We start from the raw sequence: 117,207 nt of genomic DNA, 5'->3' as shown, positions 1-117,207 counted from the left end.
ACTTCTGCCCAACATATAGTGGCTCAAATAAACGTCTGTATACAGATGTTGCCTTCATTTCCACACACAAAGTATAGTCCAGGTGTTACATGCGCGAGGGAAGTTGACACTGATGGCGAGAAGTCAACTGTTTTTACTCCTGGAAACTTTAGAATTTTAAAAACGTGGTGACCTGTTTTGGTATGTTTTCTTTTTTGTGTGTTTTTTTTTCCTTTGTTTTTTGTAAAGTGGAGTGGTGGAAACAAACTACTCTGGACCCCAAGGTTTTGAATGTGGCAGCTCAGTGAGGGGGAAAAGGTACGAAGTTTTCTTGCATGTGGTAGCTAGCATTTAACTAGACAACATAGTCTTGTATTCAACCAATTTAAAGTTTGAATGATACAGAGCTCTTTTCCACTTTAATAGTAATGTGCATGTATAAAATTATAAAACTGCTTAAACTCCGTGAATGGGAGTTGAGTTTGGGAACTGATTGATGTATTATGAATTGACAGGGCCCTACTTATAAATCAATTGTAGTGTTCCAAATAAAACAATTTTGCTGCATCTAGTGTAGTTTGGAAAGGAAATACAAAACTGTAAAGAGGCCTAGTTACAGTGCTATAGATGACACCTTACCATCTTTCCAACAATAGATGAAAGTAATAAATGCTTTTGTACTTGCTGGAGTAGCAGCAGCTGCCTCCTCTAAAGGAAAGAACACCTACCATTTTAAACGGGGACAAAAACAGGTGGTCTAATTAGCCCACTGGGTCAGCAGAGAAAAAGGGACCTCCCTGCTTGACCCTGTGTTAGTTGTACAAGTTCACCAAGGCAGACAAGGACAGTGTGGGGTTGCCTTCCACCCAAGGACTGCCCCCTTAACCTCTAAGCTGGTGATTCCTTGTCCTCTAGAATCTCAGCTTCCTTTGTATTTAAAAAAAACTTCAGCAGTCCTAGTTACAAGAAACCTACAAGCTATGCCAGGTAGTGATTTGAACTTCAGCCTTGGGCTCCAAGCAACATGCTAGCAGACCAGTTTCATGCCCTGGGGCAGTGTTTCCCAAGTGGTGTTTTGTGGAACCCTAGAGTTGCACAAAGTGAAAATAAGGGTTCCCAAAGAAAATTCCTCTACAGCTCCCTGCCCTGCCCCTACTGAAAAAGTAGAACTAAATTTAATTGGCTTAACAGCCAGCAGGGAGTGGGAAGGATCCAGCTGTTTAAACAAAGTGAAGTTATCAGAGAGGTAGCTGTGTTAGTCTGTATCTTCAAGAACAAGAAGTCCTATTGCACCTTATAGACCAACAGATATTTTGGAGCTTAAGCTTTTGTGGGCAAAAACCTGCTTCATCAGATGCATGAGTGTCATGCAGCTGTTGAAGCAGGTCTTTGCCCATGAAAGCTTATGCTCCAAAATGTGTTAGTCTGTAAGGTGCCCCAGGACTACTACTTTTTCTCAACTGAAGTTCTACTATTTCAGTGGTGGCAGCAGGGAGCTGGAGGACTTCTTATTCTCAACTGAAGTTAGTTCTACTATTTCAGTGGGTAGCAGGGAGCTGCAGCGAGGGCCTCACATGCCCTGCTACTTGAATGGCCACACCCCTAATGTGGATATGGCTCAGCTGACCATCACACCAGCATTCCTTCCACAGACTGCACATGGCCACTCGGTATAAGCTTCCCAGTGAGCACCACAGATGGGTTAGTCTCGGGTCAGTTTAGGGCTCTGTATATGTGTGTGTGGGAGTCCTGGGGGGTGTTAAGCCTGGGGATAAGAGGGGGCAGGTTTATGGGATGTGGGGTAAAGCTTGGTGATGGGGATTGAGCCTGGGCATGCGGTTCTGCAAAATTCAAGTATAAAAGGGTTCGGGACCAAATAAAATTGGGAAACGCTAACCTAGGGAATCAAATAGCAATGTAAATGCCAGTGCTATTAGCCAGACCTTGCCAATCAGAGCACACTGGGCCCTGCTGCTTTGATATGAAGATAGACATTGCAAAGGACTCACTTGTAGGCTCTGTGTGGCCTTTTCCCTGATTGTTACTGCCCCATCCTCTGGCTCAGTACAGCTACCTCAGCGGCTCCCTCTTTGTCTCAGGATTAAGCCCCTGTGATGAAATAACAGTCTTATGTTCTTGTGGTAATTGGGGGTGAGGTTTGCTGGGAAAATAGTGCTAATGGTAGCCCCTTAGGACACGCAATTAGATCATACGCTGAAAGTGAGTGTAAGTTCCCTGAAGGACTACTACAACCCGGTAGCAATTTATCACAATCATGCTGCATCAGTGACTGCTACCTGATCCCAAATTCTTGAGGCAGCAGATGTGCTTATCACAGGCGGCGCAGACAAAGTAACACCAACGCGCCCCTCCCGAACAGAGAAAGCTCGGCACAGGGGGCTGGCAAGGGATCTCGCCGAAGAGGCAGAGGGGGAGCTAACGGGGAGGCTTGGAGATAGGGAAAATAGCCGAGCGCAGAGCGGGCCGCCAGCGATCCCCCTGACTGCAAAGGCCCAGCTCGCCGCAGTTCCGGCTGCCTTGATGATGTGGGAGGGCCAGATACTCGGGGCGGGAGGGAGCCGCGCTTTCCCGAGTCGAAAGACTGCGTTCGCACGCAAGGACAAAGGTCTGCCAGGAACTCTCGCGCTGTCTGTGTCGCTGACAGCTCTCCTCTCCATCCGGAGCTTATTTACATGGACGCAGGAGGGCCGGAGCCTCCTCCCGGCAGCGCCTAATTGGCTCTCAGGTATGCATGTACTACGTCTCTGTAAGGGAGGCCCCCTCCCCCCCCGTGGACAAGCCCCCACAGGTTGACCCATCTCTCAAAGCTGCGTCCGCGCCTGAGGGCCGCTGCTCGCTGCTGCCCGGGATGACGCTAGACTGCGTGGAGGGAGGTTGCGACTCCCCTAAAAGGAACCTGTATTGTATGGGGCTGGTAGGGTGGTTGTATGGCCGTTTATGCTCATTGGATCCCTGGCCTGGGTGCTTGGATGCAGTGGCATCATATATTAGTGCTTGCCTCTGCCTTCCATTAGTGCTTGCCACATCTCAGCCACCTGAGTTTGAATAGTCCCATCCAATTTGTATATGGTGCCTCACATAAGGTAACTGCCCAAAGCTGAGGAAAATGAGTGAAACTGGGGAAAAATCATATAGAAAAATCTGATGAAAATGGGTAAATTAAATAGTAATGTCACTATTCCCAGACAATATTTTGAAGGAACTCAACTATGAAATTACAGAAACTATTGACTGTGGTACATAATCCACTGTTTCAGGTGATTGAAGGAGAATTAATGTAATGCTAATTTTTAAAAGGCTCCAATTACATGCCTGTAAGCCTAATTTCAGTACCAGGCAAATTGGTTGAAACTGTAGTAAAGATCTAAGTTTTTAGACACACTGATGCACAAGACATGTTAATGAGACAATGTTTTTTATTAAGGGAAATCATGGGCCTATATTCTATTAGAATTCTGAGAATCCACAAGCAGGTGGGCAAGGATGATTGAGCTCATGCATCAGAGAGGTAGCCATGTTAGTCTGTATCCTCGAGAACAACAAGAAGTCCTGTGGCACCTTATAGACTAACAGATATTTTGGAGCATAAGCTTTCGTGGGCAAAGACATGCATCTAATGAAGCGGGTCTTTGCCCACGAAAGCTTATGCTCCAAAATATGTTAGTCTATAAGGTGCCACAGGACTTCTTGTTGAGCTCATGCAGTATACTCTGTTTCAGAACACTTTGATGTGACAAATGAAAGGCTCTTAAACCATTCCTGAGTAAGAAGAAAGGTCCTCTCATGGGTCAGAAAGTGATTTTAAAAAAGGAAATAAAGGGGAGGAATAAAGGGGCACTTTTTACAAATGGTGAGAGGTAAATATCAGCTTCCTCCAAAGATCTTTACTGGGACTTGTGATGTTCATAGGTTTATCAGCTGTCCCAATTTTGTAAGGCCAAGCCCTGCCCTGATTTTTCACATGTGTTATCTGGTCACCCTAGTCATTGGAGATTTTAAAGAGCAGGTTAAAAAAACACCTGTCAACCTAGATAATACTTAGGTCTGCACAAAGTGCAGAGAACTGTATTAGAAAATATCTTGAGGTCCTTTCCAGTCCTATGATTTTATGATACAGTGTGCAAGTTTTGGTTACTCACTTAAAAAAAAGATATATTAGAAATAAAAAGGTAGCAAGAAGGGGAATAAAATTATTAGGAATATGAAACCGCCTGTGTATGAGGAAAGATGAAAAAGACTAGAACAATTCAGCTTTAAAAAGAAATGACTGGGGGTCTGATAGAGGTCTATAAATCATGAGCGGTGTGGAGCAAGTGAATAGGGAAGTGTTGTTTATACCTTTCCATAACACAAAAATCAGTCATCTAATTCAATCAACAGGTATCAGGTCTGAAATAAACTTAAGGTAATACTTCAAACAGGCCATGTTCAATCACCAAGGGATGTTGTGAAGGTCAAAAGCATAACAGGCTTAAAAATGGATAAAATCATGGAGAATAGGTCCATCAGTGGCTATTCACCAAAATAATGAGGATGGAGCTGATGAACCTGTACATTGACCAGCTCATATGCTCCATCCCAGGACCCCTTAGGTTTACGATTCCATGTTACAGAAAAAAATGATCAGAACGTAGAATCAGAGTTAGAAGGGACCACAAGAATCATCTAATGTAGCCCCTGCCAAGATGCCAGATTTGTTGCATCTAAACCATCCAAGACAGATGGCCCATCCAACCTCCTTTTAAAAACATCCAGTGAAGGAGCTTCCACAACCTCTCTGGAAAAGCTGTTCCAATGTCCTGCTGTTATTGTAGATAGGAAGCTTTTCCTGAGATATAACCTAAATGTGCTATGCTGTAGTTTAAGTTCATCTCTGTGGCAAGAACAAACATCTTTGCTCCATCTTTTTTGTAGTAACCTTTCAAATATTTGAAGAACAGTATCATGCTTCACTTAATCTATTCTTACCAGCATTCTTTTCACACATAATTTAGGTGAAAGATTAGACTTTAGCTCACACAAAGTAAAGTATTTTTATTTTAAAATCTCAATTTTAAGGGCATCACATAAAGGGGTCTTTCTGCTATTTCGGTAATGACATCTGATCACATCAGCACTAAAATGTTGCATGCTGAAACCTCTTTAGTTTGTGGCTAATTCAAACGTGCCTGTATACCAGCAATGAGCAAAAAGAAACAAGAGAGACAAGAAACTACCAGAGTTTGCTACAGAGCACGAGATGGTGATCTGCAACATGAGATTCCAACAAAAGGACTGTAGGAAGTGGACATGGTGATCGAACAATGGGAAGTCCAAGAAAATGATAGATATGATTTTGATAAGAAGAAGATGGGCAACATCAGTACAACAGTGCCAAACTCTCCAAGGAGCAGATATGGACTCGGACCATAGTCTAGTGATTGCGAACATCAAGATGAAACTCAAGAGGAAGGATAAGACACAGTTCAAGAAATGAAGAGACATGGCAAGGCTAGGTGAGGAAAAAACAGGAAATGCATACAGAACAGCTCTCGAAGAGAAGATCGGGAATGCAGGCATAGCGAAAGACCTAGATAGAAAGTCGAAGGGATAGCCACGGCAATAGAAGAGGCAATTGAGCAGACGGTTCTGGAAGGAGAGAAGATCAATAAGAAGTGGATTATGCAGGAGATGCTGAAGTTTGTCCAAGAGAAGAGTGCTTTGAAGATCAGACGGGATGTTTCCGAGAGGGCAGAACAGCAATATAGAGTGAAAAGCAATAAGATAAGAAAAGAAGCCAGAATAAATAAGGAGAAATGGTTAGAGGAGCAGTGTGAGGATAGAGAGGTATTACGGTGAGTGTAAGCCCAGGGAGAAGTATAAGATGATCAGGAATATTAATAGGAAGTGGCAGCCGAAGCAGATGGTGATCAAAGATGAGAACAGTGAGGTGCTCATGAACAAGGAGAAGGTTGTGCAGCGATGGACAAGATATTGCACCGATCTGTACAAAGCACAGTTGGACCCAAGTGTCTCAGAGAGACTGATCAAAGCACTGAGACACATCACCACTGAACATCGAGAGCAAGACTGATATTTTGAAGGAGGAAGTAGAAAGAGCAGTGAAACCACTAAAAAACAACAAGAGCCCTGGAAATGATAAGATCACAGGGGAGATGATCCAACGTGGCAGAGAAAGTAGGATTGAGGAAATATACAAACTATGTAATATATCATGGAAGGGAGGGAAGGCACCTAAGGAATGCACAAGATCCATGCTAGTGACAATACACAAGAAAGGAAGTGTGCTAGAGTGCAAGAACTACAGAATGAAAAGTTGGTTTAGAATAAGTAGAGGTACAAGACAAGGAGAGCCAATATTGCCCAGTGTTTTCATCATGCACCTAGAGGAAGCAATGGATAAGATCAAAGAAGAGGTAGAAGTTGATATCAGTGCATGGGATGAGAACTAACAACTTGAGGTTCATGGATGATATTGTTATCATCAAGGAAGATGAAGAGAAGCTAGCGAGAATGGTGCAGGTGCTAAGTGAGGAAGAAAAGCGGTACGAACCGATTAGGAACATTGATAAAATGAAGACAGTGCTATCTGGAGATAAGGAAACAGGAAGGGATATCAGTGTAGGTAGGATCAAAGTAGAGAATGTAGAGAAGTTCACATATCCGGGGAGCAGCATGACGCATAATCTGTATTGTAAGAAGGAAATAACGACTAGAACAGACTGAGTTTGAAGGTGATGGATACAATCTGGAAAAGCAAAGCAATTAGCTTAGGAAAGAAGCTGATCATCTTGAAAACATGCGTATGCAGTAGCATGTAGTACAGACATGAGACATGGGTGATAATGAAAGATTCAAAGAGAAGAATATTGGCATTCAAGAGGAGTTGTTATAGAAAGGTCCTGAGAATAGGATGGATGCAGAAGGTCACCAATGTGGAACTATATAGGAAGATATGGCCGAAAGAGAGCCTACTGTAGAAGGTTATACAATGGAAGCTACAGCTATTTGGGCACATCAGCAGAGTGAATGACCAGCGAAAACTCAAGACCCGGGTGTTTGGCATAGTGGACGGTTTGAATAGGAGAGGCAGGCCCCACAGAGAATGGGTAGATAATATACTAGATGGGTGCAGAACTAGTGTACAGAAACTGAGCCACTCCGCACTGGACAGGGAAAGATGAAAAGAAATAGTGAGGGAGGCAGCGGACACCAGTGAGCACTGAGTCCATCGTTGGTGGTGGTGATGATGGTAAGCAACAAAATTGCCCACAAGCCAGATCTAGCCAACCAAATATTTCTCCCCAACCTGCTCTGACTCTCTGGAATCCTAGAAGTCCTGCAGCACAGCAGGGCACTCAGGGAAGCTGCCTGCTTGCCCTAGCCTAGACAATATCACTCCTGGAAATGGCCAGCTGCTGCTAGCAAAAGTGTCTCCTCCGAACCATCTTCAGCAGTTACTGGCTAATGGGAGCTGCAGGGCCAGCTTGCATTCATAGGCAGCAGGGAGAGACCCACTGCCTCCATCTTCTCAAAAGGCATGCAAAGACACATTTGCCAGCAGCAGCAGCAGAAAGCTGTTTTCAGTAATGTGGGCTCACCATGGCATGTAGGCAACCCATCTGCCTGAATTCCCTGCTGCACCACTGGCTAGGGGGCCAGAGTCTGCATCTTGCACTCCCTACCTGCACTCAAAGTTCACCCCAAAACCCCTCCATTAATATAATAGAGAAGTGACATTTACAAAATCTCCTCTTTGAAAATTATTGCCCAACCCTGATGTATACTGTTTGAGCACTTTTGTCTGTGAAGTCAAGAAATTTTACACATATGCTAGGAGATCAAAATGAGTTTTAGAACTGTACTTGCTTTTGTGGAGGTCTAAGAATATCAAAGTATTGCTGTACCTTAAGAAATATAAACTGAATTTGGAAACGTACAAACTCTAACCTTTTTTGTACTTTCCATTGGCTATTTCATTAAGAAAATCATAAACATTTAAATTATCTATACTGAAATAAGGAAATGCTGTGCTTTCACTCCTATGGGCTATCACTATTCTCATAGAATCCTAGAAGTGGAAGGTACCTTAGGAGGTCATCTGGTCCAGCCCCCTCCCATACATGCTTTCATAATCTTAAATTAGTTGTGTTAATAATGCTGGGGAGTAGTCATTTTTCACAGCTGAGCTCAGTAGGTAAGTCTGGTAAGATACCCTCTTTGAACAGTCAAATTAAGTAAAATGAGCTTTCAAATGGATACCATTTACTTCATGTCTTTAAGAAAAAGGTAGCACGCCAGTATGATGGAAGTATCCACATTGTTGTGTGTACATTCTGGCTACATCTACATGTGTAGCTTCTGTCGACAAAACTCGCTGAACGTCTACACAGCTAAAGTATTCTGTTGAGATCTTGTTGACAAAACTCAGCTATTCAGTCAGCAGTGTTAGACCTCTCCCCAATCAGGTATAACACCTCTGCTGACAGTGTTTTGTCAGAGAGCCCATGTAGACACTTCTGTTGACTGAAAGGGCTTCAGGTTCCCCAGGCAGCTGTTTGCTAAGTTTCCAGTCAGCCATTCTGTTGACAGAGGGCAGGGCAGTCCAGCTGGCCTCTGTTGACAGAGCAGCTTGCACTTTTGAGCCACTTTTATTTGTAGATGTGATCTGTCTGCAGAGGTACTAACGAGGTTTCTCTGTCAACAGTGACCTCTGTCAGCAGAGGCTGCCCATGTAGACCTAGCCTCTATATCCATAAAGGCCAAAATCCAAACTTCTATTCATTGAAGGCCAATAACCTGTGCATCAGAGGGGAGCCTTCTTCCATACATAATTTTTATTGATACAGCCACCTGCCTTTGTTTTGTAGTTTTAGGCAAGACTGACAATGTTTTATTCTTTTTGATGGGCAAGATTTATGTAATTAACTTTTTGTGTATTTCAGGGTCAAAGTTACTTATTCCATGGCAACTGGTGTTTCTAATTGTCCAAGTCTGTGATTTTGCCCAGACGTCATTCAGTTCTGGCAAGTGGCATGAATGCAGGATGTCAGCCAAGACTTCCTGGAGAATTCTTGCTCTGCTCAGAATTTTCTGGTGTCTTCTTCCTCAGACAGGTTACCTTCATCCTGATGAATTCTTCCAATCACCTGAGGTCATGGCAGGTAAAGTTACTTGCATTCGTGCATGATTATTTTTAGAAATCCAATTTATATTAATTCTCTATGTTCTAGTGGCTTAAGCAGGAAACATTGAATTATTCATATTGTTAGATGAAAAAAGGCAGCATTGTTGAGCAGTTTGCTGTCACGCTGACAGGCAGTGTGACTCTAAGAAGGTAACTGCATGTCTCTGTTTCAGTTCTCCCATCTGTAACGTTAGAATAATACAGTACTTGGTACTTTACCGGGACAATATATTCTGAAGCTAAAAGCATTGATATTTACACAATATGTAGTTATACAGCTGGATTCTGATTGGATTCTTACGCTATTCAGATAATATGAGAATATACATAAGCACAACAGACCTGGCCACCTTTCTGGACTTCAGTCTATAAATAACACATCTACTTATTGCTCTTAATATCTCCTAAGAATAATACAGGATCTGATCCAAGAGGTGACTATAGCTGAACCACTTGATAACGGTGACCATAATTTAATTTAAAATCCTCATGGGAAACAGTAACAAAGAAGCCCACCACTGTAGTATTTAACTTTAAAAAAGGGAATGACATAAAAATAGGAAGCTAGTAAATTGGAAATTAAAATGAATAGTCACAAAAATGAAATGCCAACAAGCTGCTAAAACAACCAAAAACGTTATCACAACTAAACAACGGAGGGAAAGAGGGAGTTAGAGCTAAAAAGGCATTCCTTAAAATTAAAGTTAAATCCCTCTAAGGAAAATAACTAGGAGCACAAACTCTAGCAAGTCAAGAGTAAACGTGTGATTAGTCAGGCCAAAAAAGAATTAGAAGAACAACTAGCAAAAGAGACAAACTAACAGCCAAAAAAAAAACCCCTTGAATATACCACAAGCAGGAAGCCTGCCAACAATCAAATAGAGCCACTGGACAATCAAGTTACTAAAGGAGCACTGAAGGAAGATATGGTTATTGCAGAGAAGCTAAATGAATTCTTTGCATCAGGCTCCTCTTCAGAGGATGAGTGAGAGGTTCCAACACCTAAGCCAATCTTTTTAGGTAAAAGATCTGAGGGACTTTCATAGAAGAGGTTTTGGAACAAATGGATAAATTAACCAGTAATAAGTGACTGGGACCAGATGATATTCATTTAAGAGTTCTAAACAAACTCACAAATATAATCGGAGAAGTACTAGTTGTATTATATATCTAATTGCTTAAATCAACTTCTGCACCAGAAGACAAGGATAGCTGATATGATGCCAATTTTTTAAAAAGGTCCCAAAAGTGATTCTGGTTAACCTAAGGCAAATTGGTTGAAACTACAGTAAAGAGCAGAATTATCAGTAATATAGATTATCATTATTTATAATCACAGACTAGAGTTGAACCTCATCAGATTTCTTTTGGCTCAATACTCCAGTTTGTCTAGGTCACTCTGGATCGTATTCCAACCCTCCAAAATGTGTACTTTTCCCCCTAGCTTCGTGTCATGCACAAACTTACTGACGGTGCAATCCACCCCCTGATCCAGCTCATTAATAAAGATATTCAACAAAATGATCCCAGAACTGAGGGGCACTCCACCTGATACTGACAGCCAACCAGATATCAAGTCATTGTTTATTCCCTACTGAACCAAACAATCTAGCCAGCTTTCTATCCACCTTACAGTCCGTTTATCCAATCCTTACTTTAACTTGCTGGCAAGAATACAGTGGGAGATCATATCAAAATCTTTACTAAAGTCAAGGTATATCATGTCCACCACCTTTCTCATATACACAGAGACAATAACCTCATCATACAAAACAATCAGGTTGGTCAGGCATGACTGCCCCTTGGTGAATCCATGTTGTCTATTCCTGATCTCTTTCCTCTCTTCTCAGTGATTCAAAATGGATTCCTTAAGGATCCCCTCCATGATTTTTCTGGGGACTGAAGAGAGGCTGATGAATCTGCAGCTCCCTAGATTCTCCTTCTTCCCTTTCTAAAAAATGGGCACTATATTTGCCTTTTTCCAATCATCTAGGACCTCCCTCAATTGCCATAAATTTTCAGAGATAATGGCCAATGACTCTTCAATCACATCAGCCAACTCCCTCAGCACCCTTTGATGCATTAGATCTGGCCCCATGATTTTGTATACATCCCACATTTTCTAAGTAGTACTTAACATGTTCTTTCTCCACTGAGGGCTGCCCATCTTCTCCCCATACCGTGCTGCCCAGTGCAGCAGTTTGGGAGCTGATCTTGTTTGTGAAGGCAGAGGCAAAAAAAAAAAAAAAAAAGCACTGAGTACTTCAACTTTTTCCTCATCATCTTTCACTGGGTTATCTCCCCGATTTAGGGTATGTCTACACCAAGGGGAAGATTGATGCTGCTGCAGCCACTTTTCCTCAGTTTAATTTAGTGCACCTAATAGGAATATACTAAATTAAACACTGAGGGCACCCCTGTCGACCAGAGTACTCCTTGCTGTCATGAGAAGTAAGGGAAGTTGATGAGAGAGTTTCTCCCATTGACCTCCTGCAGTGAGGCCATACCGGAAATTCAGCCTAAAATACATTGTTGCCTGTAGCTATGCAATTCTCATAGCTGAAGTTGTATATCTTAGGTTGAATTTCTTTTCTAGTGTAGACCAGCTCTCAGTAAGGGTCCCATACTACCTCTTTATTGCTAACAAGCCCATAAAAACCTGTCTTATTACCTTTTGCATCACTTGCTTCCTGTAATTCCAAATGCACTTTGGCCTTCCTGACTACATCCCTGAATGCTCAAGCAACACATTTAGCCAGTCCATCTACAGCCTGCAGTTGTGCACTGGCTTCTTTCATATTAAGTGGAGGACTTTGCACTTCTTGTTGATCATCATCAGGTTTCTCTTGACCCAATCCTTCGATTTGTTTAGGTCATTCTGGAACCTACTCTGACCATTCAGCACATCTACCTCTCCCCCACAGCTTTCTGAGGGTGCAGTCCATCCCATCATCCAGATTATTAATGAAGATGTTGAAGAAAGGAAGCCCCAGGACTGACCCCAGGAGCGCTCCCCGTGATAAAAGCTGCCAACTCGACATCAAGCTGTTGCTCGCTACCTGTTGGGCCTGACAAACTAGCCAGTTTCTATCCACCTTATAATCCATTCACCCCAGAACACTCTGGGAGACCATAGCAAAAGGTTTGCTATAGTCAATGTTTAATACATCCACTGCTTTCCCCATATTCACAGAGCCAGTTATTTTTTGGGAAAGATTTAATATGGCTTACGTAAGGAAAATCATAACTCACTAATATGCAAGATTCTTTGAGGGAGTCAGAAAACTTATGGAAAAGGGTGATGCAGCAGTGTACTTGAAAATTGAAGAAGCCTTTGACAAGATTCCTTACCACATGCTCGAGAGCAAAGTGAGTAGTCATGGGAAAAGAGAAAAGGTCATCTCATGGATTAGTAAATAGTGAAAAGACAGGAAGTAAAGCATAGGATCAAACAGTCAGTTTTCAGAATTGAGAGTAGTAAATACCATTGTCCACTTGGCATCTGTACTGGAACCTGTGTTGTTCAACTTATTCATAAAAGATCTGGCAAAAGGGATAAGAGAGTGAGGTGGCAAAGACTGCAGATGATACAGGTTAGTTAAGTCTAAAGCAGATTGGAAAGTGGAACAGTAGGGATCACGCAAAACTGGATGCAGGGGTAAAAAAAAAAAAAGAGCAGATGAAATTAAATATTCATAGAATCATAGAAGAGTAGGACTGGAAGGGACCTCGAGAGGCCATCGAGTCCAGCCCCCTGCCCTCATGGCAGGACCAAGCACTTTCTAGACCATCCCTGAAAGCCATCTAACCTCTTCTTAAATATCTCCAGTGATGGAGATTCTGCCACCTCCCTTGGCAATTCGTTCCAGTGTTTGATCACCCTGACAGTTAGGAACTTTTTCCTAATGTCCAACCTGAACCTCCCCTGCCGCAATTTAAGTCCATTGCCTCTTGTTCTATCCTCAGAGGCAAGGAAGAACAAGTTCCCTCCCTCTGCCTTATGACACCCTTTTAGATACCTGAAAACTGCTATCATGTCCCCCCTCAATCTTCTCTTTTCTAAACTAAATAAGCCCAATTCTTTCAGCCTTTCTTCATAGGTCATGTTCTCTAGACCTTTGATCATTCTCGTTGCTCTCCTCTGGACCTTCTCCAATTTCTCCACATCCTTCCTGAACTGCGGTGCCCAGAACTGGACACAATACTCCAGCTGAGGCCTAACCAGCGCATAGTAGAATGAGAGAATGACTTCTCGTGTCGTGTTCACAACACACCTGTTAATGCATCCTAGAATCATGTTTGCTTTTTTCGCAACAGCATCACACTGTTGACTCATATTTAGCTTGTGATCTACTATAACCCCTAGATCCCTTTCTGCTGTACTCATTCCTAGGCAGTCCTTTCCCATTCTGTTGCAACCCCTCCCAACTTGGTATCATCTGCAAACTTAATAAGTGTGCTCTCTGTGTCAATATCTAAATCGTTAATGAAGATATTCAACAGAACCGGTCCTAAAACAGACCCCCGCGGAACCCCACTAGTTATACTTTTCCAGCAGGCTTGAAAACCATTAAGAACTACTCTCTGGGTACGGTTATCCAGCCAGTTGTTCACCCACCTTATAGTAGCCCCATCTAAGTTGTATTTGCATAGTTTGTTGATAAGTATATTATGTGAGACCATGTCAAATGCTTTACTGAAGTCTAGGTATACCACATCCACTGCTTCTCCCTTATCCACAAGGCTCGTTATTCTATCAAAGAAAGCTATTAGATTGGTTTGACATGATCTGTTTTTAACAAAACCATGCTGGCTGTTCCCTGTCACCTTACCACCTTCCAAATGCTTGCAGATGATGTCTTTAATTACCTGCTCCATTATCTTTCCTGGCACAGAAGTTAAGCTGACTGGCCTGTAGTTTCCCGGGTTATTCTTGTTCCCCTTTTTATAAATGGGTACTATATTTGCCCTTTTCCAGACTTCTAGAATCTCTCCCATCTCCCACGATTTTCCAAAAATGATTGCTAAAGGCTCAGATACCTCTTCTATCAGCTCCTTGAGGATTCTAGGATGCATTTCGTCAGGCCCTGGTGATTTGCAGACATCTAATTTGTCTAAGTAAATTTTAATTTGTTCTTTTCTTATTTCAACTTCTAAACCTACCCCTTTTCCACTAGCATTCTCTATGTCAGGCATTCCTTCAGATTTCTCAGTGAAGACCGAAACAAAGAAATCATTAAACATCTCTGCCATTTCCAAATTCCCTGTCACTGTTTCTCCCTCCTCACTGACCAACGGCCCTACCCTCTCCTTGGTCTTCCTCTTGTTACCAATGTATTTGTAAAAAGCCTTCTTGTTTCCCATTAGGCTCGTAGCTAGTTTGAGCTCATTTTGTGCCTTAGCCTTTCTAATCTTGCTCCTGCATGCTCGTGTTGTTTGCCTATATTCATCCTTTGTAATTTGTCCTAGTTTCCATTTCTTATATGATTCCTTTTGTATTTTGAGATCATGCAAGATCTCCTGGTTAAGCCAAGGCAGTCTTTTGCCATGTTTTCTATCTTTACTATGCAGCGGGATAGCCTGCTTTTGGGCCCTTAATAATGTCCCTCTGAAAAACTGCCAACTCTCCTCAGCCGTTTTTCCCCTCAGTTTAGCTTCCCATGGGACCTTACCTACCAGCTGTCTGAGTTTACCAAAATCTACCTTCCTGAAATCCATTGTCTCTATTGTACTGTTTTCCCTTCTACCCTTCCTTAGAATTGTGAACTCTATGATTTCATGATCACCTTCACCCAAGCAACCTTCCACTTTCAAATTCTCAATAATTTCCTCCCTGTTTGTTAAAATTAAATCTAGAACAGCTTCCCCCCGGTAGCTTTTTCAACCTTTTGGAATAAAAAGTTGTCTGCAATGCAATCCAAGAATTTATTGGACAGTCTGTCCCCTGCTGTATTAGCTTCTCAACATATACCTGGATAGTTGAAGTCCCCCATCACCACCAAATTCTCGGCCCTGAATGATTTTGTTAGCTGTTTAAATAAAGCCTCATCCACCTCTTCCACCTGGCTAGGGGGCCTGTAGTAGACTCCTAGTAGGACCTCATCCTTGTTTTTTACTCCCCTGAGTCTAACCCAGAGACTTTCAACCCGTCCATCTCCACCTCTGTCCAAATGTGTACATTTTTAATATACAAGGCAACACCTCCTCCCTTCTTTCCCTGTCTGTCCTTCCTAAGCAGGCTGTACCCTTCAATACCAACATTCCAATCATGAATATTATCCCACCAAGTTTCTGTGATGCCAACGATATCATAGTTAGATTCATTTATTAGTACTTCCAATTCTTCTTGTTTATTTCCCATACTTCTTGCATTTGTATATAGGCATCTCAGACATTGATTTGGTCTTGCCTCCCAGTTTTACCCTGGCCCTCTTTTTACTCTCCCAGTGTAGTCCATACTCCCTCCCATTTCAAGTTCATCTCCCAGGTATCCATGCTCTCCACTTACCTGCAGGCTTTGCTCCCCTGCCCCTGTCAAACCTAGTTTAAAGCCCTCCTCACTAGGTTAGCCAGCCTGTGTCCGAATATGGTCTTCCCCTTCCTTGAAAGGTGAACGCCATCTCTGCCTAGCAGTCCTTCCCAGAAAAGGATCCCGTGGTCAAAGAAACCAAAGCCTTCCTGGTGACACCATCTACGCAACCAAGCATTCACCTCTAGGATACACCTGTCTGTGCCTGGGCCCCTATCTCTGACAGGCAGGATTGAAGAGAATACCACCTGCGCCCCAAACTCCCTGACCTGTGCCCCCAGAGCCCTGAAGTCACTCTTGACCTGCTCAGCGTCACACCTCGCAGTATCATTAGTGCCCACATGGATGAGAAGCATTGGATAGTAGTCAGAGGGCTGGATAATCCTCGACAATGCCTGCATAACATCTCGGATACGGGCCCCCGGCAGGCAGCACACCTCCCGAGATGAAATGTCAGGGCGACAGATGGGCGCCCCTGTCCCCCTCAGAAGAGAGTCTCCAACCACCACTACTCTGTGTTTCCTTCTTGCAGGGGTGGCAGTAGACTTCCCAGCCTTGGAGGTAAGAAGTTTCTCCTATTCTGTACGGGGTAATTCTTGGTCTCCTATATCGAGTACAGCATAACAGTTTTCCAGTACCACGGTGGGAGGGTTCTGAGCAGGGGTGGGACACTGCCTGCTACGAGAAGTAACCAGCTGCCAGTGTCCACCCTGGTCCACCTCCTCCAGTGGTTTATCAGCCGTCCTGTGCACTGGGACAGTTACCTCCACAGTCTCCACCTGAATTCTATCCAGGAACCGCTCATGGACTCGGATACTCCTCAACCTGGCCACCTCCTCCTGTAGCTCCCCCACCTGCCACCTGAGAGATTCCACCAGCAGGCACCTTTCACACTGAATATTCCCCTCAGCCTGGGTATCAGTAAATGGGAACGGCAAGCCACAGTCCTTGCAGAACCACACCAGGATCTGGGTAGAAACATCCATGGTCAGGCAGTCTGTCTGGCTACAGGCACAAGTGGAGGAGACAGCAGTAGTGCTGGCACAGGTGTTGCGGGTCTTCCTAACCATTATAGTCCTCTCTGTCACACTCCCTCCCAAACTCCCTCTTAAACTCCCCTGTCTGCAGCTCCCTGTCCGCTTCGCTCTATTGATATTGATAAAAGTAAAGTAACAGCATTGGAAAATTCCATCTGTACATACAAAACGATGTGGTCTAAATTAGCAGTTGTTGAAGCACAAGACTTCTCTGTGTTTAGGCGGCTAACATTCAGCTTTATTGAATTCAATAAGGTAACAGATGAGCCAAACTGGACACTAGGAAAACCAGGTCCAGCAAGGCTGCTTGATGCAGCTAACTCTAGTATTTTATATCCTTACACAAACAAAGCCCAGTGTCAGAGGCAATTTAAATCACTTCTCAAAGAGAAATTGTTATCAGCAAAGAGAAACAGGTACCAGAGAGCTGGAGCCTTGACCCCAAACAGTTCGTTAATGCATTCCATAGAGCTCATCCTCCCTGCCATTCCCAGCTAGGTCAGGAAAAGTTCAGGGTCTTGTGTACTTGCAGAAGTAAGAATGTGAAATGGCTTCTATACAAGATGGCTTCCACACAGTTAACACTCAAGAAAGGGATCTTGAAGTCATTATTGATACTTCACTGAAAACATCTGCTTAATGTGCAGTGGCAAGCTAACAATGTTAGGAACGATTAGGAGAGGAATGGATAATAAGTCAGAAAATACCATAATGCCCTATATAAACCCTTATGCCCACACTTTAATATAGTGTGCTGTTTTGTGACAGGACTCTCTGGATGGCAGGTAAATAATATTTAAATGAGTCTCTGAATAAGGGAGCAAACTCCCTGTGTGTTCAATGCCGGGACCCAGACCAAATCTCCACGACGAAACCCAGCCAGGATAATGCCCGCCCAGGTAAGTTTCTGGACTTCGCCCTGAGCCTCCTGGAAAGGACTAGCTAGCAGGAACAATGAGACAAGAACAAGGGTGAAAGGACAAAAAAACAAAGTAACTAAGATTTTTATTAAGGAACACAACGAGGTCAAGATGCAATAAGTAACAGTTTAAAGTCCAACCTTATTTACACTCTGTTAATACCTACACTTATGTTTGACACTGTATCCATTTTGAGTCTTGCTCCTTAATCCTTGAAACTGATTTTATTATTCTGCAAGGCAAAAGCTTTGGTTACTGGAGCAAGGGAGGAAGGATAGAGGGATTTAGGAATGAGGGTTGTTGGGAGTTTAGAAATCCCTGCTGTCTCCTTCCAAAGCCAGAATGGGGGTGCTAAACCCCACCTCCGTGCGGGATCGGTACCCGAGGGCCAGTCAGGACTGTTCCTTTATTTTGTGGGGGTCCCCGGTACCCTCTAGTGGGCCCAACTAAGTGAACCTGTGAGGCGTATGCTCTTCCTCAGGTCATTGGGGTAGGATTGACAGCTAAGGGAGGCAGGGAGGCAATGCCTTGTCCTGCAGTTTATTTGAAGGAGGTAAGTAAGGGTAAAGGGAGAAAGGGTAGAAGGTAAAGGGTTAGTTAAGACTGAAGAGCAACACATTATAACAACCTACACTTACTACAAACATCAATTATTAATTAAACGTGCCGAAGTTTGGCTAATATGGTGAACCCTGCCTGGGATGTCCAGGCCCGACCTCAGGGGGTCAGGCCCCCAGGCACTTCCACCCCTTCATCAGAGGAAGGAACAACAGGGAAGCAACCCCCCATTCCCTCGTAGAGGGTCCCAATTACCCAGGTGGGAGTGAATGTAAAATAGGTATATAGCTATATTAAGGTAATTTTACGTGTCCAGTCCGGTTAGGTAAGGTCCAGTCCAGTAAGAGTCCAGTCCGGTAGTGGTGAAGTGTTGACAAGATGGCAGGCGGCGAGAACGAAGGTGCCGCTGTGATGGCAGGCTCTGGGTTTCAACAGGTGAGCATGCAGTACCTCACCCTAGTGGTGAGGCCAGGTCGCCGCTCGCCTGATTCACCTCAGAGCTGCTTGTTGTGTAGATGGCTGGAGGCGGGATCGAAGGTGCCGATGTGATGGAAGGCCCTGGGCTTCAGCAGGCGAGCACGCAGTACCTCACCCTAGTGGTGAGGCCAGGTCGCCACCTGCCCGATCCACCTCAGGGCTGCTTGTTGCTCCTTGAGGCTAAAGAGCAGTGAGGCGTGATGGCGCGAAGACGCCGCTTTAGGCCGCAAGGCGGCTCAGGGCCCTGTCAGCGATGGCTGAGGTGGCTAGGTGTAATTAGCCAGGCAGTGATTTCGCTCTGTTCAGCACCGCTCAAGGGCGAGTGCTGAGGTGATTTCAGCTCTAGTTCAGCACCGCTCAAAGGCGAGTGCTGAGGTGATTTCAGCTCTATGCCCCTTAGGGCTGGCCTAAGGTTTCGGCGGACGCCGCTCAGAAGCAGCCAGCGCCTCCCTATACAGGGTAACAGAAGCAAGTCTGTGTCCCCCAGGGCCGCAGAAAGCCTGAAGGTACCTGCTTATATAGATCAAACTCATATATGATTCATAAGCTAATTTCCATACGAAGGTTCTAAGCATATGTTTTCAAACAGGTCCTCCGGGCCAGGGAAGCTTCCAGAAGCTGTTCACCTGCGCCCAATGAGGAGCCTGGATTTCAAATCCATGATTCTGAGGTGTTTGTGAATTCAGGTTACCGGGGAAACCAACTAACACAGAGTGACCGTTACAGGGGGCTGCTAAATGTCAGCCTATGTATCTTTAGAGTCTACCTGCCCCTGCAATGATGTTTAATGGCCAAAGGCTTGTTTCCCCTGGCCCACAAGGACAATTATGCCCAAGGGATGAAAAATCTCTGACATTTTGGTACCCCCATCTCAAAAGAGATATATTAGAAATTGATAAGATGCAGAAAAGGCAACAAAAATTATTGAGAGGTGAAAGAGGTATGGAACACCTTGCATATGAGAAGAGATTAAAAAGACTGGAAATATTTAACTGGTAAAAGAGAAGTCTAAATGGAGATAGGTAGAGGTCTATAGAATCATGAATGGTCTAGAGAAAGCGCATAAGAAATTATTATTTACTCCTTCACATAATACAAGAACCGAATAAAATTAATAGGCAGAAAACGTAGAACAAACAAAAGGAGTAGTTCTTTACATAATGCATAGCTGTTGGGATTGATGCTGCAAATACTGAGTAAAAGTCTATGTACTTTGTTAAACCAGAGAACAGATTAGGCGATCATAGTTGTCTTTTCTGGCCTTAAATGTCTCTGAATTCTTCTGCCTATCTATGCAGAAAATCTGTTGAAGCTAATGGACATTGTGTGTTGGGGGGCTTAGATTTGGACTTTAATTGTATTATATATAAGAACATAAGAATGGCCATACTGGGTCAGACCAAAGGTCCATCCAGCCCAGCATCCCATCTGCCAACGGTGGCCAATGCCAGGTGCCCCAGAGAAGGAGAACAGAAGACAATGATCAAGTGATTTATCTCCTGCCATCCATCTCCTGCCCTTGTTCTGAAGGCTAGGGCACCATACTTTATCCCTGGCTAATAGCCATTTATGGACCTAACCTGCAAAAATTTATCAAGCTCTTTTTTAAACCCTAATAGAGTCCTGGCCTTCACAGCCTCCTCGGGCAAGGAGTTCCACAGGTTGACTGTGCGCTGTGTGAAGAAAAATTTCCTTTTATTAGTTTTGAACCTACTACCCATCAATTTCATTTGGTGTCCCCTAGTTCGTGTATTATGCGAAAAGGTAAATAATTTTTCTATATTCACTTTCTCCACACCATTCATGATTTTATATATCTCTATCATATCGCCCCTCAATCGCCTCTTTTCCAAACTGAAAAGTCCCAGTCTCTCTAGCCTCTCCCCATATGGGACCTGTTCCAAGCCCCTAATCATCTTAGTCGCCCTTTTCTGAACCTTTTCTAATGCCAATATATCTTTTTTGAGGTGAGGAGACCACATCTGCACGCAGTACTCAAGATGTGGGCGTACCATAGTTTTATATAGGGGAAGTATGATATCTTTTGTCTTATTATCGATCCCTTTTTTAATAATTCCTAACATCCTATTTGCCTTACTAACTGCCGCTGCACACTGCGTGGATGTCTTCAGAGAACTATCCACTATAACTCCAAGATCCCTTTCCTGATCTGTCGTAGCTAAATTTGACCCCATCATGTAGTACGTGTAATTTGGGTTATTTTTTCCAACATGCATTACCTTACACTTACCCACATTAAATTTCATTTGCCATTTTGCTGCCCAATCACTCAGTTTGCTGAGATCTTTTTGTAGTTCTTCACAATCCCTTTTGGTTTTGACTGTCCTGAACAACTTGGTGTCATCTGCAAACTTTGCCACCTCACTGCTTACCTCATTTTCTAGATCATTGATGAACAAGTTGAACAGGATCGGTCCCAGGACTGACCCCTGGGGAACACCACTAGTTACCCTCCTCCATTGTGAAAATTTACCATTTATTCCCACCCTTTGTTTTCTGTCTTTTAACCAATTCCCGATCCATGAAAGGATCTTTCCTCCTATCCCATGACCGCCTAATTTACATAAAAGCCTTTGGTGTGGGACCGTGTCAAAGGCTTTCTGGAAATCTAGGTATATTATGTCCACTGGGTGCCCCTTGTCCGCATGTTTATTAACCCCTTCAAAGAATTCTAATAGATTAGTTAGACACGACTTCCCTCTGCAGAAACCATGCTGACTTTTGCCCAACAATTTGTGCTCTTCTACGTGCCTTGCAATTTTATTCTTTACTAGTGTTTCTACTAATTTGCCTGGTACTGATGTTAAACTTATCGGTCTATAATTGCCAGGGTCTCCTCTAGAGCCTTTTTTAAATATTGGCATTATATTGGCCGTCTTCCAGTCATTTGGTACCAAAGTGGATTTAAAGGATAGGTTACAAACCACTGTTAATAACGCCGCAATTTCACATTTGAGTTCTTTCAGAACCCTTGGGTGAATACCGTCTGGTCCTGGAGACTTGTTACTATTCAGCTTATCAATTAACTCCAAAACCTCCTCTAATGTCACTTCAATCTGAGTGAGTTCCTCAGATTTGTCACCTAAAAAGGCTGGCTCAGATTTAGGAACCTCTGTAACATCCTCAGCCGTGAAGACTGAAGCAAAGAAATCATTTAATCACTCCGCAATGGCACTGTCTTCCTTGATCGCTCCTTTTATATCTTTATCGTTCAAGGGCCCCACTGCTTTTTTAGCAGGCTTCCTGCTTCTAATGTATTTAAAAAACATTTTACTATCGTTTTTTGAATTTTTGGCTAGCTGTTCCTCAAAATCTTTTTTGGCTTTTCTTTCTACATTATGACGCTTAATTTGGGAGTGTTTATGTTCCTTTCTATTTTCCTCACTAGGATTTGACTTCCACTTTTTAAAAGCTGCCCTTTTCTCTCTCACTGCCTTTTTAACATGGCTGTTTAGCCATGGTGGTTCTTTGTTAGGTCTCTTACTGTGTTTTTTTATTTGGGGTATACATTTAAGTTGGGCCTCTAGTATGGTGTCTTTAAACAATTTCCATGCAGCTTCCAGGGATTTTAGTTTAATTACTCTACCTTTTAGTTTCTGTTTAACTAGCTTCCTCATTTTAGTGTAATTCCCCTTTTTGAAATTAAATGCCAGAGTGTTTGACCGCTGCGGTGTTCTTCCCAACACAGGAATATTAAAAGTTATTATATTGTGGTCACTATTTCCAAGCGGTCCAGTAACAGTTACCTCTTGGACCAGATCCTGCGTTCCAGTCAAGACTAGATCGAGAATTGACTCTCCCCTTGTGGGTTCCTGTACTATTGATTACAAATTACTATTTGATTACAACCAAATATATATTCTAGTATATCTATATAAAATTGGCAGTTTGTTTGAAAATATTTTGAGAACTTTAAAAAATTAATAATACATCTTCCTCTTAAACATGTTGAATCTCTCTAGTACAGTACTCTCTGGTTCAGCAGGCTTCCCATGGTTCCATCAAGTTTGTTTACAGACCTGGCTCTCAGCCTTCTGTGCTGTTATTTAGCTCTAATTTATCTCCTAAATGTCTTCTAAGGGCCCAGTAAGTAGTGGAAGTGTTGGTAATGCTGCTAGATCATACTGACCTCTATGGTTCAGTAAATTCTCTGGTTTGACACCTGTCAGTTCCCGATAGTGCTGGATTAGAGAGGTTCAACCCGTAATGCATTTAATCTACAAAAAGCACTCTACAAGCAACTACAATGGACCCTCAAAATTCCCATGAGAGGTGGTGGGTTCTCTATATATTACATTAAAAATATGATTTTTGTCATGGAGGTCATCGACTCTGTGACTTTAATCCACTCTACAAGTTCTTTGGCTTCTGCCCTAGCTGCAAGAGAAACCCCTTCCCCCATAGCCAGATCTGAGTCTGGATCTGGATCAGTACTTGGGACTGAATCAGCGGCCCAAGCAGTTGCTGGAGCTGAAGCAGCAGCCAGGGCTGGAGCAGCCACCCTGGCCATAGTCAGAGCAGCCCGGTGAAGTTGCCAGGCTTGGAGTAGAGCAACAGCTGGGGCTGAAGTAGTTGCCTGGGCAAGAGCAACTCAGATGATAGAAGTTTTTATTTTGGGAACACAAAGATCAATTTCTCTTTCTGTTCTCAACCTGAAGATCTAAATGGACACCGTGAACTAACTAAGCTGAAGTCCTAGGTGGTTTTGTTATAGTTTTGCTGCAATATTTTCCACTAAATCATGCTGCTCCTCACATTAAACTATATTTTTAATGCACATATAACTGGTCAGTTTACCAAAATGTGTCATCTGCTTTTCTTGTCCCTCCACAGGAGATATTTTAGACCTACAAGTCTATTATCCCTGGGAATTCCTTTCAAGTTATCCTTGTAGAACAGTTGTGTTCCCATTAATTACATCTGGCATCACCTATTGGATGATCAAGTCTTTGAAACAGCTAGGTATCTGGTCAAATGGCATCAACAGCTACACCCTTCTTGTGTCACCTCGCCTTCTCCTCACCATCTTTTCTTTCATACTTGACTATAGCGTGTATCGGATAGCACCTTTCTGGGGTGCTGAACCTTGGAATGCCCTGATTCTGCTGGCTGGGTCCTATGTCACACTAATATTTTACACAAGAACATTTAGCAACACAGTTGAAGGACTTTTGTTTGCCCTGTTGATGGTATTAATATCTCCAAAAGCAGTTGGTTATGGAACAGCACCTAAAACAGACATCGACCAGGCAAAATCTAACAGTAGTGGTCTCATAGGAATTATAACAGTTGCTGGATTTTTCAACAGGCCAACTTTTCTGGCATTTGCTTTAATGCCATTGCTTTACTGGACAGTTTTAAATGCCACTTCTCGGCACAATATTAAGACTATTGCAAACCATCTCTGGAAGTTTGTTTCAAGCACATTTTTCACTGCCATTATCTTCACAGCAGCTGACTCATTATATTTTACCGCCATTGGATCAGACATTAGCCTATATAGCATTAAAAAGAATGGCTTGTTAGGCACCATAGCTCAAATAAATGAGAATGTAACGGTGACGCCTTTTAATTTTCTCCGCTATAATCTTAGTCCCCACAATCTTGCACAGCATGGGATTCACCCACGATGTACTCATTTTGCAGTCAATGGATTAATACTTTTTGGAATCCTACACATTTTGGCCATAAGTGTTGGTTTAAAAATGCTGAAAATAAACATCCAACAATTATGGATTAGACTACATAGTCATAGGCCATCTACAATGTTGGTGTTTGCTGAGGGCAATCCAATATTATTGTCATTCTATTTTGTTCCTTTGGCATTCCTTTCTCTATTCAACCACCAAGAACCTCGATTCCTCATTCCTCTTATTTTACCACTAGTCCTATTGATCACATCACAGAATAGAGCCCTAAAGTGGAAACACATCATTATTGTATTTAATGTTTTTGGTGCCCTTTTGTTTGGATGTTTACACCAGGGAGGACTGATCCCATGCCTGTCTCATTTAGAACAGCTCATACATTCTCCAGACTCCCTGAAAAGTCCAGCACACTATACTCTATTCTTTGCTCATACCTATATGCCTCCCAGATTTCTGCTCAGTATTAGTAAGAGAGACCCAATAGTTGAAATAATTGATGTGGCTGGAACTGAAGAAAAAATCCTCTGCCAGACACTGGGACAATTAGTAAACATTTCCTGTGGTTCTAGCAGGACTGATAGAGAAAGAATGTGTCATTTTTTTGTTATAACACCAGGTACAGTCAGAACAACAATACAGAAATGTGGGGTTTTGTTCAAGAATGAAACATTAATATTTCCACACTTAACAATGGAAGATCCACCACAAATATCCTTTCTATTCAGTGAAAAATGGAGAAGTCAGTTAGGATTATACATCCTCCAGGTAGACAGAAGTGAACAGAACCTTAGTTCTTTTATGTAAGTCTGGAGAAGGTTGCTGGATCAACAGTCCTGAAGATTAACATTCTCTCCCTTTATTCACAGACACAAGTACAGCACAGACAGTATCAGTACAAGATTCCCCATCTTGTTGCCCACCCCTATTACCTCCAAGAGTTTTCCTCAGCCCTGTTCTGGAGGGACTCCAAGGCTATGTTTACACAACAGCCTTATTTCGAAATAAGCTATTCAGGAATAGGTAGTTCAAAATAGGGGTGCTACACAAAAAATGTTTCAAATTTGCATTTAGCTATTTCAAAATACATAGTCTGCGCACATAGCACTTATTTTGAAACAGCACCTATTTAGAAACAGGTGCTGTTAAGACAGGAGGGAGTAGTACTTATATAGAAATAGTTATTTCAAAATAATCGCTATTCCCTGTCTTAACAGCATAGATCTGTACGGAACCATGGATCTTCAGACATCCCTGAACTACAGAGGAAGGGTCTGCAGAAGTTGAGCCAAAATCTGGTTGGAAATTTCACAGATGACCCCTTTGGATATAGCAGTTTGGTTCTGGCTATAATGTATAAACATTTCCAGACTTTGGGGAAATGTTAATCCTGACCCAAACCTTATATGTCAAGCCTGCCTCTTTCAGATGAACCTGCCAGGGATAAAAGGAACCTATCCAAATGCCCCTCATGCTGCACAAAGGGCATGAGGCTTACAGTTCTTACATGCCAATTTTACAAGCAGCCCAATAGTAGACTATGAAGATGATAGTTTATGAGGCCAAATCATAAAAGGAAATCAAGACCAAGTCCCAGTATGAAGAATTTATCATTGTCTGCCACATGTCATAGAAATTCCATGCTTGGCATTCTGATCAATATAAATAATTCTAGGTCTCTGCAAATCACTTACAATAGAAGGGAAAGCTGTTTTTTTCTAATTGTGAAAATGAATGTAGGTTGTGTTTCTTTTCTAGTGTTTGCTTTGCTTTTTTTTTTTTGTGACATTAGAAGAAGACATTATGAACATACCTTTATACTATACAAAATGGTTCCATGTGTTTTATGTTATAGTTTTGGGGGGTGAGGGGGAGGGAGTTGTGCTGACTTTTCAGAACCAGGTCTAATATTTCAGACTTTCCTTGGTGTTCATAGCAGCTCTTAGTAAATAATTGGATTTCTTTTCTGTATCTTGGAATTCATATGACCTCCCTCACTACAGTATCTGAAGGCCATATAGCTGTCATTTGTGTAGTGAACTTACTCTCCATAGTACAGCAAGATCAAGTGGCTTTTCTATGGTCACAGAGGCAGCTTGGGGCAGCTCCAAGAACAGAACTTGGATCACCTGAGTGCCAATCCAGCTCCTTAATCTCAGACCCCATCTTTCTTTTCTTACCAGGTAGACCTCCATTCCTTGCATGCCTAAAATACCTCCTGCCATCAAGTGGAGTTGCTAAGTGGCGAGGGATGCAGGATAAGCCTCTATATGTATCATATTTAATCTTACAATTTCTATAGCACCCTTCATCTTCAAGCATACAAAATGCTATTCAAATTATATATACACATAGGAAATGTTATTTTCAACACTGAAATTCAGCAACTGCTATAATGGAACATGATGACGCTTCAGCACATAGCAATATTACACAAATTAAAAACAGAAACATTAGATCCAACTGAAACTGCATGGGGGAAATGATGTTAATAGACCTCTGTATTATGATGCATTACCCAGTAAGATAGTAACGTTCCCTTTTGTATAACAGAGCATTCTGAGGGCTGTTGTAATACTGAAGTTTCTTTCTGCCTCCACCGCAGACACTGACTTGCTCTGAGCAAGTTATTTAATCTTCTGTGACTAATTTTACTCATCTATGAAGTGGGGTTAATAACCCATCCAACACTAAAATTGAGATCTTTGAGATCTTCAGAAAAAAGAGGAATTATAAATGCAAAGTATTACTATTGTATATAAATTTTGTATATTATTATTGCCTGCTGCGACATATATGGCAATTTACTGCAATGTCTTTGGATCTTACTATATTAAGTAGCTACAAAATTGTGGGTCAGGCACTGTATGTAATTTCACTCAGGTGGGCAACCACAGCTTCTCCAGGAACTAAGAACAGTGTGCGCAATTTGGAAAATTTACTCAGAGTTACCACCACTTGGAGAGACTCACACATATTGGTTCCAACTGGATTCTCTAGAGACCAACAGACAGATATGAATTTTTACATGAACAGCCTGAGTTTCAACTGACGAAGAACGTTCTTTCTAATTCTGAAAATTGACAGGACTCTCAATCCCAAGGGCTCCAAATCCTTCCTGGGTAAGGCTAGAAGGACTTTGGCCTACTTAGGCTCTATAAGACTGATGGAGAGCCTCTACAAAGCCTTGAGCATGCATATGAGACCTTTCTTTGTTTTTAATATGCTTTTTTGTGTACTGCTTTCAGCTTTTGAATAAATTTGGTTGCTTGCAAAGGGCTGCATGGTAATACATTACTGCTGCAATTACAGCTGTTCATAGCCTTCAAACATAATGTAAAGCAAAGATTATGACCTATTTATGCAGTCTGGCTTGTGGAGAATATCCCAGTATAGGCAGGGAACTTTGCAACCTAGAAACAACATTTATCAGGAGGGAGAAAAACCACAGTTTTTGGAGTGCTTGCTGATATTGATTCCATGCTGGGTGTGCATGCACCTATGTGTGTGATCGCCAAAGATTTTTGCCTTAGCGGTATTCATAGGGTTGACAGCGATGCCCCCTGAGTACTGCACGAAAGCATCAGTATATCAGGCATGCTGGCCCTGTGCCCTCTCGGTTTCTTCTTGCCACCCATAATTGTTAGTTCAAGCATCTTTCCTTGCATAGCAAGGGCTAGCATTTTATGTCTCCAATGACTTCAAATCTTAAGGCATTGTAAATAGTTTGTTTACAGGAGATGGTGTTAAGTAGTTGTTAAGTGTCCTTAGAAGTTAGAGCCAGAGCCAGGAACTTTGCCCAGGAGGGACATGACCCAGTCTCCAGGGTTTAAACCTGGCACAGACAACAACAGTCTTATACCTGTAAGTGACCTCTACAGCAGTTGCCTCAAGTTCTTGGGAGAAATTACATTTGAAAAGAGAAGCGCCACATTTTAAAAAACCTTTGGCACAGGACTCGGAGAGAGTGGGATATCCATTTGCGGGCTCTTCTCAGGATGTCTGCCTTTTGTCTGACTTCTGAGACATTCCCACCAGGACATGCTGAGTACCTCAACCTTGGTGCACAGTGTGCCCCTGGCACTGAACTCTAGCCATTATCACTTCCCAGGTCATGATTATTACACCACTATCAGTGCATGGGGTGGGGGGAAGCTGTCAGTGCTAACAAAGATGTCACTTCATTTAAATCCCTCCTTAAATAAATTTCCAAATAGCAGTTGGCTTATTTTGAAGTTGGTAAAACTCATTTTATGAAGAATAGTGCCTATTTTGAAAAAGGTGCTGTGCAGATGGAGAATAGAGCCTATTTTGAAATAAGCCATAGTGTGCCCATTGGCTCTGTTTCAAAATAGGTTTGTGTGTGGATGCTGTATTTCAAAATAGCTGAGGGCTATTTCAAAATGCATTTTGTGCATAGCAGCATTATTTTGAAATAAACTATTCTGGAATAGATCTTCTGGACTAGCTTATTTCTAAATAAGGCTGCTGTGTAGACAAACCCAATGACTCACTGAAAGGAGGAGGAAAGTAGTATACTAATTAAAAAAAGTAGATTGCTAACTTAAACTCAAACTTCACTTTCCCTATATGAGTTGTAAATAAGCTGAATTTGTCCTCAGTTACATTACAGCAAGAGACTAACAGATATTTTGGAGCATAAGCTTTTGTGGGCAAAGACCCATGAAAGCTTATGCTCCAAAATAGCTGTTAGTCTATAAGGTGCCACAAGACTTTTTGCTGTTCTCGAAGCTACAGACTAACACGGCTACCTCTCTGATACATTACAGCAAGAGAGTAAGTATTGAGGTGGAGTGAAGAGAAAAGGAAACCTTAAGAAGATGCTTGTCTATGAGGTGCCTATTCAATAAGTATTTCAACTGAAATTTAGTACTTCAGAGAGCAATACAAAAATGGTGTATGTGATTCAAGGTCTTAGAAATTATGCCCACTTCAGGTACTCCCTTGTGATAACAAGAAGGACACATGGGAGAGTGAAACCAAGCCACTGGGACAGACCTTTAATTTCTTCCATCAGGAAAGGCTGAATATTCAATTTTGTAAAGTTTGGAGTAAGTTCTGAGGGCAACTTTTTCAAATTATCCATAGTTGTGGGTATCAGTAACCTCAGAATCTGTTTTAGGGACATGCAACAGGTTTGTATGTGCAGTCTGTTTCCTGTGGCATCAAAATGCCATGGCCAAGAAATGTAAAGCTTAAGACAAACAGAGATTCAAAGGGAAGGAGGCAAGGAACAAGGTGTAAACTGCATCCCTTCTGCACCCTCCCAGATCTCCCGTTATCTTTATGGATAAATAGAAAGCAGCCAGGAAAGGACTAGATAATTCTACTGCTCACCTCATGTTCTCTCATTCATTTACAAGTTTCATTTCAGTTTGTTTATATTATTTACCAGTATTTCAGTTTCTTATGATGAATATTTGTTAATCCAAAGGACAGCGCAATGCTCACGAGGGGTAGCCTCTAATCAGAAGGAAACTAGCCACCAGCAGCACAATGATGTTCATGGACATTGCAGCTACAAATAAAAATGAAAATTGAGCACCACAGGTTAGGAGCAAGTCTGACAGCTAGCTGATTTTGAAATAGTTATACATGAACATGCTAATGTATGTATATACATGCTAATGTAAATGGGCTCCATCTACAGTTTTGAGCTCTTCAGAGGCATTGATCTCGCCATGGAGATAGGTTCTAAAGCCCCATCATTCCAAAATGATCACCCAGATTATTCCTTGTGAAGGCTGCACCAATTTAAATTTCACAAAGCAAAATGAAATGTTTCTCTAAGCAGGGAACAGTGACATTAGATGCTGAATATTCAAATACAAATAAACTCAATAAACTGCTGCACTTGACTTATCTGCTCCTGAGCTCTCCTTCCCAGTTCCAAAACATAACCCCCTGAAATCTGCCTTCTTTCCTAAGACCACAATGAATGCAGGGACCCCTGCTTTCTTCCAGTGGGTGAAGAACCTCACTGGATGTCTCTTCCCAGCCACCATCATTTGCATAATGCAAGATGCTACTCTGGATTCCACACTATCTGCCCACAGCCTGCCCTCCCAGCATACACTCAATCACTGCTGATTTCTGCCTTCAGGCGGAAGCTGGGAAGTAAGGAGTGGAAGGGATAAGCAAGAATGGAGCCAATGGAAGCAAACACAAGGTGGCCAGTGGACTCACTGCCAGAAGTCCCAAAACTGCAGTGTCTTCCAGGGTCCAAGCATTGCCCCTCCTCTCCATGTCATGGAATCTGGGAATTGTCCACTCCATAAAGAGGAAGAGAGAAAAATCAGTCGGACACCAAAAATCGTGGCTCACCTGCCCCAGAGCACTGAGGTAACTGCATCCCTTCAAGGGACTCTATGTATTCACTCTCCAGCCATTCTGCATAGGTTGTTTTCTCTCCAACTGATACGATCTTAACAGTGGCATCTTTGAAGATCAAGTCTGTTCCTAGGAAACTGGAGGAATCAAACATTTTGAATCCATTTCCATTGCTGTCATTTCCAAAGAAATCCTGAAAGCAATGCAGAGTTTCCATTAGTATCAGAGTTTGTATTATAAAGTAAGTGCTCCATTCATCTTTAGAAGCATACATAACACAGTGGAAACAAACCCTCTCCACTACTCAAAAGCTCACAGACAAATAATTCTAACTTCAAATAATTTTCCCTTTCTATTATCATAAGTTTCTAAAATCAGTCTGAAATGATATTTTGTGTTAGATAACGGAGCCCAATGGAATATTCCAGTTAAGGGTGAAAAGCTTCTTCAGTGCCCAAGTCCACTCAGTCAGTCTGCTGAGACTCATAGAATCATAGAACAACAGAGCTGGAAGAGACCTAAAAAAGCCATTGAGTCCAGCCCCCTGCTCTAAGCAGGACCAAACCCATCAGATCAGCCCTGCCAGGGCTTTGTTGAGCTGAGACAAACACCTCCAGGGATGTAGACTCCACTACTTCCCTTGGTAGACCATTCCAATACTTCACCACCCTCCTAGTGAACATTGAAGCCAATTAGCGAGGTATTTTCTGTGATTGTTATGAAATAATGTTGGCATTTTTTGTCTTTCACATGCATCCATTTAAAATGTAATGTGTAAGGGGCAAATTTTCATCCTTGGTTCAGTATAAAAGGGAAAGGAAGTAGTTAAAATAAATAGGAAAAGACATATAGATAGCAGTCACTATAAAATGCAAGTTACGTAGTATAGAAAATTGTTAAAGAATGCCAAAAACATAAGACAAAAGCCTGGGGTGTGCAGTGGCAAGGAAAACAAGGAATTTTTGAAGAATAAATCCCAAAAATGGTGAAAGGATCATTACTAATATTTTAATATTGGAAGAGGCAAAACAGTTAAAATGATCAATTCAAATCAACCCTTTTTCTCCTGGATGCCAAAAGGGGAGCACAGAGAGTGTGAGAGAGACAGTCTCTATATTCTTAGTGCATGTGCCTAGCATCACAGTAACCAGGATCAGGGAAAGCCCTGCTCAGCTATTGCATCCCTGGGATTACACATGTTCAGTGGAGACAGGATCTTCAGGGAATTTAGCTCCCAAACTAACATACCCTTCTCAGAGTATGTGCACACTGAGATTTTCATAGGCTGTTAACTCAGCCGTAGTTGGAGAGATTTCCACAGAGCTGGCAAAAGACACATCCCTGACAATACAGGGACTCCCTCTGCCAAATTTCAAGTCCCTCCTCCAAATCATGGAGGTCAACAAAATGGTGTTTTATTAACATGAGCAAAACAAATAACATCTCATTCTCAGAAACAGTTAAACCATTTCAGTTGAAACTTTCTCAAAATATTCACCTTGAGCAATACACACAACATGGGAAATTTCAGTCTTAATTGTGTAAGTTTAGTAAAGATATAAGCAACTTAAAACAGAATCTTATAATGGAAAGAGTTGGGCAACCTTTAGTTTAGATTTCAGTACCTGCACCACCTATAAAATACTGAATAGTTTAAGTTTTCACTTAAAGAGTCTGCTACCAAGTCCTGGAAAACATTATGCTTTCAAAAGTGTTTGTGTAAACTACAATAATTTATCTAACTTCCCATTTTCTCATGGAACTGTTGCATTCTATTTATGAATCTAGGAAGATGCATTTTATAGGTATGTGCACTTTTTCATATTTTTAATTTGTGACATTAGAAGCACTCCTTAGGCTTTTGGAAACTTGCCATTTCAGACTATGATTGGGCTAAGTATGGATACCCCTTCTCATGGTGATCTGAAAATGACCTTAACTTAAGAGCATAAGACTGCCCATACTGGGTCAGACCAAAGGTCCATCCAGCCCATTATCCTGTCTGCTGACAGTGGCCGATGCTACGTTCCCCCCCAGAGGGAATGGACCAAACAGGTAATGATCAAGTGATCTCTCTCCTGCCATACATCTCCAGCTTCTGACAATCAGAGGCTAGGGATACCATTCTTTAACCATCCTGGCTAATAGCCATTAATGCACCTAACCTCCATGACTTTATCTAGCTCTTTTTTAAATCTTGTTATAGTCCTAGCTTCACAGCCTCCTCTGGCAAGGAGTTCCACAGGTTGACTGTGCATTGTGTGAAGAAGAACTTCCTTTTATTTGTTTTAAACCTTCTGCCCACTAATTTCATTTGGTGTCCTCTCATTCTGATATTATGGGAACAAGTAAATAATTTGTCCTCGTTCACTTTCTCCACACCACTCAAGGTTTTATATACTTCTATCATATCCCCCGTTAGTCTCCTCTTTTCTAAACTGAAAAAAGGCCTAATCTCTTTAATCACTCTTCATATGGGACTCATTCCAAACCCCTAATCATTTTAGTTGTCCTTTTCTGAACCTTTTCTAATGCCAATATATTCTTTTTTAGCTGAGGACACCACATCTGTATGCAATATTCAAGATGTGCGCATTCCATGGCTTTATATAAGGGCAATAAGATGTTCTCTGTCTTATTCACTGCCCCTTTTTTAATGATTGCTAATATCCTGTTTGCTTTTTGGACCACCACTTCACACTGTGTGGATGTTTTCAGAGAATTATCCATGACGACTCCAAGATCTCTTTCCTGCTTAGCAGTAGCTAAATTAGTCCTCATTATGCTGTATTTATCATTGGGGTTATTTTTTCCAACATGCCATACTTACATTTATCCACATTAAATTTAATTTGCCATTTTATTGTCCAATCACTCAGTTTTGTGAGATCTTTTTGAAGTTCTTCACAGTCTGCTTTGGTCTTAACTATCTTGAGCAGTTTTATATCATCTGCAAACTTTGGCACCTCACTGCTTACCCCTTTCTCTAGATCATTTATGAATAAGTTGAATAGGGTTGGTCCTAGGACTAACCCTTGGGGAATGCCACTAGTTACCTCTCTCCTTTCTGAAAATTTACCATTTATTCTTACCCTCTATTTCCTTCCTTTTAACCAGTTTTCAGCCCATGAAAGGATCTTTCCTCTTATCCCGTGACAACTTAATTTACATAAGAGCCTTTGGTGAGGGACTTTGTGAAAGGCTTTGTGGAAGTCCAAGTACAATATATCTAGTGGATCCCCATTATCCACATGTTTGTTGACCCCTTCAAAGAACTCTAATAGGTTAGTAAGACATGATTTCCCTTTACAGAAACCATGTTTGACTTTTGCCCAACAAATTATGTGTCTGACAATTTTATCCTTGACTATCGTTTCAACTAATTTGCCTGGTACTGAGGTTAGACTTACTGGTCTGCAACTGATGGGATCACCTCTAGAGCCCTTTTTAAGTACTGGCATTACATTAGCTATCTTCCAGTCATTGGGTACAGAAGCTGATTTAAACAATAGGTTACAAACCACAGTTAACAGGTCCACAGTTTCACATCTGAGTTCCTTCAGAACTCTTGAGTGAATGCCATCTGGTCCCGGTGACTTGTTACTGTCAATTTTATGAATCAGTTCCAAAATCTCCATTAATGACACCTCAGTCTTGGACAATTCCTCAGATTTATCTCTACAAAGGACAGCTCAGGTTTGGGAATCTCCCTAACATCCTCAGTCGCGAAGACTGAAGCCAAGAACTAATTGAGTTTCTCTGCAATGACTTTGTCATCTTTGAGAGCTCCTTTTGTATCTCAATCATCTAGGGTCCCCAGTCATCGTTTAGCAGGCTTTCTGCTTCTAATGTACATAAAAAACATTTTGTTAATTGCTTTTTGAGTTTATGGCTAGCTGTTCTTCAAACCCCTTTTTGGCTTTTCTTATTGCATTTTTACATTTAATTTGGCAGCGTTTGTGCTCCTTTCTATTTAACTTACTAGGATTTGACTTCCACTTTTTATCTTTCTTAGCTTTCTTGTCTTTTTATCTTTCAAAACAAAAAAGCAGTAAAGTAGCACTTTAAAGATTAACAAAATAATTTATTAGGTGAGCTTTTGTGGGACAGACCCACTTCTTCAGACCATTGTTAGTCTTTAAAGTGCTACTTTACTGCTTTTTTGTTTTGATAGTATATAGACTAGCATGGCTTTCTCTCTGTTTTATCTTTCACCACTTCTTTTACATGGTTGTTAAGCCACGGTGGCACTTTATTGGGTCTTTTACTATGTTTTTTAATTTGGGGTATTGTAGCCAGACATGAACCCCCCATTTGGCCTTTTCTTCTTCTCCCCCCGCCCACACTGGGAGAGACAGAGAGAGAAATAAGCAGGGGAGACAGGCAGCCTTTGATGTCCTGGGAATGCAGGTGTGCTGTCTCGCCCAGCCTCTCTACTATACACAAAATCCAGACAGTGAATGGGCTAGCTAATGGCCGCCCTTCTGGCTGATCTCGGTGATTGACACGCCTGATCACTTCCCCAGGAAGAACGGGGAACCTCCGCCCATCACCTCCAAAGGTGCCCAATTGTCCACAATTCACAGGTGCAAATTGAGCCTTGCACCTTCCCTGGGAAACCTGGGGTTCAAAAACATTCCTCTCGATTGGCCACTTGAGACCGGGAAGACGCCTCCGTGACAAAAGGGGTATAAAGGGGTTTGGCAGCCCACCCCGCTTTGAGTTTCAATCACCTACGCCTGCTGGCCAGGTCTGGAATTAACCCCCGAGACTGGGGACGCCTGGTTCGTATCTACTTCTTCCCAAGGGATTGAGAGAAAGATTCTGGGTCACACCGGATCTAGGAGGCAGGGGTAAGAATTACACCTGTATTACACTTCTTTCCTATAGGAATTGAGGGAAAGACTCTGATTCCACCAGGTCTAAGAGGCAGTGGTGAAAATCACACCTGCAACATGCCTTTCTTGTGTACACATTAATTGTATTAGTGTAAGCTAGCTAGTTTGTCCAAAACTTTTCTTAAGTTAAATTGTGTTGCTTCCCCTTTAAAAACCAGGAGTACTAACTTGTACTTTAATCATTTGTCTTAGTTAAATTGTTTCCATCTTTGTATAAATAAAAATTAACTGTTAAAGCCTCTCTAAGTGTAATTTTCCTCTTGCTGCTGTACCTGAACTAAACACAAACCAAAGAACCCAGCCTGCCCTGGCTGCTTAGCATAGCTGCTGGTGTGGCATCACCCCCTTTTGCCCCACCAGACCCTTAGCAGGCACCTGGGCATCGGCTCACAGGTATACATTTAAATTGGGCATGCATTGATTAGATAGTCCCTAACCACCTGAGCCGGTGAATTAATTGAAAGTTATACCTGAGCTTTGTCCAGTAGTCCATATACAGCAAAAATGTTGGTGTCTGGGTGGACCATAATAACCTGAGCAGGCACCCGAGCCAAGTAACACTGAGCAAACTGAGTGACTTCAGCACGGGCTCCACTTGGACACAGTAACTGGAAATCACTGGACTGCAAGTGATGAGCCCAGGGATCAGTATTGTTACCTGAAAAAGGAAACTGGCCATTGTGATTGACTGAATGCTTTAGAACAAAGGGGACAACAAAAATAATGATTTGTAATGCAAAAGTGTATAAAACTAAATACCATCTGTGTTCTCAAAAACGGTTGAATGCTTGACAAAGGCCACATCACCAGAATCCTCCACCAGACACCTTAAAATAAATGAGATGGATAGCATTCAGTGCAATAACATACAAACACAGTACAGTGCAATGTAACGAACACATCTTTAGTTTGTATAATATCTTTCATAGAAACTATATATCTTAAGATTATGATCTGATCTAGCACATATTACTCATAAAAGTAACCTTACTGATATTACTATTTATGTATAGAGCCCTTCATGGCTACAAAATTTGTACCTGCATCTACATCCATAGCCAAAAAAAAATCCACAGATATCTACATCCACATCTACTGATGCACATACCTGCAGCTATAATGTGTACCACTAAAAGTTTGCAGGGTTCCAGATACAAAATTTGCATCCTCAGCCACATTCACAAAAATGAGCCATGGATATCTGCATCCACATTGGCAAACTGTGGATACCCATGGATTTTCAGAGCACTACTTCAACATGGGAGATTTCAGGGCTGCTATTAGCAGATCAGGCTGATGTGTCAATTATGACCTGAACTGGAGTTCATTTACAAATTCAACCCTATGGTTTAAGCTTGAATAAAGATCTTAACTGGTCAACAGACTACAAAGGTAATTTCCCTACCTTTGATATTCACATTTCCACATCACCTGCTGTGGCTTAGACACATCCATCCTGACTTAATTGCTTCACTAACTCTGGTCCTACAATTGGCAGCTAACTTCTTTTGCTGTTACGTATACCATGGATTCTGTAATTTCTACTCCAACTCATCTGAAGAAGTGGGTTTTATCCATGAAAGCTCATGACCTGGTAAATTTGTTAGTCCCTAAGGTGCCACAGGATTGCTCATTGTAAAGCTACAGACTAACCCTGCTACCCAGCTGAGTCTTAAATAAAGTGTTATACATCGCATGACCTAGTGGCTGAATAGTAGACTACAGTTTAGGATTCCATGTAATTTCTCCATTTAACTGCTAAGTTTTTACTTACAAAAATATCCTATTGCACTGCCGTTGAAGTTCAGTCTGTTAACATGTCTCTGGTTTTCTATCTACACAGCCCCCAAACACATAACAACTTCGTTATTTAGCTGTTGGCATTTTGGAATTCTTGAATCATCATCTTCTTGCTCTCTGTCCTCTGTAGAGTTTGCTCCAGCGACTATTTTCTGAAGGGCAAACTGTAGGTGTGGATGGTTTCTATTGACTTCTCCACTGTTGTTCTCAATCATATTACGACCTAGGTGCTGAATCCTTTACTTTATGATAGCTGAACATAGGTAGTGTGTGACTGTCATTTGGGATGGCTTACATGAGCTCCAGTAACTCACTAGAATGGTGGGGGGGGGTCATTAGCACCCAGGTCATGGCCCTGCTCCCCCCACTTTGCTGTAAGGTTCTGCCCCTGCTCAGCCTTATTTCCAAAGGCCTGATTCCAAGCCCCCTCTTTCCAGGCCACCTCTTCTCCCAAGGCTATGTTCTCTTCCCACCACCACTCTATTTCTTCTCCCAGGCCACACTACACACTCGCCTCTATCTCTACTCCCCTGCTGTCACTTGCTATAAAGGCAAGGAAAAAGGAAGGTATAGCCTATCACTTTTAAAAGTGGGAAAACTATGCCTTCTTACCTTTTTCCTGCCTCAGGGACAAGTGGGGGATAGGGGCAGAGAGGAGCAAGTGGCAGGTGGGAGAATCTTAGAGAAAGAAGCAGAGCAAAGAGGGGAAGAGGTGGAGCAAGTGAGGGGCCTGTGTGGAAAGAGGTGGAGTGGGGGCAAGACTTCAGAGAAAGCGTTCTTAAAATCTTTCAGCAGGGCATAGGGGTAGAATGCAGGTGGGGAGACAGTCCAGACTCTGGTTCCCTACCATTTCCACGGTGCTTCTGGTTGCAGTGCTCCAAAAGCAGCAGGCTGGCATGCCTCCACAATGAAGTAATCTGGGCTGCATCCTGCATTTCTTTCTTCCTGCATAGCCAGCCTTTTTTGAGGAGGCTAAGCTTCCCAAGCTCTTATATATGCTGCCTATGCAAATAGAGTTGTTCAACATTTTTCTCCAGCCAGTTTGAGACAAATAGAGTCACCAGGTTATAGACACTGCAGTTTTCTGAGCATTGTCTGTTTTTTATCTGGATCACAAATATCTCTCTCTATACATAATCAATATGTATCACTATCTCCTATTAACATATTACCAGGCCATGTATATATTAGTATGCATTAAGTACAATCAACTTTAAGCACAACTATTCTAATAGTTCAATAGCCTAAACTGGCCTATATCTTTACAATAATCCTATCCATTCTTGCTCAATAGACCATAACATATGCTTAAGTAGATGTGCATGCTCTCAGGATCAGGAATCTGAGTTATTTTAGCAAAAGGTAGGGAGTTAGTTTCACAGACCAGTACTGCAATATCCCAAAGGAAGAGGGCAAGACATAACGGTTCCACCCTAGTACAAACATAGAAGATACCCTCATGGACCAGCATTTCAAGTGTTAGTGTCCAAAACAAAGACAAGGACAGAAACAAGATGTATTAAGGAACTGAAACAAATTGCTTAGTTGAATTTTAGTGACACATAAAGAAATGTGTAATTTATAAAATTATCCTACAGATACAACCAGCTGAAACATGTAACTTTGGGAGCACATATTGTTCATAAAGTGAATGAAACAGTACTGCATGAGGTGGTTTTTCTGGAGACTGGAACTGTATAGAGCCTTTTTCCTGTACTATATTATTATAGGCTCATACCAATAAATCTGACTGACATTGGTTATATGGTCTCTTGAAACTGTTTCATAATGAAACAAAGTGTGGTCAAATAATTGCCTATACATTTAATCAACCACTATATCCAGTAGCTGCTATTGGTATTGATATGTAACTCACAAGAGAAAGGAGTGGATCCTTTGCTCTAGGGTTTCTGGCTATCTATATAATTCTCTCATCCTTGCCACACCCTTGCAGGTAATGTAAGATGCTAGTAATACATTTAAAATCATATGTAGATCAGAAAGACAAATTCCATTACAGTGAACTGTGGCCTGAGGCCCATCGCTTGTTATTGTGGACTACCTAAATGAGCAAAATGAGCAAACACACACTACAGTTTCTGTATAATACTATACCATGTTATGTCTTTCAGCTCGTCTGTTAGTGGTGTTTGTACATTGTATCGTACAGCATTTTCTCAAGTTTATTTGTACTAGATCTACATTACAAAGTCCTATATAATAAAATATTCCATCCAGTTCTTCCACAGTTCTCACTAGGTCCATGCTGCAGATAATCAGGTTGTTGGGTCTTTGCTCACGTGTGCTCTGAATGCACATCTTTTGTCTTTGCAATTTGTTTTTGCAGTGAACTGGCCCATGCTGTGCAGAATATCTCAAGGGCTAGTCAGAGCTGTGTCAGTTGACTTTAGGTCTGGGAGGAGTTGAAAGTTATTGTAAGTACAGTCGACGTTGACTATGAGATCTGGTTCTGATTCAGTTTTAAAGTCAATGGTCTTTCCGTGGATAGGCAGCTTTCACTCTCCAGACAGGTCCTGTCATCACATATGCTAGAACCCAGAAACAATAGCTTTTGATTGTCTGTAACACGTCAGCTCCCTGATTGCTCTTTGGTGAGACCAGGGGTGTCCAAACTTCTTTCATTGGGGGGGTGGGCCACACAGCAATTTTTTACATGTTCCGGGGCGGGGGGCGGGCAAACACAATATAGCCCCAAATCACACACACCCAGGCTTAAACCCCTCACAGCACCAAATCACCCCCTGCTCCCAGGCTTAGACCCCCCCTGCTGCCCCAAACAACCTCCCACCCCCAACCTTAAAGCCCCACTGCCCCAAACCGCCCCCAGCCTTAGACTCCCTGTAGTCCCAAACCGCTGCTCTGGCCTCCCAGCTTTAAACCTCCCTGCAGCCCCAAACTATCCCCTGCCCACCCCCAGGCTTACACCCCCACCCTGACAGCCCTAGGCCACTCTGCTGCCAGCCCCATGCTCCAGCCAGGGCTCTGTGCCCTGATACAAGTGGTGGCTCAGCGCTCCAGCAGCTAGGGCTCTAGTGCAGGCCCCACATGCCAGACAGGGCTCTGCCCCTGTGGCCAGCGGTGGCTCCATGCCACATCTGCTGGGCTCTGCAGCAGCCTGCCCCACAGAACCTGGCCCTGCCATGGCAGCATGCCCTGCAGGCTGGAAAAAAAGGCTCTGCAGGCTGTATTCTGGCCCGTGGACCACCTGTTGGATGCTCCTGGGTGAGACAAACAGCTGCAAAATATCCATATATAATGAATTTATTACGCCTTGATCCTTTGGTACAACTTCATAATTCTTATACTGATTCATAATTCTTATACTGATCCCCAGCTTCTCTAATTTAACTCTGTGTAGTATAACCTCTAAAATACTTCACAGAAGTCCAAGTGTATTAGATCTATTATATTTTCCATCTCTAAAGCATCAGTTAGTTTCTCAGTGAATGAAATCAGAGGTACCCTCGTATGATGCATCTTTTGTAAACCCTTGCTCTGTGAAAGCTCTCCAATTTTTCAACGTTTCTTGAATTGTGGACACCAGACTGGGACATAGCACAACAGCAGTGCTCACACTAGTGCCAAACAGACAGGGAAAATAACATCTCTACTCGTATTCATGATTCCCCTGTTTATGCATCCATGGACTGCATTAACCCTTTTGGCCACAACATTGCACTGGGAGCTCATCTTCAGCTGATTATCTAACAGGACCCCCAAATCTTTTTCAGTCACTGCTTTGAAGAGAAATAAAGTGACTAGTAATGGCCATTCTTTCCCCATTTCCATATCTATTTTTGTAAAGACCTGCTATTCAGAAGTTATACCTGATGCACCTAACTTTTTCTATTTGGATTTGCCCACATGGGGAAATTGATCTGAATAGCTGTTGCAGAATAAGTTTACTCCACAATAGCTATTCTGTTCAATTTCTCCACTTTTTAGTCACTCCTTTTCAAGTCTGTCTATCCCAAATTCTCATTACTCTCTTAGAGAAAATGTTCCCCATAATATAAATCCCAGGTATAGCCTTTACTAATATCAGATCACAACGTTTCATTTCCCCCAGAAATCATAGCATGAACATTTTAAAAATTTACACACTGAATTCAAGTTTTTCCCATAACTCTTAAGCTAAACATATTCACATCTTGTAATTCTTCCTTATACAAAATGTGAGCCCTACAGAAGGCTTGAGCAGTGGAGAACTATTACACAGGACGATGGGGCTCATGCCTAGGAGCCCCAGGCAATCTCAGGTGCCTGGAAAAAGCTTCCACCAGCTCAACCCCAGGGCTGGAGTAGTTCTTGGGGGAAAAAAACGCTTCTCAGATCTTGGGGCCACAGTGAGAGATGGTGTGCACTGAAAAGAAGCAAACAGATGGACAGGGTAAGGTGTGGATTTGGGTAGGGCCATGGGCAGGTCCAAAAGCAGAAGGAATAGAGTGGAGCTGAGGGTGGAACAGGCATGGGGTTACAGCACAGGGGGAGGAATCAGGTGTGGCAGTAGGCAGCGCTGCAGGTGAAAAGGATGGGATGGATTCCTGGTTCCAGTGCCATCCCCACCTCCCCCAGTTGCTCTGGCCCAGAGTTCGATGTTTGGATTTGAGACATATTCATGGTAGTATGTGATCTTAGAACAAATGGCATAGTCTGCCACAAATTTACATTACATGGTGTGGCAGACCACTGCCTGTAGGCTCCAGGAACCTGGTAGAAGGCATATATGCTGGCTGGTGGGCTAATGCTTTTCTATTCCCTGAGTGAGCCCAATTAGGGCAGGGAGTGGGGGGCCTTGTTAGGAGTCAGCCACAGCTGAGTCTAATCAGCACCCATGGCCAGCTGAGGCCCCTGGATTTCCTATAAAAGCTCCCCACCTGGTAGCAGGGGGGAAGGAATTGGAAGGTGCACCAGGGAGCAGGCTGGAGCACAGCACAGCACAGCAGCACAAAAAGGTACCACGGGGAAGTGGTGGGTGAAGTGGCCCAGGATAAGGTCGCCACATTGGGGCAGGAGCAAAGGCCCTGCCAGCTACCTCTTGTCCTCTTAGGAACCCTGGGCCAGAGTCCAGGGTAGAGGGTGGGTCTGGACTCTCCCCACCCTTCCCCAGAGGGTTACCTTGCTGGGGCAGGCAAAAGCCTGCAGGAGGGCCAGCTTTATTCTCCTCCCCCTGCATTCTGGGCTTGCCTATGATGAGAACGGCTCGCTAAGCAGAGACCCCTGCCTCTGGAGAGATCTGGGCAGTCAAGGGGCCACCATGAGTCTCTGAGGCACAACAGGGAAACGCCAGGAAGCACAGGAGCCCATATGGGGGCTGACGGGGGAAACTGTCACAAAGGCAAAGGAAAATTGCTCATGAGGGTTTTTAATAAGAAGTCTGGATGAGCTGGATATAGCCAAAATAAATGTTTGTAAAGGAGCTCTACTTGAGTTCAGTCGTTAAGCTCTACTTAAAATGCTAATGAAATGCAATGGAAAAGCAACTATAATCCCTGGTTGGTGGTCACCTGACAATAAATAGGAATTCTTCATGTCACCCTCCTATTTGTGAGTCCTTTGATGGCTAATAAGCCTGATTCTGGAGCCACAGATGTTGGAGTTGCAAGTTTTATTCTCTTATAGTCTCTTTTAAACTTTGAATTTTAAACTTAAACTTAAAAAGGTAGCAATATAAGGTAACATACTAACACATGTAACACATGGATTTTATTGATTAAGTTATTTAATTAAATATATGCCTTCTGTTGTAGAGTTTAGTGAATTTTGTACATAAGACAGTTTTTGTATTATGTCTATGTTAATAAGATTACAGGATGATGTTGAAGGCTGAAGCCTTAATTGTTTGATTTACAATGCCTGTGCTCTGATTTTCTCTGAGAATCCTTGTAAGAATTGTTTATGTGTGAAAGTGGTATGTCTGTGTTGAGATAAAGGTGTGAAGGTTATACCCAGAGCCAGATGGCCAAGGAAGGAGGGGCGAAGCATGGGTGAAGACAGATTTCATGGTGTCAGAGAAGAACCATCAGTGTATACCCCTGGTCAAGAAGCAATTGGATTGGCAGATTGACGACTCTAAAGCATGGAGCAGGCACCCCTAAGGACACTCGATTACAGGATGAGCCTTTCAGAGATGTTTTGAGAACGAATGGTATCGGAAAGAGAACACACCCCTCACAGACTGACACAGCAAACCTCAACAGAGGAAAGGATTATAAAAGCAGGGTGCTTTGCCTTGGGACTTTGGGTTCGTCTTGCCACCAACTCCAGGAGAGCACCGGATCGCAACTGACACGGCTCTGCTCCCCCTCTGTGATCAGTCTAGCTGGCAACTAGATTGATCCAGGCTCTGGATTGGTAACCATAACATCGTTTGGTGGGAGAGAGAGAGAGAGAGAGAGAGAGTGTGTGTGTGTGTGTGTGTGTGTGAGACTGAAAAGCATATGCTACTGTTCTATTCTCAATAAATGCAGCGTACTGCCTTTTTCCCTATAAAAGATCTCGTGTGCTTCATGTAAGTATAACACAAATCTTATCACAGAAGAGGCAGGTGTTGGTAGCTGTTGGAAGGGCGCGGGAATGTTTTTGACATTCTTTTCTTCTCCGCCTCTCCTCATCCACACTGCAGCGGGATCTCTCAAATTGTAACACCCCCCTCACAGATTACCATCTTCCAGTGGGGACAGTCTTGGACAAGGCTCTCCCAAGCGTCAACATCGATGCTGCACTTTTTCATGTGTGCTTCCAAAATGTCCTCATATCATTTCTGCTGGCCCCCAATGCTCCTCTGTTCTTCCTCCAATTTGGAAAACAGAATCTGTTTTGGGAGGCACTGATCAGACATCTAAACCATGTGACCAGTCCAACAAAGTTGTTGTTTAATGATAATGGCTTCAATGTTGGTCATGTTCGACTCTTCCAGGATGCTAGTGTTTGTGTGCCTATCCTCCCAAGAGATATTTAGGATTCTCCTGAGGCAGCATTGATGATATTGTTCAAGTGCCCTCAAATGACACTTGTATGTTGTACAGGTTTCACATGCATGCAGTAGAGTTGGAACAACCATTGCATGGTATACAAGGAACTTTGTCTTAGGATAGATGTCCGAGTTTTTGAAGACACTGTCTCAAGTGGGCAGAAGCAGAGCTGGCATGGCTCAGAAGATGCTAGATTTCCACATCAATGCTAACTTTAGTAGAAAGATGACTTCCAAAGTATGGGAAGTGCTCCACATTGACTTCAATAGAAGGTGCATGAGACCATCCCGTTGGTGAAGGTTGGTGGAGCACCTTGGTCTTTTTGATGTTCAGTGTCAGGCTGAGATTCTCGTATGCTTCAGCAAAGGCACTTAAGATGCTCTGAAGGGCTTGGGGAAAAGTGCAGCAAACATATTGTTATCCACGTACTTGAGCTCCATGATTGAGGCGATGGAGGCCTTGCTTTCAGCCTTGAATCTCCTGAGATTGAAAAGCTTCCCATTCATTGTATAGACAATTTTCACATCATCTGGAAGCTTGCCATCACTGAGGTGAAGCGTCACGACGATGGAGATGCAGAACAGTGATGGGGCAATGAGACAGCCTTGCTTGACTCCCATTTTGACCTCAAAAGGATCGCTTTGGGATCCATTGTTGCTCAATTCTGTGGAGCAGTCTTAAAATGCTAATGAATTTTTTGGGGCAGCTGATCTTTGAGAAGATGGTCCACAGGGCACCATCATTGACTGAGTCAAATGCTTTGGTCAGGGTGATGAAACTCCTATATAAGGCTTGGTTTTGTTCACATTTTTCTTGCAGTTCCTGGGTGGTGAAGATCATATCCACTGTTTCTTGGAATGGTCAGAAGCCACACTGGGGTTCTGGAAGAATTTCTTCTGAGAGTGGCAGGGCTCAACTTGCAAGGATTGGAGCTAAGATTTTCCTTGCCATTGTCAAGAGAGAGATGCCATGATAGTTTCCACAGTCCGACTTGTTGCCCTTCTTGAAAGGACTGATAATCGGTATGGCTCAGAAAGCTTGTGGCATCTGCTCCCTATCCCAAATCTTGAGAATCAGGAGGTGGAGCTGTTTGTGGCGCTCTGGCCCACCTTCTTTGAAGACTTCAGCAGGGATTTCATCTCATCCAGTTGCCTTGTTGCACTTCATTGCTTTGATGGAAGCTTGGACCTCACTCAGGGTAGGAAGTGTTGCAAGATCATCTCTTGGCAGTTGCTGAAGGACTCTCCAGATTGTCACCTTGCCATGGCGAGTGGGCTTGTGTGTTCCAATGAATCCTAGAGCAAAGCTGTGTGGAATCTCATGCTCCCAACAGAGTCACCCATGACAGCAAGATAAAGGGGGAGGGTCCAGACAAAGAATGATCCTAAAAGCCCTCAATGGCAGAATGGGTGGAGTATAGCTAACGTAATGCTACAACAGCTGTGAAGGCAGTTGAAGGCTGCAGCAGACAGGAGACTCACAGTTGTTGTGGATTCCATGCCATTGGACCTCAGCTTCCTAGCTATTGTCTACAGGCAAGTGGGGAAAGCAAGTGCTTGCCAATCCAATTGTACGTGTATTTATGTTCAGAAACCATTTTGGGAAAATGGGGCTAGAGTGGAAGGAGAGATTTATAAAGGATCAAGGGTGAAAAAATGAGAAAAAGCTCTCTCTCTGGACAGCGAAATGAGGCCAACACACTGAACAGCAGAGGTCTGAGAAGGAAGGTCGCTTTAGCCATGTAAGAGCATTCTTTTCTCTAGCTAAGCTAAGGGAGGCTCTGTAGGTTCAGGCTGAAAATCAAAATGAGGTATATTATGCAAACAATCAATTTTAATTCTCTTTAGTTGTAATAAATTATGTTGTAAGGCAGCTACTTATAGACTGAAGACTTTAACGCCCAAAGGGAGAAACACAATAATCTAGACTGACCTGCATATCCCAGGCCACAGAACTTCACCCAACCACTCCTGGAATATATCTGCAACTGTGTCTGAGTTACTGAAATTCTCAAATAACAGTTAAGACTTAAAGTTACAGAGAAACAACCATTTACACTAGTTTTTAAATCTACAATTGACTTGTGTCCCCTACTGCACAGAAAGACAACCCCACAGGGTCTCTGCCAAGTTGATCAGGGGTTGGTGGACAGGAGAATTCCTTCCAAACCTCAACTATGTTGGTTAATTGCACCCTGAGTACTTGCAACACCAAAAAGCCACACACTAGCACATTATTATCTGTAGTAACCTCAACCCTTTCCATCTAGTAGCATGTTGCATCATTTGGCGTCACCAGGTTTAGGAACAAATTGGAATATTGTGATGGAATAAAATGGAAAACCTGCAGCACAGAACTAACTAGAACAAGCCAAAACCAACGGGGCTAACTCACTTTCTATAAGAACCCCATCTATCACAACAACAACCCAATACACAACATCTTCTCTCCCCCACAATCTCCCTGAAAAGAAGATCCCCTTAACAGAATACTAAACTAGAAAATGAGGGTAGAGTGCCTCAGGTCGTGACTAATGCCAGGGAATATTTTGCCCCTTAACCATGGGTTAGCCTCAACTAAAGATTTGGCTGTTGAGGAGGTCTTCTTTCTTTAGGCAGCTTATAGTGGACATATTCTTGCATCTGAAGTTGTTATGTGTGTGGGCCTGACTATGGGCTCAGGACAAGATGCGTAAACAGGTGAGGCTGCCAAATCAGCTTTCTCAAGGAATGGGTATGTGTTCACTGCAGGCGGTGATGGAGGAGGAAAGTCAGAAACAGGTGACTCTTGACTCTGTATCTCACTGGTAGTGGTAAGATCGGGCAGCTCAGATGGAAGGTGTGTCCTGGGGACAAGCATACGCAGGCAACAAATGATCTACATCACGCCATCAGATGAAATCCTCTGCAGTCCAGACAGCACAGGACAGTGTTCCTTAAACTATGTTCCACGGAACACTGGTTTTCCATAAACAACTAGCAAGTGTGCTGCAAGTGTCTGAAATTTTTTTAATATCATACACTGATTATATACATTTTCTATTATTAAAACCAGATACAATGTTACTTTGTCATTGCTATAGTATCTGATAAACTTTTTTTTTTTTTTTTTGCTGTATATGTTGCTTTTTGTTTTTTTAAAGAACATTTTCATAGGCATTTCACATAACAAATATTATTGTTTGGTGTTCCATGGTCTCAAAGTTTAAGAAACACTGGGTTAGAGAGCATTAGGCATGAGGAGCTGTGTGCATTGTACAGCGGGGTTGGGGACACTTTTATTACAGGACTTCTGGGAGACATTTGTGGAACAAGTGGTATTTTAAACTTATTGAAGAGGTAAAATGTGTGAGGTAATATCTTTTATTGGTTTTCACGCACCTGGTCTCACCTATAGCCTGGGACTGACACCATTATAATTCCATGGCATACAACATGTTTACTTACGACAGTCATGCTTAAAATGCCAGCCATAACTGCAGCAATAACTTTTGTTAACCCATACTGCAAAATAATGCTGCATCAGCTTTTGCAAAATCGATATCCTTGCTCCACAATGATTGTTTGTTCATTACCTGAAGGCTCCACTGTAGCTATAATAACGTTCCTGGATACTTGCATCACATTTATGGTTTCCACCATTATCTCCAATGCAGAGCTCACAGAGTTTTGATGGGTAATTGTCCATCTTTGCTACAGGTACACAGCTAGCAGAGAAAAAATCACTCACAGCTGGAAAGAGATATCCCAACACAAAGCATGGAGAAGTGAGTGTCAGCACTTTGCAAAACACCTTAACAATATTATTTAATTACAGGGCAAGGCTGGTTTCCCTAAAAAGCTGGTGACATACACATTAAATTAGGCTTACTGGGAATGACTAATTATATAATTCAAAACAGCTTCAAAAGCCAATCTACATTAGGAATGTTAACAGGTATCCTCATGGGCTGAGGTTTACTAGTTACAGTTAACCAGTGGAGGCTGGAGCAGTCCCCTAACCTGTCATGGGCAGAGGGCTACACTAGGTCTGCAGAGCCCACTATGGGCAGGGGTGTGGGCTGCACCAGTCTCACCAGAGCACCCTTACCTATAGTGGCCCCAGCAATGCTGTGAAGGTGGGCACCCCAGCCCATCCACAGTGCTGCAGTAGGGGGGAGCACTATGCCAGTCAGGCTGGAGAAACTCCCTTGGCTGCCCCCCGCCCCCGCCACCATTTCATAGGTTAACCAGTTAAACCTAATGTTTGTCAATAGAAAAAGCTACTTCTCCATGGTGCCGCAGCGCCTCGTCCACCACCGTGGACACTGCATGGACATTTTAGTGGAGTAGTTGGGCAGGGTGCATGATGCACACGTTCTGCAATGCCAGCCTGCACACCTCAGGTGCAAGGATACCACCAGGAGCTGGCAGTTGGGGATGTGCAGATGCTAGTGTGTACCATGTGGGACACAACTTATCCCCCGCCTCCTGATGTGGCTTATGAAGCTGGATACCTGGACCCCAGCAGAGAACAATTGAATGCCTACCTGAACCATGCCAGGATACAGGTCAAGTGACCCTTCAGCTGCCTCACGGCACATAGATGCCTCCTGACCTACCTTGACATGGGGGAGCACAGTATTGCTGAGTTTGTGGCAGCATACGCTATTCTCCACAATATTGTGGAGGGATGGGGGAGACCTTCCTCCCGGGGTGGGAAGCAAATGCCAGCTATGAGGGGGTGAGCCTTCGAACAGCTTCCACCTATCAGGCCAAAGTGCAGATCTGGGAGGCCCTCAGGGAGGGGTTCTCTCAAGGACCCCCGTAACCCTCCCCAGGGCAGCCCCATTGGAGTGGGGGGCCTCTGGCTTGCAGCCCTATCCCATCCCTGACCCCTGAATAGTAAAGGCACTATGTGGTTTTTTAATGCAATGAAGTCTCTATTATTACTCTATGTAACTGTGCAGGGGAGCAGGGCTGTGGTGGGGGAGGGGCTCAGACTCTGCACATGAACAGCTCTTGGAGTGGCCTCAGGCTCAGGTGGATGTGCTGCCTTGGGTGTGGGGACACTGTCAGGACTGTGTGGGTCTGGGGAACATAGCATTGTAGGACTGGAAGGGTCCTCAGGAGGTTGTCTATTCCAGCCCCTGCCAAAAGCCGGATCAACCCTGTCTAAATCATCCCAGCCAGGACTTGGTCAAGCTGGGACTTAAAAACCTCTAGGGCTGGAGATTCCACCACTTCTCTAGGTAAAGCATTACAGTGCTTCACCACCCTCCTGGTGAAACAGTTTTTCCTAATATCCAACCTCCCCCTCCCCCTCTGTCACTTGAGACTATTGCTCCTTGTTCTGCCATCCTTCACTACTGAGCATAACTGCTCCATAGCCTCTTTAGAGTCTTCCTTCAGGACGTTGAAGGCTGCTATCAAATCCTCACCTCACTCCTCTCTTCTGCAGACTAAATAAGCCCAAATCTCTCAGCCTCTCCTCATAGGTCACATACTCCAGCTCCCTAATCTTTTTTTGTTGCCCTCCGCTCGACCCTCTCCAATGTATCCTCATCTTTCTATACTGGAGAATCCAGAACTGGACGCAATACTCCAGATGTGGCCTCGCTAGTGCCGAATAGAGTGGGAATAATAATTTCTCTAGCTCTGCTGGAAATGCTCTTCCTAATGCACCCCAATCTTCCATTAGCCTTCTTGGTTACAAGGGCACACCATTGACTATAGCCAGCCTCTCATCCACTGTAATCCCCACGTCCTTTAATACTGCACTGCTACTTAGCCAGTTGGTTCCCAGCCTGTAACAATGCTTGGGATTCTTCCGTCCCAAGTGCAGGATTCTGCCCTTGTCCTTGTTGAACCTCATCAGATTTCTTTTGGCCCAATCCTCTAATTTACCTAGGTCACTCTGGACCCTCGCTCCACCCTCCAACATATCTACCTGGCCCCTTAGCTTAGTGTTATCTGCAAATTTGCTGAGGGTGCGATCCATTCCCTCATCCAGGTTATTGATGGATAAAGTAGGGGGGTGGGGTTAGAGTGGGGTCAGGGATGGCAAGGGGTAGGGGGATGGGTCATGGGCATCACATGGGGACTGGTGGGGGGGGAATGGGCCTAGTGGGAGCGGGGCAGGAGGTACGTGTGCAGGAGGAGTGGCAGCAGGTGGGCGTGCCATCACATCCTGGCAGGTGGCACAAATGTTGTCACATTGCTCTATGCGTTGGTCCCAGGTGCAGGCCCACCACTCTGTGTCCTTGCAGACCTTCTGCACCAGGTCCACTGCATGTCCGAGAGGACGACGACATGCTGGTGCATCAATTCCACATGAGCCCATACTGTTTTTGTAGTGACTTAACCATAAAATGAAATAGGAATAAATAAGGTTCTTCTACACTTCCAAAAGACTTTCTCAATGCGACACACACACAGGTTTACATGCATCACTCTCATGAGCCTTCTCATGCATACTAAACCTAACTTCTCAGGCATCACGATAAGGATTTAATGCCAATAGGAAACAAACTATTCTTACACAGAGTTATGGACCTTCTTTTAGGACTTTTCTTCCCAGAATTGGGGGGAAAAAAAAAAGGCACAACCAAATGGTCACTGTGTCTTCTGATGTGTGGCAGCCTTACCTTGAGGAATATTGCAATCTGTGGGCATAATAAACCCTCGCTTAAGTAGAAAACCAACAGGTATGTTCCATCCAGCCATTCTCCCGTAGCCTGTGTGGCAGGACTTTGTCCCTTTCAAATCATTGATGCTGAAAGCATTGGAAGTGTTCCGTTTTACTAATGCCACAGCATAGTACATATTGCTGCTGTCATCACCTTGTTGGGACAAAAAAAATAATTATGGGTTTTGGTTTTTTTTTCCCCCAAGTGTCCTTGGTTTCATGAAACAAACAATTGAAATGTCAGAGCCATTGAAGCTTATTTTCTGCTAAATTCCTGTGTCATCTTACATCAAGGAGACTGCGTCTGCAGTTCCAGGTTATGAAACATGGAAAGTCATTTTTCCTTCTTTCATTATAAATATGTAATTCTTAATTAGCTGTTTTACACTAACAATCTGACATTCACATTGAGTCTGTCATTTATATAGATGACTTTACTGCTATCTTAATATAGCGGTGGATCTGAATTGTTTTTCCAAAAGCCATTCAAAAATGTATTTTAGCATGTCTGTCTGTGCTGTGTTTGTTCAAGAACTCCTCTTAAACCATAAGAGCTATGACCACAAAATTAGGTGTGCAGCTGCCTCTTGCCCTATATTAAAGCAAGGTTTGGGTTTGATTGTGCCTGAAAAGTAGGAAAATGCATTAAAGCAACCCCAGGATTTCCCAAAACATGAGAAAGAAGAGGGAGGGAGGGGGCAAAAGGAGGAGGGAGGTAAAAGCAGGGGCACACAAAGAAGGGATGCTGTACTGAGAGTGGGCACTGAAGACAGAGCCCAGCATGGCTGGGGCACTGCCATCTTATCTGCCGCAAAGGCCAGAAATGCAGCGCCTCTGTTCCAAACCCAGAGCCTGCCCTCCCCCCCATGGAGAGCCTACAGGCTGCAAAAGGAGCTACAGGATGGAGGGCAGCCCCAGGACAGCCTGCATGGCACAGCTGGGGATGCTGGAGGTCGGGTGCAGCTCCCAGAACTTTGCCCCACCCAGACAGCCTGCAGGCCATGGAGGACAGCTGAAGAGGGGAGAACAGCCCCCAGAACCTAGCAAGCCCCAGACAGCTGGAAGACCACCAGGGACAGCTAGAGCGGGGGCAGCCAACTGAAGTCTGCCTCCCTCACATAGACAGCCAGTAGACTGTGGGAGAGGTAGTTTGGGGGAGAGGGAGGAAGCTGGAAAAGAGGCAGCCCGTTACAGCCAAGCTCTGCCTAGACAGCCTGCAGTCTAGGGAGTGGGGGCAGCTGAAGGGGAGCAGCCCCCAGAACTTTGCCTGACTTGGATAGCCTGCAGGCAGCCTGCTGAGGGTGAGAACAGTTGAAGGGCAGCCTGAGCCTGGCCCTCCCTGGGCAGCCTGTGGCAGGGGGGAGGACAGCTGGTGGGCCATGGCCCCCTCGAGCCTGGCTTCCCACCCAGACAGCCTGCAGGGAAGCCCACTAGAGATGGGTAGAGGGGACCAGCTCCAAACACCTCCACCCTGCAGGCTGAATTGTGGCCACTGGAGTCTGGTGGCAGCCACCATACCCTCACCTCCATTTCAACAACCTACAAGCTGTGGAGGGGTCTGCACGAGGGAGGGGCAGCCCCAGAGCTTGGTCCTCTCTGACAACCTGTAGGATGGGGGGGGGCATTGGAGGCTGGGGGTAACCCCCCAAAGTGCCACCCCCCACGACCAGTGCAGGGCCAGGTGGGGGCACCTGGAGGCCAGGGTCAGCCCACAGAGTACTGCACTGCCTGCCTTAGGCTGCAGAACAAGGCAGCCACTACCCCAAGCAAAACCCCTCCGGCAAATCTTGGTCTCCCGGCCTGATGATCCCTGCTTCTCTGCAGGTGGCTGGGAGGTCTTCAGCCATCCATGGAGAACTAGGGCTCAGTAGGCCAGAAGGATATCGTGGAATGCCTTATGGTGAGTGCAGGGAGGAGGGTGGGTGCAGAGAGGTCACCCCCTGAAACTGCCACTGCCATCCACTGCATGGCCCCTGACCCAGGTAATCAGTGGGCAGGTTGGTAAAGGAGGGAGCCAGGGTCAGGGTGGGAGTGGAGCAGGGAAGGAGTGCGGTGGCCAATTGGGGAGGGCATGCACATGCACCCCTTGCACATCCCCCCTCCCCCATGTATGAGCTTGTAATGTGCTCCATTTCTGTCCAGGTATCGAAATTAAGTGGACTAGTCTGTAATTCCCTGGGTTGTCCCTATTTCTTTTTTTTTTTTTAAGAGATTTTCCCATTCCTCTGGAATTGCTATCTTCCATGGCTTTTCAAAGATAATTGCTATTAACTCAGATATCTCTTCAGTCAGCATTCTAGGATTTATGTCCTCAGGTCCTGGTGACTTGAAGACGTCTAACTTGTTTAAGCCATTTTAATGTTTTTCTTTCCCTATTTTTTGCCTCTGATCCTATCTCATTTTTATTGTTATTCACTATGGTAGATGTCCAATCACTACTAGCCTTGTCAGTGAAAACAAAAACACATCATTTAGCCCTTTACATTTTTTTTCTTCCTGTTTTTTCCTCCTGACTAACGGACCTACTCTGTCCTTGATCTTTCTCTTTCTTGTAATGTATCTGTAGAATATTTTCTTATTACCTTTTATGTTTTTACGCATGAAGGCTACATCCACACTACAGCAGTCCTTCAAAAGAAATCTTTTTGGAAGATCTTTTCAGAATAAAATGTCTTTCAAAAGAGTGCGGCCACACATAAAAAGCAAATTGAAAAATTGATCCACTCTTTCGAAAGAGAGTGGCCACACAGCCCCAGCTGCTCTTTCAGAAGAATAGGGCAGGAAATGATGCAAATGGGGTCAAATGAACAGCAAACCCTCCCAGGAGCTCTAGCCATGTACTCCCTTAAAGGGCCCCACCCAAACACCCTTTCCCGCCACACACTGAAGCCTACCGAGTTAACCAAAGTGAAGCAGAGCCAGTGCAGGGACCTCAAGCTGGTATGTCACAGCCATGGACCCACAGCAGCTCCAGTACTGCTTCCAGGCACTGGCCACCATCATCACGGCCACCCTCCAGCTCTTCTGTTGGGAAAGCCCTGCCACCAGGGGCCAAGGAGCCCAACCCACCAGGGCCCCAGTCGCACCTCCACCACCTGGGCAATCAGGTGCCTTTGAAGCTATCAAACCAGTGCTGACTGGTGGGACTGGCTGGTAGTGGGTGAGTGGGATGATATGCAGTGGCTCCAGAACTTCTGCATGTGGAAAGAGACATTCCTGCAGCTCTGCACCTGGCTCGCCCCTGCCCTTCGCTATTAGGACACCTGCACGCATCCCACCCTGCCCCTTGAGAAGCATGTAGCCATCATGGTGTGGAAGTTAGCCACCCCAGACACACTATGGGGCAGTAATTCAGGGTGAGTAAGTCAACCGCTGGGGCTGTCCTCGAGCTAAGGCACGCTCAGCTCATAGACCTGGCACTGGGAATGGGCAGGATACCACCAGAAAACAGGGACCCTTGAGAGCTGGGTCTGGGGTGCAAGGGGTTGGTGCAGTGGGATGGGGAGGCTTAGCCCCAGGGGACTGTGCCACCCCCGCCCCCCAGACCAGCTGCCGGAGGGGCAGACTCACGGGGGAATGGTGCCCAAAGGGCTTGGGGGAGCGGGGGGGCAAGGGAACCTACCGGGGCAACCCTTCACTCACTCACGAGTGTGTTCGCTCTCTGTCCCCTGCAGGTCATGAGGGCGAGCAACACTGCTGTACCGAAGGGTTGTCCATGTCGAGGCCCTGGATGCCAAGGTGTCTAGGTTTGCCCCACCCCCACCCCCCAGCTTTCCACACTGCTTTGGCACTATTGCTGGCACACACGTCACCATTTGTGCCCTGGATCACAGCATGGCCCACTATAGTAACAGGAAGGGCTGCCACTCCATTGTGCTGCAGGCCCTTCTGGACCATAGGGGGGTTGGCTCATGAACATTTACGTGGGCTAGTCAGGACGAGCCCACAACACGTATGTCTTCTGGAATTCCAGCTGCTGCTGGAGAATGGAGGCAGGAACCTACATCCCCACCAGGACCTCACAGTCAAGGACATCAGCATGCCCCTGTGTGTGGTGGGGGACGTGGTCTACCCCCTGCAGGTCTGGGCCACGTGGCCATACACAAGTCACCTGGACCCCCACCTAGGAGCTGTTCAACAGCCACCTCAGCCAGGCACGCTACCCAGTGCAGAGTATGGTTGGCTGCCTGAAGGCACAGTTAAGGTGGCTCCTCATGTGCCTGGATGTCAGGGTGCACTATGTCCCCTAAGTTGTGGAGGCTCAGGAGGAGACCTTCCGCCTGGGATGGATGGCCCACCATGATGGGCTGGGGATCCAGGATGACCTCTGGGAGACCTTTGCCTGTGGGCACCACTGAACCTCTCCAGGGCACCTCCCACAGACTCCTCTGACCCACAGGCCCACCCCATCCCCATCATGACCCCTCACACCCATCCACCCCACATCTCTTCCTCACCAGGACCCCTCCTGCCCAGCCGCTTATCACCACTCCCCACTTCCAATAACAAGGGATACAGAAAAACTGTTTACTCAAACAAATGAAACATTTTGAAAAATATGCAAATAACTATTTACAGGGATGACTGTAGTGGTGGGCTGGGACAGGGGTTGGGGGCATGTGAACTTGGATCGGGGGGAGCTTGCGCCGGGGCTGTGGGGCCTTAGTCCTCCAAAGTGTGGCGGGGGGGTGAGTCATGGCAGCCACGGGATTCCCCTCCTGCCCTAGGTCCAGGGTCACTGTTGGGGCTGGGATGGGGCCAGGATTACGGGGAGGTACAATAATGGGAGGGGTGCAGTGGGCTCACACTTGGTGGGGGGTGGGGGTTACAGTGCCCACAAGCCATTGGGCAAAGCCCAGCATGGCGGCCATGGGGAGTTTAGGTGGGAGCAGGGCAGCACGACCCAGGAGACAGCAGGAGGGGGTAGCAAGGACAGTTGGGGGGACAGGGGTGGTAGGCTGGGTCGGCTGCTCCCTCAGGGCTCCACCGATGGTCTGAGGTTGCCCATGAGCTTGGTCCAGGCCTTCTACCACCATGCCAAGTCCGCTTTGTCCAGCCGCAACCACTACTCCACCAGGTTGCTTTGGTGGCGGAGGGTGATGGTGTCATCCTGGGCATGGCAACATGGCCTCCAAGTGCAGACCAGCCTGGGCACCACTGGGGGTGGCGGGGAGGGGGGGGCGCCCTGGCCTCTCCTTTGCTGGTCTTGGGCGTCCCAACCTGGCACCATGAACAGGGGTGGCCAACCCCAGAGGTGAGGTGGGGCTCACCCAGCCCTTGGATGGTGCAGCTGTAAAGATGGAAGGAGGTGGCGGGGGGGTGGAGAGAATGAGAGAGAGCGAGCAAGATGGTACATCAGTCCTGCATCCCAGCCTTGAGAGCCATGCCCCCCAGGACAAGGGACAGGAATGTCCTGGGAGCACTGGCATGTGTGCCCTGAACAGCAGACCCTGCTGCACATGGACTCCATGGTGCTTTGGGACTGTGGATGACAATTATGAGCCCCCCTCCCACGCCATACCCAGGAGATGGCTGGCGCCAGAGGGGTCCCCACATGGGTGGCAGGTGAGCTGGGTGCAGACTAGCCCTTCCAACCCCGCCCCCCCGCCACACGTGTATGGCCCATGGCACTGTTCCAGGGGATGGGCACTGACTGTTGACATGCCCGCACACCAGAGGTGCACTCCTCAGTGGTGTGTCCAGGGTCAGACCATTGCCCGGGTGGCTGGCCCACTTCCAGCCATGGGAGGAGTGTTCCCCACCCCTGCATCAATGCCCTGGGGTGTGCAATGTGCTGAGTACTTACCAGAGGGTCCCACAAATCTGTCTGGGGCTGCCATGTTGGATGTTGCCCACCTTGATGATCCTGAGGCCACAGCTACAACCAGGATTTCATTGCTGGACTCAAAGGGGCCTCCATCTCCATCTCCAGTGTGATGGTGTGCCTGGCTGGTCCTCCTGCAGCCTTGGCTGCTCCTTGGTCACTGCAGGGGGCTTCTCCACTGCAGTATCCAGTAGGGTCTGGGTGGTGGGAGCTGTCCTCACCCCTGAGGAGGCTGTGTAGCTCCTGATAAAAGGGGCAGGTGGCCAGTCCTGCCCCCTGAGTACCTGGCCCATGAGTACCCCTGACACCGCTTCCTAATTTTGCAGTGCACCTGTTCAAGGGTCTGTGCAGGGTGTCCCTAGCCCGCCAGGCTGGTTGTCAGCTGTCCAGAGGCAAGGGGTGGGTGGGGCATTCTGCCTCTTCCTGGTTGTCTCCTAGAGCTTATCCTGATCATGCCAGAGGCCCAAGATGTCTCAGAGTTCAGGCTCCATGCAGGAGGTGGGGGCTCTCTTTTTGGTGGCCTGGGCAGGCTCCTGCGACCCCTTGGCTGGGTCCCTGGAGGAGCCCCTGCATGTCATGGAGTGCCTGGCTGGCTGATATTCGTTGGTGGGTGTGAGGGCCTACGCCCACTCAGCTCATCTCCTTGATGCCACCACACACTTAGATTCATAACAGGGGGCCTCCAGGGCTCCCTGTGCCTTTAAAACAGCCGGACACAGGGAGCATAGAGTTCCAATAGTGCTGGCCAGGGCATCTCTGAGCACCTCTTTCAAAAGAAGGGCCCCAGGAGCATCTACACACTTTTTTTTTTTTTAGTTTTCAAAAGAATCTTTTGAAAAAAGGCACTCTTCCTCTTCCAGGAGCAGAAGAGGGCTGCCAAAGAAGTGCTACATTCTTTTGATTTCATATTGAAAGAATGCATTTTGTGTGTAGATGCCCCATGAGTGTTTTTAAAAAAGGAACAGCTTTTCCAAAAAACTCACTAGTGTAGATGTAGCCAAACAGATTTAGTAGGTAATGAGCTTTCACGAATTTAAGGTCTCCTATGTAAGACAGAATTGTTTCCTGCCATACTTTTCTAACTACTGGAATAGTTTGCTCTTGTGCCCTTAATAATGTCTCTCTGAAAAAACTGCCAACTCTCTTGAACTGTTTTTGACCTTAGACTTGCTTCCCATGGGATTTTTACCTATCAACTACCTAAGTCTGCTAAAGTCTTCCTTCTTGAAATCCATTTATATTTTTATAATGCTCCTCCCTGGATGGTAATGTAGTGAGCTCACCCAACAGAGAGTGCTGCTGGTACTAAAACTGTTAGCTATAAAATATATCTGAGTAAAGGCACACAGGATCATGCATTGCCAATCCCAAGCATTCAAAGATCTTGTGTCAGGCCAAAAAAAAAGTCATGAGCTTGGCTTTGAGGTATGAGATTTTTTTAGAACCAATTAACTTTACAGTCTTTTCATTTGGCGTCTGTTTTCTGAGAGTTTAGGATTACTTTAGTCTTCAACAAGGGTGAGCAAACTTTTAACACTGGGACCCACTTTTCAGGCCCTGCAATTAGCCAGGTCCTCACCAATCTGTGGGAGAATCACAGGAAGGGATGCGGGGTGGCAGGGGGAATGCTCTGGAAGTGGTTCTTTTTTTTGAGGAGAGTACTAGGGGGACTCACGGCTGTGTTGTGTTGATGAGCAGCAGCGGCACCAGGCTAAGGCAGTCTTGCACCCCAGCATTTTAATGCCAGATGATTTGGTGCTAATTGAATTATTTATTTTTACCTCTGTGGACTTGAAAAATACCGCTTGCAACACTATAGTTAGAGTTTTCATGGTCTAAGATGTAAAAGTTGGATAAAGGTTGCAATTATTTTTCTGTACTTCTCTGTAGAGGCAGCTCTCACTCTACACCGGCATCCCAGGGGCTGATGTGACACGGGCTGGGGAGGGATGAATGTGGCTGCTTTACCCGAGCCAGGAACTCCCAGGCTAGACCCCACAGCTTGACTCAGGGCCTTTGCATATTCTGATTGGCCTACCGGTGGGGGTGGGGGTGTACCCTTAGTGATGGCGGTGGTGGAGGTTTCAGGGGAGGAAGTAGAGGTCTGGGGAAGCCATGGGGAGAGAGGGAGGGAGGAGTCGATCGCAACAACAACAACAACAACAACAAAAACAAAAATGGGCAAATCAGATGGTGGGGGGCAAGAGGGGGGGCGAAAGGTGGGTTGGAAGGGAAGAAAATTACCTTCTCCAAGTGTCTATCAAGTTAACTGACTTGCCTGAGATCACTACAAATATCAAAAATGGGGAAGTTGTGTTTGTAATGTGTAAGGCAATTTGAAGACCAAGTCCCAAAGTGTCCAATTTGAGAATAAAAACCTGTCAGTGAGCATTTCAATGGAGTAGACCATAGTATTAAAGACCTGAGACTCTGGTATTAAAGTCTCTTTGTTGTAGCACACAGATTCTCAGGTCTTTAATACTATGGTCTACTCCATTGAAATGCCCACTGATAGGTTTGTGTGTGTTCAGGTTCCTAAAGTCTGATTTGTGTCCATTCATTCTTTGACAAAGTGGTTGTCCAATACACATAGCAGAGGGGCACTGCTGACACATGATGGCATATATAACATTAGTGGATGTACAGGAATAGCACCCCCCCACCCCCAGATGATTTGTCAGTTTTCATTTTTTTGTTTGTTTTCTATCCTTCTGTTATATATTCATAGTGCCAGTTCATTTTCAGCACTATTGCCGGACCTGAAGAAGGGTGTCTGCCCCACAAAAGCTCACCAACTGTTATTTTTTTAGTCTTTAAAGAGCTACATGACTGCTTTTTTGTTTTGTGAAGATACAGACTAACACAGCTACCTCTCAGTAACTATTTTGTAATAAATTTTGCTTATGCCAGGGCTTCCCTGTAACATAATTATTCTAGAATACTTTATTTTGGAATAACAATTTTGGAATAAAGTATTCCAGAATAACTTTGCTATGTTGACATACCCTTAACAGATCAGTAAGGCTACCATCAGTACCAGGCAAATTGGGTGAAACTATAATAAAGAACAGAATTGTCAGACATATACATGAACCTAATTTGCTGGGCAAAGTCAGAATGGTTTCTGTAAAGGAAAATCATGCCTCACCAATCTACTAGAATTCTTTGAGCAGGTGTCATGAATGAATGCTTGTAAAGTGTTAACCAAGCGGCTACATCTACATGGCACCTTAAATCTGAAATAAGATACACAATTTGTGCTACACAAATTCCAAATCCTATTTTGAATTTATAACAAAATAGGCTATTTCAGCATTTACACTGTTTAAAACAGCATCATATGTTGAAATAATGTGCTATTTTGAAGCATCTTACTCCTCCTGCAATGAGGTATGCCAAAATACAGTGCCCACTCTTTCAAAAAATATTTTGAAATAATAACCACATTTCAAAGATGCAGAGTAGCTATTTCGAGATATCTGAAAGAGCTCTGCTGTGTAGACATAGACAGAGAGAGGGAGGGTTCTCTGTGGAAAGCAGCCAGGTGACACCACTATTTAAGAAGGGTTCTATAGGTGATCTTTGCAATTACAGACCAGTAAGTCTAACATCAGTACCAGGCAAATTAGTTGAAACTATAGTATAGTAAAGAATAAAATTGTCAGACAGACTAACATGACTTGTGGGGGAAAAGTCAACATGACTTCTGTAAAGGGAAATCATGCCTTACTAATCTACTAGAGTTCTTTGAGGTGGTCAGTAAGCATGTGAACAAGGGGGAATCAAGTGGATATAATGTGCTTAGATTTCCAGAACTCCTTTGATAAGATCCCTCACCAAAGGCTCGTAAGTAAAATGAGTTGTAAAATAGTTAAGACCAAAGCAGACAGTGTAGAGTTTCTGATAAATCTAAGTGATTGGACAACAAGATGGCAAACGAATTTTAAGTTTGATAAATGTAAAGTAATGCACATTGGAAAAAATAATCCCAACTACACACCCAAAATGAGGAGGACTAATTTAGCTATAATTACTCAAGAGAGAGATCTTGGAGACATAAGAACGGCCATACTGGGTCAGACCAAAGATCCATCTAGCCCAGTATTGTGTCTGCTGACAGTAGCCAATGCCAGGTGCCCCAGAGGAGGTGAACCGAAGACAATGATCAAGTGATTTTTCTCCTGCCATCCATCTCCAGCCTTCGACAAAAAGCTAGGCACCATACCTTACCCCTTGCTAATATCCACCTATGGACCTCACCTCCAAATATTTGTCAAGCTCTTTTTTAAACTCTGTTAGAGTCCTGGCCTTCACAGTGTCCTCTGGTAAGGAGTTCCACAGGTTGACTGTGCGCTGTGTGAAGAAAAACTCTCTTTTATTAGTTTTGAACTTGCTACTCATTAATTTCATTTGGTGTCCTCTAGTTCTTATATTATGGGAACAAGTAAATAACTTTTCTGTATTCACTTTCTCCACACCATTCATGATTTTATATACCTCTATCATATCGCCCCCCCAGTCTCCTCTTTTCTAGACTGAAAAGCTCTCCGAAAACATGCACTCAATGTGCTGCAGCAGGCAAAAAGGAAAACAGAATGCTAGGAATCATTAAAGAGGGACAGCAAATAAGATAGGGAATATCTTATTGCCTCTATATAAATACATGGTATGCCCACATCTCCAAAATTGTGTACAGCTGTGGCTGCCTCATCTCAAAAATGACATTGTAGAATGGTTCAAAGCAGGACAACAAAAATTATTAGGGGTATGGAACAGCTGTCGTACAAGAAGAGATTAACGAGACTGGGACTTTACAGCTTAAAACACTAAGGCCATTTCTACACAGGCTGCTTTCTCCAAAAGTGGCATGGTAATACATGGCCCAAAATATGCTAATAAGGCCCAGATGCAAATTCCCCATGCCTCATTAGCATACGGTCATGTGATTTGGAGTCCAGAAGACCGTTCTTCCGGATTCCAAAATGCCGTTTAGAAGCATGGCCCCAGGGGAGCTTCCGGAAGGAAGTCCTCCTTCCGGATGCCCCTTCTTCCCAGAAATTTTTGGGAAGAAGGGGCCTCCAGAAGAAAGACTTACTGCCGGAAGCTCCCCTGGGGCTGCACCTCTAAATGGCATTTTGGAGTCTGGAAGAACGGTCTTCCGGACTTCAAATCACGTGACCATATGCTAATGAGGCATGGGAAATTTGCATCTGGGCCTTATTAGCATATTTCGGGCCATGTATTACCATACCACTTTTGGAGAAAGTGGCCTGTGTAGAAACGGCTTAAGGGTGTGTCTACATTTGCATTCCTCTTTCGAAAGAGCTATGCAAATGAACGGAATAAAAATGCAAATGAGGCACATATTTGCATATCTGGCACCTCATTTGCATATTTTTATTTCAAAAGAGCTTCTTTTGAAAAAAGAAAACCATTGTAGATGCTGCGCTTTCGAAAGTAAACCCCATCTTCGAACGAATCCTTCTTCCCTTTATTTAATGGGAAGAAGGAGTCTTTCAAAGATGGGGTTTACTTTTGAAAGCGCAGCAATTACACTGGTTTTCTTCTTTTGAAAGAAGCGTTTTAAAATAAGAACACGCAAAAGAGGTGCCAAACATACAAATATGCACCTCATTTGCATTTTTTATTTCCCTCATTTGCATACCACTTTCAAAAGAGGAATGCAAGTGTAGGCACACCCTAAGGGGAAGATATTAAAGAGCTCTATAAAATCATGATTGGCATTGAGAAAGTTAATAAGGAAAAGTTAATTAACTTTTCCCAGTATGTTGCAGCTTCCCGATGCTGAAGGAGGGTCTGACAACCCTGAGCTCCTTGCAGTGCAGTGGTGTGATGTGCAGCATAAGGACTGATCTGATGAGTCTATGATCAATCCAGCACTCAGCTGCCCGCATGGGCCTGGTGATCTTAACATCTCGAATGTCCCACCTGCGACTGATGACATAGTCAATCAAGTGCTACTGTTTTGATCTCGGGTGCATACATGTGGTCTTGTATTTATCAGCTTGCCTGAAGAGCGTGTTGGTAATCATCAGGTCGTTTTCTGCACACAAGCTCAGCAGAAGGCAGCCATTGGCATCATGTTACCAACACCATAAACCCCCAACACCCCTTTCCAGGTCCTACAGTCCTTGCCGACCCTGGCATTGAAGTCACACAGCAGGAGAAGCTTCTCACTAGGAGGAGTTGCTTTCACAAGATGGTCAAGGCCTTCATAGAAACTTTCTTTTTGCTTTGTCGCTGCTAATCAGTGCGGGGGGTGTAAGCACTGATGACTGTAACGTGGCAAGAGGGGTTGAGGGGGAAGCGGAGCTTGATCAGATGCTCACTGATGCAAGCTGGTAGGTGAGGAAGCTGGTGCAGAAGTGATAGCTTGATGGCAAGTCCCATTCCACGGATTCTTTCTTCATGTTCTGGACTGCCTTTCCAGAAAAGGTGTAACCTCCTTTTAGTTCGCAGATGGATCCTTCCTCTGCCAGTCTGGTCTCACTCAGGGTGGCTATGTCAATGTTATAACGTACCAGTTCTCTTGCTATGAGGGCAATTCCTCTCTCAGGCCTCATAGCATGCTCCCTGTCCAAGAGGGTGCGAACATTCCATGCTGCAAATATCATCTTTCTTGTCACTGTTTTTTGACCACTGGGAGGGTAAAACTGCCAGCTGCGGCATGCTGGCCATTTTGGTTGGGATGAGCAATTTTAGGGGCACCTTTTCTAGTCCCCTCCCTCATTTTGAAGGTGAGCAGTGCTGTTCCTAGAAAGGCCTGCTCAGTTGCCTGGGATGTTGCTGAACTCCTCTGTCGTCCCAGGGTCAGAGTTGAGTGACCAAAGTCCACGGGCCGCCTACGTGCTGGTTTGGAGCTACGACTCCCAGTGGTCACCTCCACCTGTTGCTTCTCCCCTTCACCATTGCCGCTGGACTTTGAGGTAAATAGAAGTGATGAGAAAATACAAAGAACCTGTGCAGTGGTGGTGGCGGGGGAGCTGCAACATACTGGTCTTCGTGAGAAATTCGCAGCCTGCCTTGACGAAGTGCTGATGTCCCATGGACCTCTGACTGGAGACCCAACACAAAAGCGGGACCAGTTCAAAACCCTTGTGACGGAGTCAGCCACGTCAACACTAGGACTGAAAAAGAGAGTTCACCAAGACTGGTTTGATGAAAATGACGGGGCCATCATGAAGATCTTAGAGGAAAACCAGAACATATTTCTGCTATGGCAAAACAATCAGTCCTCAATCTCCAAACATGATCATTTCAAACACCTTCAGAGCCAGGCGCAAATGGCACTTCGCAAAATGCAAGATGAGTGGTGGGAGAGTAAAGCTGATGAAGTCCAATACTACGCTGACACCAAGAACTCCAGGATGTTCTTCAGTGCTATCAAAGCTATATATGGACCTTCAAAGCCAAGTAATACACCTGTCCTGTCTGCAGATGGCATGACCGTTCTGAGGGAGAAGAACAACGTCAATAATAGGTGGAGAGAGCACTTCAGCAACCTTCTCAACAGACCCTCCATTGTCAACCCTGTGGCCCTAGACCAGATCCCTCAGAAACCCACAATAGACAGTCTTGACCTGCCCCCTACAATGGATGAGGTCAAAAAGGCAATCCACCAGCCCAGCTCTGGCAAAGCCCCTGGGATGGACAGTATCCCTGCTGAAATCTTCAAAGCGGCAGGACCAGTGCCACTTAAAGCCTTTCACAACATCTTGATCAGCATCTGGGAAGAAGACGACATGCCCAAAGACTTAAAGGATGCCACAATCATCTCGCTCTTCAAGAACAAGGGCAACAAAGCTGACTGTGGAAATTACTGGGGCATCTCCCTTCTCTGTACTGCTGGGAAGATCTTGGCTCGAGTCGTCCTAAGCCGTCTGATCACCAACATCTCAGAGGAGAACCTACCAGATGCACAGTGTGGTTTTCACCCAGGCCGCAGCACCATTGACATGATCTTTGCTGTTCGTCAGGTCCAAGTAAAGTGCATAGAGCAGAACTTGGATCTGTACGCTGTCTTTATAGACCTGACCAAGGCATTCGACACCGTCAACAAAGAAGCCCTGTGGATTGTCCTGTGAAAACTTGGCTGCCCGAGAAGATTTGTTAACCTCATGTCTGTTCCACGATGACATGACTGGCTTTGTTCTTTCAAATGGTGAGTCCTCAGATCCATTTGAGATATCCAATGGTGTGAAGCAAGGGTGCGTGCTGGCCCCAGTGTTATTCAACCTCTTTTTCACGTGCGTCCTCAGCCATGCAGTTAGGGACCTGGACCCTGGAGTCTACATAAAACACAGACTTGATGGGTCACTTTTTGACCTTCATTGTCTGAATGCTAAAACTAAGACGCTTGAGAGGCTCATCCTTGAAGCCCTTTTTGCTGACGACTGTGCACTTATGGCACACGAGGAATCTGATCTCCAGCTCATCGTCAACAAGTTTGCTGATGCCACTCGCCTCTCTGGTTTGACCATCAGCCTAGGAAAGACCCAGGTACTGTTTCAACCTGCTCCAGGATCTGCTGCTCTCCCCGCTTCAATCTTTATTGAAGGAATAGAGTTAAAAACAGTAGAGGAGTTCAAGTACCTTGGCAGTGTGATAGCCAATGATGGCTCCCTTGACAAAGAAATCAATGCCAGAATCTGCCAGGCCAGCCGGGCACTAGAACGTCTGAGAGCACAAGTGTTGAATCAGCACAGTATCCAACAGTTCACTAAACTGAAAGTGTACAAGGCTGTAGTCCTGACCAGTCTCCTGGATGGCTGCAAAACCTGGACCTTGTACAGAAAACACATAAAACTGCTGGAGCGCTTCCACACACACAGCCTGAGGTCAATACTGCACAATCGATGGCAGGACAGAGTTACGAAACTGGAAGTCCTGGACAGAGCAGGAACCACGAGCATCGAAGCCATGATTCTGAAAGCCCAGCTTCTCTGGACAGGGCACGTCATACAAATGGAGGAGTCAAGAATCCCTCAGCAACTCCTCTAGCGTGAACTCTCCCAGGGCAAAAGGAATCAAGGTAGGCCTCGCAAGAGGCATAAAGACTGCGTGAAGGCCAACATTGCTCATGCTGGTTTGAAAACAGATCAGCTAGAGTAGCATGCAAAAGACTGAACAGGCTGGCATGATCTCGTACAACATGCGTATGACAACTTTGAAGAGCAGTGACGCATACGCCTCATTGACACTTGTGAGAGGAAGAAAGGAACAGCAGCAGCTGCACCAACAGAGCCAGGACAATTCCTTGCCCCCTCTGTGAACACCCATGCTGTTCAAAACTTGGTCTCCTCAGCCACATGCAAGTCCACAACCGGAGAGCCTGTGCAATCTCATGATGTCATCATCAGACACGACGGACTACCTAAATACAATTACTTTTTCCCGCAGCACAAAAACTAGCGGTCATCAAATGAAATTAATAGTTTGCAGGTTTAATACAAACAAAAGGAAGTATTTCTTCTCCAAATGCACAGTCAACTTATGGACCCTCTTGCCAGAGGTTTTTGTGAAGGTCAGGACTTTAACAGGATTCAATAAAAAGCTAGATAAATTCATGGAGGAGAGGTTCATTGCTGACTATTAGTCAGGATGGGCAGGAATGGTGTCCCTAGCCTTTGTCTGTCAAAGTTGGGAATGAGCAACAGGGGATGGATCACTTAATGATTACTTGCCTGTTCATTCTCTCTGGGGCATCTGTCATGGGCTGCTGTCTGACGACAGGGTACCGGGCTAAATGGACTTTTGGTCTGCCCTAATATGGCCATTATTATATTTTTATAATGGTTCCCCATTTACAATTATATATTGAAAACTATCAGTTAACTTATTTTAAATTAATTTAATATGGGCTGTATTGATTTTGTAGACTACTGATTTTTTTTTAAACCAGACCATCATGCAGGACTAAATCAAATGCCCTGTGTATCTAAGTATATTAAGTGCACACAGTTTCTTTTAACAGCCAAAATTGTGATCTGCTAAAAAGTAAATCAAATTTATTTGACAAAACTTATTTTCCATAAAACCAAATAATTGACCTTAACTATATTACTGTCCTTTAATTATTTACCACTTGCATCTTTGGATCTTGCCTGTGGCCTGTGCCTGGACGAGATAGATCACTTGATCTGATTTGGTAAGACAGTGCCCATGTCTCTATGATTTTAACAAGATCGCTCTTTAACAGCTTTCATGGTAATGTAAGATTACAGATGAATTGTGAGGCTCCTGACTTATATCCTTAATTCATAGAGAGTTAAAGTGCTAGAGCTGTATTATGAATTATCATAACTAGGAGGGCCCAGCCCTTTGTGGTGGCTATAGCCAAAGTGCTCCATCAACAGCTCCAGCCCCAGGGACGCGACCGGGGTCAGGGAACACTGGAGCCCCCCATGGCTGGCAGCCAGCTGGCTGCGGCACAGACCCCTGCTGGCAGCTCCAGCCACAGGGACTGGGCCAGAGGTAACCCACCAACTCCAGTCTCAGGGATATGTGCAGGCCTGGGAGACTCCCAGCAGCCATGTGGCTGGAGCTGCTGACAGAGCTCCACACGCTGGCCAGCTCCCAGCTCTGGGGCTTCCACCAGCCTCAGCCAGGTTCCAGAGCTGGAGCTGCTGGCAGAGCTCCATGCCCCAGCCAGCTCCCTGCCCTGGGGCTGCAGGGGTTCCCCCTTCCCTGGCCGGATCCCCGGGGCTGGAGCTGCCAGATTTCCCCCAGCCCAGTCTCCATTGCTAAAGCTGCCAGTGGGGCTTTGTGCCCCTTCCAGCTCCGAGCGTGGGGGCTGCTGGGGTTCCCCAGGTCCTGCCCACATCCCCCTTTGTGGCAGCTACAGCTGAAATGCTCCACTGGCAGCTCCAGCCCCAAGGACTGGGCCAGGGGAACCCCAGCAGCTCCCAGGGCTAGAAGCCAGTTGGGGTATAGAGATCCACCAGCAGCTACAGCCCCAGGGACCTGGCTGGGGTGGGACAGATGGATGGAGAGACGCCTATTCTTTTGTAATAGTAGTAGTAGTGCCCTCCCCTTTGTGGCAGGGGTCACTGGTGCCTGCAGCAGTAGAGGGGAAGCTCCCAGCTTGTTAAGGTGGCCAGTCTGGTCCACACAGCAAGCTGGCACAAAGGGATCATTCTGGAGGGGGCAGGGAAGGTACTCAGCATGAGTGAATGGGCTGGACTTACCTGTGGCAGCTCTGTGGGCACAGGCTGTGGGTGATGGAAGAAGACAGTGTGCATGCCCAGGTTTTATGGTGGTTCTGAGTGGCTTCACCTTGGCCAGACATCCACCCTGACTGCAGACCAACTGCCACCAGACTCTTGCTCTGATAGTGGCCCACTGTGGCTGGAACTCATGGTTCCTGCTCCAGACTGGCAGGAGGGGTGAGTCTTGCTGAGACACAGTGCCTGGGCAGCCAACCAGTTCAGGGAGGAGCCTGGGGCCAAGCAGGGAACAGGGCTTCTCTGAGTGTTGCACACTGCCCTGGCCAGGAAACTGGTAGGAGCCCTAGGGGGGTGTGCACTTTCCTCCCCCTGTGCTCTCACCAACACTGCTCAATAGGGTGCCCCCTCCTGCCCCTCTGGGTAGCCCTCCCTGCACTCCTCCTCCTGGGGTGGCCCTCCCTGCACCGTTTCTTCTCACAAGCCGCAGTCACCTCTGCCCCTCTCCTGCCACAGGCACCAGTCCCAGTCGCCCCTACCCCATGTTCCTGCCATAGGCACCAATCACCCCTGCCTCCCTCTCCTGTCACAGGAGCCAGTCACCCCTGCCCCCACTCCTGCTGCAGGCACCAGGGTTCTGGGAAATGTTCACACTGACTACAGTGGGGTGCACAAGGAAATGGGCTGGTAGCTAGCTGGGGGGGTGGAAGGGAATTGCTGTTGGAGGAGGAAGTGGGAGGGGCTGGGAAAAGACGGGGGTCGCATAGAGGTGTAGCAGGAAGAGGGAAAAGGGGGAGAAGCCTACAGGGGCTGCAGTTGGGAGGGGGTCTCCAAGGAACGTTCACACTTACTACTGTGGGACGTGTGAGTAGATGGGCTGGCAGCAAGCCGGGGGGGGGGGGGGCTGCAGTGTGGGGGGGTGAGTGAGAGGGACTGGGAAGCCAGGGATGGGGTACAGAGGTGTAGCCCTTGGGAATGTTCACAATGACTATGGTGGGATGTGCAAAGAGATGGGCTGGCGGTGAGCCAGATGTGGGGCTGTGGGAGGGAGCACAGAGGTGTAGGGGGAAGAGGGGAAAGCGGGAAGGGCTCAGTAGGCTCCAGTGGAGGTAGGCAGCTGGAATGTTTACACTGACTACAGTGGGACTGACGCCCAGATGGACAGACACCTCTCCTTTTATAATAGTATAGATATATTAACCCCCACCTTACACACAGGTTCCCAGGCAACTACATGTAAGTAAAATTTTGTTCAAGTCAGGGGAGCTGGGAAACTGACCAGTGCTGCTGCGCTTGTCAGTTTCATGGCTCCCCAGACTGGCAGGAAGATGTGAAAGAGGAGGCAGCCTGACTCCTGGTTCCCCTCCTTATGGGAGCCGGGAAACTGACCAGCGCTGCTAGGACTGGTGGGGAGCCACAAACCTAGTGGCAGCCTGGCTCCCAGGACTGGCAGGGAGCTGTGAACCAGGACTGGCAGAGAGCCAGGAGCCATGTGGTCAACAGATTACCAGAGTAGCCCAGTTCTATCAACACTGAGTCATTTAAGTTTAAGATGTGGGTTTTTTTGGATCAAACATATTGTTTAGCTTCTGTCTGACAAATGATTTTCCAGACAGGTCTACTGACCTCAAACTATGTTTTCTCAAGTGTTTTCAAACAGCCTACAAAACAAAAACCCTATGTTCTCTGTTCTTCTTACCAGAGTAACTTTCTCCAGCAGCTGGCACAAGGCCATACATCTTCCCAGCTACGTAAATATCAGCGCCATCCACACTTACAGCATCACTTTCTTTTTTCTGAAAGGAAATATAATTCATAAGTTGTGTAAAAAAATCCATCCTAGATACAGTGATGGCACACATCTAGTTTAAGAACCTTTCAAAGCAAGAATCCAGAAAGCACAGTATCAGTGGCCTCATTCTCTGTCATCCCTAAAATGAGTCCTTGATCCTATAAAAATAATGCTCCCAGGTCCCTCTGTAGAGACCAATCAACTTTAAGAAGATTCTTCAGCTAGTTGTGGATAAGGCAAAGTGATTTTTCTGTCACATCATGCTCCCACATTGCAGAATAAAACATAATAACCAAACAAGCATCAGATGCAAAAATGCAGACATGCAATCTGAATCACAGGGCTGGAAGGGACCTCAGGAGGTCATCTAGTCCAGCCCCCAGCTTCAAGCAGGATCAACCCCCACTAAGTCATCCCAGCCAGGACCTTGTCCAGCCGGGACTTAAAAACCTCAAGAGATGGAGAATCCACCACCTCTCTAGGCAATGCATTCCAATGCATCACCACACACCTGGTAAAGTAGTTTTTCCTAATATCTAACCTACACCTCTCCCTCTTCTACTTCAGACCATTACTCCTTGTTCTGTCATCTGACACCGAGAACAGTTTCTCACCCTCCTTTTTAGAGCTTCCCTTCAGGAAGCTGAAGGCTGCTATTAAATCACCTCTAAGTCTTCTCTTCTGTAAGCTAAACAAGCCCAAATCCCTCAGCCTATCCTCATAGGTCTTGTGCTCCAGACCCTTAATCATTTTTGTTGCCCTTCGCTGAACCTGCTCCAGCAAATCCACATCCTTTTTATACTGGGGGGTCCAAAACTGGACACAATATTCCAGATGTGGTCTCACCAGTGCAGAATATAGAGGAATAACTACTTCTCTAGATCTGCTCGAAATGCCCCTCCTAATGCACCCTAGTATGCCGTTGGCCTTCCTGGCTACAAGGGCACACTGTTTACTTATATCCAGCCTTTCATCCACCATAACCCCTAGGTCCCTTTCCATCGTACTGCTGCTGAGCCAGTTGGTCCTAGCCTGTAACAATGCTTGGGATTCTTCCGCCCCAGGTGCAGGACTCTACACTTCTCATTGAACCACATCAGATTTCTTTTGGCCCAGTCCTCCATTAGAAAAAGTTCAGAAAAGGGCAACTAAAATGATTAAGGGTTTGGAAAGGGTCCCATATGAGGAGAGGCTAGAGAGACTGGGACTTTTCAGTCTAGACAAGAGGAGATTGAGGGGTGATATGATAGAAGTATACAAAATCATGAATGGTGTGGAGAAAGCGAATATTGGAAAGTTATTTACTTGTCCCCATAAAATAAGAACTAGAGGACACCAAATGAAATTAATGGGTAGTAAGTTCAAAACTAATATAAGAAAATTTTTCTTCACACAGCGCACAGTCGACCTGTGGAACTCCTTGCCAGGGGAGGCTGTGAAGGCCAGCACTCCAACAGAGTTTAAAAAAGAGCTTGATAAATTTTTGGAGGTTAGGTCCCTAAATGGATATTAGCCAAGGGTAAAGTATGGTGCCCCTAGCCTTTAGTCAAAGGCTGGAGACAGATGGCAGGAGACAAATCGCTTGATCTTTGTCTTTGGTTCACTTCCTCTGGGGCACCTGGCACTGGCCACTGTCAGCAGACAGGATGCTGGGCTGGATGGACCTTTGGTCTAACCCAGTATGGCTGTTCTTATGTTCTTATGTCCTAATTTATCCAGCTCCCTCTGGATTCTCTCTCTACCCTCCAACGAATCTACCTCTCCTCCTAGTTTGTCCCCCTAGTTCATCCCCCTAGAATGAAAGCTTTAACCCTTAGGATTCTGGCTAGTGTTCAGGAGTTAAGGTTAATTCACTTGTGTCATTTGTGACACTGGTGGAAAAGCTTTTGCCACTTGAGGTATGTTTACATGACAAACCTCTGCATAGTGTCTCAGAGCCAAGGTCTATAAACTTAGACTTGCAGGGATCATGCAACAGCACTACGAACAGCTGTGTAGATGTTTGGGATGAACCTGAAGCTTGGATACTGAATCTCATTCTTCCTACCCAGGCTTCAGCGCTCAAGCGCAAACATCTATGAAACTGTTTTGTGCTGTAGTGCTACCCTGTAATAGCCCTGGGTTCAGAATCACTGCTGCAGCATTATTTGTTGTTGTCATTATTATTATCATTATTACTACTACTCCTATTATTATGTCATGCAGGTATACCTTGAAAGGAGTAGGTTATGATTTTTGCTTGAGCGAGTTTCAGCAAGCCCCACATTCTTTTTGCCAGAAATGATTCTCCTACATGGCAATCCCTCAGTGCTGCCCCTTCCAACTGACAGCCACATGCAGCAGAAGTAGTACTGCCATGGCATTTTTAAGGGTCCTGGTGGCAACTGCCTCCTTTGCCCCTCCGTCAGCGGGCCTGGCTGCAGTAGGTGTTTATAAGAGATATTGGGGTGAGGAAACAGATCTCTCTCTCAAAACGGTAGCATGAGATTGTTGCTCCAATATCTCTGGCCTCTACCACAAGACCTACAGAGTCCTCTAAAATCTTGATTTACCAGCCAGTGCCTGCTGCTTATGTACAGTGCCAACATCATACAATTGAGTAGCTCTGAGCCTATCTAGAAAAGTTGCACACGCACATTAGACACTGCATTATAATGCATTCATGACCAAGAACCTGCATTGTTCATACAAAGCACGGTAACAAGCCCACCTGAATCATTTCCATGCATTGCTGTGTTGTTTGGGCTGAAACGCACTGGAGATCTGGTTTCAAGTTCTTTTTTTTAAAGGCAACAGCCATTTCACTACATTTCCATAGCTCCTCACTAAGCACAATACACCATCTCAGGCTTTCTGGTAACCCTGCATTAAATTTGAAAGAAAATAATAGGGATTACATTTAACAGATGGACGCATGTATATTTTCTGTTTATAATCACTAACACAGGTCCCTCACCTTATTAAAATGCACACTTAGAAATTGTATCACAAGGGTAGCCAAGTTAGTCCATATCTTCAAAAGCAAAAAGAAGTCCTGTAGCACCTTATATAACATATATTTTGGAGTATAAGATTTTGTGGGCAAAGACATGCTGCGTCAGATGCGGGTCTTAGAAATTAACACAACTGTAGCAGTACAGTATAGACAGAGCTATGGTGCAATAAACATAAAGAAAATTCTTCACTGATACTTATGACACAAACAGACCCCATGTGTCTCTCTAGGCTCCTAAATTGAGAAACCATTATCTGTGCTGCTTTGTGCTACTGCACAGCGTCCCTCTAACTACTGTGCTGGACTCAACAGCCACCAAAGAAATTGCTGACTGTACCCCAAATCCCATTGCAAAGGATAGAGAAGTGAGTCCTGCTGCATTGTACATCCATAGCTAGTTCTTAACATCCATCCAGAGTGCTATCTCAAAAGTTTAACCATAGACCAGCCTGAATAGACACATCTGATGCTTTCTGAAGGCCAACTGCTTCTGGAAAACCAGCAAAGCAGACAAGTTCTGTAGGCAAATGCTCCATTACTGAAGATCCTCAGGGTTCTGAGAAGTGAAAGCACACATAATATCAAGTGGTATAAGTTGTCATGAAGACTCAGTTTTCCAGCATAGGGCTTTTAAGAATATTCTGCATTATAGTCTGCAGTATGAGGTAGAAGTGGCAGAAGGTTCCTAAAGTGGGGGTGGCGGCAGCACTCAAACTGCAACCCTTACACCTGCCCCTTCCCCTGAGGGTCTGTTCCCCATCCCTCCTCCCAAGGTTCTGCTGTGTTCCCTGCTTGCTCCTCTCTGTCTTGCTCCCACCCTCACACTATAGTTCACCTGTGTGGAGAGTATGAAACGATGGGGACAGGTTCCTGGTCAAAGGCTCAGAGCCTTGGTCTCTATGGCATGTTATACCACTCTAACACTGCAAAGGAACTTTAAAGTTGACCTAAACGTCCAGATTCCCCTAAATTGGAGAAGTACACCATTCATCTTAGGCATAGTAAACGCTCAAAATGCATGATTTCGAGTTGTGCTTAAGTTGCGTTAATGCGAATTAAGCGCAACTCAAAATCTCACTCCCACCAGCCCTGGCTCAGCCCCCGTTCCCACACCTGCACACAGCTTTGGCTCACCACCCTTCATGCATGGCTCCAGCTCAACCCCTGCCCCCCTGGCCCCAGTTCAAACCCACCACTGGCTCACCACCTAAGCACAGCTCCAGCTCAACTCCCCCACCCCCGTGAGTGGCTCCAGCTCAACCCCCCATCCTGGTTCAAACCCCTGCATGCTGCTCCAGTTCCATTCTCTTGCCCCGGTTCAACACCCCTTCCCAAGGCGGGGTCCTGGTTCAAACCCCCTGTGTGCAGCTCCAGCCCAACCTCACCCCACCCGGCTCAAATTCCCCCCTTACCCCCGTTCAACCCCTCCCAAGCCCAGCTCAGGCTCAAACCCCTCTCCCACACCCCAGTTCAACCATCACCCCAGTGTGCAGCTCCGGCTCAACTTCACCTCCTAGCCCCCTTCAGCCCTAACCCTCCCCAGCTGCTCCCCCTCCAACCCCAGGACTTACATTTCAAAAGGAGCTGCAGGAGCCCTGCTGCTTCTCTGGTTGCAGACTGTGCATTTCGCCAGGGAAAAAAGATGCCCCCGACTTACACAAAATTTGAATTACATGAGGTTGTGTGGGACTGGAACCCTTGCATAAATCAAGCACTACTGTACTTGTACAGCCCTCATTACAGTAAACCCATGATTTAATGGACTTAATAGGTGGGGAGAGGTACCCATTAATCCCAAAAGTCTGTTATATCTAAGAGTTTACATGGTGCTCCCCTGCCAAGCCAGGCTCCCCCAGCCCCTCCCCACTCCAAATACATGCTGGCAACTCACCAGAGCTGTTGGAGCTGGAGCCACTGTGGCAGGGATTACCGCAGCAGTGGGAACCTCAATTGCGTCTGGAGGAGCTGCTGCAGCTGGAGCCTTCACTGCAGCTGCAGCCACTAGAGTGGCAGCAGGAGCCACCACTGCCACCACCACTGAAGCCACTGCTGCTGGAGCCACCACACACTCCTACTGCTGGGGGTGGGGCACATACATGAATGCCACCTGCCCACATACGTGCCCCACCACTGGTGGGAGGAGCTAGTAGCAGCTCCAGCTGTGGTGCAGTCCCAGCCCTGGCAGCTTCTACTGCTGCTCCAGTGGCCCCAGCCTCATTAGCTACGCAAGCCTCTCTGGTGGCTCTTCCAGCCACATTGGTGTTGGCTCCAGTGGCACCTCTGCTGAGTCACCAGCATTTACAGTACTTTTTTTGGGGGCGGGGTTGGAGGACACTGGCAGACATCCAGTATTCTGAAAGCCACTAAATTGGGGTTCTGTAACTCGAGGGTTTACTGTACTGTAATACTGAGCACCTTATAATTGGTCATGTATTTTCCTCACAAAACCACTGCATGGAAGGAAAGTTCTATGACATTTAACATATGGGAACAGAAGCACAGAAAGGGTACAGTTCTTGCCTGAGATCACACAGGAATTCAATAGTGGACCTATGTTGCCTTGCAGCCAAGTCTTATGCTGGTGTTGTAACCACCTCCTTCCACTCTCTCTACAGAAGCCAGCTCTGTAACACCTTTTCCCTGCCTATCCATTGTAGGCTATAAACTGTGGCTAGGTCAATGCATGGTCAAAGTACACTGTAGTCAGGAGATCCTAGGCTGGTATAAGGTTACAAACTGGCACATGTTAGCACAGTCCTGAGGCTGCTGCTTCTGTCTGGAGTAAGGTTTAAGCAATGCCTTTTTTGTGTTAAAAAAAAAAAAAAAGGCACCAGTGTTCAGCCAGTTCCCTGCCTCTCACCCCCACCAATCCCAGGGCTGGGGCTGCCAAGGTGCCAGTACTCAGTACTGGCATGTACCAGCACAAAAAGAGCATTGGTTTTAGGCTGTCTAGGACTATGCTTAGGGCCCTTGTGCCTAGAATTATACATGAAAAGTTCCCACCAGAACAATAAGAAATCAATTCTGTCAGTTTGCCTAAGGGATAGAAGGATTTGGAGCTGTACATTTCAAACATTTTTGCTATATTATATTTAAATAACTACAATGGTGACTGGTGAGAAGTTGGGTGAGGGGGTGGGCATGGGCCACATATCCCTTGTAACTTTCCTCTGTCCTAACTTCACCCATTAGTACTGGCAACATAGGTCTACATTTCTTGCAGTTTGCAGTGGAGCTCTGCCAGCTGTAAATTACAGTTTGGGGATTTTTAATGGTAGTGTGTGGTCCAACACAGAGGCTACAATCAATGTGGGAAAGGAAGCCTGCAGTACCAAATATTCACGTACCACTGAAAGGAATATGCTGCAAGAATCAAGACAGAATAGGGACGAAACCATGAGATCTTATCACCTGTGTATACTGTATTTAAGGACTTGGAAACTACTGATGCAGTTAATCTAATACAAAACTGCATATCTATGCCACCACCCACTGGTAAGTATTGTGCATTCTGTCTCAGGATCAGGATGGTACATGATTAAACACAGTAATCAATTTAAAGTTCAGGAATCCTGTCTCTTTGGTCTCCCTTTGGGTCTTTAATCATCCGCACTCTGTGTTCTTTGCCTGCCCTGTGTAAGAGAAACCACATCACGATCAGTATCAGTTAGATACCCTTGCTGCTCCTACACCATCATAGCTGGATTCCTGAAGCAGTGTTTCAAGGTCTCATTCAGAGTCGTGACCTCTCCCACTCTAATGTGATGTTTGGGGCTTTGTGCTCCATGAATTTTCTAAACAATCAGGGTGTAAACATTAATTCAAACAAAATAAAAATTGTCTCTGTTGTAAGAGAACCTGTATTTGTGATTACAGAAGAAAATCCAAAGGCAAACTTACTGCTGGGATCACAGCTCAAGCCTCGCATGGCATGCATATATTCATCACCCAGCCAAGCCTGGTAGTTCTGATTTATAATTGGAACCAATTCGGTGGTGGTGTCTTTGAAGAGAAGATTCCTTGCATTGTAAGCTGCTGAATCGAACATCTGAAATCTTTGCTGTAAAGTTAAGGAAAGAGAAAGTGTCTGTAAGCCAAAGTTAGGTCACTATGACTCATAGAATCCTATGGCTGGGAGGGCCCTCAGGAGGTCATCAATTCTAGCCCCCTGCCTCAAGCAAGATCAACCCTAACTAAATCATCCCAGCTAGGACTTTGTCAAGCTAGGACTTAAAAACTCTAGGGATGGAAATGCCACCACCTCTCCAATTATCACATTTCAGTGCTTCACCACTGTTCTGCTGAAATATTTTTTCATACTATCCAACCTACACCTCTCCCTCTATAACTTGAGACCAAAGTTCCTTGTTCTGCCATCAGTCACTACTGAGAACAGCCTGGCTGCGTCTACACGTGCACGCTACTTCGAAGTAGCGGCAGTAACTTCGAAATAGCGCCCGTCACGTCTACACATGTTGGGCGCTATTTCGAAGTTGAAATCGACGTTAGGCGGCGAGACGTCGAAGTCGCTAACCCCATGAGCAGATGGGAATAGCGCCCTACTTCGACGTTCAACATCGAAGTAGGGATGTGTAGACGATCCGCGTCCCGCAACATCGAAATAGCGGGGTCCTCCATGGCGGCCATCAGCTGGGGGGTTGAGAGATACTCTCTCTCCAGCCCTTGCGGGGCTCTGTGGTCACCGTGGGCAGCAGCCCTTAGCCCAGGGCTTCTGGCTGCTGCTGCTGCAGCTGGGGGTCCGTGCTGCATATACAGGGTCTGCAACTAGTTGTTGGCTCTGTGTATCTTGCACTGTTTAATGAAAGTGTGTCTGGGAGGGGCCCTTTAAGGGAGCGACTTGCTGTTGAGTCCGCCCCGTGACCCTGTCTGCAGCTGTGCCTGGCTCCCTTATTTCGATGTGTGCTACTTTGGCGTGTAGACGTTCCCTCGCTGTGCCTATTTCGATGTTGGGCTGAGCAACGTCGAAGTTGAACATCGACGTTGCCAGCCCTGGAGGACGTGTAGACGTTATTCATCGAAATAGCCTATTTCGATGTCGCAACATCGAAATAAGCTATTTCGAAGTTGGGTGCACGTGTAGACGTAGCCCCTCTCTCCAACCTCTTTAGAGTCCCCTCTTCAGGAAATTGAAGGCTGCTATCAAATCCCCGCTTCACTCCACTGTTCTGCAAACTAAATAAGCCCAAAACCCTCAGCCTCTCTTTGTAGGTCATGTGCTTCAGCCCCCTAATCATTTTCATTGCCCTCTGCTGAATCCTCTCCAGTGCATCCTCATTTTTTTTCTATACTGGGGAACCCAGAACTGGATGCAATACTCCAGATGTGGCCTCATTAGTGCCTAATAAAGTGCAATAATAACTTCCCTAGATCTTCTGGAAATGCTCCTCCTAATGCAACCCAATATGCCATTAGCCTTCTTGGTGACAAGGGCACACCGTTGACTCATATCCAGCCTCTCATCCACTGTAATCCCCAGGTCCTTTAATGCTGCACTGCTACTTAGCTAGTTGGTCCCCAGACTGTAACAATGCATGGGATTCTTCCGTCCCAGTTGTGGGACTCTGCTCTTGTCCTTGTTGAAGCTCATCAGATTTCTTTTGGCCCAATCCTCCAATTTATCTAGGTCACTCTGGACCCTATCCCGACCCTCCAATTTATCTATCTGCCCCCTAGCTTAGTGCTTTCTGCAGATTTATTGAGAGTGCAATTCATTCCCTCATCCAGGTCATTAATAAAGATGTTGAACAATACCAGCCCTAGAACCACTCCTTGGGGAACTTCACTTGAAACCAACCACCAGCCAGACCTTGAGCCATTGATTACTACTAATTGGGCCTGCCCATCTATCCAGCTTTCTTGCCACCTTACAGTCCATTTATTCAACCCACACTTCCTTAATTTATTGGCAAGAATATTGAGGTAGACTGTATCAACGCTTGCTAAAGTCAAGGTATATCATATCCATGGACTTCCCCATGGCCACAGAGCTCAGTGAGGTGTATGGAAAAAAAAAAACTACACCCTTGGCTGACATAGCTCTACTGAACAAATCCCCAGTGGAAGTGTAGCTATACTGATTTGCTATGCTTCTGTTAATACACCTACTGCTGTTTGGGGAGGTGACATTTCTACACTAATGGAAAAAACCTCTTCTGTTGGCATAGGCTGCAGATACGGTATGAGGTTATGCAGCACAGGTAAACTAACAGGGCTACGCTGATATAGTCATTGTACTGTAAACATGAGGTATGTCTATGATACTGCAACTCAGCTGCAGGGCTTCTTCTGTGCCAGTGTAGTGCCATAGTCTTGATCAATGTTTCCCAAACTGTGTTCCATGGAACATGCAATGTATATAGGTGTTCCATGAAAAAATTTTGACACTAGGGCTATTTTTCCTTCTAAAATATTAAATAAGAAATTATATGTGTATCAAAAATACCAAGGTATTTGAATAGTATTTGTATTGTAGGTATATTACTCTTTATAACACATTCATAATAAAACAGAGATGGAAAAACACTCTTCCCAATAAAAAGCTGTCAAATGTTGTTAATTTTTATTTTCCAGTAGATTTCTGTAAAAGTAACAAATTCATAAAAACACAAAATTTAAAAATATTTTTCCATACCTCATTTGTTTTTAGTTTCTTTTACATAAAAATGTTTATTAAGCTATAAGGAAAGATAGTCCTTTTTTGAACAATGTTATCCTCTCTCTTTTTGTACAGAAGAATGACATTAACCATCCCTCTTTTGGCTGTTATATTGGTGTTTTGTTTTGGGATTGTACTTAATTTTTAATTTTTATACTTAATTATGGAGTTGCTATCAGAAGGACATTAGTTGTTCATTCATATGATTTTCTCTTGTTATTTTTTTGTTCTTGTAAGATAAAAGACTTCTAAAAATATTAACTCTTGAACCAACTTTTGAGCACTATGTGCAGCAGTTTTTTGGTATGAAACACTCCCCTCCCTGGACCAGCATGTATGTGTTCCATCAGTATGTATGTTCCAAGCCCAAGCCAAATTAGTTTGGGAAATGCTGATGTAGATGGTTCTTCCACCCATAGAAGGAGCTTTTCCTCTAATGCTGGTAATCCAGCTCTCTGAGAAGCAAAAGCCTACTTGATGGAAGAATCTTTCCAACAACCTAGCCATGTGGTTAGGTTGATTTAACTACAATGCTCAGAGTGTGAATTTTTTCATACCCCTAAGTTGCTTGATCAAATTAAGATGTAGTTGTTCACCAAGCCACAACCTAAATTATGTTTAAGTCTGGAGTGAAAAAAAAATCTATATAGTTGGGAACCTTGGCGCTAAGGGCGCTCTCTCACTTGTACATGCACAAGGCACAGACAACTGCCCCTCAAGAAGAACATGTCTTGTTCAGTGTTTCTTACTATTTGGAGGCAAAGGAAGTGGTATGAGATCACAAGCCCCAAGTGTGGCTGAAGTCTATCTCTAGGCCTGATCCTCCTCGATGCTGAGTGCAATCCACTCACATTTAATCCCCACTGAGCTGAAGATGCTCATCATTCCCCAGGATCAAGCCAGGTGGAAGGAGAAGCAACATAAAAAGCCTGTACAACAGATAACAAACAACATAATCCACCTGCCCCTGCTTAAGCATCTGGAAGATCAGCGATCCATCAGTGTCAGGTCTTACAACAACAGCATGAGCTGGGACTCGGGCTAGGTGGCATTTCCTCCAGTCTATAACCTCAGCTGTGCTGCCGTCACGGCAGAGAAGCTCAAAGTCCCTGGAGTGAAGCTCTTGGGCCCATGAGGAAGGAGTCTGGCCTAAAATCAAGTAGAAAACAGTTAGGAAACAGCTTTAACAATCATGCCAGTGGTTACTGAGCTGTTGATGCATCTGTCTCCCTCTGACTCTACTCTACCCAGCTAGCCATATTATTTCTAAAGTACCTGGTCGCATGAGCACCAGACCCCACTTCACATTCCTCAATGTATGGATGGGGGAAAGATTATGGCTGAAGTTATTTCTTTTGCTTTAAATGTAACCCAATGAAATTGTTGACAGCAGAACATATATTAGAACAGTGATCAGGCAGTTCTGAATTATACTGCGGACCATAGCAGTGCTGAGACAGTACTATGATCCAGGTGCCCTCTACTAAACAGAGCTTCCCTGGACTTTAAAAGTGGGGTATTGATAGCTGAGTGGTATATACTTACAGGTATATTCCATAAGTGCCAAGGCTGTAGGGGAGGTTGCATAGATTAGTGGTGCCATTAACTAAGCTCCATTCTGTCTGTTTCTGCTGAGATTCCACAGCAGGGAAGCTTAAACCACCTGTATTTGTATTACATTTTTAAAATATTCCAAATGTCAAGACTGTTTGGGTCCAGGATTTTGGTTCTGCTCAATCTGTGCTTCCAGACTGCATTTCAATATTTTACTCACTTTACTTTTTGCTGAAATCAATGACTGATTCAAAAAACTCTGTTCTGGGGGCATTTTTCTCTCTCGTGTTCAGAAGGTATTCTTACTTTATTTCACCTTTGATTATTCCTTAATAAATTCAAGGAAATAAATAAATTCTGAACATATGACATTGCTCTTATTATTGGGGTTGCCAGATTAGCAACACTTTACAAACTACAGCTGACCTTTCAAATGAGAGATGAACTCTTGCATTACTCACCGTCTATGTTTTCAGATACAGTGCTGTGCTTTACAAAGGCAACATCTCCAGCTCCTTCAGCCAAACACCTACCATAAATCAGATTTCACTTTTACACTATTAACCGTAAGTCTGGAATAATAATAGTACAGGCCTATACATAGACAACAGTAGGCCTATACATCGAAATGTCCCAAAAACCACCATTAGGAAGATGCTGACCTATTGACTAGCCTTATGTTGTGAATAATGATCAAGGCAGAGGATAATGACTAATAGGACATTTGCTGACAATGCTTGGTGCTGTACAAGACACAAATATCAAGTGATTCGCTGTGATAGAAAGTCTAGAACTACACTTGATACCCTGGAAGACCTGGAATGAGCAGTCACGGTTTAAAAGAGAATGATACAGATTTCTTTAATTTATAACATCTGTGGGGCTGGCCCATGTGGATTGGGAGGGTTGGGCAAACACACTGGAAAGCAAAAGTGCAGGAAATAGAAGTGTGGGGTGTGCAGCAGCACTCCTTGGTTTTTCCACCCAGCTCCACCAGCCCTGTGTCCAACCCTCTGGGGTCCCATTGGACCTGCATTCCAGCTTCAAAGCAGCCTCTTTAGGGTTCCTCCAGCAGTAACTGTGTTACTAACTCTCCCATAGTGGAGAAGCCAGACATCATTAGTGGCAACAGCATATACTCCAGTAAACTTGGCATCTCTAGATGTGACCTCAGCCTGGGGCAATAAAAGGTGCAACTCAGCACCTTCACCTTAAAAATAGTTCCAGCACCATTGTAGGCAAATGAATAAGTCACACACACAAGTACTGAAAGAAATAGAGTAAAGAAAGAGATTTTGAGGCTGGCATTGCTAAAGTGGAGGAGAGGAGCACAGTAAGAAATAAAAGATCTCATTGCACTTGAAATGGAAAGCTTCAGATTCATCCAATAGCTGGCTAAGCCTAATATTAATGTGTAAAAACTAACAGAGTTCCATTAACTATGGATTAAACAGGACTGGGAGGGGCTCGCAGCTTACAAAGGCCGTGTCTCTGCTCCGGGTGCTAATATCTCCCCATTAGACTCTGACAAAGGCTCACGTCCCCCTGTCTGATCTGACTTGTTTTTTCCTCTTTTGATAAGTACTGTTGATACTGGGCCATTTCCACCTTGCTGAATAGCCCTTGTCAGCTCTGGCCCTCCCTTTTACTGGGACTCCACTGTTTAAATTCACTGCTGAACCCCCACCCCGCCCCTCTCATGCATCTGATGAAGTGGGTCTTTGCCCACAAAAGCTTATGCTCCAAAATATCTGTTAGTCTATAAGGTGCCACAAGACTTCTTGTTATTCTTGAAGCTACAGACTAACACAGCTACCTCTCTGATAACGGAGTTTGTTAGCTCTTTCTAAGATGGCATCAAATCCAAGTATGATAAATACTTATGGACTGCACTTAGGTGAATATCAAAATGTCTTCCCAGGAGGCAGGCCCACTGATGGTGGGGAGGCCATGTTAGAGGGCAATGGGGAAATCAGCCACGGGGCCTGGCAATTTAAGGAGGCTCCGGGCTCCCAGCTGCTGCTTCTGCAGCAGTGGTGGCAGCTGGAGTCGCAGGTCCCTTAAATTGAGGCTAAAGCCCCCAGGGCAGCGCACTCCAGATGGCGGAGGGGTTTGTACAGTCTGGGTGGCATGGAGAGTTGGCTGCCCCAACCCTCTCTCTTCCATCTGAGGCCCACCCCTTCTGAGTATGTGGACCCCCTCCTCCCCCACAACATCTTACTGAAGGGTCCAATGAGTCTGTCAGCTCGCATGCGAGGAGGTGAGCATTAATGAAGACTAAACTAACCCCAATGGGGTTTCTATGCACAAAAAAAGTTGCAAGACCTAGAGTCTGTATCAAAGAACAGATATGCCTTTTGGCCTAGGTATCTAAGTTTTAATTTTGAAAAAAATTCTAATACTGAAATTATTTTAAGAATACCTCAAATCATAAATTCGGACCAGGATCTGACTACATGTAGCTCTATGTTTCAACAGCTTTTCTGCGAGCATTATTCATTGGTTATTGGAATTTTGCTGAAAATCAGTTGGAGGTCAGGTGCCTTGGCAATGGGCATAGCATAGACAGACAGATGGTAAAAATGAAACACTAAGACTTTACCTGAAAGCCCCGCTGTAGTCATAATATTGCTCTTTTGAGTTTCTTTCACATTTGTCCTGCCCAGATGCATCTCCTTTACAGAGCTGACAGAGGGATTCGGGGTAATTTACATTATTAGCTCCAGGAACACAGCTTGCACTAAAATATTCACTAACAGCTATAAGTAAAATTAAGGTAACAATACTTCAGCAATTAAAACCAAAACCAATGTCACATTTTACTAATTATATAGCTATATATGTTTAAAAAGCAATACTAGCTTCTCTGGGTTTTTTAAAAACAGTTTATAACTATGTACATAGGGTGGAAGTCTGATCTGATTCAGATCAATTCTCAGAATGAGCAACAACAACATGGGGAAAAAAATCAGCTATAATCCCAGGTTCTTGTCCCTGAAAGTGCTTCTGCTATCCACTCAAATATTCAGTAACAGGGCCTCTCTGGAAAGCAGATTATACTCCAACAGACCTTACCTTTTGGAATATCACAGCCCATGACTGACATGCGACCACTATCAATGAGGTAGCCAACAGGAACATTCCATCCAACAGTTCTGTTGATGCCAGTGTGGCATGACCTTATGCCCTTCAGACTGTTGATGCTAATGAAGGATTTTTTTCTGACAACAGCCACTGCATAGTATGACGTGCCAACTTCTGCACAGGAACAAAAAGAGATAAAAATTAAACTAATGTTTTCATGGTAGTTTGATAAGACACATTGACCTGGCACCTTTTCAAAATCTTCCACATACATATTCACTTGGAAGAGGGGAAAGTGATCAGGAACATTCAACATGGCTTCACCAAGGGTAAGTCATGCCTGACCAAGCTGATTAGCTTCTATGATGAGGAAACTGGCTCTGTGGACATGGGGCAATCAATGGACATGACATGACTTTAGCAAAGCTCTTGATAGAGTTTTTCACAATATTCTTGTCTGCATGTTAAGGAAGTACAGTAAACCCTCGATTTTACAGACCCCCCCCCCCATTTAACGGACTTCAGGAATGACGCATGTTCCCCCACTGTTCCTGAAGTCCTCTGGGGTCCATAAAATCATCACACCTCCCCACCCCTGCAAAAAAAAAATTAAAGGACGTGCCACTGGTGTAGTCTGGAGGAGCCATCATCTCCTCCACCAGAGCTGCCATGCATACATGGCAGCTCTGGCAGCAGCTTCTCCAGGCCATGAAGTGGCCCCTTCAGCTGCACACAAAAAACAGCTCTGGCTGCACAGCAGGGCACCTTCAACCACATGCGGCTAGGCAGCTCTGGCAGCGCAGTGCCTCCAGCCATGTGCAATGAGGCAGCTGCAGCCACGTGGCTAGGCATCTCTGGCTGCGTGCAGTGAAGTGGCTCCAGTTGCATGGCGGGGCACCACCAGTTATGTTTGGCAGGGCACCTCCAGCCACACCATGTGGCACCTCCAGTGACACAGCCGGGTCCAGCAGCTCCTCTGGTGAGTGGCAGATTTTTGGTGGGGGGAGTGAGCGGGAGGCTGGGGGAGCCTGACAGGGGTGGGAGGGCAAGTAAACCCTTGCATATAATGGACTTTTGGTAATAGCCGACAATCTTCCGCCCCCACCCCCACGCTATTAATCCATTATATCGAGGGTCTACTGTATGGACTGGATAAATGGACAGTTGTCAGGCTAGATGGTCAGGTCCAACAGATAGTGATCAACAGCTTGATATCTGGTTGGTGGTCAGTTTCAAGTGGAGTGCCCCAAAGTTGGGTCTAAGACCAGTATTGTTCAATATTTTTATTAATGACCTGAATGAGGAGATGGATTGCATCCTCAGCAAATTTGTAGCATTACAAATTAATCTTAAGCTCTCCTATTCAAATCTGGAAGATGGATGCTATATTCCCTTTCTGAGTATTAGATAAATCTGGAAAGGAAAAGCCCATTTCAACTTCCATGGCTGCGGAAATAGAGTCAAATCATGCTGCATACCCGATATTGTACCTAAAACTGTCCAGGGTCTCTAGTAGAACCTTCCCTCCCTTACCATATTAACCTCTCCTGGTGGGGTCCACATACCTCGCTTGCTAGGCTTCAGACAGTGCATTGTCCATTACGTCTCCCAATTCCTTGTCTGGAGCTGGTGAACTGAGGTCACTAGCCTCTCTAATCCAGTCTGGGGAAAGATGCTAAGCATGAAATCGGACTAAACCCAAAGCCTCCTACTCTAACACTTTTTTTTTTTTTTTTTTTTTTAATCTAAAAGGGCTCCTCTGGTCTGTATGCCATTCCATGTGCTGAGCGTAATTCACTCCTTCCATCTCTTCTGCCTGTAGCCTAGAAGGGCTTCACTGCTCTGTTTATAAAACTGCTGTTATTGTCCTACTTCGTATTGGTCTCATCTGCATTTCTCTCCTCTTCATCAAGGTGTGCAAGTGCCACAAATCTATTCTTTAAATAGCAGAATGAAGGCTTCTAAGGAGACTTTAGCTTGTCAACGTCATAATGTCTATATCCCTTGTTTGGTGAACCTCCACATCTCAGTCTGAGCTTGATGGAGGCTATCACAAGTTAGTGGTCATTTCTAAACTCTGCACCTCTTCTCACTTTTACATCAGTCATTGAGCATCACCATGTATCATTGATCTTCATATGGTTAACCTAGGTTTTATCTTTATCCGCTGGAGAACACCATGTCACTTCTCAAATTCATGATGTGGAAATAGGGTTCTGCCAATAACTAGCGCATTCTACTGCAGAAATCAAGAAGCCTCGCTCTATTTTCATTCATAGTGCCACACCCACATCTTCCCATTGCTTTGTTATAGTTTGTGTTTTCCTTACTGACCTGGACATTCATGATGATAGTTAGGTCATGGTGTCAGTCTCTCTGACTGCACCTGTACTGTAGCTTAAGGCAAAACTTCGCCTCAAATGTTGTGCTGGGGTGAGGGGTTGTGTGAGGTGTCTAATTAAAGCTAATGATTTACTGAATTTATGTACATGGCTTATAAGTCTGTATCATGCTTCTATGTAAACTTATAGTTTTTTAGCTCTGCAGCTGTATGAGAAATGTTTTAGTGCTGACATTCACCATGGGAGGTGGGTCTGCACCCCAGCCAGGACAAGAGACTGAGCAAAGGCCCAGACAGCCAACACCTATTTTGTGATGGTGGGGTTTTCGTACTGGGATGCCAACAAATGGAAACACAGCACAGTGACCCACTAGGGTCAGGTGGTAAGCCAAAACCTATGGCAGAAGAATGAAATTTTCCCTCCTCATATGAAAAACTGTAAGATGGGCCCTGGCAGGTACTTACTTTGTTCTTCAGTCCCCATGAATTAACCCTGTGTCAAGCCTCACGAGAGTTCAGCATCAGCAGAAGCGGGTGCCAGCACTGCAGAGGCCATGTGGACGTGCCTCCGCTGGCTAAACCCCCCTCTGTCACCTCTGATTTTTTGATCCCTGGTCCATCTTTTGAAAGAGTGGGAGCTGTGTTGACACTCTCTTTTGAAAGAGCAGATCACTCTTCTGATCTGCTTTTTTGTGTGTGGATGCACTCTTTCGAAAGAAGTGCTTTTGCAAGAGATCTTCCTGAAGAACTTTTTTAAAAAAATCACAGTAGTGCAGACATAGCCCTTAAGCTGTTCTGCCATGGGGAAACAGAGGCAACAGAGGACAGCACCTGTCACTTGCAGTAGCATAAATCTGAAATAATGTCATTGACTGCATTAACATTCAGTGCATCTTCTTCAGTTTACCCGAACACTCAATGCACTATCCCAGCTTTACAGGGACATAACTGTAGAATCTGTCTTTGTATGTAGCTTTCTCCCAGTTATTCAAATAGCAGGGGGAGAAAGATTTTATTCAGATAATTGGGAGTTCAGATAACAGAGAGGTGACACCAAGTTCTTGAAGGCTCAAAGCATGGTGGGCAGGCTGCAGTCCTGGAAGGGCAGAGCAGAGACTCTCCCCTGTCCAGGCAAGACTCTCATGCCCTGCCAGGACAGCAGCCTTCCATGCATCTTGCTTCTTCAGGAATTAGATGTCCCTAGTCCTGCACAGGGAGCACATTATTGTCCTGGTCTTTCTCCCTCCACTTACTCAAAGAAGTGTAGCGCCCAGGGGTAGACCTCAAACTAGGGTCAGTGAAGTGTCTGCTCTACAGCCTCAGCTGGGAAGCAGCTGACGTTTAGCTCATGTGCTAGAGCACAGTGCTTTAGTCCCCCTAGTCACAGGTTCAATCCCTGGTGCTGTTAACCCAGGTCTGTTAGCTTCACAGAAGGTTAACGGGGTTTTGGATAAACATGAGTATTATGTTTAGGTATGTGACAAATAAATAATGTATTAACTAAAATGACTAGAAAACAACCACTCTTCCCACTGCCCATTTCACCCAGTTCTATCATCTCTGGCTCCTATATCTGGACATTTTCCTTTCCTGACTTCAGAATGAGGTAATGTTGTTTTAGGAAAAATACAATTTCTGTTTTGATGAAAGGACAAGATTCTCAGTCTCTTAGCTATCACCACACAGCAACCTTCCTTGATTTATTATCATTAGTCTTATTGCTGCAGTAGCCAAAGTATTCTGGGCACTGCAGAAACATGTAAGAAGACCCAGTCGTTGTTACAGAAATTACACAATAAACATTATTATGCTTTTGCTTATGTAGACCTTGGTCATATACTTCTCCAACCACAGGTTTCAGATTATATTCCTTTCCAGCATGATAAATATTGCCACCATCCAATGTCACAGCATCTGCCAAATTGTTCTGCATAAAAACAAAGACAGAATTTACATTTCATCACAGTTATTAACATCCCTTCACAAGCTGAGAGCAAAGCCCTCATAAAAATCAATGCACCTTTTATAAACATAGTAGATACTAATCTCTAGCTGCCAGGATTATTTCTCAGTCTTTTATGGTAGTCAGATTAATAATAAACTGAGAGAGAATATACATCAACACAACTCTGCATAGTCAGATTTGGGTCTTTTTAATTTAAAATTGGGTTGACATTGTTCTGACTGCTACTGAATGGCACAGGACGGTGGTGACCCCTGTAGTTTGTGCACTCTACTTTTTTCAGAAATTTTGCTGATATGCCTCTCACCCCCAAATATCTGTGCATGAGTTTGGGGTCCCACAATTTTTGATCATTTGGACCCACATTTAGCTTTCCATTCAGCTCTTGGTAATTCTCTCACACTGTAAAGTAGAGCTAATGACATAGGATTATATTTTTAAGTTCATAAGATGAGACACTTTTGTGGCAAAATTTTTAGGGATCAAAAATTCTAACACTAAAGACAAGTGTGCTCTTTTTAAAAAAATAACAAAATGTATGCTAGTTTAAAATGTTAAAAAATATCAGACATATGGGTATAGTTCTTGGGGAGGATTTTTTCCCTGGTAACTTTGTACTTGAATGCATTCATCATGAAACTTAGAACAAGTGAGCTCTGAGAGTATCTTTATTAATTTGATTTCTCTTCGCTTCAGCTGCTGTTTATCATACTGAACATTCATTCCATTAAAGGTTTGTTCCTAATAAGTACAACAAATTGTGCTCAGGATAGTAATATTCTTGAACAAACATTCTGAAGTTTGATTAATGTAATGAAAAAGTGGGTTGTTGTAGCTGCCCCAAAGATGATCTTGGACCATTAGGACTGCACATGACATATGTTTCCTGTAGAGAGGGAAGTTTTCTGCTATGAATTTGGGGCAAAGCACCAATGGATAGACTAATCACAGTATATGTCAAGGAAATTACATTAACAATCAGCTAAGAATATGCATTTTCTGTCTTATAAAAGTGACTGGGTTATTGTCCCTAGCAATTATTTCCTCTGTTTTATGTCTAAAGCAAGTTGGTTAATGCCTATAGTAGATGGGATCTAAGATGAAGTAAAAGAGGAAGAAGGGGGAGCAGAGTATGGTAGATTGTCTTTGGCCTGCCACTAGAGTAGAGAGAACTTAATATCTATCAGTGCCCTACATGTAGTTGTTTCAAGAACCCAGATTCCTGGGTCTGAACCCACAACTTGCACTTGTTGCTATATATTTATTCACTATACAGTCTGGTCATTTTCAGATGAAATTTTTATGTATATGCTGTACCTCCAGGAAGCTCATCTGAGCATATTTTTACCTGTTGTATTCTGAAATTTTTTAATCAGGCTTAATTTCTGTTCTGCCCCAGATTACATTCACATAATAAATGCTGGTTGCTCTAATGCCTTATGCATTACAGTTATTAGGGATGCTTTTGTGGGAGACATCTAGGGAAAAACACCCACAGAAGTATTTCACATCAGCATGTTAACAAATGCACTTTTCTTGTTTATTCTTTTCAGAAGGACCCTGTTCTGTCCATGTGTCCCACGGTATTTGTAAAGTTCCCATTGCAGTATCTAGCCGCCCCCTCTCAATGACGATTCTGTTTTAGTTAGACTCTAGGGACAAAGGATGGAGCATTTAGCAAATGCTTTACAAATTATGTTGCATTTACCAATAGCCTGAAGCATGTTGATTGAACTAAGTCCAAGTCACATGGCACTATAGAACAGCAGACCTCTAGATATCCAGGCCTTACTCACAACACTAGACCCTGCCTCTCCCTCCTCAGAGAACAGAGTTCAGTTTATCTGCAGGCTCAGAGGTCATGAGTAGTCCTATATGTAGCACAGCAATGAGCAAATGTTTAGTAGATTATCACCACGGGGAAAGAAAAAAAAAAAACAATCTCAAGGACATAGTTGTACCTGAGGCATACCTGTGTTACATTTCCTTGTATCAGAAAGCTATCTATTTGTTGTCAACTGTCCCCAGGACTCTGAATTGATCAAGTAACCCAGGTGGGGGCGGGGCTGTGCAGAAAGAGATTGTTACCGTCCCACTTCTACCTGTTCTGTGTTCTGAGAATGTGTCTACCAGACTGTGAATCCTGCCAGGCTTCAGCATGAATTAGGTGCTGAACTGTCTGGGAGTGCAGGACTGAGGCAGCTTAACTGCCAGCTTTAGTATCTGGCTACTTTTCTCACCTACAGGATCTGCAGGGAAACAGTATTCCAGGGGAGCCAGTCTGGGGATTGAGTGCTCTAAACTGACTGAAAGATAGTCCAGACAGGAGACGAGAACAGGGCTAAGAAGTGGCAGGGGTGGGGGGAGGCTGAAGCACAAACCATAAAATTTGGAAAACCTTTTTGTTAGGACTTTATCATCTGGTTTGTGACTCAGCTGGAGGGCCAGGTCACATCTCCAGCACTAGCCCATACATGTGGTGTTCATTAAGGAGTCGAGAAATGCAGCTACGGCTGCTGCAGAGACACAGTGCTGCAGTACTTGGGAGGCAGCTCACCCTGTCTCATGGCATTTAGATGCCTAAATCCCCTTTATGGATCCCATCCTCAGAGAACTAGGAGTGCTGAATTAAATGCTTGCAAACTTAACATCTCAGTTTATGAACCTTGGATACTCTGCTTCCTAAATCTCTTCTCTATTAGATACCACAATATTACACTCTGCCATTACTCTGGCTTATTGCGGCTCCAGTTATGTGGAAATAATGCCATCAAGAAGTTTTCTACAACACAGATCCTGATAGTCTCATACTTAGCTGAGTTTTTTTGGAATTGCTAGACTGCTGAGGTTTGTGTTAAGCCATCTGCAACAAAATCTCTTAGAAACCCTATGACACAGTCTTTTACTAAACCACTAGGGTTACTACTATATTCAACATGTGAATTAGATCTTGCACTCTTTTCCCCTTGCACCAGAGAAACATCTGCATTTTACAGCTGAGTAAAGTATCATCTATTTTTATAAGACCAGATATCCCAAGGTTCTTGTTCCAATTTCAATCAGCCCCAGGAATTTAAGTACGGCTTCAGGAATATTTGGGTAGGCTTCAAGATTTAGAGCAGTATTAGTATTTTGCATGTAGTTAGCAGTTGCATTTAGGGACATCAAAACATTTTATAAGCATGTATAACTGAAGTCTCACTGTGTGATAATGAAGTATAATTTCCCTCTCCTGCATCTGGGGCACAGAAATGACCTGTTCCCTTCCAAGATCACATGGAAGTGTTATCTGTTTCTCTGAGTAATAAGAGGCTGAGCAATAAGAGGAAGCCTTTTGGACTAAGCCTCACTATTTCTACCTACCCAAGTTTCTTGGTGTTAGTGCACAGGCATGTGCTGTAAGGAATTAATAAGCACTTAGCTCTCATCTTGCACTCTAATTCAAGTAAATACTTTACACATATTTATTAACTGGGCAAGTAACTGATGGAATTTTTCTGTCTGCTAACTTCTGAACACAAAATCTAATCAATTTCAGAATTTTGGGCAAGAGTCTAGGCAGAAGCTTGTTGATTTTTGGTGAAAATCTAAAAATTCTAAGACAGACAGGCTCAGCTCCCCGCACAGCAGCAGCACCTCCTCCCTCTTCTCACTTAGAGGCCTAAAGGGAATCTGGGCACTTTTGCCTCTGTCCAGGAAGGAATCAGGTCAGCCCTGAAGAGGGATATACTTCATTGCTTTTGGAGGTTGAGCTGAAGGTGCTTCATCTTTACACACACTCACTCTCTCTCTCTCTCTCCAGATTTCCACCTTCCCCCTTTTCAACTCCAGCATTCAAGTCCAGGTCTCTGCTTCCGCCTCCATACAACTTCACTTCCCTCTGAGATTGGTTTCCTTCTTCACAGAATCACAGGGCTGGAAGGGACCTCAGGAGGTCACCTAGTCCAGCCCCCTGCTTCAAGCAGGATCAACCCCTACTAAGTCATCCCAGCCAGGACCTTGTCCAGCCGGGACTTAAAAACCTCAAGGGATGGAGAATCCACCACCTCTCTAGGCAACGCATTCCAATGCTTCACCACCCGCCTGGTGAAGAAGTTTTTCCTAATATCTAACCTACACCTTTCCCCCTTCAACTTCTGAACATTATTCCTTGTTCTGCCATCTGACACCACTGATAACAGTTTCTCACCCTCCTCTTTAGAGCTCCCCTTCAGGAAGTTGAAGGCTGCTATTTAATCACCCCTAAGTCTTCTCTTCTGTAAGCTAAACAAGCCCAAATCCCTCAGCCTATCCTCATAGGTCTTGTGCTCCAGACCCTTAATCATTTTTGTTGCCCTTCACTGAACCTGCTCCAGCAAATCCACATCCTTTTTATACTGGGGGGCCCAAAACTGGACACAATATTCCAGATGTGGCCTCACCAGTGCCGAATAAAGAGGAATAACTACTTCTCTAGATCTGCTCGAAATGCCCCTCCTAATGCACCCTAGTATGCCGTTAGTTTTCGTGGCTACAAGGGCACAGTGTTTACTCATATCCAGCCTTTCATCCACCATAACCCCTAGGTCCGTTTCCATCGTACTGCTGCTGAGCCAGTCGGTCCCCAGCCTGTAACAATGTTTGGGATTCTTCCGCCCCAGGTGGAGGACTCTAAACTTCTCCTTATTGAACTGCATCAGATTTCTTATGGCCCAGTCCTCCAATTCTCTCTCTATCCTCCAACATATCTACCTCTCCCCCTAGTTTTGTGTCATCCACAAACTTGCTGAGGGTGCAACCCAGTCCCTCACCCAGGTCATTAATAAAGATGTTGAATAACACCGGCCCCAGAACTGAGCCTTGTGGCACTCTGCTTGAAACAGACCACCGTCCAGATATTGAGCCACTGACCACTACCCGTTGGGCCCGACCATCAAGCCAGCTTTCTATCCATCTTATAGTCCAAGGATCCAATCCGTATTTCCTTAACTTATGGACAAGAATGTTGTGGGAGACCATATCAAAAGCCTTGCTGAAGTCAAGGTATATCACATCCACTGACTTCCTCATGTCCACAGAGCTTGTTACTTTGTCATAGAAGCTAATCAGATTGGTGAGGCAGGACTTGCCCCTAGTGAATCCATGCTAGCTACTTTTGATCACTTTTCCCGTCTTCCAAGTGCTTCAAAATGGATTCCTTGATGATTCCCTCCATTATTTTCCCAGGGATTGAGGTAAGGCTGACATTCCACTCCACTTCAATTCCCCCACTTTCCAGATCTGTGAGTCCCATATCACTCCTGCCCATCCCCAACCCTTCCATCGCCCCACCTTCCAGGTCTTTACTTTCTCTTCCCTCCTCTGCTCTTCCTACTCCTGCTCCTCCCCAAACCCTCCCTCCAATGCTATCACCTGGGGATCTGGTGGAATCTGGGACCAAATGGGGTGAGTGCCCTGTGTGGAGAGGAAAGAAACGGGAACCCAGATGGAAGCAGGGACCTGGACTGGGGAAGTGGGTATTCAGCTCAGCCTTTAAAAGCAATGAAGTATGTGATTCTCTATAAAAATACACATAAACACATAAAACATGGCATGGAGAGAAAATAGGGGCAGAGTCTCTGGGATGGGGAGTAGAGGAATGAGATGGGGGAGATTGCAGTGAGTCTGTGAAATGGAGGGAAGTGGGGAGGTGGCACACACAGAGCTTGGAGGGACATAAGGACCCTTGATTGCACAATGAGATGTTCTAATAGAAGCAATGAAGATTCTGTAGGCAGTCCGTCGTGTCCAATGATGACATCTTGAGCTTGTACAGCCTCATTGGTTGTGGACTCGCATGTGGCTGAGAAGTCCAAGCTTTGAACGGCATGGGCGTTCACAATGGGGGCAAAGGAAATGTCCTGGGTCTGTTGGTATGACTGCTGGTGTTGCTTTCTTCCTCTTACGAGCAACAATGAGGCATACACATCGCTGCTCTTCAAATTTGTCATATACGTGTCATACGAGAGGTTGCCAGCCTGTTCGGTCTTTTGCATGCTTCTCTAGCTGATCTGGTTTTAAACCAGCATGAGCAATGTTGGCCTTCACACAGTCTTTATATCTCTTGTGAGGCCTACCTTGATTCCTTTTGCCCTGGGAGAGTTCACCCTAGAGGAGTTGCTGAGGGATTCTCGACTTCTCCATTTGTATGATGTGCCCTGTCCAGTGAAGCTGGGCTTTCAGAATCATGGCTTCGATGCTAGTGGTTCCTGCTCTGTCCAGGACTTCCAGGTTCATAACTCTGTCCTGCCATTGAATGTGCAGTATTGACCTCAGGCTGTGTGTGTGGAAGTGCTCCAGCAGTTTTATGTGTTTTCTGTACAAGGTCCAGGTTTCACAGCCATCCAGGAGACTGGTCAGGACTACAGCCTTGTACACTTTCAGTTTAGTGAACTGTTGGATATTGTGCTGATTCAACACTTGCGCTCTCAGACATCCTAGTGCCCGGCTGGCCTGGCAGATTCTGGCATTGATTTCTTTGTCAAGGAAGCCATCATTGGCTATCACACTGCCAAGGTACTTGAACTCTTCTACTGTTTTTAACTCTATTCCTTCAATAAAGATTGAAGCAGGGGGAGCAGCAGATCCTGGAGCAGGTTGAAACAGTACCTCGGTCTTTCCTAGGCTGATGGTCAAACCAAAGAGGCGAGTGGCATCAGCAAACTTGTTGACGATGAGCTGGAGATCAGATTCCTTGTGTGCCATAAGTGCGCAGTCGTCAGCAAAAAGGGCTTCAAGGATGAGTCTCTCAAGCGTCTTAGTTTTAGCATTCAGACAACAAAGGTCAAAAAGTGATCCATCAAGTCCGTATTTTATGTAGACTCCATGGTCCACGTCCCTAACTGCATGGCTGAGGACGCAGATCAAAAAGAGGTTGAATAACACTGGTGCCAGCACGCACCCTTGCCTCACACTATTGGATATCTCAAATAGATCTGAGGACTCGCCATTTGAAAGAACAAAGCCAGTCACGTCATCATGGAACAGGCGTATGAGGTTAACGAATCTTCTCAGGCAGCCAAGTTTTCACAGGACAATCCACAGGGCTTCTCTGTTGATGGTGTCAAATGCCTTGGTCAGGTCTATGAAGACAGCGTATAGATCCAAGTTCTGCTCTGTGCACTTTTCCTGGACCTGACAAACAGCAAAGATCATGTCAATGGTGCTGCGGCCTGGGTGAAAACCACACTGTGCATCTGGTAGGTTCTCCTCTGAGATGCTGGTGATTAGACGGTTGAGGATGACTCGAGCCAAGATCTTCCCAGCAGTACAGAGAAGGGAGATGACCCGGTAATTTCCACAGTCAGCTTTGTTGCCCTTGTTCTTGAAGAGTGAGATGATTGTGGCATCCTTTAAGTCTTTGGGCATGTCTTCGTCTTCCCATATGCTGATCAAGATGTTGTGAAAGGCTTCAAGTGACACTGGTCCTGCCGCTTTGAAGATTTCAGCAGGAATACTGTCCATCACAGGGGCTTTGCCAGAGCTGGTCTGGCAGATTGTCTTTTTGACCTCATCCATTGTAGGGGGCAGGCCAAGACTGTCTATTGTGGGTTTCTGAGGGATCTGGTTTAGGGCCACAGGGTCGACAATGGAGCATCTGTTGAGAAGGTTGCTGAAGTGCTCTCTCCACCTATTATTGATGCTGTTCTTCTCTCTCAGAAGGGTCTTGCCATCTGCAGACAGGACAGGTATAGTACTTGGCTTTGAAGGTCCATATGTAGCTTTGATAGCACTGAAAAACATCTTGGAGTTCTTGGTGTCAGTGTAGTATTGGACTTCATCAGCGTTACTCTCCCACCACTCATCTTGCATTTTGCGAAGTGCCGTTTGCGCCTGGCTCTGAAGGTGTTTGAAACGATCCCGTTTGGAGATTGAGGACCGATTGTTTTGCCATAGCAGAAATGTGTTCTGTTTTTCCTCTAAGATCTTCATGATGGCCTCGTCATTTTCACCAAACCAGTCTCGGTAAACTCTCTTTTTCAGTCCTAGTGTTGACTTGGCTGACTCCGTCACAAGGGTTTTGGAGTGGTTCCATTCATGTGTTGGGTCTCCAGTCAGAGGTCCATGGGACAACTCTAGTTAAATCCAACAGCAACCTTTTGTGGTAAATAGTATCAGACAGGTAGCCGTGCTACTCTATATACTATCAAAACAAAAAAGCAGTCCAGTAGCACTTTAAAGACTAACAAAATAATTTATTTGGTGATGAGCTTTCCTGGTACGGACACACTTCTTCAGATCAAAACAATCAGATCTGAAGAACTGGGTATGTCCCGTGAAAGCTCATCACCTAATAAATTACTTTGTTAGTCTTTAAAGTGCTATTGGACTGCATTTATGTGGTAAGTAATTAGCATTATCCCTGTTTATAGCTAAGAATGCAGAGTGGTTAAATGACCTTCCCATGGCCTTAGCAGGCTAAAGATTTCCTAACTTGCAATCCTGTGGTTCTAAGGACTTGCTCACAATACTCCACTAACCCTTCACAACTACATTCCAAGGAGGGTGTCATACTATTCCTTGAATTAGAGGCTCTTGTTCATATCCCTAGTTACTGGGCCACAAAGTATCCAACTGAACAAAAAAAGTCAGGATCATATTTTGTTTCAAAACTCAAACAAACAGTCTGATCTACTGAATGCAAAAATCAATCCATCCATCCACCCCTGCATCAGCCAAGAACCTTTAAAAGTACAAAAACCAGTACAAGAATTCTCCTCTGTCTGATTTTATCAGACCCTCAATGCAGTACAGTCTAGTTCAGTGACTGGATGTCTGCACTCTGTTCCTGGTCGTCCAGTAAAGAGAGAGACCAGATGGGGGAGGTAAAAGTTTTTACTGAACCAACTTCTGCTGATGCAAGAGACAAGCTTTTGAGAGCTTCACAGACATCTTCTTTTGGTCTAAGAAAGGTGTTGAGCGTGTCACAGCAAAACACAAGATAGAATACATCATGTAATATAAGTAGTTAACACATACTCTAAGGGCCAATTCAAGGTGAAGTGATGCAATAAAGTATAGCGAAAGCTATACGGACCCTAACGTAATGACTTCAAACTCACCTTGATCATATGGGTGCAGTTAATAGCTGAGTCGCCACGCACACACAATACTTTGGGAAGGATGTTGGCATCAGTGAAGGCTGTGCTCATGTCATTACACTTTGCCTGTTCTGGCTCAGAGATAGTGCACCACCGCACATGCTGCAGGCTCCAAGCTGAAACGAAACACCAAGGGAGGACTGTATTATCAAACAATGCCTGTATAACTCTGCTCCCTGTGTACTGATTACAGAAGGACCAGCCCACATAGCCTTAAGACCCACTTCTGTCTTCATTCAACTCAATGTGAGTTTTCAATTAAGTTACATGGCATCAGGATTGAATACAACTGTCACATGCTAATTTAGGTGCTGCACACAAAATGGAGTACATAAGTACATATAAAGAATCCACAATGCTTTTGAGAATCAAAACAAAACATCAGTCATGTAGCACTTTAGGTGATGAGCTTTCGTGGGACAGACTCACTTCTTCATATCTACAGCCTTATCAGAACAGGTTCAATATAAAGCACAGAGGTCCAAAAATTGTTATCAAGGTTGACAAATTAGAAAAACTGTTATCAAGGTTGGCAAATCAGATAGAAGAGCAGAAAGAGGAGGGTGAGGGTGGGAGAAGTTAAGCGTTTGGTCAAACATCAAAGTATGTGAAAGAATCCTTATAATGGGTCAGGTAATTGCTGTCCCTGTTCAAACCATGTGTTAAAGTGTCAAATTTGAATATGAATGTTAGTTCTGACCATTCTCTCTGTAGACAGTTGTTAAAGTCTCTTTGCTCCAGAATACAAATTCTCAGGGCTTTAACAGAATCACCCACTCCATTAAAGTGCTGGCTGACAGGTTTGTATATATGGAGACTTTTGATGTCTACTCTGTGTTCTTTGATTCTTTGGCAAAGAGTGTTTGCAGTTTGCTCAATGTATGTAGTGGATGGGCACTGCTGGCACTGAGTCTGTTCTGGTAAGGCTATAGTTCTGAAGAAGCAGGTCTTCCCATGAAAACTCATCACCTAATATATTATTTTGTTAGCCTTTGAAGTACTACATGACTACTGTTTTTGTTTTGATAGAATACAGACTAACACAGCTACCCCTCTGTACCTATGAGAACGATACAATCGTATTTCCTATGTATTTTTTTTTATTCAGTCTCCACAGGTCCCTTAGTGCTGTGGTAAAAAGTTGAGCTTCAATGTAGCTAGCAGCACAGTCCTACTCTGAGGACCTTTTAGGATTTATTGACAAACTGCTGGACCAGTGGTAAAATCTAGTCACTTAAAATATGGTGTCTTGGGTTTATGTAACTTCATTACCATCATGAAATAAATAGAGTAGAAAAACATTCATTTAAACTGCATACACAGGAAGAGTAGTACTAAATACTTGAGAGTAGAATTTGGCCTAAGCATATCCAGTTGTCTGTAGATTTGCAGTGAATCTGAGGCACATTCAGAAAGTTTTCTTCTCAACTGTAAGTGCTGGAATAATTGTTTAAAATTACACTATGCAGCAACAAATGGCTCCCCCAGTGAAATCACAGTGTAGCATAGCACTACGTACTGTCTTGGGTCAAGCCCTGTCCCTTTAGCAGCTTAAACTAATAAACAATTCCTGATGCTCAGAGACCATGGCATAGGAACTGAAAGAGTAAAAGAGAAAAAGTTGCTCCCATTATACTGCACTATAAGGGTAGGTCTACACAGCAAAGCTTTTTTGAAATAACAGCTGTTATTTCAAAATAACTATCCTAGTGGCTACACAGCACAACCACTACAGGTTGAACATCTCTAGTCTGGAACTCTCTCAGCTAGCAACATCTGTAATCCAACATGATTTCAGTTAGCCAGGTGGCTGTTTTTCATGTGTGTGGCCATGTTTCCCATGGACCCATAAAGTTTGTTTCCAGCCATCCTGTCCTGGCTCTCAGTGTTTTGTGCTGCTATTTAGCTCTAATTTACCCCTGAATGTCTTCTAACGTTATGCTTACAAGAAGCTCACAGGATCTTTTTAGAGTAATAAGGCAAGAAAGTTGTGTTTCTAAGAATACAGTACCATCATATCATATGCATATAATATACAGTAGTGCCTCAATGTACACGAGGATTGTGCTCCCATGCCCCCTCATATAACTTGAATTTCATGTAACTTGGGGGTATCTTTTTTCCCTGTCTGAACACACTTGCTGCAGCTGGGGAAGCAGCAGAAGCACCACAAGCTCCTTTTGAAAAGTAAGTCCTGGGGTGGGGGATGGGGGGAGTTGCAGAGGGCTAAGCCTGGCAGTGGGTTGGGGCAAGGGGTGGGTTAGGGCTGCAGGGAGGCTGGGGGGTGGAGTTGAGCCAGAGCCACGTGGGGAGGGGCAGTTGAACTGGGGAGTGGGGGTAGTAAGCTGGAGCTGTGCTTGGGTGGTGAGCTGGCCATGGCGGGTATGAACTGGGGTGGTGGGGTTTGAACTGGAGATGCCTGGGGGGTGGGGTTTGAACCAGGGCCACATGTGGAGGGTTTGTGCTGGAGCCACATACGAAGTGGGGGTTGAACTGGAGCTGCGTGTGGGGGTGGTGAGCTGGAGTCAGATCTGGGCACAGGGGTGCGAGGTGAGCTGGAGCCGTGAGCAGCACTGCAAGAATTGAACTGGGGCCGGGCGGGGGAAGTAAGATTTTGAGTTGCACTTAACTTGTGTTAATGCAGGTTAAGTGAAACTCGAAATCGCACATTTTGAGGGTTTATTGTGCTTAGTTTACTCACAGGCATACCCACACAAACCATCTTCTGGTTGCTGATGCTTACCAAAAGTTGCTCACTCTAATCCATTGGCCAGATGGATTAGATGTGAGGGTGGAGCCAGGTTCTGTTGATTCGGATCAATGCTCCAATGTTAACCAGATGAGAAGAACCCAACCCTGTAGTTGCACAAATCTTTTATATGGTTTAGTTCATAGTTCTGTCCCAATGCCCCAGGCACCCTGAATAACCAGTCAATGGCAGATGGGTCTGATCCTTTCCCACTGCCCTAGATTTGTGTATGACTCATCACCTACAGATGGGACTTAATCTTCCTCTCTGGGTGGGTCATTAAAGTTGTCATTGTTCTTCAGCTACGTAGCCTGCACTTAGCTTAATTTAGTTATAGTATATGGTTTAAGTTAGACATTAAGAAGCCATGATAGTCTAGATAACTGAGGCCTAGAAGGATCTACACCTACCTATCTTTCCTGTCAGCAGTAATGCCAGGGGCCTGCCCACTAAACAGGGCATGACGGGGGAAGCTTGGGCTAAACTTTCCATATGTAGGTGTAAGGTCAGGTCAGTAACGATGTGTATATCAGTCTGTGCCATCTAAAAATACGTTTCAAACACCAATATACGCCCAAACTTTTCCCCACTTAAAAAAACAACATAAGATTGTCCATTAGATTCAGGTGAAGGTCCCTGGGTGGGATTTTCCCCTAGAGCTTTTCTCGAAACACAAGATGAATAAAATAAGGTCATCAGAAAAATGGGGCTCTCAGCAGGTATTCAAAATTCAATGAGGTCAGACCCTAATTTAGTCAATATAAGGAAAAAGGGTCTAAAAATCTTTTGGGAGAGACAGAAGGTAGTATAGAAAAACACTCAACACGGCGCATGTTAATCTGTACCAGACGAATCCTCACCAGTGGGATGCCTATCACCCCAGCTCTCTCACTCTTTCTTTTCTCTGTTATTTCTTAATCTTGCTATTTCTCCTAGAACACTCTGTTAGCTTCTTCCTTTTCTTAACCACTGCAATAGCTCCTTCCTAACAGGTTGAAGCGAGCTGTTCTCAGCTTCTAGAGAGCTCAAAAGGAGTCAGTAAGTATTGCATCCTGTTTACCTAGCATAGGCTTAAATTGTAAGTGCAGTTAGTAAAACAATAGGTATTGTTTAAAAATATTAAGTAAAATCTTTTAATTGTAATCCAATTGCTAACGCTATATATATATATAGTAGTTTGTATTGGTTAAGTGCTGCATATATACCATTGTGCTGTTAAATAAACAAACCATAAAATTAAAATTAAAATTATTTAATTAATAAATAAAATTATTGTCTGTGTACTTACTGGGAATCCCAAAAACTCACCTCTGGCTTGAGCCTGAGGCTCTGCCTCAGACTTTACCGTTAACTCGGGGGAGGTGCAAACCTATAATCTTCAACTTTAAGTCAAATTGGCAAGCCTTCCCAAATTCATATATCCATATATCTTGCTACATTTCACCCGGGTCAACAGCTACCAACTCTTTTTTGTCCAGACAGGTTGGCTCCAGAGGCTAACTTAGTAAGCGTCCACATTCACACTTCCAGATGGATCGTGCACACACCCAAGCCATCCTCACACATATCCCTCAAAATAGAGTCTTACATACAATATGGAGTCAGATGCAAAGTGTCTATGAATACAAAATAACAAATATAAAGAAAAATACAAAGTTAGAAAGTAGTATCAAATAACAAATATAAGGATTAATACAAAGGTACAAAGTAGTACAAAGCTCCTATCAAAAGATACATGGTAATACAAAGTTTCTATCAAAAAGATGTGTGTCTATCCACGGTTGCTACACTAAGGGCCTAGTAAACAGTGGAAGTGTTGGTAATAGTGCTAGACAACAGAGCTGGCAATCTGAGTATAAGATGAGACAACAACAGATGGAGACATACAGGAGGCAGCATACTAGTAGGCATCCTTCCTGAGGGATTATGGGTTTGAGCCCCAGTTGGACTGATTTGAGCAGCATCTTCTGTGGCTGTGCAATCCAATCTGGGAGTGGCAGTCCTTTCCGCACTGTGAGCAGCAGTAGGCAGATGTTGCTCTGGTATCACGGGCACGGATCTTCCTGAGGGCTCTCCTGTCTTCCACTTCCTTCACCAAGGTAGTTTCATACATAACAAGAGCTTCCTTTACTCCCTGTTCCCAGGCATGCCTGTCTGAGGTGAGTGAATGTCAGGTGTTCACACTGATAGAGAGCGCGCTGAGGTCACGCTTGCACGTGTCCTTGTAGTGCAATTTAGGTTGCCCTTTCAGCCTCTTTCCAGACGCCAGTTCGCTGAAGAGGAGGTCCTTCGGTGTTCGGCCATCCGTCATGTGTGCCCAGCCAGCGCATATGCCTCTGTTTGAGAAGGGTGAACATGGAGGCGGTGCCTGCCCTCTCAAGCACTGCGCTATTGGGGACCTTGTCCTGCCATGAGATACCGAGTATGCGCCTAAGGCAGAGCATGTGGAATGTGTTGAGTCGCTGCTCTTGTTTTGAGCGCAAAGTCTATGTTTCACTGGCGTACAGCAATGTGCTCAAAACACAGGCTGTGTAGACCTGCACCTTGGTGTGTACAGTGAGCTTATTGTTAGCCCATACTCTCTTCGTCAGCCTGGAAAACGTTGTGGCAGCTTTTCCAATGCGCTTGTTGATCTCACTATCAAGCGACAAGTTGTCCGACATCGTCGAGCCTAGGTGCACGAACTCATGGATGACTTCCAGTTTGTAGTCTAGCACTATGTAGGCCTCGGGAGTAAACCCCGAGGAAAAATCCAGAGATGAAGCCCCTAAGGCAGTTTGAGGTTGTGCTCAATCTCACTCTGGCAGCTCCAGCAACGACATTGGTGCCAAGCTGTACTGGCTTTCGCCTTTCCCTTGGATTACATCAGTGGTGTGGAGAGGGGGAACCTGCTGCTGGGCATCAGCTGGTTCTTCAAACTTACTTGCCCAGGCCTGCGCCCTGGAGAGGACACTCCAGCATCGCTTTCTGAGCAGTGACACAACACGGGAAGCAGCAGTTACCGGTATTAAGCCACTGCACTCGATTGGCATAGAGTGAGGCGCCAGGGGTTGCTTCTGACGGTGGGAGAGGTCTTCGGATCTCATTGGGCAGCTACCACCCGCCTCAAGCTGGGCAGCCCCCAGCCAAGTAGGTGCTGCCTTGCCATGGTCCACTTGCTCCACTGGATGTGTGGGGCTTAGGGAATCACCAACAGGTGGATCGTTAACCTTACACCAGGCAAAACAAACAAGCAACAAAATAATCCAGCCTTCAGGCTGGGCACATGGAATGTAAGGACCATGACTCCAGGCCTTACAGAAGACCTACAGAGCATTAGTAACCCCTGGAAGACTGCAATCATTAACAACGAGCTGAGAAGACTGTGGATGGACATCGTGGCCCTGCAGGAAACAAGGCTATCATCCTCTGGCTGTCTCAGGGACAAGGACTTTTCCTTTTTCTGGCATGGGAAGCCTCCAGAAAAGACCAGGGAACAGGGTGTTGGCTTCGCAATCAGAAACAGCCTAGTTGGCTCAGTCATACCACCAAATGTGGGAACTGAGAGAATGCTGAAAATCCAGCTTCAAACACCAGTGGGCATGGTCAATATCTTCAGCGTCTATGCGCCTACTTTAACTTCTGCCCAGAAAGTTAAGGACAAGTTCTATGATGAACTTAGCATTGCCATCAGTGAGGTACCTTCCCATGAGCTGCTATTCATCCTTGGCAACTTCAATGCCAGAGTTGGCAGCGACCACCATAGCTGGCCTTCCTGTCTGGGACAGTTTGGAACAGGGAAGATGAATGAAAACGGACAGCGCCTCCTTGAACTCTGCTCCCAACATGACCTCTGCATAACCAATACCTTCTTCAATGTCAAACCCCAGCACAAAGTTTCGTGGCAACACCCAAGGTCGAAACATTAGCACCAACTTGACCTCATCCTCACCAAACGCAGCCATTTAGGTAATGTCAGGGTGACACGTAGATACCACAGCGCAGACTGTGACACTGACCATTTGCTCGTGTGTAGTAAGGTGCACATCCAGCCATGAAGATTCTTTCGCTCCAAAAAGGAAGGGAGGCCGCGCATTGACACTGGCAAGACTCGTGACCCTTCAAAAGTATGCGAGTTTGTCCAAGCACTTGAAGAGGCCTTGCCCTGCCGAGACGACACTGATATCAGCAAGGGATGGGAACAGCTACAGGACACCATCTATAATACTGCGATATCTACCTTTGGGAAGAAGACAGTCAAGTCTGCTGATTGGTTTGAAGCCCAAACTGAAGTGCTGACGCCCCTGATTGAGAAGAAGAGACAGGCACTGGCTGCATACAGGTCCTCTCCCAGTGAGGTGAACCTGCAGGCACTCCGGTCTGCTCGGAGTCAAGTGCAGCAGGTTGCTCGGTGGTGTGCCAATGATTACTGGCTCCAACTCTGCTCCAAGATTCAGCAGGCCGCGGACACTGGTAACATGCGAGGAATGTACAATGGGATCAAGCAGGCCATCGGTCTGTCACAAAGAAAGACTGCCCCACTTAAGTCGGCCACAGGCAAGGTCTTGAAGGACAGAACCAAGCAGATGGAACGCTGGGTGGAACACTACTCACAGTTGTACACCAGAGAGACCGTAGTTACAGAGAGAGCCCTGAATGCCATCGAGCCTCTGCCCACCATGACTGAACTCGATGCTGAGCCCACCTTGGAGGAACTCAGTGACACGCTAAAAGCACGCTCTTCTGGAAAAGCCCCAGGGAAAGATGATATTCCCTCAGAAATCCTCAAATGTGACAACGGTACCCTAGTTTCAGAGCTCCATGGAATACTTTGCCAATGCTGGAGAGAAGGCAGCGTACCGCAAGATATGAGGGATGCTAACATCGTTACTGTCTACAAGAACAAGGGTGACAAAAGCGATTGTAACAACTATCATGGCACCTCCCTTCTCAGTACTGTGGGGAAGCTATTTGCACGTGTTGTTCTGAAGAGCCTCACTGTTCTTGTTGAGAGAGTCTACCCTGAATCTCAGCGTGGGTTCAGAGCTGAATGGTCCACCATAGACATGGTTTTCTCTGTTAGGCAACTACAAGAAAAGTGCAGGGAGCAGAACAAACCTCTGTATATTGCCTTCATCGACCTGACCAAGGCATTTGACCTCGTCAGCAGAAAAGGTCTGTTCGTGATTCTGGCTAAGATCTGCTGTCCCTCAACTCTGCTCAGCATTATTAGGGCCTTCCATGAAGGCATGAAGGGGACCGTCGTATACGACGGATCCACATCTGAACCCTTTAAGATTCTCAGCGGAGTGAAGCAGGGGTGTGTGCTGGCTCCAACACTGTTCAGCATCTTCTTTGCCGTTTTGCTCAAATATGCCTTCGGAACTGCTACAGAGGGCATCTCTCTCCGCAAAAGAACGGACAGCAACCTCTTCAAACTGTCGAGGCTTAGAGTGAAGACCAGGGTGCTTACAAAGAGTCTAAGGGAGTTCCTTTTTGCTAACAATGCAGCTATTGCTGCTCACACTCAGCAGGACCTGCAGTCACTCATAACTCACTTTGCGAATGCATGTATGGAATTTGGCTTCACAATCAGCTTAAAGAAGATGCAGGTGATGGGCCAAAACGTGGGTAATGAGCCATCTATCAACAGGAGGCAGCATACAAGGAGGCAATATTGTCTAAATAAGAAAGACAGCGTGCAGGAGGGATAGAATTACCCAAACAGAGTGAACATGAGATAGTGGTAAATGCCACGTTAGAGCCACAATTTTGTTTTATTTTTGAAGAGGTGGGTGGGTTTACTTAGTAGGAGAATAAACTGAAGTCAAAATTGACCTCCCAGGGTCTGGCAAATTCTCTTATTTAGCACCAGTCAGGTCCAGAGGCTGCTGGATTAGAGAGGTTCAACCTATATTTTGAAATAATTTTGAATTAATGGTTGTCTTATTTTGAAATAGGTAAACCTCATTCTATGAGGAATATCACCTATTTTGAAATAGTTATTTCGAAATAGCTGCTGTTAAGACAGGGAATAGAGCCTATTTCAAAATAAGCCATCATGTGTCCAGTGGCTTTATTTCAAAATAGGCTCAATGCCATAAGCTAAGTGCTATTTCAAAATGCATTTTTTGTATGTAGCTGTATTTCAAAATAAGCTATTGCTGAGTAGTTCTTCTGGAATAGCTTATTTTGAAATAAGACTGCTGTGTAGACATGCCTCACCCCAGCCACTCAGTTAGATGTACAGATAAACACGTGGGAACAAATCACACATGGTAGATTTCAATTACTAATGAAGGAAACTCATATGGCTATCTAAAATGCACTAGCAAAAATTGCAACTGTTCTTTGGGTTAACAGATTTCATATGTAAATTGGGTAACTATATACAAACAAACAAATCATTAGGAGCTACAACCAGGTTTTATATATGCAGCTGGCCCATGTGCCTTTGTCACAAACATAATTTCAATATATATTTTTTACAATTTTGACTTTTTTTTTGGACTCGGATCAGGATTTGCTCTCATTTTCTTATTACTTTCACCTCTCTCCAAAGCAAATTTAGTTTGTATTTACCCACAGCAGCTGTACAGCTGTGTCAGACTTTGCTGCCTTCTTAGAAAAGGATTTGTTGAGGATAGCCCACCAGCACTGAACACCCAGGGGCTATGACACTTTTCCCCAGTTTGAAACACACAAGTCTACGCTAGCCAAAAACTTCGAAATGGCCAATAAGGGGACTTCAAAGTAGCCGGGGTCCTTTCAAAAAGGAGCCCCATCTGGATGAGTCGCACGGCAGCAAGCCGCGTCAATTTCAAAGTGCCGCGGCTGCCCGCATGCTAATGAGGCACTGAATATGTATTTCAGAACTTCATTAGTAAACTTCTAAATGGCCATTTGCATGGCCATTTCAAAGTTTTTGGCTAGTGTAGACACGGCCACAGGGTTCTGCAAATCAAACAGTTGCACTAATGCCATAAACATTGTTTTGCACAGCACCACTCACTAAAACAGAGACTCTGATTTACCTATAGCACTATAGCATAGGAATAATGCTACTGGTGTCAGGAGCCTAAAATCAGTGATGACAGTGCTTTTACTAAGTCACTAGAAAGAAAGACCAAAACCTGGCATTTCTCAACCAATTTTCAAACCACCAGGCAGTTCTGAAGAACCAAGCTGCTGTCTAGGTTACTAACCTACAGGAGGTCTGAGACCCTGAGTACACATGAATTGCCATACAGCATAAGACCAAAGACCCCCATCTAGCCTAGTATCCTCTCTTTCAACAGCATCCAATGCTAGATGCCTCAGAGAACATGAACAGAAGGCTTAGCAGAAAACACAAGGAGTCCCGCAGCAGGGCAGTGTAGGTTGTGCTGGATGCTCAGGCAGTAAGTGGAAGTTCAGGTGACCGTGGGAGAACAGCCTTACCTCAATCTCTGGGAAAATAATGAAGGGGGTCCTCAGAGGATCCATTCTGGAGCACTTGGAAGAGGGGAAAGTGATCAAAAGTAGCCAACATGGATTCACCCAGGAAACATCCTGCCTGATCAATCTGATTAGCTTCTATGAGGAGGTAACAGGTTCTGTAGACATGGGGAAATCAGCAGATGTGATACACCTTGACTTCAGCAAAGTTTTTGATACAGTCTCCCACAACATGCTTGCCCATGAGTTAAGGAAGTACAGATTGGATCCTTGGGCTATAAGATGGACAGAACAGTGGCTTGATGGTCGGGCCCCATGGGTAGTGGTCAATGGCTCGATATCTGGATGGTGGTCAGTTTCAAGTGGAGTGCTGCAAGGCTCAGTTCTGGGACTGATGTTGTTCAACATCTTTATTAATGACCTGGATGAAGGACTGGATTGCACCCTCAGCAAGTTTGTGGATGACACAAAACTAGGGGGAGTGTGACCTTGATAAATTGGAGGATTGGGCCAAAAGAAATCTGATGCATTTCAACAAGGAGAAGTATAAAGTACCGCACTTCAGATGGAAGAATCTCAAGCATTGTTATAAACTGGGGACTGACTGGCTAAGCAGCAGTACACTGGAAAGTGACCTAGGGATTATGGTGGATGAAAGGCTGGATATGAGTAAACAGTGTGCCCTGGTAGCCAAGAAAGTTAACGACATATTAGGGTGCATTAGGAGGAGCACGTCAAGCAGATCTAGAGAAGTGGATGTTCTCCTCTATTCGGCAGTGGTGAGACCACACCTGGAATACTGTGTCCAGTTTTGCGCCCCCCAGTATAAAAAGAATGTGGATTTGCTGGAGCAGGTGCAGCAGAGGGCAACAAAAATGATTAAGGGGCTGGAGCACAAGACCTATGAGAACAAAAAGCAGTCAAGTAGCACTTTAAAGACTAGCAAAATGGTTTATTAGGTGAGCTTTCGTGGGACAGACCCACTTCTTCAGACCATAGCCAGACCAGAACAGACTCAATATTTAAGGCACAGAGAACCAAAAACAGTAAGCAAGGAGGACAAATCAGAAAAAGATAATCAAGGTGAGCAAATCAGAGAGTGGAGGGGTGGTGGGGGGAAGGTCAAGAATTAGATTGAGCCAAGTATGCAGACAAGCCCCTATAGTGACTCAGAAAGTTCCTATCATGATTTAAACCATGTGTTAATGTGCCAAATTTGAATATAAAAGCCAGCTCAGATGTTTCTCTTTCCAAAACAGAGTGATAATTCCTTTTCTGTAACACACATACCTTTAGGTCATTGATAGAATGCCCCATTCCATTAAAATGCTCACTAACTAGTTTGTGGATCTGGAGTGTTTTGATGTCTGTTTTGTGCCCATTGACCCTTTGTCTAAGGGAGTTAGAAGTCTGTCCAATATATAAAGCATCTGGGCATTGTTGGCACATGATGGCATATATGATGTTAGTAGAGGAGCATGAGAAAGTGCCTGTGATTCTGTGAGTAACCTGGTTAGGTCCAGTGATGGTATTTCCAGAGAAGATATGTGGACAAAGCTGGCAGCGGGCTTTGTTGCAGGGAAAGGTTCCAGGACTGGTATTCCTGGGGTATAGACTGTGGCTGTTAGTGAGGATCCTCATGAGGTTGGGAGGTTGTCTGTAGGAGAGAACAGGCATGTCACCCAGGGCCTTCTGGAGTGTAGCATCCTGATTAAGGATAGGTTGTAGGTCTTTAATAATTCGTTGCAGTGGTCTGAGTTGGGGGCTGTAGGTGATGACCAGTGGTGTTCTGTTTTTGGGCCGATCTTGGAGTAGCTGTTCTCTGGGTATTCGTCTGGCCCTGTCAATTTGTTTTTTTACTTCTCCTGGTGGGTAATTCAGGTTCATGAATATTTGGTAAAGTTCTTGTAGTTTTTGGTCTCTGTCAGTTGGAGCAGAGCAAATATGATTGTACTTAAGAGCTTGACTGTAAACAATGGATCTAGTCACATGTGCAGGATGGAAACTAGAAGGGTGTAGATAAGTATAGCGACCAGTAGGTTTTCGGTACAGTGTGGTACTGATCAGGCCATCCTTGATTAGTACTGTAGTGTCCAGGAAATGTATTTCTTGCATGTTGTAATCAAGGCTTAAGTTGATGGTGGGGTGTAGATTGTTAAAGTCACTGTGGAATTCTAGGTATGTGTGTTACAGAAAAGGAATTATCGCTCCGTTTTGGAAAGAGAAACATCTGAGCTGGCTTTTATATTCAAATTCGGCACACTAACACATGGTTTAAATCGTGATGGGAACTTTCTGAGTCACTATAGGGGCTTGTCTGCATACTTGGCTCAGTCTAATTCTTGATATTCCCCCCCATCCCTCCACTCTCTGATTTGCTCACCTTGATTATCTTTTTCTGATTTGTCCTCCTTGCTTACTGTTTTTGGTTTTCTGTGCCTTAAATATTGAGTCTGTTCTGGTCTGGCTATGGTCTGAAGAAGTGGGTCTGTCCCACGAAAGCTCACCTAATAAACCATTTTGCTAGTCTTTAAAGTGCTACTTGACTGCTTTTTGTTTTGATAGTGTATAGACTAGCACGGCTTCCTCTTCATTACTATTCAACATGCAAAACCTATGAGGAGAGACTGAGGGATTTGGGATTTTTTTAGCTTACAGAGGAGAAGACTGAGGGGTGATTTAATAGCAGCCTTCAACTTCCTGAAGGTGAGCTCTAAAGAGGAGGGTGAGAAACTGTTCTCAGTGGTTTCAGATAGCAGAACAAGGAGCAATGGTCTGAAGTTACAGAGAGAGAGGTGTAGGTTGGATGTTAGGAAATACTATTTCACCAGGTGGGTGGTGAAGCACTGGAATGTGTTGCCTAGAGAGGTGGTGGATTCGCCATCCCTTGAGGTTTTTAAGTCCCGGCTTGACAAAGTCCTGGCTGGGATGACTTAGTTGGGGTTGATCCTGCTTGAAGTAGGGGCCTGGAGTAGATGACCTCCTGAGGTCCCTTCCAGCCCTGTAATTCTGTGATTCTAACAGGGATGCACATTGTCTTCTTCAATAATCCATTTACAAGCTCACAATAATTATTCTCCTTCCTTGTGGAACCTTCTAACATCCCATAGTCAAAAGCTCCACTTTTTCTATTAAGTGCAAACCTACTTACAATTATTGATCAGTGCCTCAGAATATGCACTGAAGTGCTGTTCTCCAACTTCTGTATTCCTGCATCTGGTATAACAATCTATGATAAGGCTCCATTGTCCAAGGCATATGATCACCTTTGACTCATTCATTTTTCAGATGAAAGATAAAGGGCCTCTGCCCAGCTCTACATTTTTCTAGCATATGTAATGAAATAGCATGAAACCACCTCTTTCTTCACTCAGTTTACATGGGTTTAATGGAAGTTCCTCTCTTGCCAAACTGCAGCTTTTCTCCCAGCATCTGGCTAGGTGCCTCCCTGTAACAGAGGATGCCTTTTAGTCTGCCACAGGGTGTTAATCTATTTGAGGTGGGGGTAGGAACATAGAGATGACTTGTGGTTTGAGTCCTCTGCTACAGTTGGCCAAACATGCCTTGAAACAGCAAGCTAGTCTCTGAACCCAAGTTTGTTCAGTTTCCCTGTCTGCCACAGAGGTACGCTAAATATGAGATGGAGGAGGCTGGTAATATCAATTTGAAATACGTTCCTAAGTCTTATGTTAGTATAGTCTCACCAACAGACGGTTAAATATCCAATTAATTCCTTTAGCAACAAAACAATCCCAGTGTTGTATGGTAGTGGGGTACTATATTTCAACATACAGAAGCATCAGGAGAATGTTAGCAACCATTAATAGCCTGTGGGACTTTCAACAGGAGCTACATTATAGAGGAATGAAATACAATCATTATACACATGCACAGAGCATCTTTTTTTTTGCTGAAGGATTTCAAAGTGTTTTAGTGATAGCTGGCCAACAGGCATAAGATCAGTTAGTGCAAACCTTTGGACCCATGAACATTCCAGGAAAAACTGCTGACATTTCTTTCTCTCAGTCTCTCTGCCCTGTGCTCATTGCCTGTTCACTCTAACCCTAGCTTTCCTTCTCTGCTCCCGTCCTGTCTCTTAACCACAAATTCACTCCACATCTGTCTCCTCCCTTGTCTTGGCCTCCTCCCCTTCAGTTGATCGCCTCCTAAGTACACCCATCCACCTCTTCAAAAATAAAAGAAAATTGTGGATCTAAAATGGCATTTATTACTATCTCTGCACTGACGCAGTTTAACAATGAGAAGTGTAGAGTGCTGCACTTGGGTCAGAAGACTCCCAAGCATTGTTATAGGCTGGGGACTGACTTGTCAAGCAGCAGTACAGCAGAAAGGGACCTAGGAGTTATGGTGGAGGAAAAGCTGGATATGAGTAAACAGTGTGCCCTTGTAGCCAAGAAGGCTAATTGCATATTGGGGTACACTAGGAGGAGCACTTCAAGCAGATCTAGAGAAGTTGTTCCCCTCTATTCAGCATTGCTGAGGCCACATCTAGAGTATTGTGTCCAGTTTTGGGCCCACCCATACAGAAAGGATGTGGATGTGCTGGAGCAGGTTCAGTGGAGGGTGATGAAAATAATTAGGGGGCTGGAGCACATGACCTGTGAGGAGAGGCTGAGGGATTTGGGCTTATTTAGTTTGCAGAAGAGAAGACTGAGGGGTAATTTAATAACAGCCTTCAACTTCCTGAAGGGGTACTCTAAAGTGGATGGAGAGAAACTGTTCTCAGAGGTGACAGACAGCAGAACAAGGAGTAATGGTCTGAAGTTGAAGAGGGTGAGGTGTAAGCTGGATATTAGGAAAAAACTACTTCACCAGGCAGGTGGTGAAGCACTGGAATGCATTGCCTAGAGAGGTGGTGGAATTGCCATCCCTAGAGGTTTTAAAGTCCTGGCTTGACATAATCATGGCCTGGATGACTTATATGAGGTTGATCCTGCTTGAAGCAGGGGACTGGACTCAATTACCTCCTGAGGTCTCTTCCAGCCCTGTGATTCTATGATCTCATGTTCGCTCTGGGTATTCTATCCCTCCTGCACTCTGTCTGTCTCTTATTTAGACAATATTGTCTCCTTGAATGCTGCCTCATGCCTTTCTCCATCTGTTGTTATCTCATCTTGTACTTAGATTGCAAGCTCTTTGGAAAGGGATTGTCTTTTGGCCTGTGTTCATACAGTGAAAATTATAAAAAGTGCTAGGAACAATGTGGCCATGGTCCATGACTAGGGTGTATAGTCACAACAATGACAAAAATAATAAAAAAATCCAGTCAGCTCAGGGGTGGGAAAAGGCAATGCAAAGCCTGGGGACTATAGAGTGTCAAAAATTCATAGAATTGATGGCATGCCCCTGATTTTAAATAGGGCATTCAAGTAAAAAGTGTGACAGATCCCCAAGGTGTCCCATGTGTTATAAAGGGTAGGTAATGTTATTGCAACATATCTGAAACTGAACCTCTAGGTGCCAGCAACCCTTCTTCCTACTTTGGAGCAATGTTCCCTCTATTTTTTTCCATCCATGGGCAGAACAAACTTTTATGTGCACTGAGGCATATGTGAATGTGCACCACTAGTAGCAATACAAAACCTAGCTGTGGGTGCTCTGCTAATCAGTTGGGTGGTATCTGAATCTCTCCTTAGCAGCTGCACAAGCCCACTCTGTCTACAGGAAACACTACCCAGGAGCTCTGCCCAGCAAGTGCACTTGAGAGAGTCTCTCTCTCTCTCTCGCTCTCTCTCTCTCTCCCTATGCTCTTCAGTGACCAGCATATCCCAGCAAGTATTGGTAGTGACATCAGACAGCCTTTATAAAACCATAGAAATTTATTCTTCAGCTGGAACACAGCATTGGGAAGTCCTTAGCTTATCATAAAACAGTAAGGATTAAGGCATTTTGTCTATTCTGGCCAAGCCAGTATTCCACCAAGCCACACAACACATTTTTGGCCTTCTCCCTCTGTCTTTTTGTCAAGTCCTCTTGAGAACTGCTGTCTTTCCCCAAAGCCAGCTCTAATCCCAGCCACTTGAAACATTTCAGTCCATTATCAAACACTTGCAGACCATTGCTGAATTCACATATTCCACCTGGCAGAGATTTCTGTGGTTATTAACTGTTCAGGTCAGGGGTTCCCCATTGACTATGTGGTCCCTCCACTGATATGGGGCTATTTCAGCCAGTTTTTAATAAAATGTTCATTCCGCCCCACACACTGGGTGAGACAACACCCTCATGATTCCTCCTCTGCCTCATGAGCAGTCTTTTAATGCTTGTGCGCTCACGAAATAGCAATGCAAAGTAGAGAGGGAAGCCAGGCACACAGTGGAATCACAAAACAGATTACAGAAATTTCCCACTTAGACATATAGCACAATCACCTACAAAAAATGTCATCTGGTGCTGTAATGTCCATGCAGATCATACAGGTCCAAGGTCCTGTCTGAAATAACCATCCTGAATAAACAGCATGGGACCAACAGAAGACACAGACTCAGTATGGCCAAAATATAATATTTGATCCCAACGAAAGACAGCCCAAAATATTTTTTTCCTAACTCGGCTGCCTGTTTTCCCACTGTGTCCCTCCTGCCTTAAAAAACAAAGTGATTTTGAAATCTCCTTGTGCTACTGTATCATTTTACAGACTAGTGAGTCCCAAAGCTACAAAGCGGCTGTGTGAACTCTTCCTCTTGAGATTGAGCAGGCACTTACCAGTGTGAAAGAAGCAGAGACAATAACACATGCCCTGGAAGTTCATGATGAGTTCTGTGCTTGCTGTGCCTTCAGAAATCTAGCGACCAATGCTTTTATAGTGCATGTTGGACAGTCTGCTCCTCTCCAGACCACGCCCTGTTGGAAACCAACACTCTTACACAGTCGTGCGTGGCTGCAGAAGAGCAATTCCTCTGTCTCACCAGCACACAGCCCATTCTAAACAGATAAGGAAAAATTGGTATCCAGTTACATTAACTGCAATGTTAAAAAAAAAAAAAGAAATCCAAACTCAAATGAAAAATACCTGGGGCAGTGGAACAGATCGTGACCGGTCACTGCTTTAGCCCCACCTGCTGGATCAACTCGGTAATAATGTACTGCTCATGCCTGTAGCGTGATTGTGAAATAAAGAGTTTGGAAACCTGCATGTTTGTTTTTGAGTACGTGCAAGAATGCCCGCAAGCTTTTCCCACATGGAGCTGAGGACATACACATTGGTGCAGTTATGCTTTTCACTCAAAATACTTGTCATTTATCACAGGCAAAGTGGAGTTGATTCAGAATGAACTTATACCTACCAGCCACTTCAGTTGCCTAAATCTCAAAAACAGGCCCTAAAATCCTCCATTAGGATGTCACCAAAAGCCCTAGCTCCATAGGGTCCAATATACTCACTACTCACAACATACGGCAAATAGGATGCTACATTGTAGTGAATGCATGCCTACCTAACTCATAAGATGGGAGGTGGGCAACCCATGGCTCTCGAGTTGCATACAGCCCTTGGGGCCTTTAAATTGGGCTCCTCTTGAGACCTGCATGCAGGGAGTTCTGTCCACCTGCTCCACACACAACAGCCCCAACAGCAGCTCCAGTTATAGCAGCTCTGATGATTCGCCAGTACTGAATTTAGAATGATGGGGGGCGGGTGTGTGTGTGTGTGCGCGCGCCTCTGGGGGAGGCCATTCAGTTAAAGTGGGCAGGGGCTGGGAGTGAGTGTGTGTGTGTGTGTGTGTGTAGGGAGTGTGTGCCTTTGGGGGAGGCCATTCAGTTAAAGTGGGCAGGGGCTGGGAGTGACTGAATCTGTGGGGCAGCAAGAGGGCTTTTATTTAGATAGTGATCTGTCATCAGGAGTTACTGTTGGAAGAGATCTTCCACCAAAACTTCTGTCAACGAAGTGCATCCACACATGAAAGCAGGTTGAAAAATTGATTTGCTCTATCAACAGAGTGGCCAGACAGGCTGGCCACTTTCTTGACCGAATGGACCCCATAACCTCATCAGACAGGGTCATATGGCCAGCAACTCCTTCTGGGAGTCCCAGCCAGGTACTTCGTTAAAGGACAGCTCCACAAATCCATTCCCTGCCCATGCTGAGGCTTGCCTATCTCGTTGAGGGACAGGGTAGCTAATGCGGGACTCTCACGCTTTCTGTGAGAGACTTTGCACTTTCCAGATAGCCATGGTGCCAGAACAGCCCTATGCACAGAAGACAGGGCTGGTGCAGGGGCATGAGCTGGGGTACAGGCAGCTACTGGTGCTGAGCCTGCCACCAAAAGCATGGGTGCAGATGGTGCTGTGAAAGCCAGTGCCGAGGTCATGGAAGATTCTGGTGCCAGATTCCTTTCAACAGCATGGTGTCTCTGAGAGGTTGGTACTAAGGTGCGCACTGACCTGTTACTTGATCAGTGCCAACTTTGGCCATGGTCTTTTCCCAAGGCCAGGCCTGGTGGTGACAACACAATGAGGTCCCTGGCAGCCTAAACAGCTTCAGGAGTTGAAAGGTTTGGGAGATTCTCTACTGGGCTGGGCATCTCGCCCGGGCTTAGGTTTTTCACCAGTTGACTGGGTCTGGGCTCGGTGCCTGATGGTGCCACATGCCCCACCTGAGAGTGCAAGGAGAGCCCACAATGACAGGGCGATCTGCCCCTACTAGATCATCTCCTCTTTTGTGGGACCAGAAATTGAGAGCAGCGCCAGGCTCTGTGCAGGTCTGCAGAGGCATGGACAAAATCTGACAACTCCCACGTCAAGGCCAGTGCACTCTGCTTTGACAATGCTGGGTCCGACGCCAGTGCCAGGCACAGAGCAGACTCCATGAGGAGGAGCTTAAGGCACGACTGTCATTCGCACTTGGTCTGTGCTTAAAGGACTTGCAGATTTTGCAGACTTCGGACAGATGGTCCCAACCCAGGCACTTAAGACAAGTAGCATGAGGAGCACTACAGGGCATTGGCCTCTGGCAACTCCTGCAGTGTTTTAAGCCCTGGGGACTGGGCGTGTCCTGCCGCACATGCCAAGTGCACGGCACAAGGTCCTTAACTACAACTATTAACACTTAATAGATATTTACAGGTACTCAACGACTGAATGACTAAGATAAGAATTCTGTACACAACTGCTAGAGAACACTTGCTGAGAGCAAGCGCACGTTCCAAAGACCATCATGGCACTAAGAAGGAACAGGAGGGGGCAGAGCCAGCAGGGGTATATATGGGCTGATACACCAGTGCCACTACAGCAAGTGCCCTGTTGGCTCAATGGGTACCACTAGGGAAAAAACTTCCGATGACGCATGCATGCTGCATGCACACACCTAAATGGAATGGACATGAGCAAGCACTCAAAGAAAAAAAAAGACAAGTTATTTGAGATGGTGAGAAGATGCTATTACTGTTGTTAAAGGCTGACCCCATTT

At 44.8% G+C, this 117,207-nt stretch overlaps 2 protein-coding genes across 2 annotated transcripts; one reads left to right on the top strand and one right to left on the bottom strand.

The window, feature by feature from the left end:
* The first annotated feature begins 2,491 nt into the window (after nucleotides 1–2,491).
* On the top strand, nucleotides 2,492–27,983 carry PIGZ (phosphatidylinositol glycan anchor biosynthesis class Z). Its single transcript, XM_075003942.1, has 3 exons — nucleotides 2,492–2,725; nucleotides 8,946–9,164; nucleotides 23,563–27,983. The coding sequence occupies exons 1-3, from the start codon at nucleotides 2,521–2,523 to the stop codon at nucleotides 25,179–25,181; spliced, it is 2,043 nt and encodes a 680-aa protein (XP_074860043.1). The 5' UTR covers nucleotides 2,492–2,520; the 3' UTR covers nucleotides 25,182–27,983.
* Nucleotides 27,984–29,068: 1,085 nt separating this feature from the next.
* MELTF (melanotransferrin) lies at nucleotides 29,069–114,619 on the bottom strand. Its single transcript, XM_075003941.1, has 16 exons — nucleotides 114,507–114,619; nucleotides 97,577–97,731; nucleotides 88,361–88,460; nucleotides 84,184–84,366; nucleotides 83,711–83,867; nucleotides 81,570–81,637; nucleotides 80,516–80,703; nucleotides 76,779–76,938; nucleotides 72,594–72,745; nucleotides 69,791–69,887; nucleotides 51,044–51,238; nucleotides 47,993–48,149; nucleotides 36,383–36,450; nucleotides 36,094–36,281; nucleotides 30,720–30,918; nucleotides 29,069–29,913 (listed from the first exon to the last, which is right to left on the bottom strand). Exons 1-16 carry the CDS (start codon nucleotides 114,550–114,552, stop codon nucleotides 29,843–29,845), a joined length of 2,184 nt encoding a protein of 727 aa, XP_074860042.1. The 5' UTR covers nucleotides 114,553–114,619; the 3' UTR covers nucleotides 29,069–29,842.
* Between the last annotated feature and the right edge of the window lie 2,588 nt (nucleotides 114,620–117,207).

The sequence above is a fragment of the Carettochelys insculpta genome, chromosome 10 (assembly GCF_033958435.1).
Source record: "Carettochelys insculpta isolate YL-2023 chromosome 10, ASM3395843v1, whole genome shotgun sequence".
Classification (NCBI taxonomy): Eukaryota; Metazoa; Chordata; order Testudines; family Carettochelyidae; genus Carettochelys; species Carettochelys insculpta.
The sequence above is the reverse complement of the archived record's forward strand: the minus strand, read 5'-3'. Positions and strand labels throughout refer to the sequence as shown.

Bases quoted from the DNA above. Each gene is read 5' to 3' on its own strand.
- PIGZ (XM_075003942.1), top strand. From the start codon at position 2,521: ATGATGTGGGAGGGCCAGATACTCGGGGCGGGAGGGAGCCGCGCTTTC. The intron at 2,726-8,945 runs GTATGCATGTAC...TGTGTATTTCAG, and splicing joins AGCGCCTAATTGGCTCTCAG to GGTCAAAGTTACTTATTCCA. The intron at 9,165-23,562 runs GTAAAGTTACTT...GTCCCTCCACAG, and splicing joins ATCACCTGAGGTCATGGCAG to GAGATATTTTAGACCTACAA.
- MELTF (XM_075003941.1), bottom strand. From the start codon at position 114,552: ATGAACTTCCAGGGCATGTGTTATTGTCTCTGCTTCTTTCACACTG. The intron at 80,704-81,569 runs GTGAGTAATGCA...ACTTGATTTTAG, and splicing joins TGTATCTGAAAACATAGACG to GCCAGACTCCTTCCTCATGG. The intron at 36,451-47,992 runs GTAATGAACAAA...ATTTATTTTAAG, and splicing joins AGCTACAGTGGAGCCTTCAG to GTGTCTGGTGGAGGATTCTG.